At 47.1% G+C, this 123822-nt stretch overlaps 5 protein-coding genes across 8 annotated transcripts; 1 reads left to right on the plus strand and 4 right to left on the minus strand.

Moving 5' to 3' along the window:
- The first annotated feature begins 22952 nt into the window (after positions 1–22952).
- Positions 22953–32225, plus strand: LOC107972336 (putative protein SNX29P2). Its single transcript, XM_024354069.3, has 4 exons — positions 22953–23133; positions 26440–26510; positions 28432–28677; positions 31846–32225. The coding sequence occupies exons 1-4, from the start codon at positions 23105–23107 to the stop codon at positions 32223–32225; spliced, it is 726 nt and encodes a 241-aa protein (XP_024209837.3). The 5' UTR covers positions 22953–23104.
- A 9449-nt stretch (positions 32226–41674) lies between these two features.
- On the minus strand, positions 41675–62124 carry LOC112207668 (nuclear pore complex-interacting protein family member B13-like). Of its 4 annotated transcripts, none has more exons than XM_054669272.1 (7): positions 57096–62124; positions 52656–52838; positions 48923–49022; positions 48615–48759; positions 44467–44527; positions 44322–44357; positions 41675–42961 (listed from the first exon to the last, which is right to left on the minus strand). In XM_054669272.1, the coding sequence occupies exons 1-7, from the start codon at positions 57156–57158 to the stop codon at positions 41819–41821; spliced, it is 1731 nt and encodes a 576-aa protein (XP_054525247.1). In that variant the 5' UTR covers positions 57159–62124; the 3' UTR covers positions 41675–41818. The 4 variants fall into 4 exon arrangements, with proteins under 4 accessions (XP_054525247.1, XP_063653153.1, XP_054525248.1 ...); XM_063797083.1 differs by having other exon boundaries at positions 56293–62124; XM_054669273.2 differs by having other exon boundaries at positions 56951–57126.
- An 88-nt stretch (positions 62125–62212) lies between these two features.
- On the minus strand, positions 62213–82647 carry LOC129137443 (nuclear pore complex-interacting protein family member B15-like). The gene is made up of 7 exons (XM_063797081.1): positions 76868–82647; positions 73229–73411; positions 69509–69608; positions 69201–69345; positions 65045–65105; positions 64900–64935; positions 62213–63549 (listed from the first exon to the last, which is right to left on the minus strand). Exons 1-7 carry the CDS (start codon positions 76937–76939, stop codon positions 62278–62280), a joined length of 1869 nt encoding a protein of 622 aa, XP_063653151.1. The 5' UTR covers positions 76940–82647; the 3' UTR covers positions 62213–62277.
- Positions 82648–82786: 139 nt separating this feature from the next.
- Positions 82787–103220, minus strand: LOC129137444 (nuclear pore complex-interacting protein family member B15-like). The gene is made up of 7 exons (XM_063797080.1): positions 97445–103220; positions 93806–93988; positions 90083–90182; positions 89775–89919; positions 85619–85679; positions 85474–85509; positions 82787–84123 (listed from the first exon to the last, which is right to left on the minus strand). Exons 1-7 carry the CDS (start codon positions 97514–97516, stop codon positions 82852–82854), a joined length of 1869 nt encoding a protein of 622 aa, XP_063653150.1. The 5' UTR covers positions 97517–103220; the 3' UTR covers positions 82787–82851.
- Positions 103221–103365: 145 nt separating this feature from the next.
- Positions 103366–121542, minus strand: LOC129137451 (nuclear pore complex-interacting protein family member B15-like). The gene is made up of 7 exons (XM_063797079.1): positions 118023–121542; positions 114383–114565; positions 110661–110760; positions 110353–110497; positions 106198–106258; positions 106053–106088; positions 103366–104702 (listed from the first exon to the last, which is right to left on the minus strand). Exons 1-7 carry the CDS (start codon positions 118092–118094, stop codon positions 103431–103433), a joined length of 1869 nt encoding a protein of 622 aa, XP_063653149.1. The 5' UTR covers positions 118095–121542; the 3' UTR covers positions 103366–103430.
- Between the last annotated feature and the right edge of the window lie 2280 nt (positions 121543–123822).

The raw sequence follows: 123822 nt of genomic DNA on the forward strand, positions 1-123822 counted from the left end.
CTGGCGGTCCATCTTAGTTTTCTGCAACATAGTGGTTTATGGTTCTGCTGGTAGTGGAACTGTATCATAGTTGAAACACTGCTGGACTTTTAATTCCTAGGAAAAGTAAGGCACGTCACCTTCGATATTCCCTTGTTCCTGTCTCTACCCCTGAACAAAATCCACTTGGAATTTTAAAGATAGAACCAGGCTTTTACACTGTATTACTGCAGTGCTTCTGTTTATGATTGTAGACAGAATTCTCCCAACTCTATTGTGGGGACAGAGATTCCAGCTTTTCTCAGCAGGCATGGAGGCCCATTGGCTCCAGCACAGATCTGAGTTCAGGAAGGACTCAGGGCTGATGTCGGAGGAGTTGCTGTCTGGATTTCTCTGAACAAGACTCCGTTCTGGTGTCTCTCGTTCCTCCGTCACTGCTGCTGCCCCACGTGCCTTTGCACTGCAAGCAGGGCCGCAACTGCTGCTCATTCCCGCGTCTTCCGTGGCCCCTCCGAGTTCCCACTGTCTCTAAGTGGCCTCACCGCAGAATGAATAAAGCTGCCGTACTACCACTTTTTATGTGAAACAAATAATAATTTATAAATCACCTGTTTTTTTTTCCCCCTTATGAACTCTCATACGCTCCTGATTCCTATTGTCGGTCACATTTCTGGGACCTCAAATCAAAGACGGCTTCAGGAGAGGCCGGTGCTGCACTCAGGGTAACGGGCAGAATCTTGGTACATGGCCCCTGCTTCTCTTGGGAAGGAAACTGCTGTGTGATTTGAAGAAACTGCTGTGTTCATCTGAAGCTGCCTTTTCTGGTAAATCTGTGTAGTGAACCCCCTCGTTTTCCATTTGTGGAAATTCTTTTTTTTTTCTTCCATCATTTGGCCAGTTCTCATTCCTGCTGAGCTACACCCTGCTCATGCAGGCTTTGTCCTCCGGGCTGGCCACACGTTTGGGAGACAGAAGGATGTTTCAGAAAGCACAGAGAAGCCCACTCGCCTCGATGTTGTTGACTGGGCTAAGAAGCCCCGAGCCGTGGGGGGGGGGGGGTCATGCGGCTCATTCACTCTCCTCCCCGTCCCCGTGCCTACAGAAGCCCTGAGCCGTGGGGGCGGTCACATGGCCCATTCGCTCTCCTCCCCATCCCCATTGCCTACAGAAGCCCCGAGCAGTATGGGGGTCACACGGCCCATTCCCTCTCCTCCCCACCCCCATGCCCACAGGAGGATAGTGCATGCAGGTCTAGGGCTCTCTCTTCTCCAGGCAGACTTGATCTCAGAAGCATCCTTCATGTGACACTGCAGATGGCTCAGCTCCCCGTCCTGTCCCAGAGGCCCTTGGCCTGCCCTGGTGTGAGCACTGGCTTGATTGATGGGAGACCCTGCAGCCCACGCTTGTTCCAGGTGGTTGGGGGAAGGCGAGGAACAGCACCCCAACCGGAGTAAGAGAACACAAAGAAATGGACGCGGCTGCTTTAAGTTCCTAGATCACTGAGGATTGGCTTAGTATTCCCTTCTGATTCCCTAGTTTCAACTGTCATTTAGGAATGGTTATGTGGCAATAGACTCAGAATCTGACAGAGCAGCTAGAAATCCTCTTGGGAGGGTGGCCAGGCCTTCCCTCTTCTGGCCATCCATTTTCCATCCTGGGGCCGGGGCCTGTGCCCTGCGCCCTGTGCCCCACATCCTGCACCCCACCCCCTTTCCTTGTGCTGGGCTCACACTTGTTGCTGTTCTCCTCCTATTCCACTTCTGAGATGATTGTTGCTATTACTTCTTGTAGTTAATTGATTATTTTCAGAATTAGTGGACAGCTTCTCTGAAAATAGCCTCCATTCTTAGTTCCACGAAGGGAGGGATGTGCGCTGTGCTTGTGGATTGCTGCTGGGGCGACGGGTTTGAGGCCACGTCTGCGGCCAGCAGCAATGTCAATTCCAGGAGGGACTTGGTGGCTGCAGTGCTGGGAAGCGCCATTGTGCTGCGTTGGTGTGACCCTGTGGCACCTGCTGCCAGGGGACCATTCTTTTTGAGTCATGTTTTCTTCAAATTAAATATTGAGAGATTCTAGTCACATCCCACAGTTGCCATTTGCTGTCTGAGTAGAAAATATGAAGAATCACCTGATTTGAAGCTATGTGGTCAGTTTCATGTCCATAGCAGCCTTGCTTTTCTTCCTTGCTGAGAGATGGAATGCCCCGTCTCACGCTCTTTCTGCTGTTATGTCTCTGTCTGCTCTGATACTGAGGTTCCAGGAGGGCTGCCTTGGCCTCTTTTCCCTGTAGCCTACGACACCCGCATCCTCTGGCTTCTTTGCCGACAGTTGTGGTGTGCGCTTACATCTGGTGCTGGGTTGCAGGCAGGGTGGGACTCACAGCTGTTCGTTGACTCTGGGAGGGCTCCCCTGGCTGAGGCTGTCTGCTGACAGGTGCTCTGCAGGTGAGCATGAGCCTGCACTAAGGAATGCTGATTAGAGTCCACTTCAGGCCCTGTTGGGCACACTGGGAGTGCGCAAGAACCACAGAGCCTGAGAGACACAGTAGGAGGGTGGGAGACGCAGTAGGAGGGTGAGAGATGCAGTAGGAGCATGGGAGATGCAGTAGGAGGGTGGGAGACACAGTAGGAGGGTGAGAGACACAGTAGGAGGGGTCGGGAGAGCCACCTGCACCAAGGCCTCAGGACAGCGAATGGCACAGCCATGGGGAGGGTGACTGCCTGTGCAAGGCTGGAGGCCATGGGCACCCAGGTCCAGTGAGGTCGGACGGAGCCCCCGGTGCTCAGCCTCCTGTGACCAGTGTTGGGGGGTAGCAGTAGCGGACGGTGCATCCCAAATGTGGGCAAGAAGTTTGGAAAGATTGGCAGAGCACCAGAGGCTTCATAAAGAGCCATTTGGGAAGACAAGGTTCAGGGGATGGTGGTGGGTGCGCAGGTGTGGGGACGCACTGGCTGCATGGTGCCCACTTCCTCCTCCCCGAGCCGTGCTCTCCAGCGCTGTGTCTCAGCCTCCCCTCCAGGAGCGCTCACTTCCTCTCAGCTCTGGGCCCCTGTGGCCTCTGCTTTGCCAGCTGCCCAGCCGTGATGACTAGTTTCCACTCCAGTGCTATCTCTGTCTTTATTGTTCTTTTTGACCTCTGGGTGCACATGCTGTCGTGCCCCAGTGTTCCAGCATTGCTGACTGGGAGAGGGAAGAAGAGGTGAAGGGCTTTCTTAGAACACTGACATTGAAATTGCAGCTGAATCTTTTTAAAAAAAATGTTTTGTGCTGGCTCACATCTGTAATCCCAGTACTTTGGGGAGGCTGAGGATCGCTTGAGCCCAGGAGTTTGATGCCAGCCTGGGCAACATAGCGAGACCCTGTCTCTACAGAAAAAAAAAAATTAGCCACGTCTGGTGGCATGTGCTTGTAGTCCCAAGCTACTGATGAGGCTGAGGCAGGAGGATTGCTTGAGCCCAGGAGGCCCAGGCTGCGGTGAGCCATGATTGTGCCACTGCATTCCAGCCTGGGCAACAGAGCAAGACCCTGTCTCAAAATAAATGAAGTGTACAATTCAATGGTTTTTCAAAAAATTAAAATACTTAAAAAATTATTTGGAACCACTTTGGCTGGTTTCAAAGGTTGTGTATTATCTTTCCTCCTGAATAACAACTTTACATAAGAACGAGCATTCAGGTCACTGTGGGAGGTGCCTAAGTGAGAGTCTCAGTCTCGGGCTTTGTAGAGCAGAGCCCCTGTGTGTGTGTGTGGACGTCTGCTGCCCTCCTCGCCTCCTGCCCTCCACCGCGTCCCCACCATGCACCTAATCTGCTGCCTTCCAGGGAAGCCAAACAGCCACTGCTGTTGGAGTTGAAATTAAAATGCAGTGGCTGGTTCTGGTCATGGCTCCAGGCATGGGTAGCTCCTTCGGGTGAGCTGTGTAGAGCTGAGCCTGGGTCTTTGGCTGTTTAGATGCATTTGTGGCTGTGTTCTGGGTGCTTCTTCGTTGAGAGTGGAGTTGTGGAGAAATGGCTCCTTCATCAGCTGACTACACTGTGCTGATTTCTTTTGTCCCTGCCTCACTGGGGGTGTGAGGCATCCGGGCAGCGTTTTCTTTTACTGGACAATCCCCTAGTGTTGGCTTTGTTGCTCAGTGAGTATTTGAAATTAATTATTTGCTGCCCTGGGCATGAAGATCAAATGATATCATAGCAGAAATTCGGAATGATTTAAGTAGAGGTGTTATTGTATTGCCCATATGGTTAACTTAAGGGATTGCAGAATTGGTTTGAGTAGAGGACAGGCCTTGTATGGTAAATTAGACCAGAATCAGGGGCATCTGGAATTCCCTGAAATTCCCTGGAGCAGGGAGAGGCAGTCTGGTGTGCCAGCGATTCACAGAGCGAGAGAGTACGTTCAAACAGATGGTGCCAGGAGTGTAAAATAATTTATTGTCTAAGGAATTTCAATTTTCAGTTAGTGGTAAGGATAATAGAATCTTTAATTTGGTGCAGATTTTCAGAAGATTCTGAAAAACAAAAAAAGCCCTTAAAAATTAAGAGTTGTAAGGATTGAAATTTGCAGGGAGGTGGATGACTTTATTTTTGAGTGCATTTTAAATGAAAATTGATGGGTTTTTTATGAGGTCATGGGAACTTTTGCATAAGGTGGATAGACCAGTTGGCCACTTCAGGGGGCTGGCAGGGGAACCGCTGGTTGGTCATACCCGCATCTTGGTGCAGCTGCTTTGCTGCCATGGGTACCCTGAGCCAGTGCTGCGTGACCTGGGCAGACTCCCTATAAAGGCAAACTCGCATTCTGCAGCGATGCTGCCTCTGGAGTGATGAGTGCACGTGAGCTGCATGGCTGGACTCTACCAGCATCTGCGCAAGCCACAGCAGGAAGCAGCTTTCCATCGCGGTTCTAGAACCCTCCTCTCTCACTCATGCGTGTGCACACACACAGTCGGAACAGGTCCACAGGACAACAGGCCACAGCGAGAAGGCAGCTTTCCATTGTGGTTCCAGAGCCCTCCTCCCTCGCTCACGTGTGTGCACTTACACGGTCCGAACAGGTCCACAGAATGGTATTACTGTGTGCTGATTGCACTAATATTTTTTATTCTGTTTTCTGTTCTGCTTTTCTGTTTCTCTTCCTTTTTGTCTCTTTGAAAACTGGCTATGACACATTGCATTGATTTTGCAACCCACACTTTGAAAAATACTGGAATAGATGATCGCTAATGTCTCTTTCGTAAGAGTTTGTAGTTCTAAAAGTTGTAATTGAGTAGCTGGGACTATAGGTGTGCACCACTGCATCTGTGTAATTAAGTAATTTTTAAAAATTTACAACTATATAGGCCGGGCACGGTGGCTCACGCCTGTAATCCCAGCACTTTGGGAGGCCGAGGTGGGTGGATCACGAGGTCAGGAGATCGAGACCATGCTGGCTAACACGGTGAAACCCCTTCTCTACTAAAAATACAAAAAATTAGCCGGGTGTGGTGGTGGGCACCTGTAGTCCCAGCTACTCGGGAGGCTGAGGCAGGAGAATGGCTTGAACCCGGGAGGCAGAGCTTGCAGTGAGCTGAGATCGTGGCACTGCACTCCAGCCTGGGCGACAGAGCGAGACTCCGTCTCAAAAAAAAAAAAATTTACAACTATATAAAGTTTACACTGCAAATATTAATATTCTTCCTCTCATATTTTGATAAATCAAAAGATAATTGTTCTTGAATTGGGAGGCTTTTTAAAAAATCACGTTCAATCTAAGAAAAATGATTATAAATGTGCTAGTTAAAAAAATGTTTAGCGTGCTTCTCAGGGATTTTCATCTAGATCAGGAAAATTAGGATTATCCGTGTCACTTGGGCATTAGAATGAAGTTTTCCTGAGAACTGCAGTCAGGTTTTTGGCATGGCTGGCCTTCTGTTGGTCATATGGTGGGCATGGAATGGAAGATGGCTCGATGTTTGCCGCGGCTGTCCATGCCCCTCTACGCCATCCACAAGCCTCTGACCGAGTTGTCCGTGCATGCATTTGAGCGTTTCTTGCAGGAGAGGCCAGGGCCAAAGGAACGCTTCAGTTGCAGCTGGGCTGTGCCAAGGGGCCTCAGCAGGAGCAACCCTTGGGGGCCAGAGCCCAGGCTCTTCCAGCAACAGGAAGGACCTTTCTTCCCTCTGCAGCACCTGTCGAACATAACATGCTGGACTCCCTCGTTCATTCCCGGCAGAGAAGCACTCCCCTCACCCCCCACAGAGCCCTGCTATGCCGGGCACTAAGACCAGCCAGAGGTGGGGGAGCCTGTGAGTAAAGCGGAGAATTGGAGGTGTGGTGCCACCCTGACCACAGCACCTTTCTTCTCCCTGAGGCCACCTCCTCAGATACTCTTCTTGGCCACAGATGAGGGCCCAGCTGTGGTTGGCAGATCTTTTGGGAGATAACTGGATGTGTGGGGGTGGGAGAGTTGCCATGGGTCCCAGTCTCAGGGCGGCCGCTCCCTCAGTGTCTGTCGTCTTGGGATGTGGCAGTGTCGCTTCCTCGTGCTTCAGTGCCCTCTTCACTGTGGTGGGGTGGCAGCAGCACCTGCTCAGGAAGTTGGTGGGCTTTGCTGGGTGCACACGGCCCACGTGGCACTCACCAGCCTCTGGGCTGCCCTTGGCAGGTGCCATCCACACTCCAGCACTCAGGGAGGGGCGGTGCAAATCCTCAAAAACTGACCACACAGGCACTGGCACCCAGGTGGTGAGTAGGCAGGCTGTGGTCTGCAGACAGAAGCTTTACCCTGTATACGTACGAGGAGTAACAGCTGCTCATTTGAGTGAAGTCACTAGACTGTGGCCCTTAGAGCCTCCTGACGTGGAGGTGGGCCTTTCACTTCTGCCTTTTGCATGTGTGAATGTGTGTGTGTGTGTGTGTGTGTGTGATTTTAGAGATACTGTTTTAAAACTGTGTACTCAAAGCATTAGTTAATTAACTAGGAAGTTTTGTCTTGTGAAAATGATGACCAGGACTGAACCTTTTAAAACAGATCATCTGAACCTCATCGCTGTAAAGCAATCTGGACTACAAAGTTCATTCTTTCACGTGAATTAAATGGTTTGGTAAAGAAATACTGAGCATAACATGGACGTGCTCTAGTGATCTTAGGGAGCTGTGAGCTCGTGCAGTCTTGGGTGGGAGTTGGCATTGTTTATGTTCTTTTTTTAATTTTTTAAAAATGTTTTTAATTTTTATATTTTTGAGATGGAGTCTTGCTCTGTTGCCCAGGCTGGAGTGCAATGGCACCTTCTTGGCTCAATGCAACCTCCGCTTCCTGGGTTCAGGTGATTCTCCTGCCTCAGCCTCCCGAGTAGCTGGGATTACAGGTGCCCACCACCATGCCCGGCTAATTTGTGTATTTTTAGTAGAGACAGGTTTCACCATGTTGGCCAGGCTGGTCTCGAACTCCTGACCTTGTGATCTGCTCGCTTCGGCCTTCCAAAGTGCTGGGATTATAGGTGTGAGCCACTGCGCCTGGCCTTGGTACTTGTGATATTTTGATACATGCCTAGAATGTGTAATGACTTTGAACAGATGTTTGCTTTTTTTTTCTTTCTTTGAGCAGTCTCCCGGGGCTAGGGTAAGTTCAGAGAGGCTCCTAGATCTTTGTTTCTTGTTTATTTCACCAGTTACTCATTTTCAGAAATGAATCAAAGATCTAGGAGCCTGAGCCTACTCTAGCCCCCGGAGACTGCCTAAAGAAAGAAAAAAAGAAGCAAAGATCTGTTGAAAGTCATTACACATTCTAGGCATGTATCAAAGTACCACAGGTACCCTATAAATATGTACAAATATTATGTATCGATAAAATAATTTTAATAATTTTTTTTAAAAAAAAGATCTGTTGGAGCCAGGCACGGTGACTCACATTTAGAATTGCTTGAACCCGGGAGGCGGAGGTTGCAGTGAGCTGAGATCGTGCCACTGCACTCCAGCCTGGGTGACAGAGCGAGACTCCGTCTCACCAAAAAAAAAAATAAATAAATAAAGGATTCCTGTCCCTGTTGAATTTTCTGCCGTGCTTCTGTGCTCCTTCAACAGCCAGGGACGGAGGGATCCAGTCTGAGAAAAGCCAGCATCAGGGACTACTTCAGTCCTCATAGAAATCACTGCCAATGGCTTTGGCCACCTCCTGTGTCCTGGATTATGTCTCTGCAGCTTCCCGTCTCTCGGACGCCTCCCTGAGTCCCTGTGTATGAGTGACTTAGTGTTACAGGCTGGGTGAGGAGCTTTGCAGGGATTTAGCCTTTCTCAGGGCCACCTGCCCTCAGGCTTCCTGGGCCCTCATACTTCTTCTTGTTTATATCTTATCTGCCTTTGGGGGAATGACCTTAGAGGAATTGGTGTGAGTAAGCCATGAGGTTCTTGGTCCACTTCCATCCAGCCAAGGGCAGCTGGCAGCTGGGCACTTACATCCAGCAAGGCAGAAGCAACCCTGGCTTTGAAGTCAGACTGCTAGGATGAGTCTGAATGGCCTCGGGGAAAGTTCCCTCTGAGCCTTCCTTTTTTTCACTTGTGAAGGCGATAGTCTCGCCTAGCTTGAGGGTTTGTCAGGGGGATTCAGTGAGAACCTCATTTGAAGCAGCTGCTTTAGTTCCTAACACCTAATAAATGTTTAACCACTTACCCTCCTCTCCCACCACCCTTTCAACTTTGAACCTCTTCCTCCATGTCATCCCTTCTTAAGGCGCTGACCTTTTGGCCACAAAGAATGGCTCTTTTTGTTCCCATCAGGACTAGAATTCTTATCTTTTTGTTGCTTGGCCCTGGTAATCAAAGAACCACCAACACATTTGCAAGGCATCTCCAGCCTTCTCGTTCTGGCCGCCCCTCTCTGTCTTAGGGAGAGTGCTATACCGGCATGGTGATGAGATGAACGAAAGGGCAGTCTCTGGCTGTTTTCTGCTGATGAGGATGTGCTGAGCAGCCTCCTGCAAATGAGAAGCAGGGAAAAGACCAAACTAGCTTAGCTCATTAGCTGGGCATGGTGGTGCCCACTTGTAATCGTAGCTACTTGGGAGGCTGAGGCAGGAGAATTGTTTGAACCCGGGAGACTGAGGTTGCAGTGTGCTGAGATCGTGCCACTGCACTCCAGCCTGGGCGACAGAGCGAGATGCCATCTCAAAAAAAAAAAAAAAAAAAGACAAGCTTGCCTGCCTTTGTCTTACAGAACAAAGGACAGGAGATTCCACTTTACCCCCTCATCGTCACACCATATTCAGTTTTCTGTATATCCCACGACGTAGCATGCTTTTTTGAAAGCAGGACACCGTGTTTGTTTACTTTCTCTTGACACCTAGCATAGTGTCTGCCACCACACAGGTTGTTCAATAAAATTATGTTCACTAAACAAATACATCTTGGTTGGAAGGAAGGGCATTATTCATTGCGTGCAGTACTGTATTTCATGGTTCCCGAGGTACCATATACCAGGATCACTACAGTTTGCTACAGGGAAAGTGATTAATTTTTAAGGAACAAAGCAAAAATTAATGAAAAGCAACCCAGAGCTCTACACAGACTTGGCTTGCTGTCTTTGTAGCCACTGGAAACCCAAGTAGCCAGTACAGAATACAGTATGGAAAAATGAATTATTTTCCATTCCACTTGGGAAAGGAGAAAGAACCACTGCTGTTATTGGCGTTTGATGCATTTGATGGCATGACCTTGGAATTTGATTTTTTTTTTTTTTTAGATGGAGCCTCACTCTGTTGCCCAGTCTGGAGTGCAGTGGCATGATCTCAGCTCACTGCGACCTCTGCCTCCCAGGTGCAAGTGATTCTCCAGCCTCAGCCACCTAAGTAGCTGGGACTATAGGTGTGTGCCACCATGCCTGGCTAATTTTTGTATTTTTAGTAGCGATGGAGTTTCACCATGTTGGCCAGGCTGGTCTCGAACTCCTGACTTCAGGTAATCCGCCCACCTCGGCTTCCCAAAGTGCTGGGATTACAGGCATGAGCCAACACGCCCGGCTGGAATTTGATGTTCTTTTAATCACTGATATATCATCATCAGGTTATAGATTGGCAGTCAATTACAAGGTGATCGGGACCATTCAGAATATACCAGAGACACAGTTACTGTTGCTGAGCTGCCTGTAAAATTGAAATCTAATCTTCCCTGTCTGTTCGGCAGCCTTGGGCATCGAGGATCTTCTGACTTTGAAACACTGGCTTCCCTTGCTTTCTGTGATGCCATAGCCTATTGGCACACTTTCTTCTTTTCTGATCCTTGTTGGCATATCACTTCCATACCCTCAAATATTATTCATCCTTGGATTCATTGTTGGCTCTTGTTTCTATGCATACTGTTTGGATTCCTTGGTGAAGTTGCTCTGTATGTGTCTGTTATTCTTAGTCATACCCACAGCTCAGAGCACTTCCTCGAACTCTGTCCCATGAATGTCTCTATTTGGTGTACAGCACAGGCTTGTCAGTCTCCAAAACTGAATTCTGATCTTCATCCATATGTGTTCCTGTGTTTCTTGCTTAGTAAATGGCTCTGCCCTTTACCCAGGTCCCCTGGACAGCTCTTGGGCTTCCTCCCAGCCTTCTCCTTCTCCCTTTCCTCTGCCCCAAAACCAGTCCCACAAAGAGCACTGTTTTCTGTCTCTCACATGGGTCCCTGAGCCACTCGCGGTTCCTCCGTCAGTGAGTTCTCTTCTTTCTCCCCGACTTGTGTTTTCCTGCCTTCAGTCTTGATCAGCTCTGACGCACTTTGCATATCATGGAGTGGTCTTCTTTAATTACCATCCCACTCCCCCACTTATTCCCCATAACCCCACTAACTTAAAGCTCTTCCGTGGGTCTCTTGTAGAATTGGGACAAAGTATCGAGTGCTTGATATGGCTTCTTGGGCTGTCTTCCCTGCTGGCTGTGTCTGTCTCTGTTCTACCTCTTACGCCGTGCCGTACGCCAGGGCTGACAGGCAGCGGCAGGTCCAACATCACAACTCTTTCATCCAGTTTGCAAATAAATGATGGCCTGAGTCCCACAAGCTCCCTCCTGCCACACCCCTGCCTTGGGACTCTTGAGACCTCTCCATAATTCAGCAGCTAAAGCATTAATGCCAGATCCTGTGTGGGGCAGGGCCTTCAGTGCCACTGCCTGTGCTTTGCTTGGTGCCTCTCAGTAATTTAGATGATTCAGTTCTGTATTTTTTTTTTTTTTTTTGAGACAGTTACTTGCTCTGTTGCCCAGGCTAGAGTGCAGTGGTGCGATCTCGGCTCATTGTAGCCTCTGCCTTCTGGGTTCAAGTGATTCTCACGTCTTGGCCTCCTGAGTAGCTGGCACTACAGGTGTGTACCACCATGCTGCCTAATTTTTGTATTTTTGGTAGAGATGGGGTTTCCTCATGTTGGCTAGGCTGGTCTCGAACTCCTGGCCTCATGTGATCCACCTGCCTCAGCCTCCCAAAGTGCTGGGATTACAGGCGTTAACCGCTGTTCCTGGCCCAATCCTGTATTTTGAACAGCTCTCCTGGTTTCTATTGTCTTGAAACTCTTCAAGTCTGGCAGTTCTTTCCCTTCTGCTACCTTCCTTCCTTCCCCAGCTCTCACCCAAGCTCCTACTGGCCAAACTTCTATTCTCTCTTAAAAAAAAAATATGGCTGGGTGTGGTGGCTCACGCCTGTAATCCCAGCACTTTGGGAGGCTGAGGCGGGCGGATCATGAGGTCAGGAGATCGAGACCATCCTAGCTAACACGGTGAAACCCCATCTCTACTAAAAATACAAAAAATTAGCCGGGCGTGGTGGCGGGTGCCTATAGTCCCAGCTACTTGGGAGGCTGAGGCTGGAGAATGGCATGAACCCGGGAGGCGGAGCTTGCAGTGAGCCGAGATCGTGGTACTGCACTCCAGCCTGGGCAACAGAGTGAGACTCCATCTCAAAACAAAACAAAACAAAACGAACAAAAAAAATTGGTAAAATATACATAATGAAATTTACCATTTCAGCCATTTGAAGTGTACAGTTCAGTGTGAGTGTACTTAATGTACATTCACATGTCATACAGTAATCATTACCACCATTCATCTCAGAACCTTTCCATTTTTACAAACCGAAACTGTGTACTCGTTAAACACTAACACTCACTCCCTCCAGACCCCTGCCCCTGGCAGCCAGCATTCTACTTTCTGCCTCAGTGCATTCTACTACTTTAGGTTCCTTGTACCAATGGAATCATGCAATATTTGTTCTTTTTTTGTCTGGCTTTATTTAGCATAACATCTTCAAGGATCGTCCGTGTTGTAGTATGTGTCAGAATTTCCTTCTTCTTCTTTTTTTTTGATGGAGCCTTGCTCTGTTGCCCAGTTTGCTAGAGTACAGTAAGTAGCGCTATCTCAGCTCACCACAACCTCTGCCTCCTGGGTTCAAGTGATTCTCCTGCCTCAGCCTCCCAAGTAGCTGGGACTATAGGCAGGCACCACCGTGCCCGGCTAATTTTTGTATTTTTAGTAGAGACGTGGTTTCACTATGTTGGCCAGGCTGGTCTCGAACCCCTGACCTCGTGATCCGCCTGCCTCGGCCTCCCAAAGTGCTGCAATTACAGGCATGAGCAACCGCGCCTGGCCCAGAATTTTCTTCTTTTTAAAGGCTGAACAATATTTTTGAGGGTATGTAGAGCCCATATTTTGTTTATTCCCATGACAGTTGGGTGTCCACTTATGGGCTATTGCGAATGGTACTGCTGTGAATATGAAGATACAAATACTTGTTTTTTCCACTTTTAGTTCTTTTGGGGCATATACCCACAAGGACAGTGCTGGATCATATGGTAATTCTATGTTTAATTGTTTTTTAGAAACCATCAGAGGGTTTTCCATAGAGGCTATACCCTGTTGCATTCCCACTAGCAATGCACACGAGGTCCATTTTCTCCACCATCCTTCCACATCCTTGCCAACTCCACAGCCTTGCCAGTGCTGGCTTTTTATTTATTTTTTTGAGATAGAATCTCGCTTTGTCACCCAGGCTGGAGTGCAGCAGTGTGATCTTGGCTCACTGCAGCCTCCACCTCCCAGGTTCAAGTGATTCTCCTGCCTCAGCTTCCCAAGTAGCTGGGATTACAGGCATGCGACACTGTGCCTGGCTAATTTTTGTATTTTTAGTAGAGGCAGGGTTTCACCATGTTGGCCAGGCTGGTCTCGAGCTCCTGGCCTCAAGTGATCTGCCTGCCTTGGCCTCCCAAAGTGCTGGAAGTACAGGCGTGAGCCACTGTGCCCGGCCAATGCTGGCTTTTTAAATTAGAGAAAAGGTCTACAGCTTTAATTGTATACATGAGGAGAACCAGAGAGTGATTACCACTCCCTTTTTTCATATATATATATATATATATATATATATATATATATATAGTAATTTTATTATTTTTTGTAGGGACAGTATCTTACTATCTTGCCCAGGCTGGTCTCGAATTCCTTGCCCTAAGTGATCCTCTCACCTTGGCCTCTCAAAGTGCTGGGATTACAGGCCTGAGCCACCATGCCTGGCCTCCTTTTTTCTGTTTTCATAATTGCCATCCTAATGGGTGTGAAGTGGTGTCTCATGTGGTTTTGTTCTCTTCTCTCTTGAAGTTTCAGAATTGTTTTCAAAAAGCCATTCATGAGCTCCCTACATGGTTCAGCTGGACTGTGCCCCTCCTATAGTCCTGAGTTCTTCTTCCATCAAACCTATGTATGGAACTACTTGTTTTCTTTTTTCTTTTCTTTTCTTTTTTTTTTTTTTTTTGAGATGGAGTCTGCTCTGTTGCCCATGCTGGAGTGCAGTGGCGCAATCTTGGCCCACTGCAGCCTATGCCTCCTGGGTTCAAGTGATTCTCCTGCTTCAGCCTCCTGAGTAGCTGCGATTACAGGTTCACATCACCATGCCTGGCTAAGTTTTATATTTTTAGTAGAGACGGGGTTTCATCATATTGGGCAGGCTGGTCTCGAACTACTGACTTCAGGTGATCCGCCTGCCTTGGCCTCTCAAAGTGTTAGGATTACAGGCTCATCCTTGTAGCTCTAGTGTCTTGCAAGGTACCTGGCCACCTGCACAGTAGAGGCCACCAAAGGACTGCATTCAAAATAACCACTTGAAGACCCTGACTTCAGAACATGCTGCTCATTTTCCCGGGAAGCCAAACCCCTACTCTCAGTGATCTGTATGCATCTTTAGTCACTGGGAAGCGGTGATAATATACCCACAACTGTAAAATGAGAGAGACCGACTTCCTTGATCTTCAGTGGGGATTTTTGAAAATGGTTGATTGCACTCAAAGCAGAATTTGTATTTTGCTTCATTGGGTCACCTTGGGCAACAATTTCATTTCTGTAGAAAATTAATTTTGGAGGAAGCTGCATGTGCCAGGGGAGCCCTGGGTCCATCCTTTTGATGGTGAGGGGAAGTCCAGTTCCTCACTCACCCATCCCTGCTTTTGGTTCCCTGTTGGTGATTTTCTTTTGTATTCATGCACGTGCCAATCAGCTGCTTTTGGTAAGGGAAGCCTTGGAAGGATGTCTGCTAAAGGTTCAGAGAAAATGCAGAGCTCTGTTCAAGGTGAAAAAAGTGGTTGACAACTGGCAGAAAGAAGCTGGCCTTAGGGAGGAAGTCAGAAGCCAGGGTGCTGTACCCCTTGGGCTGTGTGTTAACTCCTGGGTCACTGGATCATGGGGATGTCCACAGGGTCCCTCGGGGGTGGGTTCTTGACACCCAGGGTGGCAGGGACCTGGGCCAGTGGCTATTTACTAAGGGGTATGAATGTGTCCCAGCATGTTAAGATCTAGTGGAGCTGGACTGATACCTATTGGCCGAATGTGACCTCTGCCTGTTTCAAAGGTGTTTAATCCTGATGTCTCATAAATTAAGACTCAGGCCTGTAATCCCAGCACTTTGGGAGGCCGAGGTGGGTGGATCACTTGAGGTCTGGAGTTCGAGACCAGCCTGGCCAACATGGTGAAACCCTGTCTCCATTAAAAATACAAAAATTAGCTGGGCATGGTGGTAGGCACCTGTAATTCCAGCTACTTGGGAGGCTGAGGCAGGAGAATTGCTTGAACCCAGGAGGCAGAGGTTGCAGTGAGCTGAGACCGTGCCCTGGCACTCCAGTCTGGGCGACAGAGCAAGACTCGACCTCAAAAAGAAAAGTAAAAAAGACTCAGTTTGGCCTCTGAGTTGTCAGTTTTTAGATCACAGTTATCCAGCCTGAGTTCCGTGGGTCCTTTGCTTTGCTCCTTTCAGAATGTAAATGACTCTTCAGCTCATGATGGCGTATGCCCCTAAAAGGAAGTGAGATACAAGTTTTAGAAGTCCTTCTTAGAAATTTCCCTTTTTTTTTTTTTTTTTTTTTTTTTAAATAAGAGACAGGGTCTTGCTCTGTTGCCAGGCTAGAGTGCAGTGGTGCAATCATGGCTCTCTGCAGCCTTGAACTTCCTGGCTCAAGCGATCCTCCCACTTCAGCCTCTCAAGTAGCTGGGACTGCACATGCATGCCACTGTGACTGGTTAATTTATTTCCTACTCTTTAATAAAGGAGGTGGTATGCTGTAAACTCTTGTAGGATGCGGGTGTGTTATGCTGAGCCCTGGTTCTGGAAGGCAGTCTTGTGGCTAGTTGGAAGATGGTAGAGTGACAGAGCTCAGCCCCTTGTTGGCACTCTGCTCTGCCAATCCATTTGTGCCTTGCAGTCAGGCTGGTTCAGTTTGGGATGTGACAGATTTGGGAGCACTTGTATTCACTGAGTTCTCAGGCTGGCACATGAGTGAACTTGGTTTACCTTTGTTCCTGGCATGGCTGATACCATGTGTGGCTGATTCTGTTAGAGTGTGCCCTCAGATTCATCCCTCTGTCTTCTTTGGCTTTGACAGAACCCAGATTTTGCTTGAGGCTGTGGTATGTACTCCTTTATCTCGGTGAGGGATTAAGCCAGTTTTGAGTTTTGTTCTTTGCTTTCTCTGCTCCCTTGTGATTTTCTGGGATTACTTGTTCTTTCCTGATAAAAGGGGTGATAAAGCTGGCTTCATCCCGTTCCCTTTCTTCCTGCTCAATTGTAAATGAGATGCCCAGAGTTAGGACAGTCCTCTGGGACAGTGAGGTCAAAAGGTTGGAGGTTTTGGCCTGACATAGCCTTTGTATCTATCACTGGCCTATTTCCAGACTAGCCCAGCTCCATGGGGTTGGATTTTCTTTGTGTGTGGGTTTTTTTGTTTTGTTTTGTTTTTAGAGACAGGGCCTTGCTCTGTTAACTAGGCTGGAGTGCAGTGGTGCAATCATAGCTCATTACAGCCTCAAACTCCTGGGGACCAGCCATCCTCCTGCCTCCGCCTCCCAAGTAGCTGGGACTACAGGTGTGTGCCGCCACACTCGGCTCCTTGTAGTTGGGTTTTCTGTTTCCTTTTTTTAGAGATGGGTTCTTACTATGTTGCCCAGGCTGGTCTTGGGTTTTCTGTTTTTTTCTTTTTTTCTTTTTTTTTTTTTTTTGAGACAGAGTCTTGCTCCATTGCCCAGGCTGGAGTGCAGTGGCACCATCTCGGCTCACTGCCAGCTCCGCCTCCCGGATTCACACCATTCTCCTGCCTCTGCCTCCCAAGTAGCTGGGAGTACAGGCGCCCGCCACCACACCCGGCTAATTTTTTGTATTTTTAGTAGAGATGGCGTTTCACCGTGTTAGCCAGGATGGTCTCGATTTCCTGACCTCATGATCCACCTGCCTCGGCCTCCCAAAGTGCTGGGATTACAGGCATGAGCCACCGTGCCCGGCGGGTTTTCTGCTTTTTTGGTGTTGTTGTTGAGCAATGCTTCGTTTTGGGGCAGTGTTGTCACATTGATGAGACACCCCTCACCCCCCATGGCTGTGGAGCACAGGTGTTGCTCAGCACCTGGTGTGTTCTTGGTCTTCTATAGATGATTGTCAGATGACTGAAGAACATGCCCTGTCTCACTGCATTATTTCCTGTGGTTGCAAATGATAGAAAATTCTTTAGATTGATTTAAGAAAAAAAAAGATGAAGGACATTTATTTATTGACTCAAGTATCTAAGAAATCATCTTGGAGTTGAGCTGGATTCAGGGGGCCTGCCTTCTCCCAAATCTGTCTCCATCTGTTGTCCCTCAGCACCGCTTCTCTGTGGTTGGGTGTCTTTCTGGGTGGGGGGGTCTCTACATGATGGGGTGGAAAATGGCCCCAAGTAGCTCCAGGTTTCCAGGATGATGAGAGATCCTACTTCTAGGACGGGATCGGCACACTCCCTCCTTATGGGTCATAGGGTTTGTGAGCCATGCGATCTCCATCGCAGTGACTCAGCTCTGCCACTGGAGCAGAAACTCAGCCACAGACCATATGGGAGCAAATGGGTGTGGCTGCGTTCCAAGAACACTGTGCTTACAGAAACAGTTTGGAGGCCAAATTTGACCCCCAGGCCGTTGTTTGCTGACCTCAGCTCCTGGAGGAGACAAGGCCTCTTTTCTGGTGGGTCTGGTAGAACTTGTGCGAAGGGACCCTGTGGTCCAGGGCTGAGACTGGGGTGAGGTTGGTGAGACACTTTGGCCACAAAATTGAAGGCGGTACCAAAAAACTTATCAATCAAGATAAATACTATTTTTATGTAATATTAAAAAAAATGAAAGTTGCATATGCCATGGTTCCGGCCAGTTAATTGCCTGCCCTGGGTTAGCTGTCCACCCCTGCAGTAGGGGGAGGTTAGGATAGTGCTGAAGGATCCCAGTGGAATGTGTTTCCCATAGGAAAGAGGGGTGCTCTTACTAGAAGAAAGGGAAAGGGACCAGGCTCGGTGGCTTACGCCTGTAATCCCAGTGCTTTGGGAGGCCGATGCTGGATGATCATTTGATTCTAGGAGTTCAAGACCAGCTTGAGTAACATAGTAAGACCCTCGTCTCTACAGAAAAAAAAAAATTAGCCGTGTATGGTGGTGTACACCTGTAGTCCCAGCTACTCATGAGCCTGAGATGGGAAGATCGCTTGAGCCGAGGAGTTCAAGACTGCAGTGAACTATGATCGTGCCACTGTGCTCTAGCCTGGGCGACAGAGTGAGACCTTGTCCCCACCCAACCCCTCAAAAACAAAACAAAAAAAACCCCAAACAAGGAAAAGGAATGCTGTTTGGTGCACGTGTAGTAGTGATATTAATAGTTGGTTTTCATTGAGCACCAATTATATGCCAGGTATGTTAATAACTATAGCTAACATTTATTCACTGCATTTATTGGATACACTTTACATGTATTCCTTTTTCTCATTTTTCCCTCATAGCAATCCATACACATAGGTACTGTTCTCCCCACTGTACAGATGAAGAAAGTAGAGGACAAAATAAGTTTCCCAAGGTCACACAGTGCCTGAACTAGAATTTGGGACAAGGTTTTTGTCTTCCTTGTGGTCCCCAAGGTATGAATTCTTGGGCATCGGTGATAGTTAAGGCTTGATAGAAACTTTCCCAAAAGCCTGGTGCTGTTAGTCATCCTCTGTTAACAGGTGTCCCGGGGCAGCTCTTCTCAACACCCTTTCCTGGCACTTTTTCTTGTTGGCATTCGGCTTTCAGGTGTTTGGAGAACCAGAAGCCCTTGCCTGCTTTTTGACTTAACCCCATGTTTCAAAGCAGATCAGTGTATATCCCTAAATTAAATTATGGACACCGCAGGCGCTAATTGGCAGGTGAGCTGCACTTTAAATAGACCACATTAATTCTGGCAGTGGAAGCAGAACCCTGCTGGGATAATTCTTATCATCAGCAGCATCACCCTGACAAGCTTTAAAAGGATTCTGTAGCAGTAAGCAATTTTGCAGAATTGAAAGGTGAAAACACACTTTAAAGCGTTCATGTAGATTCAAAGTCGGAGGGAGGTGACTGCATTTTTCAAGACAGGCTGCAAGTGAGAGTCACTTGACTGGAAATGTGATGGACGTACCGACAATGGTCTGGGGTATTTTGAAATACGTTGTTGGCCAGCTGGCCCAGGGCGTTGTTGTCGCCAGATTCCCCGTCCTGGTTTCTGAGTGAGGCGGAGAGTGGAAGGAAGGCTGTTTTGTACAGTTGTGTGGATTTGACTGATCGGATGAGCTTGGGAAGTAGATTAGTTTGACATTTAGGGATTGAGACAGAAGACAGTCTTGAGGGACCTGCCCTTTTGCTGGTTTTTGTTATTCCTGGGAAGTTTATTCTAAATGATCCCAGTGATTGGCTTGATCCACAAATACTTATGCACGCTCATACGGATGTATACATTTAGATGCTGCTAACACAAAAAGGAACCCACGCGAATGCCCTCTGCTATGAAGGGAATTAATTATTAAGCAAATGCTGATTGGTCATCATGGACTGGGCACTGTGCTCGGTGCTTTCCTTCCCTTTCTAGTTACCCCAGTAACCCTGGGCGATTCTGCACTTTTGTGTTGATTTTATGGGAGAGGATTTTCAGGCTTAGCATGGTTGAGTGACTTGCTCAAGGTCATTTGGTTGAATGGACTTTTTCTCTGTTGTCCTGCCTGCTGGACTGGAAGCCCCTTAGGGACGAGTTCTTGTTGTCTCTAGCTGGTGACACATAGCCTAGCTCGGTTCACAGCTCCCAGGAAGAATGCAGTGGATCCTAGTGAAGTTGAATTGAAACATTAGAGTGAACTTAACTAGCCTGCCATGCAGTTTCTGGAGATGGGTGTACTTGCCTCCTTCTGGAAGGCAGGTTCAAAGCCTTTGTCACGTTTCAGAGGGGACTGTGAGCCTGTTTAGGTCCTAGATTGGAAGCCAGGTCTGACTGCAAAGACTCAGCTTCCCCTACTTGGAATATTAAACAGTTGTGAACGTGATCATTTTGAGGAAGGCCAAGTCCCCTCATTTTGCAGGGCAGTGTGATTTAGTGGTTTGCAGTGAGCTCTGGGGTCCCTTTCTGCCATACTGTTTACTAACTGTGTTGCTGGGCGAGTCGCTTCACTTGTCCTGGCTTCAGACCTTGTCTTTCACATGGCGATGGCCTTGGTTGTGATGATGTCAGATGTAAAGTGTTTACTGCAATGGCTGGTGCATAGTTAATGCCCAGTAAATAGTAGTTGCTGTTGCTGCTGTTATTATTATTGCCAGCATGAAAAAATGTTAAAGAGCCAATGTTAAGTGAAGAAAATTGATCACAAAATTATGTATACACTAGCATTACAACTATGAAAATATCTGGGGTTGGGCATGGTGGCTCCCGACTGTAATCCTAGCATTTTGGGAATCTCAGGCAAGAGGATCGCTTGAAGCCAGGAGTTTGGTACCAGCCTGCACAACATAGCAGAATCTCATCTCTACAAATAAATAAAAATTAAAAAATTAGCTGGGCATGGGGGTGCGTGCCTGTGTCTCAGCTACATGGGAGGCCGAGACAGGAGGATCACTTGAGCCCAGGACGTTGAGGCTGCAGTGAGCTCCAGCCTGGGTGACAGAGGGAGAGGCCCTGTCTCAAAAATAAATAAATAATAATTAACTTAAAATGTATATAAAAAATTTTAAAAATCTGTGTACATGTGGATAAAAAGTGGTGGGATGTGAGGAGATACAAGTAGTTGTAGGAATGACCATCTTATGGATAAAAACAAACTTTCTTAGGTTTCCCATAACGCCTTAAATCTGTTCCTATCCTCAGACTGAGTAATTTGACATGTGGAAATCTTTCCTAAGGAACTAGGAATGAGGACAATTATTTATGTATAGGGGTGTTCTTTACTGTACAGAGGGAAAGTTGGCCATGTGCCATGCCCTTAGCAGTAGGGAAATAGTTGTTTTACTGGAAAGCCATCAAAAATCATCTTTGAAAGACTTTTAATTGTAATAGGAAAATGTTCATGCTCTAGACAAGAAAATAAATGAATCAGGATACAAAATTACACATACAAATATGTATGCGTATACACTCATACAATATGATGTGGTTTTATTTATTTATTTTTTGAGACAGAGTGGAGTATAGTGGCGTGATCTTGGCTGTCTGCAACCTCCGCCTCCTGGGTTCAAGTGATTCTCCTGCCTCAGCCTCCCAAGTAGCTGGGACTACAGGCGTGTGCCACCACGCCCAGCTAATTTTTGTATTTTTAGTGGAGACATGGTTTCACCATTTTGGCCAGGATGGTCTCGATCTCTTGACCTCGTGATCTGCCTGCCTTGGCCTCCCGAAGTGCTGGGATTACAGGCGTGAGCTACCGCGCCAGCCTGTTTTTTTTTTTGAGACAGAGTCTTGCTCTGTCGACCAGGCTGGAGTACAGTGGTGCGATCTCGGCTCACTGCAACCTCTGCCTCCTGGGTTCAAGTGATTCTCCTGCCTCAGCCTCCTGTGTAGCTGGGATTACAGGCACCTGCCACCATGCCTGGCTCATTATTGTATTTTTAGTAGAGATGGGGTTTCACCATGTTGGCCAGGCTGGTCTCGAACCCCTGACCTCAGATGATCCGCTCGCATCGGCCTCCCGGAGTGCTGGGATTACAGACATGAGCCACTGTGCCTGGCCTGATGTGTTCTTTTCTTCTGGCTGCTGTAACAAATTAATACACAGTTGGTGGCTTTTAAACACTATAATTTATTCTCCCACAGTTCTGGAGGCCAGAAGTCCCCAATCCATTTCACTGGGCTAAAGTCAAGGTGACAGCAGGGCTGCTTCCTTCCAGAGGCTTCAGGGCCGAATCCGTTTCTGGCCCTTCCAGAGTCTGCTCGCTGCCCACCTTCCTTGGCTATGGCTGCCCCATTCTAGTCTTTGCTTCTCTGGCCACATCATGTCCTCCTCTTCTGTGTCAAGTTTCTCTCTGCCTGCCTCTTATGAAGATCTTGTGATTACATCAGCCTCACAGGGATTATGCAAGATAACCTCCCAGTTTCCAGATCCTAACACAGTTGCACAGACTCTTTTACTATATAAGGTAATATTCAGAGAATTCTGGAGCTTAGGACGTCGATATCTTTGAGGATTATAATTCAGCCTACAGCAAATGTTGATTTTATTATAAAAAAAAGTGCAGTAAAAAAGACTGAAAATTCTTGAAAATGTCAATATTGGTCTTTTCTGGATGAGAGGTTTTAGAGTCATTTTTATTTTTGATATACTCTTCTGTATCTACCACCTTTTTTTCTTATTTCATTATTGTTTTTGAGGCTGAGTCTTGTTCTGTCACCAGGCCAGAGTGCAGTGGTGCAATCTCAGCTCACTGCAACCTCCGTCTCCTGGTTTTAAGTGATTCTCCTGCCTCAGCCAGCCCGGTAGGTGGGATTACAGGTGTGCGCCACCATGCCCAGCTAATTTTTGCATTTTTAGTAGAGATGGGGTTTTACTGTGTTGGCCAGGCTGGTCTTGAACTCCTAGCCTCAAGTGATCCACCACATCAGCCTCCCAAGTGCTGCGATTACAGGCATGAGCCACCGTTCCCAGCCTCAATTTTTATTTTAGATTCAGGGGGTACATGTGCAGGTTTGTTACCTGGGTACATTGTGTGATGCCGAGGTTCAGGGCACGATTGAACCCATCTCCCAGGTAGTGAACATAGTACCTGGTAGGTAGTTTTTCAGTCCGTGCTCTCCTCCCTCTCTACTCTCTCTAGCAGTCCCCAGTGTCTGTTGTTGGCCATCTTTATGTCTGTGTGTACCCAGTGTTGAGCTTCCATTTATAAGTGAGACTATCCACTATTTCGTTTTCTATTTCTGTGTAATTCGCTTAGGATAATGGCCTCCAGTCATCCATGTTGCTGCATAGGACACAATTTTGTTCTTTTTCATGGCTGCATAGTATTCCTTTGTGTAAATGTACCACATTTTGTTTATCTAGTCCACTATTGATGAGTATCTGGGTTGATACCATGTCTTTGGTGTTATCTCCTACCTTTTCCATGCTAAGGGGATACTCTGTTACAATCTCCAACATCGCCTAGAGGCTTTGTGTGTTCCTCTCCCAGTGCTGAGTGCCCCAGGCCGAGTGCCGGGCGCCTGTGCCCTCTCTCCATAGAGCCCGTGTTCTGGTACTACGTGAAGGAGGTCCTCAACAAGCACGAGCTGCAGCGCTTCTACTCCCTGCGCCACATCGCCTCAGACGTGGGCCGGGGCCGCACCTGGCTGCGCTGTGCCCTCAACGAACACTCCCTGGAGCGCTACCTGCACATGCTCCTGGCCGACCGCTGCAGGCTCAGGTACATGGCCGGGATGGGACCTGGAATGGGATGGAGCAAGGGGTGAAGATCTTGGAGTCTGTAGTCAGACCACCTGGATTTTCATCCTAGTTCCCCGATCTGGGGCAAGTGGGCCTCCCTCTGACAGCTCCGGAGTGTTCTGCTGAGCTGTGGAGAAACTTGGGGGAGAATCATTGAGAGACTGCCTGTAACGGGCTCGGCATGGCACTTGCATACAGCCAGCTTGGATGTGGAGAGAGCTGTTGTCCTAGGACATAGCTTCCTCTTCACTTTCTGGATTTTTTTTTTTTTTTTTTTTTAAAGACAGGGTCTTGCTTTGTTTCCCAAGTTGGAGTGCAGTGGTATGAACACGGGTCATTGTAGCCTGGACCTCCCTGGCTCAAGCAATCCTCCCACCTCAGCCTCCTGAGCAGCTAGGACCCTAAGTGTATGCCACCCTGCCTGGCTAATTAAAAAAATTTTTTTGTAGCGATGGGGTCTCAGTGTGTTGCCCAGGCTGGTCTCGAACTCCTAGGTTCAAGTAATCTTCCCGCCTCAGCCTCCCAAAGTGCTGGGATTACAGGTATGAGCTACCATGCCAGGTGTAGAATTTTAATTTGGGATTCTTGCATTCATTCAATCCCAAACTGAAAAAAACATGGAAATTTTACATTGGGGAAGGAAGTCATTTTTGTTTGTTTGTTTGTTTTTGAGACGGAGCCTCACTCTGTTGCCCAGGCTGGAGTGCACTGCTGCTATCTGGGCTCACTGCAAACTCCATCTCCCCAGTTCGAGTGATTCTCCTGCCTCAGCCTCCTGAGTAGCTGGGATTACAGGCGTGTACCACCATACCCAGCTGATTTTTTGTATTTTTAGTGCGTACGGGGTTTAGTCATGTTGGCCAGGCTGGTCTCGAACTCCAGACCTCAGGTGATCCACCCGCCTAGGCCTCCCAAAGTGCTGGGGTTACAGGAGTGAGCTACTGTGCCTGGCCGTGGCCATTACTTTTGCTCTGAGAATGGTGGACTAGACAAGTTGTTTTGTGTCCTTGAGTGATACGGAGCGACCCTGATGAATCCTGTTCTGGTTCCTTAAGTAACTTCCTGATCAGCACCGCCCAGATCTTCAACAGTGAAATTTCACTGAATTCAATAAGTGGGCAGTTTGTGAGTAGTGTGGCGTGTTCCCTTGATTTTATATCTTGCCCTGTGTTCCCTAGTTTAGGTCTCCTCTTCTGCTTTATCTACTGCTGTGGTCACCTCTCTACTGGTAATGTCTCAGATCTTCTGGGATTGTGCACTGGGGCTCTTAAAAATACCCTTAAAGTTCTCTGTTGCCTGTGGCTCCTTGTTCAATTGTATGGCAAGACTCTATGTGTCCAAAATGGGAGGGCTTGGGAGCCAGGAGGACTGACACTGACGACACCTGTGTACTGCTCACGGTCGGAGTTCGGAGGCTGAGAATGTCTGGACCTCTAGGGCATTAACCAGCTTTAGTTAAGGAAAACACACTCCTGTTTCTTTCTTTCCTTTTTTTGGAGAAGAAGTCTCGCTTTTTTGCCTAGACTGGAGTGTAGTGGTGCGATCTTGGCTCACTGTAACCTCTGCCTCCTGGGTTCAAGCGATTCTCCTTGCCTCAGCCTCCCGAGTAGCTGGGTCTACCAGTGCCCGCCACCATGCCTGGTTAATTTTTGGTATTTTTAGTAGAGACGGGGTTTCACCGTGTTAGCCAGGATGGTCTCAATCTCCTGACCTCGTGATCCTCCCACCTCGGCCTCCCAAAGTGCTGGGATTACAGGTGTGAGCTACTGTGTCTGACCTACTCCTTTTTTTTGAAGTGAATTTCTGTGAAGCTCCTTCCAGCATATCATTTACGCGTAGTTCAGAGTTACATACTCAGTCTCAAAGTTGAAGTGACCAACAAGGAGAAGTCAGTCCAGCAGGTAAGAATCACAGTTGACTTTACCTGGATCACCAGCCACTTCCCCAGCTGGATGTTGGGAAAACACATTCATTTAGATGCGTGAAAACGGGCTCAGATTTTTAAAGGATTATGATTTTAGGAATCAGGTGCAGTCAGAATGTCAGCTTGAGCATGTGGTTTGTACGTCTACTAACATTTTCTGGGAAAGTATATTGGAAATTCTCCTCTTCTTTCTTTCTGTTAGTTGTATTCAGTCACTTCAGTGGCTAATTTTTCCAGTCTCTCAGTCAACTACAGGTCATGTATCCCTGACTTTGCTTTAGTGAAATTGACTTTTTCCTTGATTAATTTAGAATTCAATGACCTGGCGGGGAAGTTATGGCATTGGGGATTTTTGGTTTCCATTGCTTAACATGAAGTCAGAGAGAGCTTGGAAGCTGGACTCGGGAGACCTGCTTTTAAGCCCTGGCTGGACCATTTATTGGCTAGATGACCTTGGACAGGCCCTGTGGGCTTCCTTGACACCCCTACCCCAACTGCCATCTAGATTTGTGGGGCATTTTTAGCCTCCTAGCCTTTTCCAAGGATAATGTGGGCTTTCAGGCCTGTAACCTAGGCAGGCATTATATTATTATTATTATTATTATTATTATTATTATTATTATTATTTTGAGGTGGAGTCTCGCTCTTTCGCCCAAGCTGGAGTACAGTGGCGTGATCTCTGCTTACCAAGCCTCTGGGTTCAAGCGACTCTCCTGCCTCAGCCTCCCGAGTAGCTGGGATTACAAGCACCTGCCACCATGCCCAGCTAATTTTTTATATTTTTAGTAGAGATGGGGTTTCACTGTGTTGGCCAGGCTGGTCTTGAACTCCTGACCTCTAGTGATCCTCCCACCCTGGCCTCCCAAAGTGCTGGGATTACAGGTGTGAGCCACCGTGCCTGGCCAAGGCAGGCATTATATTAAATGCCCTGGTTGATGAAGCCATAGAGGCTCTGTAATTTCTGTCTGAAATGATCTCTTCTTGTATTAGGCAAATCAGGCGAGCCCTGTTGGCAGGCTTGGATTTCCTGTCTGTCTCTTGGGGACATTGCTTGAGTGGAAGTCACCCACCTGACTGCTCCGTTCTACTTTGCTGCTTTATAAATACATTTACATATCATGTCTATTTTAGTACTCTAAAGCTGAGGGTTGGGGGGGACCAGCGAAGAAGTTGTAGGATGTATGTGTTCAATCTTCTGTTTGTAACCAGAAGCTTTAAACCAGCAGAGACCTCAGACAAATCATATCCCTCCTGGGATGACCAGGTGCAGATCTTCCAGGGAGCCGTCTAATGGAATTTCCTGGTTAATGGACACAGAGAACCACTGCTAAGAACGATTTCCTTTTCTCTTTCAATCTGCAGTACTTTTTATGAAGACTGGTCTTTTGTGATGGATGAAGAAAGGTCCAGTATGCTTCCTACCACGGCAGCAGGTAAGCCTGGCCCAGACCAGGGCGCCAGGCCTTGTGACACATGGCAGAGGGGCTGCCTTGGGGCAGTTCCACAGCGCCATGGAATGTTGTGATTCTTCTGTCCCTCAACAACTCAATGAGTCACTTGCTGCTGTCCTTCTTTTACTAGCACTGAATGTTGGTTTTTAAATTTTTATTTCTTTAAAGAGAGAGCCTCACTCTGTCACCCAGGCTGGAGTGCAGTGATGCAACCTCAGCTCACTGCAACCTCCGCCTCCTGGGTTCAAGCCATTTTCCTATCTCAACCTTCCGAGAAGCTGGGATTACAGGCGCCTGCCACCACGCCCAGCTAATTTTTGTATTTTAATAGAGATAGAGTTTCACTATGTTGGTCAAGCTGGTCTCGAACTCTTGGGCTCAAGTGATCCACCCGCCTTGGCCTTCCAAAGCATTGGGATTGCAGGTGTGAGCCACCATGCCCGACCACCGTGTTGGGTCCATTTATCTAGAATGTGAGACCCTGGCAGAGAAAGCGAAGATTTGAAGGTTTTTAGCTGGGCTTTGGAGATGTAATATGCATTGCGGGGAATTGGAGGTGGGAGACCTACCTTTGAATCCTGGCTTTACTCCTTGCTGCCTGGTGACCTGGGGCAGATGCCGTAAGCTTTGCTGCCTTTTCTTTCCTCTCTGTGAGGTGGGAATCATGCTGTCTCAGCAGTCATCTTCATGGGGCTGTGAGAGAATCATGTGAGATCAGGAGTCACACACACGACGAATCAACATGGAGAGACCCTGGGTTGATGTTAGTCGGTGGACTGTTACATTGTTCACCCTTTGACTCAAAGGGTGAAAGGTGGAATCAGCTGGACTGAAGTGGGCAACTTGCTTCCTCTTTCCAAGTTCTTTGTTGCCTCCTTTTTGTTTTTCCTTGAAAATTTATACTAAACTCATATATCTGGGGTTATGTTAGTCCTGTCCATTGATGAGAAAAAGAATTTGACCATGATTTCCTTTGTAGATCATAAGATGCCCAGTGTAAGTTTCTGTCCACAGTAATGATGATGATGTTACCAGTGCACATTTGATGGTTTATGGAGCTGAGTGTTTTGTGAGTGATTGTCTTTAATACTTACAATCCTGTGAGGAAGATAATATTGTCCCCATCTTACAGATAAGGCGACTGGAGTACAGGGAGATGATAAGTTGCTGGACCAAGGTCTTTTTTTTTTTTTTTGAGACGGAGTTTCACTCTTGTTGCCCAGGCTGGAGTGCAATGGCATGATCTTGGCTCACCACAACCTCTGCCTCCTGGGTTCAAGCGATTCTCCTGCTGCAGTCTCCTGAGTAGCTGGGATTATAGGCATGCACCACCACACCTGGCTAATTTTGTAGTTTTAGTAGAGATGGGGTTTCTCCATGTTGGTCAGGCTGGTCTCGAACTCCCGACCTCAGGTGATCCGCCTGTCTCAGCCTCCCAAAGTGCTGGGATTACAGGTGTGAGCCACCATGCCCAGCCTGGATCAAGGTCTTGTAGCTAGTAGGTGGCAGTGCTGGGATTTACCCCCAGGCAGCCTGATCCCGGGACTTGTGCCTTTACCTCCTCCCAGTTGAATTCTTATTCATATTCATCTTCCTGGCTATTAGGGAGAAAATGTGGCATGACTCAACTCCCACGATAACGGATGTCTGCTGACCCCAGTTTCATGGGAGGTTTTTTTTTTTTTTTTTTTTTTTTTGAGGCCGAGTCTTGCTCTGTCACCCAGGCTGGAGTGCAGTGGCACGATCTCGGCTCCCTGCAACCTCTGTGTGGCAGGTATTTTTATACCTATTTAAGATCAACGTGTCTCCTCTTCTGTAATCTGTTGTCTGCAGCTGTCTTCTCTTATTGGTGGTATGACTGCCCATCAGCAAGCACTCCAGACTTTTCCCTTTTTTTGGACAGGTCCGAACTCCATACTCTTTGCGATTAACATTGACAACAAGGATTTGAACAGGCAGAGTAAGTTTGCTCCCACCGTTTCAGACCTCTTAAAGGAGTCAACGCAGAATGTGACCTTGCTGAAGGAGTCCACGCAAGGAGTGAGCAGCCTGTTCAGGGAGATCACAGCCTCCTCTGCCATCTCCATCCTCATCAAACCTGAACAGGAGACCGACCCCTTGCCCGTCGTGTCCAGGAATGTCAGTGCTGGTGAGTGGGAACCGGTGCTCGAGGCGGAGCAGAGGGAATCAGAATGTAGCTGATGGGGTGGACATACCTCGTCATCTGAAAGTCATTCCAAGGGGAATGGAGTCCAGTGCACTTGCGTTTTCCATTTGTGTTTCTGTTTCTCATCCTCATTCACTCTGAAAGGGCTCTGATGGCCTTACCTAGATGTGAGAATTGCTGGGTGGAAAAATGAACAGCTCAACCATAGCGAATGGAAAGTGAGGGTGTGAGAGACACCGGGAGCCAGATGACGTTGATCCTCATTCATTCATTCCTTTATTTGTTCCTTCATCGTATTCTGTGTGTTAGGTGGTGAGCTGAATAGGAAAGACAGATTGCCAGCAGGTAGCCTGCAGTCTCCTTTGGGATGGGTGTGGGTGGGTAGTTCATGACAAAATATATAATTTATGATCCTTAGGATAAAAGGGATGAAAGCCAAGCATAGACTGCTATGGGGAACATCTGCCATTGGGCTTGCCTCTGATTGGGGATGGCATTTAAGGCCTCAGGAAAGAGAGGAGTTGTCAGGTTTGACTCTAGGCTCTGGGGAGGCAAAAGAGAGTTGATTCAGGCTGGGCATGGTGTCTCATGCCTGTAATCCTAGCACTTTGGGAGGCCGAGGCAGGAGGATCACTTGAGTTCAAGGGTTCTAGACCAGCCTGGGCAATGTAGTGAGACCCTGTCTCAATTTTTTAACTTTTTTTTTTTTTTTTTTTGAGACAGAGTCTCGCTCTATTGCCCGGGTTGGAGTGCAGTGGCATGATCTCAGCTCACTGCAACCTCCACCTCCTGGGTTCAAGCAATTCTCCTGCCTCAACCTCCCGAGTAGATGGGACTATAGGCATGTGCCAACATGCCTGGTTTCTTTTTGTATTTTTAGCAGAGACAGGGTTTCCCCATGTTGGCCAGGCTGGTCTTGAACTCCTGACCTCAGGTGATCTGCCTGCCCTGGCCTCTTAAAGTGCTAGGATTACAGGCGTGAGCCACTGTGTCCAGCCTGTTTTTTAAAAATTTTAATTAAAAAATTAAATATAAAAAAAGAAAGTTGATTCAGTTAAGATTAATTTGGTGAGAAATTTTCAATACCCTTTAATTCCTTTGGGACATTAAGATGTTACTACAGCAAAATTGGAAATTTTGTTGTAGTATGTATGTGTATATATGTAGAGACAGGGTCTTGCCATGTTGCCCAGGCTGGTCTTGAACTCCTGGCCTCAAGTGATCCTCCTGCCTTGGCCTCCCAAAGTGCTGGGATTACAGGTGTGAGCCACTGCATCTGGTTGAAATTGGAAATTTTGGGCTTAAGTACTTAGTATTCTCAAATCTCTTAAACAAGGCAGTAACTGTGGCCATCCCTTTGGAATTATTGATGGTGACCCTGCATGAACCTTGTAGGAGATAGGGCTGTTGACAGCTTTGTGTAACAGACACTGAAATTTCTACACCCACAGGAGTAGCAGTCCCACCCATTTTTGGAACTGCTTTTGAGGTGATCTCAGAGTTGTGCTATACCAGTGAGGCCTCACCACATCACACACTGGTTTAGACAGATTGGGTTTTTGGAATTGGCTCAAAGTGTCTTACATCCAAGTGTGATGATTAAAATAGGGGCACAAAGTGTCTTCTGTGAGAGCTGGTCACTAAGGCAAGCTTGATTTCTTTTTCAGTTAGCATTTGCTATATAAGAAGTGATTTAAAAATGTAGTGGCTTAAAACCACCGCAGTTCGTTACTTTTTTGTGTAGGTTGGCATGGTGGCTCTGCTGCTGGGCTCCTTCGGCTCACTCATGGGAGCTCGTGGTTAGATTGGAAGATCCAAGATGGCCCCATCCACATGTCTGGAATCCGTGCTGGGGCTGCTCAGATTCTACTCATGGACTCTCATCCTCCAGTCGGCTGAACTGGCTTCTTTATGTATGGGGTCAGGGCCACTGTCCAGGAGAGCAAAGGCAAAGCTGAGACCTTTTAACGCCTAGCTACTAGAACTCACACAGTGTTATTTCTGCCACTTTTTTTTTTTTTTTTTTTTGAGACAGAGTCTTGCTCTGTCACCCAGACTGGAGTGCAATGGTGCAATCTCAGCTCACTGCAACCTCTGCCTCCCATGTTCAAGAAATTCTCCTGCCTCAGCCTCCCAAGTAGCTGGAATTACAGGCACCTGCCACCATGCCCAACTAATTTTTTTTTTTTTTGTATTTTTAATAGAGACGGGGTTTCACCATGTTTGCCAGGCTGGTCTTGAACTCCTGACCTCAGGTGATCCACCCGCCTTGACCTCCCAAAGTGCTGGGATTATAGGCATGAGCCACCTCACCCGGCCCTTTCTGCCACATTCTTTTGGTAAAAGCAGGGCATGGTGGCTCATGCCTATAATCCCAGCAATTTAGGAGGCTGAGGTGGGAGTATTGCTTGAGGCCAGGAGTTTTGAGACTAGCCTGGGAAGCACAGCAAGACCTCATCTCTACAAATAATAATAAAATTAGCTGGGTGTTGTGGCATGCACCTGTAGTCCCAGCTACTCGGGAGGCTGAGGGCAGAGGATTGTTTGATCCCAGGAATTTGAGGTTACAGTGAGCTATGATTGCACCATTATACTCCAGCCTGGGCAATAGAGCGAGATGCCCCAACTCTTAAAAAAAAAAAAAAAGGCAGAGCACTACGCCAGTCAGATTCAAGAGGGTGCAGAAATAGACATCACCTCTGGCTGGGAGGAGCCACAAAGACCCATTGCAATGGGGCATTGCACAGGAATGGCAGGAATTTGAGGCTGCTCAACACTTGACTACACCCCCCAGCTGGTTCTCCTGGTCTCATCTACCAGCTATGAGAATATTTTCCAAAGTGAAGCATTGAAGATCATTTTGGTAATGGTAGCATCCTTCACATCAAAATGACTGCTTAGAAGGAACAGTTTCAAGGTGTGCTCTGTGGTGTGTTTATTTAAATCAGTGGGAGAGGCCTGCATCCATTCTGCTCAATCTTCTGTACACAGATTTTCACTGAGGATTTTAAAAAGTCTGAATTCATGTTACAGTGTATTTCTCACTCGAATAGTATTTTCCACAAACTGGAAGTGAGTTGGTTTCATCATCCTTTTGTCTTGCCTACTTTTTCTTATACTATATCTTTTTTTTTTTTTTTTTTTTGCCAGATGCCAAATGCAAAAAGGAGCGGAAGAAGAAAAAGAAAGTGACCAACATTATCTCATTTGATGATGAGGAAGATGAGCAGAACTCTGGGGACATGTTTAAAAAGACATCTGGGGCAGGGGAGAGCTCAGAGGACAACTCCGACCGCTCCTCTGTCAATATCATGTCCGCCTTTGAAAGCCCCTTCGGGCCAAACTCCAATGGAAGTCAGAGCAGCAACTCGTGGAAAATTGATTCCCTGTCTTTGAACAGGGAGTTTGGGTACCAGAAGCTTGATGTGAAAAGCATCGATGATGAAGATGTGGATGAAAACGAAGATGACGTGTATGGAAACTCATCAGGACGGAAGCACAGGGGCCACTCGGAGTCACCCGAGAAGTAAGTTCCCCTCACGCTTCTTTGTGTGTGTGTGTGTGTGTGTGTGTGTGTGTAAGATGGAGTCTTACCGTCCCCCAGGCTGGAGTGCCGTGGCGTGATCTCAGCTCACTGCAACCTCCACCTCCTGGGTTCAAGCTATTCTCCTGCCTCAGCCTCCTGAGTAGCTGGGATTGCAGGCACCTGTCACCACACCCAGCTAATTTTTGTATTTTTAGTAGAGATGGGGTTTCACCATATTGGCCAGGCTGGTCTCAAACTCCTGACCTCAAGTGATCCGCCTGCCTTGGCCTCCCAAAGTGCTAGGTTTACAGGCATGAGCCACCAAGCCCAGCCTCCCCTTGTGCTTTTAATGAGGGGGTTAAGTTCACCGTTTTCTCTTTCTATGGTATTGGGTGAAATAGGTCTGCAAGTTTTATATTTGCCTAGGGTATCATTCATTCTTCAGGTGTTGATTTAGGAGTGTTATTTGGAAGGAGTGTTATTTGCTCTTCCCTTGAGAACTGAAAGAGGGGAAGAGAGTACATTTGAGGGCACTTAATACAAAGTTAATGTCAGAATGTGTGCCTTGAAATTCTTGCTTTATACATACATCTGTCATTTTCATTTCACAGGGTTCACAGGGTTTCATAGTCTGATGAGACTGTGCCTGTTATTGTTTTTTATTTTTACTCTGGATTTTCCTTGCATCTGACTTGCCACTAGCACAGGAAGCTCAGGACGAAGGCAGCATTAGGAGAATAGTTGTGGTAGGGTGACTTCTGTGTTTATCTGCAGGGGTGTGAATAGCTGTAATATCCACTGCACCTGCTGCCTTAACAGTGGAGTTGGCCAGGCGCAGTGGCTCACACCTGTAATCCCAGCACTTTGGGACACCAAGCTGGGTGGGTCACCTGAGGTCAGGAGTTCGAGACCAGCCTGACCAACATGGTGAAACCCCTTCTCTACTAAAAAAATACAAAATTAGCCAGGCATGGTGGTGCATGCCTGTAACTCCAGATACTTGGGATGCTGAGGCAGGAGAATCGCTTGAATATGGGAGGCGGAGCCAAGATGACACCATTGCACTCCAGCCTGGGCAGCAAGAGAGAAGGTCCTTCTCAAAAAAAAAAAAAAATTCCCAAAATACCCCAAATAAGCTAGTTACCTCTTAGGCTTTGTGGTGTGCAGTGCCCTCCTAATCATGACTACTGCAAAATCCAGCCCATTAAAGTGTAAAATGAGGCCAGGTGCAGTGGTTCATGCCTGTAATACCAGCACTTTGGGAGGCTGAGTTGGGAGGATTGCTTAAGGCCAGGAGTTTGATACCAGCCTGGGCAACACAGCAAGACTCCGTATCTACAAAAAAATAAAAAGTGTAAAATGAATATACAGAAATGTATCTTTCTATCTGACCTAAATCTTACGGATCGTACCATTGCACTCCAGCCTGGACAACAAGAGTAAAACTCCGTCTCAAAAATAAAAAATAAAAAAAACATTAAACTTCAAGTCCGGGTGCAGTGGCTCACACCCGTAATCCCAGCACTTCGGGAAGCTGAGGGGGGTAGATCACTTGAGGTCAGGAGTTTGAGACCAGCCTGGCCAACATGGTGAAACCCCGTCTCTACTAAAACTACAAAATTAGCCGGGCATAGTGGCAGGCACCTGTAATCCCAGCTACTGGGGAGGCTGAAGCAGGAGAATCACTTGAACCCAGGAGGTGGAGGTTGCAGTGAGCCGAGATCACACCATTGCATTCCAGCCTGGGTGATAGAGCAAAGCTCCATCTCAAAAAATTAAAATAAATAAAATAAAATAATAAAATAAAATAAATTAAACTTCAGAAGGAAGAGAGTTGTAGCCTTGATTCCTTTTTTCCCAAGACACTCCTTGCGGCCTATGCAAATTTTCCCAACTCCTCAGCAGTCACAGCTAAGTGGGCCAAAGCAAGGGCTAGTGGAAGGAGTGATCACAGAACCCATGACACCCTTCACACAGAGCCATAGATGACTACTCAACTTACGGTCACATCACCATGGGAGAGTCACCAAACAGCATCTCTCTCTCTGAAATGTCAACATCTATACACCCATCTAGTGTCTGGTTTAGGGTGGAAATGTGGGTGTAAGAAAAGTAATTTAGAGGTAATTACTGGCAGCTGAGGGGAGGAGACTGTTCCTCACCCAGCCTTGGGTTAGTGGAGCTTTGGTGCAATGGACGAAAACAGAGGTTTTGATTTGGAGGCGAAGAAAGGGGACAATGGCTCCAGAGGCCAAGAGCAGAGAAGGACAGCCAGGAAGTGGGCTGAGCATGGTGGACTCAGGAGATGGGGAGCCCCATCTTGGGATGCCTCAGAGACATTGTGGAGGGGGCCTGGTTTTCCTTTTTGAACATTTTTATTGTTATTATTAATTAATTAATTTATTTATTTATTATTTTTATTTTTATTTTTTGAGATGGATTCTCACTCTGTCATCCAGGCTGGAGTGCAGTGGCATGATCTTGGCTCACTGCAACCTCCGACTCCCACGTTCAAGCAATTCTTCTGCCTCAGCCTCCCGAGTAGCTGGGACTACAGGTGCACGTCACCACACCCAGCTAATTTTTGTATTTTTAGTAGAGACGGGGTTTCACCATATTGGCCAGGCTGGTCTTGAACTCCTGACCTCGTGATCCACCTGCCTCGGCCTCTCAAAGTGCTGGGATTACAGGCATGAACTACCGCACCCGGCCCTTTTCTTTTTTTCTTTGAGACAGAGTTTCACTCTTGTTGCCCAGGTTGGAGTGCAATGGCACAATCTCAGCTCACCGCAACCTCCACCTCTTGGGTTCAAGCGATTCTCCTGCCTCAGCCTCTTGAGTAGCTGGAATTACAGGCATGTGCCACCATGCCCGGCTAATTTTGTATTTTTGTAGTAGAGATGGGTTTCTCCATGTTTGTCAGGCTGGTCTCGAACTCCTGACCTCAGGTGATCTGCCCGCCTCAGCCTCCCAAAGTGCTTGGATTACAGGGGTGAGCCACCGTGCCTGGCCTACAAACTGTTCTATCAGCAAGGTCTTTATGACCTGTATCTTGTGCCAACCTCCTGTCTCATCCTGTGATTTAGAATGCCTTAACCTCCTGGGAATGCAGCCAAGCAGGTCTTAGCCTTATTTTACCCAGCCCCTATTCAAGATAGAGTCGCTCAGGTTCAAATGCCTCTGACACTCCTGCCTCAGCCTTTCAGACAGCTGGGACTATAGGCACACACCACCAGGCCTGGCTAATGTCTTCATTTCTATTTTGTAGGGACAGGGTCTTGCTATGTTGCCCAGACTAGTCTCAAACTCCTGGCCTCAAGCCATCCTCCCACTACAGCCTTGTAGAGTGCTGGGGTTACAGGCATGAGCCACCACGCCAGGCCTTGGTTTTTCTTAGTATGTGGGCTAAAGTCATTCAATGTTGATGTTAAAGGAAAATGGGGCCGGGCACCGTGGCTCACACCTATAATCCTAGCACTTTGGGAGGCCCAGGGGGGCGGATCACCTGAGGTCAGGAATTCAAGACCAGCCTGGCCAACATGTCAAAACCCCATCTCTGCTAAAAATACAAAAATTAGCTGAACACGTTGGCTCATGCCTGTCATCCTAGCACTTTGGGAGGCCGAGCTGGGTGGATCACTTGAGGTCAGGGGTTTGAGACCAGCCTGGCTAACATGTACTAAAACTACAAACATTAGCTGGGCACAGTGGTGGCTGCCTGTAATCCCAGCTACTCAGGAGGCTGAGACAGGAAAATCGCTTGAACCCGGGAGGCGGAGGTTGTAGTGAGCCAAGATCGCACCACTGCACTCCAGCCTGGGCGACAATATAATAATAATTATTATTTTTTTTTTGACAGAGACAAAAAATAATAATGATACTTTTTTTAAAAAAAGGAAAATGGGAGGTGATTGTAGAAGGTAGAGGATTTGGAGTGATAGTTCATTACAATTGTAATAAGGACCACAAGATGCTAAGAGTAATGAGATGTAGCGGACGTCTGCTATTTTTGCCTGTTCAGCATCCACTCGTTCTGCTTTGTGTGATAGCACCCCAAGCTTCCTTTGAACCAGTCCTTCCTTCAGCGGAGGCCGACCCCACCCCTTCGCTCTGTGGGGTGGCCACATCACCCAGGTCTAGCCAATCAGCACATTCCATCCCGGAGCAGCAGCTGTGTGCCCCTAGCCCAAGCTAGGCTGCTCCTGGCCTTGTGTACCTATTAGGGGAAAATGTGTTCTCTTTTCACTGGAGTTGCTAAGCATGTGGGATGTAAGCCTGGACTTGCTGGTGGCTGCCTTTGCCACCGCTTAGGGAGATTCTGGCCAGGCATGAAGCCGGCACAGAGTAAATGAAGCAGGGCCAGGAGATGAGGAGAGATGGATTCTGATTGCGTTATATGAGTACTAGGATCTGTGTCTGAAATCCAAATGGCTTTTTCTTTTCTTTTCTTTTCTTTCTTTTTCGAAACGGAGCACACTCTGTCACCCAGGCTGGAGTGCAATGGCACGATCTCAGCTCACTACAACCTCTGCCTCCCGGGTTCAAGTGATTCTACTGCCTCAGCCTCCCGTGTAGCTGGGATTACAGGCGCGCACCAACACACCCGACTAATTTTTGTATTTTTAGTAAAGACAGGGTTTCACCATGTTGGCCAGGCTGGTCTTGCACTCCTGACCTCACGTGATCTGCCCCACCTTGGCCTCCCAAAGTGCTGGGATTACAGGTGTGAACCACTGCGCCCAGCCCCAAGTGGCTTTTTCAATTACATGAGCCAACATATTCTCACAAGTCCATTCGAGTTTGGTGTCTGTTACTTGCAAATAAGGGAGTTCTGATTGGTTCCCAGTGAAACCTCATCTGTAAGACCTCTGAGCCACCAGTATCCATGGGGCTTGTCCTATAACAGCTCCTGTGCAATCCAGTAGCCTTGAACACTGGAAGCCACCGAGCCCTTCTGTGACTAGATGCACACCTCTGAGGCTAAGATTACTGGTGTAATCATTCGGACCAGTTTGGTCTCAGTGACTGAAAACTCAACCCAAACTTGTTCATTTGGAAAGGAAAAGTCGGCCAGGCACAGTGGCTCATGCCTGTAGTTCCAGCACTTTGGGAGGCTGAGGTGGACAGATCACTTGAGCCCAGGAGTTCAAGACCAACCTGGGCAACATAGCAAAACCCTGCCTCTCCAAAAAAAAAAAAAATTCTTTTTTTTTCGAGACAGAGTCTCGCACTGTCGCCCAGGCTGGAGTGCAGTGGTGCAATCTTGGCTCACTGCAATCTCCGCCTCCCGGGCTCAAGCGATTCTCCTGCCTCAGCCTCCCGAGTAGCTGGACTACAGGCGTGCACCACCAGGGCCAGCCAATTTTTGTATTTTTAGTAGAGACAGGGTTTCACAATGTTGGCCAGGATGGTCTCGATTTCTTGACCTCGTGATCTGCCTGCCTCGGCTTCCCAAAGTGCTGGGATTACAGGCGTGAGCCACCGGTGCCTGGCCTCTACAAAAAATATTTTAAATTAGCAGGCATGATGGTGCATGCCTGTAGTCCCAAATGGGCAAAGTTGTTCTCTGATTGGCTGAGGTCTTTGTCACCTGCTCCACCCCTGAGCTGGAGCACCACCCAAAGTAATTGACTGAAAGGGGGTGTTCTCCAGTGGGAAATTAGGTAAGGTTTACATTATTTGGCCCTAACTCTTCACCCTTCCCCCTACCCATGCCCTTGGCCATGTAATTTTGCAGTGCCCTCCTGTCACAGGCAGGATGACCTGATGCCTCTTTTTTCTTTTTTGAGATGGAGTCTCACTGTGTCGCCCAGGCTGGAGTGCAATGGTGCAATCTCAGCTGTCTGCAACCTCCACTTCCTGGGTTCAAGAGATTCTCCTGCCTCAGCCTCCCAAGTAGCTGGGATTACAGGCGCCTGCCACCACACCCAGCTAATTTTTGCATTTTTAGTAGAGAAAGGGTTTCGCCATGTTGGCCAGGCTGGTCTTGAACTCCTGACTTCAGGTGATCCTCCTCGCCTGCCTTGCCTCCCAAAGTGCTGGGATTACAGGCATGAGCCACCACGCCCAGCCCTGCCTCTTGAGCTGGGGAGTTCAAGACCAGCCTGGGCAACATAATGAGATTTCAGCTCTATTAAAAATAATAATAATTAAAAAAAAAAAGGATGGCCCTACCTTTCACTGGCAGGGAAGGGTGGAGGGCCCTCCTGTCATCTCCAAATCATAGTACTGTCCCCACCAGCCATAGCTGATCATTTTAGGAGTGGTTCCAAGGAGTCCCAAGCTGGGCCCATTACAGCCTCTCCTGGAGGGTTACAATTGGATGAGAAGCCAATCAATATCCTCTATAATTAAAAATATAAGAACTTAGGAGTCGTGGGGCAGCTGTGTTTAGTTGAAAGCCTAGAGAAGCAGAGAGAGTCCATGTGTTTGTTACTTACGGTAATGCTGGCTGCTGGAACAGATAAGCCCCGAAATCTCTGTGGCTTAACATCACAGAAGTTTATTACCTGCTCAGATAACAGTCTAAGGCAGATGTGCCACATGGCAATTCAGGGACCGCTACCTTGTGGTTCTACTGTCTCTCGGGTCCTCGGCTGGTAGATAGCAAACAATGCAGACAGGAGAAGACAGATCCATGATCTTAACCATCTCAGCCCCAGACAGGGGACCGCGTCGTTTCCACCCACCTTCCATCAGCAAGAACCAGTCACATGAGCACATCTAACAGCAATGAAGGCTGGGAAATACGTGCCCAGGAAGGGAGGAATCAGTTTCTTTGCAGAGGAGAGAGGGAACAGAAGAGAGGGAAAGGGGGAAAATAGAGAGAGGGAGGGAGAGAAAGAGAGAAGAACTAATGAGCACAGAACTAAGAAAGCCCAGGCACAGTGGCTCACATCAGTAATTCTAGGGCCTTGGGAGGCAAGACAAGAGAATCACTTGAGGCCATGAGTTCAAGGGCAGCCTAGGCAACATAGTGGGACCCTATCTCCACAAAAATAATAATATTATTATTATTAAATAAAATAAAAGGAAGAGACAGCCATGAAGACAACTAGCTGAGGCCAGGTACAGTGGCTCATGCCTATAATCCCAACACTTTGGGAGGTTGAGGTGGACAGATTGCTTGAGGTCAGAAGTTCCAGACCAGACTGACCAACATAGCAAAACCCCATCTCTACTAAAAATACAAAAATTAGCTGGGCATGGTGGCAGGCACCTGTAGTCCTAGCTACTCGGGAGGCTGAGGCAGGAGAATCACCTGAACCTGGGAGGTGGAGGATGCAGTGAGCTGAGATCATGCCACTGCACTCCAGCCTGGGTGACAGAGCGAGACCCTGTCTCGAAAAAAAAAAAAAATCACCTGGCTTGTTAAAACAGATTCCTCGACCCCACCCCAGAATTTGATTCAGGTTGTGAGTGAGGTCTGTGAGGTTGCATTTCTAGCAAATTCCCAGGTGATGCTCATGCCGCTGGTCCCAAACCACACTGTGAAGTGCCAGTTCCAGACTAGGAGACTCCAAAGAGACACTGGAGCCAACCACAATGTGCAAACCTGATTAGGTCCTGATTTGGAAATTAAACATCTTTAAAATGCATTCAGGGAATAATTAGGTTCATTTGAACGTGGACTCAATATTAGAAAATTTCTATTGATTTTCTTGGGTAGGGTGGTGACATGTGGCTGGCTATAAGGGAAGATGTCTTTATTTTTAGGAGATTCACATTGAAGTCATTATAGGGGTCAAGTGACATGATATCTACAGCTAACTTTTATTTCATTTATTTATTATTATTATTTTAGAGACAGGGTCTTGCTCTGTCACCCAGGCTGGAGTGCAGTGGCATGATCGTAGCTCACTGCAGCCTCAAACTCCTGAGATCAAGCGATCCTCCTGCCTCAGCCTCTCCAATAGCTGGGACTACAGGCCCATACCACCATGCCTGGCTTACAACTAACTTTTAAATGTTGGCCAGGCGCAGTGGCTCACGCCTGAAATCCAAGCACTTTGGGAGGCCGAGGCAGGCGGATCACTTGAGGTCAGGAGTTCAAGACCAGCCTCGCCAACATGATGAAACCTCATCTCTACAAAAAATACAAAATATTAGCTGGGCATGGTGGCAGGTGCCTATAATTCCAGCTACTCAAGAGGCTGAGGCAGGAGGATCGCTTGAGCCCAGGAGTTCAAGGCTGCCGTGAGCTATGATTGTGCCTCTGCAGTCCAGCCTGGGTGACAGAGAAAGACCCTGTCCCTTAAAAAAAAAAAAAAACTTAGATAAGACGATGCTGTGCCTCCCTGGGGGTCTTCAGTCACCCATGTTCCTGGCAAGAGGAGGGCCAGGAGAGAGCTTCACCCACCTGCTGTCCTGCCCATGTGACATCCGCAGGTGCTGCCATGGCCACGACTGTTGTTACACTCGAGCTGAGGAGGCCGGCTGCAGCCCCAAGACAGAGCGCTACTCCTGGCAGTGCGTCAATCAGAGCGTCCTGTGCGGTGAGTCCCCAGCAGCACCATGCCACCCACCCCGAGTATCCCCTGGGCACCCTGGCATAGCCAGATGACTTCCGTGCCCCTGTTGCAATAACCACTGCTTCCAAGTCTCTATAGAACACCCCTTGGGTATATCTAATGTAAGTGATATTTATTTTATTTATTTTTTGAGTCAGAGTCTCGCTCTGTCACCCAGGCTAGAGTGTGCTGATGTGATCTTGGCTCACTACAACCTCTGCCTCCTGGGTTCAAGCGATTCTCATGCCTCAGCCTCCCAAGTGGCTGGGACTACAGGCATGCACCATCACGCCCAGCTAATTTTTGTATGTTTTTCAGTAGAGGTGGGGTTTCACCAAGTTGGCCGGGCTGGTCTCAAACTCCCCACCTCAAGTGCTCTGCCCGCCTCGGCCTCCCAAAGTGCTGGGATTACAGGCATGAGCCGTGGTGTCTGGCCCTAATGTGAGTGATCTTTAACACTGAGCACTTGAAAAAGAAAACCCCGAAGAAACCTAATTATTTGATGTCTGGATGACAAGGAAGAAGATAGAAATGGCATCAGATAATAAACAGTGTAAATGTTTATCAGAAAGGGGCTGGTGGTCGGGACAAGTAGGAGGATCGCTTGAGTCCAGGAGTGCATCTCTACAAAAAAGTTAAAGGATTTTTTAACATTGGCCAGGCGTGGTGGCACACATCTGTGATCCCAGCTACTTGGGAGGCTGAGGCAGGAGGATTGCTTGAAGCCCAGGAGGTTGAGGCTGCAGTGAGCTGTGATCAAGCCACTGCACTCCAGCCTGGGTGACACAGCAAAATCCAGTCTCAAAAAATAATAATAATAATATTTTACATAACCAACCACTTCTAAAGATTAAAAAAAACCCCATGATTAAAAACCTCAGGTCCCTCAGGCAATCATACCAGATATTGAAACAAAGCAATAATATAAGGACTGCAGTATATATTTTATTTTTATATTATTTATTTATTCTTTGTTAGTTAGTCTGTTTTTGGAGTGTGGGTTTTGTTTTGTTTTTTGATTTTTTTATTTTGTTCTACTCAATTTTATTCTTATTGCTCAGGCTTGAGTGCAATGGCCTGTTCTCAGCTAACTCAACCTCCGCCTCTTGGGTTTGCGTGATGACGGTTCCACGTCATCGGCCCTCCGCCTCTTGGGTTTGGATGATGATGGGTCCACGTCATCGGCCCTCCGCCTCTTGGGTTTGGATGATGATGGGTCCACGTCATCGGCCCTCCGCCTCTTGGGTTTGGATGATGATGGGTCCACGTCATCGGCCCTCCACCTCTTGGGTTTGCATGATGATGGGTCCACGTCATCGGCCCCCCGCCTCTTGGGTTTGGATGATGATGGGTCAACGTCATCGGCCCTCCGCCTCTTGGGTTCGGGTGATGATGGGTCCACGTCATCGGCCCTCGGCCTCTTGGGTTTGGGTGGTTTTTCTGCCTCAGCCTCCTGAGTAGCTAAGGGAGGTGTCTTGAGATTATCATCCGCTGAGGGTGGAGCTGAGGGTGGAGGTGAGGGTGGAGCTGAGGGTGGAGCTGAGGGTGGAGCTGAGGGTGGAGGTGAGGGTGGAGGTGAGGGTGGAGCTGAGGGTGGAGGTGAGGGTGGAGGTGAGGGTGGAGCTGAGGGTGGAGGTGAGGGTGGAGCTGAGGGTGGAGGTGAGGGTGGAGGTGAGGGTGGAGGTGAGGGTGGAGCTGAGGGTGGAGGTGAGGGTGGAAGGGGAGTGATGAGACACTCGGGAGGTGTCTTGAGATTATCACCCGCTGAGGGTGGAGGGGGATACAGCAGACACTCGGCAGGCGTGTTGAGATTATCATCTGCTGAGGGTGGAGCTGAGGGTGGAGCTGAGGGTGGAAGGGGAGTGATGAGACACTCGGGAGGTGTCTTGAGATTATCATCCGCTGAGGGTGGAGGGGGATACAGCAGACACTCGGCAGGTGTGTTGAGATTATCATCCGCTGAGGGTGGAGCTGAGGGTGGAGCTGAGGGTGGAAGAGGAGTGAGGAGACACTGGGGAGGCGTCTTGAGATTATCATCCGCTGAGGGTGGAAGGGGATGGAGCGGACACTCGGGAGGTGTCTTGAGGCTCAGGGAGTTTTGAGTTCTAGAACGTTGTTGAGTTGGAGGAGGTGGCTGGTGGCCCATCCTGTTTTTTAAAGTTTCAGCTGTGAGGTAGGGCCAGTGGGGCAATCCTGAAGAATGACGATGCTCCGCTGCCGCCATTCTGACCTGTAGGGACAAAGGAGGGAATGCTTTCACACATATCCATTTGATGGACAAAATTACCGCCACCAACACAGTCTGCACCTTCTGTTGCTGGTGATAGATTTTTGCACCTTTCCATCCTCCAGGTTTCAAAATAGCAGTATCAGTGTCATAATATCACCCTTCCACTGAGTACTGCCGACAGCTGGGGGGTAAAGAAAAGTCATTGGGACACACTGTTGTCTCCACATGCCACTGTGTCTGTCTGCAAATGTAGGCAGGCTGGGGTCCTGCCCCAGGGAAGACAGAGTCATAACAGAGTAATAAAGAAGCATGTTTGAGACACAGGAGTGTCTATGTCTATCCTCATTCCTCCCTCACAGCCATCACCAGAGCATGTTTCTTGCACCAGGTCAACAGACAGTAAGAGACAGTAAGAGAGGCATGAAAAGCCCATTGTCCACACATGTTGCAGCTTCTTTTTGGAGAATGTTTTCCAGGCCTTTTATGTTCTGTCTCTGATTCTCAGAACTCTGCAATGTCAGTGTGACCACCCTGCTCCAAATCTAAGAAAACAGAGGTTTCCAGAGGAAGGAGAAATTTTGCCCAGGGTCACACAGCTTGCAAGAGGCAGAGTGGAAGTTGATTCCAGCTCTGCCTGCAGGCCCCTCTCATTTCCCCTCTGTTTCCCTTCTTGACAAAGGATCTTCTTCACTCTGGAGGTGCCACCCATGAGAACAAAGAGCTCTGGAGAGATGTGGATTCCTGAAGAGCTGCAGGGGAACTGGGAGAGGGTTTTCTGACAGAACAATCTTATCTCAAGAAGTCAGTTAGGCATGGCTATAATATTTCTTTTCACTCCCAGGTAATACCAAATTGTAAGTGCACTAAGACATGAACAATACTTTTGTCCATGGAAAAATGAGGTGGGAATTCTAAACAAAGCAAGTTTTAAAACTGTGTTTCACTTCAAGTGTACAAGTCCCATCACGTGTAATCATAGGACTCGGCAGCTTTTGAAGGTACAGAGGCCACACAAGAACCAGCTTAGCTGAGCATCATTTAAGGCCTTCATTTGGAATTGTCCCTGTGGGTAATAAGTTACATTCACTCTTCACTAATTTACAGTCAGGGCCCATTTGCTATTACAAACACGGGACCTCTGACACTTAGAATATTAGATCAGGGGCCCCACTGGGTGGGGATGAAAGTGTTTTTGCACAACATGATTACCAACAGGGATGGGACTGTGATGCTTGTAGGCAGCCTTTCTCTCTGCCATCTCCCTCTGCAGGGCTTGAGCACAGAGCTGTAGGGAGAAAAATGTATCCAGGTCCTGACCTGGCAGACTATGTCCAAAAGCAAGGAAAACAAGCAAACTTACCCAGTTGCAAAGAGGCTTTCTTGCAGAAGGGGGGATCTGAAAAAGCCAACACATGAGAAATTGAATGTTGAGAGAGTCTAAGGGCCGTGGCATCATCTGCATCAGCACTGAACTATCCTGCAACTGCGGGGAGGAAGCTCCTTACTTTGCATTTGTGGTAGTCCTCTGCCCGCCACCGCAACTCTTGCGCACGTTGAAACATTTTCCTATGGATTACAATCACTTTCATCAGATAAAGCACCACTTTCAGGATGATTTTAAATAATCTGCCATGTTTCTGTTATCCTCACAACTGTACCCTTACACAATCTATCTCTACCTAGAAAACGTATTTCAGATGGCTATAAGAGTACAGTCTGAGCCGGTCACGGTGGCTGACGCCTGTAATCCCAGCACTCTGGGAGGGCGAGGCGGATGGATCATGAGGTCAGGAGATAGAGACCATTGTGGCTAATATGGTGAAACCCCTTCTCTACTAAAAATACAAAAAATTAGCCAGGCGTGGTGGCAGGCACCTGTAATCCCAGCTACTCGGGAGGCTGAGGCAGGGCAATCACTTGAACCTGGGAGGCGGAGGTTGCAGTGAGCCAAGATCACGTCATTGCACTCCAGCCTGGGTGACACAGCGAGACTCCATCTCAGAAAAACAAAAACAAAAACGGAAACAAAAAAACTGTACAGTCTGATCCAAACTGTTGCTATATTGACTCCTCCTCTTGCTTACTGCCTGCTGACTTCTGAGATGATAGTTTCCTTCCCCATTCTCAGTATATCCCTAATTCATCCTTCATTGAGCATCTTTTATCATAAAGCTGTATTCTCTTTGTATTAATATCCTTACCGTGTTTCACAGGGCAGAAACAGCTGGGCTTATAAACAGGCATAGTCCTTTTGAAGGATGTGGTTGATCCTACAACAATACACTTTCCTAAGGATGACAACAACTCATCCCACCCCTAGAATGGCTGGTATGAACCGAGCTTCCACACATTCTAGCTGGCAATGGGGTCAGGAGACGTTTTGCTACTTCACATCTTTTGGTCACTGGTAAATATTAAGGTACTTTGTTTTCTGTTTTGTGAACTCTCTCTCTCTCTCACGATATGTCTTCTGACCATTTGTTTCTATTTCTGCATTTACTGGGTCTAAACATTGTACAGAGGTTAAAAACAACACTCCAATGGGCGTTTCCCAGGAGGGTGGGGTTCAGTTTCTGAACTCACTTCTAGGTGTGTATTTCTTTCATATCCAATTTCCCATTTTCCTCTGCCTCTGATACCTACCTCTCCTTTTCTGCATGCTCACATTCTTTCATGCTTAGTTTCCTCAGATTAGAAGGGAGAGAAATGCACACACATGATCCACCAGCCCGTGTGGGATTCCCTCTGCCCTTCTGGCATCTGAAGGCTGTGATTCAAAGATCCCCCCCCCTGCAACCTTTCCACAAATGAACCAACTGATTCTCACAACCGAAGGGAGAATGGACACCTCCCATTGAGGGACAAAAAAAAGTCACACTCTGGCCTGCTGGCAAGTCACCTGTCATTTCCAGCTCATCTTCATAGTTCCATAGTTAGTCCTATTCTTTAGTAAATATAAAGACTATTAAAAGCTTCTATGAGGTGCACTATGTGTGTTTCTGGGGTCAGTCTTGTGCTTGACACAGCGAAAGCTCATTTTAGTTCAGTGTGAAAAACCAGACCTCACCAATTCATCACAACTAACTCCATCGGAAGCAGAGGATTGCTCCTCATCTGACTCCTCCTGTGTGAGCCCTGATTCTCAGTCAGAGGCTGATGCCAGAACTGAGACCATCAGCCATAGAGAGATCCTTCCAGAATATGGTGTCATTAACCCCACAGTTCACTACTGCACTTTGCCATAATTCAGGACTGGAACTCTTGTCATCGACTTTAAAGATCCTGGTTGACAGAAAAGGCAATCTGAATGCTGGGTGCATCTATTGAATTACAAATCATCGAAATGGCTCCTAAGTCAGGGTGTTATGTCCTGAAAATACATGACAATGGCAAACCATCCACCCTGGTGTTGACTGACTTTAACAAGGTTCAGTTCACAGAGATTGAGGGCAGAAAAAGGAAACGGCCTAAAAAGGGTAAGTTTGCTGTGTTGCCCTCACACCACTTGATTCATGGTCCTGATCCTAAGGATCTCACCCGATACTTGGTTTTATAGGAAGGATGTGTAAAATTCCCAGAACGCTAGGAAACAGGGACGAAAACACTTCAAAGAGAAAGTTAATCAACTTGTTTCTGACCACAGGGCATCCTTCAGCACATGCTGTCTGGAGTGGCCTCAAACAAGGAGTGTGTGGTGTGGTGCTGAGAATGCAATGGGAGCAGGGTCCTGTCCCCACGCTACAGAAGCTCACAGTTTAATGCAAATGAGAAGCCAGTGAGGACATCACTACTCCTGCTGTGCACTTGGGAACTAGAAACACAAAACCTGACTCTGGAGGGAAGCTAAGGAAGCATTCTACTCTTGAGTTGACATAAGTGCATCTGAAGCTTCTGATCTCCGATGAGAACAATGGGGGACACCAAACAGAATATAAAACCCATGATTGAATACATCAAATTGCTAACATGGCAGTAAACAGACATGAGGTGAAGATGGAGAAGAAGGAAACCCAGGACGAAAGTCAGCCTCGCATTTGGAACCCATTTCCCTGAGTTTCATTGCTGAATTCCAGAAGGAACTACTGAGATGCAAAGAAGCACAGCAGCTTTTGCACACATGCGTGGGATTAGATGGAAAACAAGTGGATTGAGGGTCTGCCAATGAAAGCGACCCATACTGAAGTCCACTGGCTCTGGTTGAGACCCAGAAGAGTCATGCATCAGAATAGAGGTGGACAGGAAATACCCTGGCCTTTGTAGGGACTGAGCCTGCACCGACGACCTCAATTGCAGCCTGTATGGAGGACCCCTGACCATCCCCCAGAAGTAGACTCCCATCTCTTCTGCAGCAAGATAACATGCTACGAGGCCTCAATTCATTGCTAAATATTTTTTAACAAGTATCTCACATTTAACAAAAAAAGATCAGTCATATGGCAGCAAAATACAATGTAATATGACCAAAACATGAAAGACTGTGAAAATGAATCTGGAGGTGACCCAAGCATTGAATTCAACAATCCAGGCTGGGTGTGGTGGCTCACACTGGGAGGCTGAGGTAGGCAGATCACCTGAGGTCAGGAGTTCAAGACTAGCCTGGCCAACATGGTGAACCCCTGTCTCTACTAAAATTACAAAAATTGGGCTGGGCACGGTGGCTCATGCCTGTAATCCCAGCACATTGGGAGGCCGAGGTGTGCGGATCATGATGTCAGGAGTTCTAGACCAGCTTGGCCAATATGGTGAAACCCCGCCTCTACTAAAAATACAAAAATTATCCGGGCATGGTGGCATATGCCTGTAGTCCCAGCTACTCAAGAGGCTGAGGGATAAGAATCGCTCGAACCTGGGAGGTGGAGGTTGCAGCGAGCCAAGATCATGCCACTGCACTCTAGCCTGGGTGACAGAGTGAGACTCTGTCTCAAAAAAAAAAAAAAAAAATTGGCCAAATGTGGTGGCACGCACCTGTAATCCAAGCTACTCGGGAAGCTGAGGCAGAATTGCTTCAAACTGGGAGGCAGAGGTTGCAGTGAGCCAAGATTGCACCATAGCACTCCAGCCTGGGCGACAGAGCGAGACTCTATCTCAAAATTAAAAAAAAAAAAAAAAAGGCTGGCTGTGGTGGCTCACACCTCTAATCCCAGCACTTTGGGAGGCTGAGGCGGGTGGATTACCTGAGGTCAGAAGTTCGAGACCAGCCTGGACAACATGGTGAAACCCCATCTCTAGGAAAAATACAAAAATTAGCTGGGCGTGGTGGTGGGCACCTGTAATCCCAGCTACTTGGGAGGCTGAGGCAGGAGAATTGCTTGAACCCAAAAGGCAGTGAGCTGAGATTGTGCCATTGCACTACAGCCTGGGCAACAACAGCAAAGCTCCATCTCAGGAAAAAAAAAAAAAAAAAAAAAAGAGAGAAAGGAAAACCAATGCCAGTACTAGCAACTCCTCTTCCCCCGAAAAAATGACAAACAAGAATGTAGGAAGGGAAAGGAATTATACAGCTTAAACTAATGAAGCAGAAAGGACAAACTCAATTTTGAGCCCACTGAATTTGCCACAAATATTGTAGAAAATATTCTCAAGGACTTTACAGTTGTCTACTTTGATTGGCACATGGTTCATACAACAGTATTTGTGTCAAGGCACATCTTACTGTTTTCTGGCGGTCTTCCTCTTTCCATTGATTTTGTCATGATGGTTGATTTTCGTTGTCACCTTCATCTTATGGATTTTAACTCTAACTTTTGTTTTCACATGTCTCCGTAGAGTAATGACGTCTTTCAGGCCAATTTTATTTCCTGGAAAGGAAGAAACTCTTTTCTTTGTGTGCATACAAATGGACCTCAGCCCTTGGTGAGAGTGAGGAGAGGAGAAGGTGAGAAACCTGAGGGCAAGAAGCTGTTCTTTCCCTTTCCAGGGCAAACTCATTTCCACACTATGGGGACTCCAATAGAGCCATACCTTCCTGTCTACGGCGGTTGGACCTCCAGGCTCTCTGCTGTACATCTGTGGATCCATCATGTCCATTTTCAGACTGGAAGATAGTCTTCAGGAAAGACAACTAGGAAATAATAATATAAGAATGACGGCTGGGCACGGCGGCTCATGCGTATAATCCCAGTACTTTGGGAGGCCGAGGCAGGTGGATCACGGGGTCAGGAGTTCAAGACCAGACTGGCCAAGATGGTGAAACCCCGTCTCTACTAAAAATACAAAAATTAGCCGGGCATGGCAGCGGGCGCCTGTAATCCGAGCTACTCGGGAGGCTGAGGCAGAGAACCGTTTAAAGCTGGGAGGCGGAGGTTGCAGTGAGCCGAGATCACACCACTGCACTCCAGCCTGAGCGACAGAATGAGACTCTGTCACATACACACACACACACACACACACACACACACACACACAAGAATGACATGAGGCTGGCACGGTGGCTCACTCCTGTAATCCCAGCACTTTGGGAGGCCGAGGCAGGCGGATCACCTGAGGTCGGGAGTTTGAGACCAGCCTCACCAACATGGAGAAACGCTGTCTCTGCTAAAAATACAAAATTAGCCAGGCATGGTGGTGCATGCCTGTAATCCCAGCTAGTCGGGAGGCTGAGGCAGGAGAATCACTTGAACCCAGCAGGAAAAGGTTGTGGTGAGCTGAGATTGTGCCATTGCACTCCAACCTGGGCAACAAAATTGAAACTCTGTCTCAAAAAAAAAAAACAAAAAAAAAAAATAGGCCAGGTGCGGTAGCTCACGCCTGTAATCCCAGCACTTTGGGAGGCTGAGGCGGGTGAATCACAAGGTCAAGAGATGGAGACCATCCTGGGCAACATGGTGAAACCCCGTCTCTACTAAAAATACAAAAATTAGCTGAGCATGGTGATGCACGCCTGTAGTCCCAGCTACTTGGGAGGCTGAGGCAAGAGAACTGCTTGAACTCAGGAGGCAGAGGTTGCAGTGAGCCAAGATCCCACCACTGCACTCCAGCCTGGTGACAGAGTGAGACTCCGTCTCAAAAAAAAAAAGAAAAAAAAAATGACATGAATATACTTCACACAACGGAACTGTACACTTCAACACGGTTAGATGGTAATTATCATCTTATAAGTATTTTACCACAGGTTAACATGTTTCACAACTTGAAAAGGAAGTAATTACCTTCAGCTGTCTGAGTTCTAGAATTTGTAACATTTCACCCCCTGCTCCTTCCTGATCTGCACTGGAACATCTTCCTTCTGTCCCTGCTCTACTCAGAGTTCACTTTGCCTTCCCTCACATCAGCTTCGTTGAGGCTGGTTTGAACTTAACGCAAAACATTCTCACTAATGACTGAATTCCCACCAAGATTTCCATATTATCACAGTATGCTTTTAATCTTCGAAGATATTAAATATTTGTTCTCATCATAGCTAAAATGCAATGCAAATCCCATCTCAGATGTGGGTCAGATACCTATGAATCTCCTGAGGTAGTCATTGAAATGACTTTTTTCTTGAGACGGAGTGTCACTCTCAACCATGCTGAAGTGCAGTGGCGGTACCTTGGCTCACGGCAACCTGCACCTCCCAGATTTAAGTGATTCTTGTGCCTCGGCCTCCCAAGGAGCTGGAATTACAGGTGCCTGCTACCATGCCTGCCTAATTTTTGTCTTTTTAGTAGAGATGGGGTTTCACCATGTTGGCCCATCTGGTCTTGAACTCCTGACCTCAAGTGATCCATCTGCCTCAGCCTCCCAAAATGCTGGGATTGCAGGCATGAGCCACCACACCTGGCCTGAAATAATATCTTTCAAATTCTTTGTAGAATTTGTTTTTTCCTGATTTCTGCACATAGGATAAAAAAAAAAATCATGTACTAGGATTTCAAGAGAAGCAATGGGTAATCTAAAAAGATGAAAAGAGCAACCACGTCAATCCCACAGCTACTGCTAGATTTCATAGGAAGGTAGCTGGCCCAGTTTGGAGCTAGGAGAAATGTCAAACACATGAAGAAATGACAAGCAAAGAAATGCCATCACACATGAATGCTTCATGGCACCCATGATGTCCCTGCTTAGGAGGTAATGGTATAGATGACTAGATGACAACGACAAAGATGAGAGGTGCGAAGTTGTCCAAGTCCAACAGCTCAACTGAACTTTCCTAAATGGAATTGTTAAAAAGCGGTAAATTTAAAAACTTCCCCTGGCTCACGTGGTGGCTCACGCTTGTAATCCCAGCACTTTGGGAGGCTGAGGCGGGTGGATCATTTGAGGTCGGGTTTTGAGACTAGCCTGGCCAACATGGTAAAACCCCGATTCTACTAAAAATACAAAAATTAGCTGGGCATGGTGGTGGGCACCTGTAATCCCAGCTACTTGAGAGGCTGACGCAGGGGAATCACTTGAAGCCAGGAGGTAGAGGTTGCAGTGAGCCGAGGTCACACCATTATACTCCAGCCTGGGCAACAGAGGGAGACTCGTCTCGGGGGTGAGAAAAGAAAAAAAAAAAAAAAAAAGCTTCCTCCAATTTATACCAAAAATTCCCTGTTCAGGACTAAGTGGCATAGAGAATGTTAAATGTGCCTAGATATCTTCATAACTCATATATTTTCTGTTTTCTACATATCTTGAAAGGCAGTGCCAAATGACGTGTAATTATCTAGGTGGTTAAACTGAAAAATACTTCCTCTTCCCTTGAATATAAAAAAGCATTGTGGTATTAGTACTTTTATCTTGGATCATTGTTCAGAAGGAGGTTCAGCCCCCAGACGACCACATTTTTACTGTCATGAATGGCAAGACAAAATGTAGAGCTCAACTTACCCAAAGGAAAAAAGGCTCAAAAGACAAATTATGGCACAACTTAGCAGCCAAATTCTTACCAAGTACAGACTTTTGACATACTGATCTCTCTCCAGTTGCAAGTGGGAACATGCACTTTGAATGATGTCATTCAAAATTACCCTGCCCAGACACACTTTTCATTGATTCTCTTGGAGGGCAGTTCTAAGAGATTCTCTGGGGCTTTCTCTGCATCATGAGACGCAGTGCAGTTCTGCCCTTCACCTTCCGGCAGTTTGTCACCTCGTCCCTATGACCTCAGAGGGACTTTGTCTCAGGCCAATTGTTTGTTCCTTGGCCTCTTTCATTTCCCCTAAAAATCATTTGCTGCCCCTCTAAATGGCCTACATCTCCATCTATCTCCCTCTCCCCTCAGAAGAGGGTGCTCTTTAAGCATCAACCATCTGGCCCTTCTAGCAGTCTCATTTTTCAGCTGGTTCCCATGTTTATGCCTGTTCTAGGTTTTTCTTCTCCTGTTAAGCTGTCTGTTGTCAGCTCATTTCTGCAGTGAATCTTCAGAGAGGAGATTGGAAGCTTTCCTTCCACCCATACGATAGAACTATAAAGCAGAAGAGTTTAGAAAGAATTTCCTATTTAAGTGACGAAACCTCATACTCCATTTGTGATAAATAGCACAAAGGTTAAAAAAACTTATTTTTGACCAAAAGCTCTGTTGACATTCTATTAAACAAACACTGACCTATTTAATTTTCATAATGTAAATGGCAGACATTTTCATAATTCTTATGCTAATAAATCATTTCCCTGATTGTTTGGGTAAAACCACATATTCATAATGAAGTCCAGAAATGTGAATTGTTTTATATAATTTATTCTTATTTGTGATTACAAGTATACCTCTACAGAAAGTTAGTATACTCACACAAAGGTAATTTGTGCAGAAGAGAATGGTAAATGTGTAAGGTCTCAGAAACCCAATAATGATAATTATCAAATTATCCAATTTTTGTGGAGATGGGGTTTTGCCATGTTGGCCAGGGTGGTCTCGAACTCCTCCACAAAAGTCAGTCTCACGATGACGATAGACAGCCAGAGTATTGATAACCTGGAATAATAATAGTTGAAATAATGAAAAGGTCAATGACACCGACAATATTTCACTCAGAAAGAATCATCCTTAGAAACCGTCAACCTCCTCCAAAAGGTAACCACATCCCTCAGATATCACCGTGGGATTCCACTGCTACAAAAAAGAACAGAAGTTAGAAGTCTCATGTTTTTCAGATGGCTGGTAGTGTTTTTAGGCATTACAAATCTGCGGTGCTGTCTTTCTTGGTATAAAGCAGGGATATCCAATCTTTTGACTTCCCTGCCTATATTAAAAGAAGCAAAGTTGTCTTGAGCCACACATAACATACACTAACACTAACAATAGCTGATGATCTAAAAAAAAACTCTTTTTTTTTTTTTTTTGGAGACAGAGTTCCGCTCCACTCAGTCGCCCAGGCTGGAGTGCAGTGGTGCAATCTCAGCTCACTGCAACCGCCAGCTCCTGGGCTCAAGCCATTCTCCTCCCTCAGCCTCCCGAGTAGCTGAGATTACAGGTCTCTGCCACCATGCCCGACTAATTTTTGTATTTTTAGTAGAGATGAGGTTTCACCATGTTGGCCAGTCTGGCCTTGAACTCCTGACAGGCGATCTGCCTGCCTCGGCCTCCCAAAGTGCTGGGATTACAGGTGTGAGCCACCGTGCCCAGCCATTTGTTTTTGTTTTTGTTTTTGTTTTGGTGTTTTGTTTCTGAGATGGGGTCTCACTCTGCCACCCACGCTGGAGTGCAGTGGCATGGTCTCGGCTCACTGCAACCTCTGCCTCTCAGGTTCAAGTGATTCTCCTGCCTCAGCCTCCTGAGTAGCTGGGAGTACAGGTGCCTGACAATGCACTCAGCAAATTTTTGTATTTTTTGTGGAGATGGGGTTTTGCCATGTTGGCCAGGGTGGTCTCGAACTCCTGACCTCAGGTAATCTGCCCGCCTCAGCCTCCCAAAGTGCTGGGATTACAGGCATGAGCCACTGTACCTGGCCAAAATCTCCTAATGTTTTAAGAAAGTTTACAAATTTGTGTTGAACTGCATTCAAAACTGTCCTGGGCCACATGCAGCCCGTCACTCATGGCTAAGACAAGCTAAGTATAAAGTAATTATCTTTTCTTTTTGTTTGGAGACAAAGTCTTGCTCTGTCACCCAGGCTAGATTGCAGTGGCATGATCTCAGCTCACTGCAACCTCCGCCTCCCGGGTTCAAGCGATTCTCCTGCCTCAGCTACTGAGTAACTGGGATTACAGGCGCCTGCCACCGCACTCGGCTAATTTTTGTATTTTTAGTACAAACAGGGTTTCACCATCTTGGCCAGGCTGGTCTCCAACTCCTGACCTCATGATCCACCTGCCTCGGCCTCCCAAAGTGCTGGGAATACAGGTGTGAGCCACTGCACCTGGCCAGTAGTTATCTTTTCTTTAAAGTTATTTACTTGTTTTTTAAATTGATGTATAACATTGGATGCATTTATTATATATCACATGGTAAAAGAATCCCTCTAAATAATACTTCTCTCTTGGATTATATGAATCTTTGTCATTTAAAGCTCAGCATAAGTAAAAAAAAAAAAACAATGAAGAGATTACTTCATTCACAAATAAGTATCAAATTTTAGTGCTTAAAAATTAACAAGGTGGGCCGGGCGTGGTGGCTCACGCCTGCAATCCCAGCACTTTGGGAAGCCGAGGTGGGTGGACCATGAGATCAGGAGATTGAGACCATCCTAGCTAACACGGTGAAACCCATCTCTACTAAAATTACAAAAAATTAGCAGGGCATGGTGGCACGCGCCTATAGTTCCAGCTACTTGGGAGGCTGAGGCAGAAGAATCACTTGAACCCGGGAGGCAGAGGTTGCAGTGAGCCGAGATCGCACCACTGCACTTCAGCCTGGGTGACAGAGCGAGGCTCTGTCTCAAAAAAAAATTACCAAGGCGGAGATCATGAAAATGGCATGAATAGTGTGGGATTTCTCTAAGATTGTTGATATTAATTCCATTAGACTCTTATGTGAGTGAAGATGAAGACTTCCCCTGAGTAAGTTCAGACAGCTTGTGATAACATTTCTACATCGATTCCTCAGGATTTAACTATATATTCTTGAAAACATCTCAATTTTAAATGTTTCTTTCAAGATGGTGAATTAAACAGAGATAGCCCTTCATCAGGTTGAACTCAGCATATGCTGAGTCTGAAATGGAAATGATGGAGTTAGAGAACCATACAACAATGGTAATGATTTCAGAAACATGGTGTTGAGCAGAACAAAGCAGACACAAAAGAGTACCTATGGCATGGCATGCATCTGTATACGCGAAATTCCAGAATAAGCAAGCTAACCTATGATAAGAAAGAGACTGGCTGGGAAGAGTGAGAGTTCACTTTCTGGGGTGACATAATAGTGTAGATCTTGGCTGGGCACGGTGGTTCACGCCTGTAATCCCAACGCTTTGGGAGGCCGAGGCGGGCGGATCACCTGAGGTCGGGAGTTCAAAACCAGCCTGACCAACATGGAGAAACCCTATCTCTACTAAAAATACAAAATTAGCTGGGAGTGGTGGCACATGTCTGTAATCCCAGCCACTCGGGAGGCTGAGGCAGGAGAATCGCTCGAACCTGGGAAGCAGAGGTTGCGGTGAGCTGATATTGCCCCATTGCACTCCAGCCTGGGCAACAAGGGAGGAACTGTCTCAAAAAAATAAATGAATAAATAAAATAATGTAGATCTTGAAAGGGGGTTGGTTTATGCTGGTGTATGTACTTTCCAAAGTTAGTAAACTTACACTTAAGGTTATATATTTTGGCCAGGCGCGGTGGCTCACACCTGTAATCCCAGCACTGGGAGGCCGAGGCAGGCAGATCACGAGGTCAAGAGATGGAGACCATCCTGGCGAACATGGTGAAACCCCATCTCTACTAAAAATACAAAAATTAGCCAGGCATTGTAATCTGAGCTACTCAGGAGGCTGAGGCAGGACAATTGCTTGAACCCCGGAAGCGGAGGTTGCAGTGAGCCGAGATCTTGCCACTGCACTCCAGCCTGGGCGACAGAGTGAGACTCTGTCTAAAAAAAAAAAAAAAAAGTCATCAAACCAGATGACACAAATCAAATGACATTTCACTTTGTTTTGGTCCATTTTGTTTGTTAGAGACAAGAGTGCAGCGGGGCCATCTCGGCTCACTGCAACGTCCAGCTCCTGGGCCCAAGCGATCCTCCCACCTCAGCCTCTCCAGTAACAGGGATAACAGGTGCGCACCACCAGGCCCAACTAATCTTTTTTGGAATTTTTTGTAGAGATGGGGTTTCGCTATGATGCCCTGGCTACTCTTCAACTCCTGGACTCGAGTGATCTGCCCACCTCGGCCCCCTAAAGTGCTGGGATTACAGGCCTGAGCTGTGTAATTTCATGCCGCGTGACACAGCCCAGTAAAAAGGAAGAAACCCCGCGGGTCCAGCGTCTACTCACAGGGGTGGGATGATGGCTGATAAATCCCAGCAGGAGCCAAAAGAGGAGCCACCACCGCAGCCGCAGCCGCATGTCCTGGTCCTTTCAGGGCGCCCTGAGGCGGCCAGGACAGAGGTGGAGGTGGCTTAGGGCAGGGGGGAGGGAAGGGGACGGGGACCGGGGCCGGATCTTAGTTGGGGAGGGGGAGGGGAGGGGGAGGGGAAGGGGAGGGGAAGGGGGGAAGTAAGGGAAGGGAAAGGAGGAGAAGGGGGCTGTTGGGCACCTGGAGGAGGTGGAGGAGGAGGACGAGGAGAAGAAGAAAGGGGTCTGGGAAAGGATCCGGTTCAAATTAAGTTCTCAAGCGCTGGTGGAAGGTTTAGCTACAGGTCACGGAGAAGATCAGGGAAGCAACAGGACACGCGGGGCAAGGGAGCGTGAGGCTTAGGAGCAATTAGAGGGAGACAAAAAGGTTCTGCTATCCACCAAACCTTCTTCGGTCTGGGCCCTCCCTTGGCAACCCTGGGGCTTTATACTCCCTCTCCACCAATCCCTGATGACCCCGGTGGTGCCTCACAATGGACAACGCCAAGTAGCGCCCGCATCATTCCAATGACCCCTCCCCCATCTCAGTCTCCCACACTCCTCGCAAGGACAGGTCCTCTCTGGAACCTTCACAAACCTGATTTCTGGTCCTCCCCAACCAGCTCCCTGTCCCTGCTTCTGGGCGCTCCTTCCTTCCTGAGCTCCCAGGGTTCCTCAAGGTCACTTTTGGCGACAAAACATAAAAAACAAATGATGGCAGGATGGCAGGAAGAACCTCATACCCAAGCAGGGTGCCAGGTTTTACAGCCTCCGCTCAGCCATTCATATCCTAAGCAACAAAACATCAGCAGGATGCGGAAGGTCCCGATAGTAAACCATCTCCATCACATCCATGTAGCCATCCGTCCATCAACCTGTATCTCAGGAACAAATGTAGATACATTCATTTTAAGCATGCATGGTACATTTACAAAAATTAACCTGACTTATTTTGTTCCAGCAAATCTCAATATATTTGAGAGCAATCAAATCACACAGCATGTTTCTGATCATATAACTGTGCTAGAAGTCAATGATTAAAAGCTAATTCAAAATTATTATTTGCTTGGAAATTCAAAGTGCCCTTAGAAGACATAAACATAAGAAAGAATCCAAAATGAAACAAGATTGCCTTTCAACTCAATGATAAGATCATAACATGGCAATAAAATGTCTCCCTCTGGCCTGGGAATTCCTCTTTGTGCCACAAGGTTGTGTGATCGCAAATCACCCCTAACCCACCTAGACATTTTAACATCTGAAACCGAGTGATGATGTCCTTATCTATATCATCTTACTGCCTGTGTGTGTGGACTTTAAATTCTGAACCCAAATGAGGGGGAGAAAACCAAGTTGACTTTCATGATTGACCTCTCAGGGATGTCCAAGGAATCTGTGCATTTCAAGAAACAAAGTTCATCAGCTTCTCTCCTAAGGTATTTGCCCACAATACCCAGAGGGCTTGGCAGCATCATGTGTGATGGGTGGGGAGCTCCAAGCAGGTGGGCAGGACCCAGGGGCCTGGTGACCAGGACAGACCCCCACTGTCCATCACCTTTCCTGGCCCTGTCCTCTGCTAAACTTCCCACAGGTCTTCTGCCCGATCACACAGAGTATGCCCAAACTCTCTCAGGCCTCTGGCAGCTGAAAACCACTGCTTTAAATCCCTTTACCATTTACTATGACATAAGGTTATTGTAAACAGGAAATATTCTATTGATGCTACAAATGGAAAGCCAATGCCTTTACCATAAATAGAAAAACAACCCTAAGAAGCAAGCAAAACAAAAACAAAAGAGGGGCTGGGTGTGGTGGCTCACGCCTGTAATCCCAGCACTTTGGGAGGCCGAGGTGGGCGGATCACAAGGTCAGGAGTTCCAGACCAGCCTGGCCAATATGGTGAAACCCTGTCTCTAATAAAACACAAAAATTAGCCGGGTGTGGTGGTGGGCACCTGTAGTCCCACCTACTTGGGAGGCTGAGGCAGGAGAATAGTTTGAACCCGGGAGGCAGAGTCTGCAGTGAGCCGAGATTGCACCACTGCACTCCAGCCTAGGCGACAGAGCGAGACTCTGTCTCAAAAACAGCAACAACTACAAACAAACAAAAAACAGGGTTAACAAAAGTATGGAATTCAATTCTTTTTATATGCTGCAGCCACGTTCTGGCCCTAGATTTGGCTGGGCATGGTGGCTCACGCCTGTAATCCCAGCACTTTGGGAGGCTGAGGCAGGCGGATCACGAGGTTAGGAGTTCGAGATCATCCTGGCCAACATGGTGAAACCCCGTCTCTACTAAAAATACAAAAATTAGCTTTGTGTGGTGGCAGGTGCCTGTAATTCCAGCTACTCAGGAAGCTGAGGCAGGAGAATTGCTTGAACCCGGGAGGCAGAGGTTGCAATGAGCCGAGATCACACCACTGCACTCCAACCTGGGTGACAGAGCAAAACTCCTTCTGAAAAGAAAAAACAAAGAAATATTAAGTAACTTGTCTGAGGCCACATAGTTACCAAGACGTGGGAGCTGGGACTTGAACCCAGGCAGTCTGGCTGGATTCATGCCTGCAGCCTCTGCACTCCTGCTACTTACTGTGTGAGAAGCGCCTGTTCTGTGGAAGGTTGTGGGCTGAGATCTTTCCATGAGTTCCACTCATTTACCCCCAAGGCTGTTCTTAAAGACGGGCATGACGGTTATGCCCATTTTACAGATGGGGCCCTGAGGCTCAAAAGGGCACGCCACTCACCCATTTCCACAAAGCTATAGTTAGTTAGCAGAGGGCAGAATTCGGCCGCCTCTCCCCTAGCTTGAAGGCTGTGATTGACACAGAGGTTTTTTTGTTGTCGTTGCTGTTGTTTGTTCCTTTTTCTTATTTTTGAGACAGGGTCTTGCTCTGTCATCCCAGCTGGAGTGCAGTGGTGCGATGTCAGCTCACTGCAAACTCTGCCTCCAAGATGCAAATGATTCTCGTGCCTCAGCCTCCCAAGTAGCTGGAATTACAGGTGTGCACTACCACGCCCAGCTGTTTTTTGTAGAGATGGGGTTAGTAGAGATTTGTTTTATAGAGACGGGGTTTCACCATGGTCTCTACTAAACCCTGTCTCTACTAAAAATACAAAAATTACCCAGGCGTGGTGGCACATGCCTGTAGTCCCAGCTACTCAAGAGGCTGAGGCAGGAGAATCACTTGAACCTGGGAGGTGGAGGTTGCAGTGACCCAAAATCATGCACTCTAGCCTGGGGTCTCGCTTTTGCCCAGGTTAGAGTGCAGTGGCACAATCATAGTGGCTCACTGCAGCCTCAAACTCCTGGGCTGAAGGGAATCCTCCCACCTCAGCCTCCCAAGTAGCTAGGACTATAGGCATGTGCCATCATGGCGAGTTAATTTTTTGTGTGTTTTTATTGTCTCGAGACAGAGTCTTGCTCTGTTGCTCAGGCTGGACTGCAATGGCATGATCTTGGCTCACCACAACCTCCACCTCCTGGGTTCAAGCAATTCTCCTACCTCAGCCTCCCGAGTAGCTGGGATTACAGGTGCGTGCCACCATGCCTGGCTAATTTTGTATTTTTAGTAGAGACAGGGTTTCGCCGTGTTGATCAGGCTGCTCTCGAACTCCTGACCTCGTGATCCACCTGCCTCGGCCTCTCAAAGTGTTGGGATTACAGGCATGAGCCACTGAGCCTGGCCTGGTGAGCTAATTTTTAAATTTGTTATAGAGACAAGAGTCTCTCTTATGTTGCCCAGGCTGGTCTCGACCCCCTGGCCTCAAGTGATCCTCCCACCTCAGCCTCCCAAAGTGCTGGGATTACAGATGGGTGTCACCGCACCTGGCCTCTGAGGAGGATTTCATTATAAACCTGCCCTGAAGGGAGGGAATCCAATTTTACCAGAGGGTGTAGCCTGGTGAGGCCTGGATGACCTCCGGAGGCAGGGGCTTGTGCCTGGGCTGAGGCCTAAGGGACAATGGGCAGACATGAAGTTGCCCCAGGCAGAGGGTACAGTGTGGGCAAAGTCAGGAAGTGGCAGGGCTTGGATCACTCCAGGAAGAGAGAGGAGTCATGTGTCACAGAAGCTCGAGACCCAGAGAGTGAGGCAGGCAGGCAGGCAGGGACCAAGCTTGGGCACAGCCAGGAAGGCAGGACAGGGCATGGTGGGGCCAATGGAATCATTACCCAAGTCGGGGATTTTCAGGGAAACAGCTTAGATAAGGCCAGGCATACAGTAGCTCCCACCTGTAATCCCAGCATTTGGGGAGGCTGAGGTAGGAGGACTGCTTGAGCCTGGGAGTTCGAGACCAGCCTAGGCAACATAGTGAGACCCCCCATATCCACAAAAAATTTAAAAAAGGAGTTTGTGTTCCTGTAGTAGCATACTTGGGAGGTTGAGGTGGCAGTATCACTTGAGCCCGGGAGTTCAAGGCTAAAGTGAGCTGATTGAGCCATTGCACTCCAGCCTGAGCGACAGAGAGATACGCTGTCTCAAAGGAAATACAAATTAAAAAACCAGCCGGGCATGCTGGCGTGTGCCTGTAGTCTCAGCTACTTGGGACACTGAAGTGGGAGGATCGCTTGAGCCCAGGAGTTCAAGGCTGCTGTGAACTATGATTGTGCCTCTGCAGTCCAGCCTGGGCGACAGAGAAAGACCCTGTCTCTTAAAAAAAAACAAAAAAAACTTAGATAAGAGGATGCTGTGCCTCCCTGGGGGTCTTCAGTCACCCATGGTCCTGGCAAGAGAGGAGGGCCAGGAGAGAGCTTCACCCACCTGCTGTCCTGCCCATGTGACATCCGCAGGTGCTGCCACGGCCACGACTGTTGTTACACTCGAGCTGAGGAGGCCGGCTGCAGCCCCAAGACAGAGCGCTACTCCTGGCAGTGCGTCGATCAGAGCGTCCTGTGCGGTGAGTCCCCAGCACCACTATGCCATCCACCCCGAGTATCCCCTGGGCATCCTGGCATAGCCAGATGACTTCCGTGCCCCTGTTGCAATAACCACTGCTTCCAACTCTCTATAGAACACCCCTTGGGTATATCTAATGTAAGTGATATTTATTTTATTTATTTTTTGAGTCAGAGTCTCGCTCTGTCACCCAGGCTAGAGTGTGCTGATGTGATCTTGGCTCACTACAACCTCTGCCTCCTGGGTTCAAGCGATTCTCATGCCTCAGCCTCCCAAGTGGCTGGGACTACAGGCATGCACCATCACGCCCAGCTAATTTTTGTATGTTTTTCAGTAGAGGTGGGGTTTCACCAAGTTGGCCGGGCTGGTCTCAAACTCCCCACCTCAAGTGCTCTGCCCGCCTTGGCCTCCCAAAGTGCTGGGATTACAGGCATGAGTCGTGGTGTCTGGCCCTAATGTGAGTGATCTTTAACAATGAGGACTTGAAAAAGAAAACCCTGAAGAAACCTACTTCTTTGATGTCTGGACGACAAGGAAGAAGATAGAAATGGCATCAGATAATAAACAGTGTAAATGTTTATCAGAAAGAGGCTGGTGGTCGGGACCAGTAGGAGGATCGCTTGAGTCCAGGAGTGCATCTCTACAAAATGTTAAAGGATTTTTTAACATTGGCCAGGCGTGGTGGCACACATCTGTGATCCCAGCTACTTGGGAGGCTGAGGCAGGAGGATTGCTTGAAGCCCAGGAGGTTGAGGCTGCAGTGAGCTGTGATCGAGCCACTGCACTCCTGCCTGGGTGACAGAGCAAAACCCAGTCTCAAAAATAATAATAATAATAATAATATTTTACATAACCAAACACTTCTAAAGATTAAAAAAAAAAACCCTACAATTAATTAAAAACCTCAGGTCCCTCAGGCAATCATACCAGATATTGAAACAAAGCAATAACATAAGGACTGCAGTATTTATTTTATTTTTATATTATTTATTTATTCTTTGTTAGTTTGTTTTTGGAGTGTGGGTTTTGTTTTATTTTTTGATTTTTTTCTTTTTTTCGACCCACGGATTTATTCTTATTGCCCAGGCTTGAGTGCAATGGCGTGTTCTCAGCTTACTCAACCTCCGCCTCTTGGGTTTGGGTAATTGTGTCTCGGCCTCCCTCTGCCTCTTGGGCTTGGGCGATTGTTCCACCTCATCCGCCCTCCGCCTCTTGGGTTTGGGTAATTGTGTCTCGGCCTCCCTCTGCCTCTTGGGCTTGGGCGATTGTTCCACCTCATCCGCCCTCCGCCTCTTGGGTTTGGGTAATTGTGTCTCGGCCTCCCTCTGCCTCTTGGGCTTGGGCGATTGTTTCACCTCATCCGCCCTCCGCCTCTTGGGTTTTGTTGATTGTTCCACCTCATCCACCCTCCGCCTCTTGGGTTTTGGTGATTGTTCCACCTCATCCACCCTCCACCTCTTGGGTTTGGGTGGTTTTTCCGCCTCAGCCTCCTGAGTAGCTAAGGGAGGAGTCTTCAGATTATCATCCACTGAGGGTGGAAGAGGAGAGGGTGGAAGAGGAGCAAGGAGACACTCCTTCAGATTATCATCCACTGAGGGTGGAAGAGGAGAGGGTGGAAGAGGAGCAAGGAGACACTCCTTCAGATTATCATCCACTGAGGGTGGAAGAGGAGCAAGGAGACACTCCTTCAGATTATCATCCACTGAGGGTGGAAGAGGAGCAAGGAGACACTCCTTCAGATTATCATCCACTGAGGGTGGAAGAGGAGAGGGTGGAAGAGGAGCAAGGAGACACTCCTTCAGATTATCATCCACTGAGGGTGGAAGAGGAGCAAGGAGACACTCCTTCAGATTATCATCCACTGAGGGTGGAAGAGGAGAGTGTGGAAGAGGAGCAAGGAGACACTCCTTCAGATTATCATCCACTGAGGGTGGAAGAGGAGAGGGTGGAAGAGGGATAAGGAGACACTCCTTCAGATTATCATCCACTGAGGGTGGAAGAGGAGAGGGTGGAAGAGGGATAAGGAGACACTCGTTCAGATTATCATCCACTGAGGGTGGAAGAGGAGAGTGTGGAAGAGGAGCAAGAGGACACTCCTTGATATTATCATCCACTGAGGGTGGAAGGGTACGAAGGAGACATTCGGGAGGTGTCTTGAGGCTCAGGGAGTTATCCGTTATAGAACGTTGTTGAGTCGGAGGAGGTGGCTGGCGGCCCATCCTGTTTTTTAAAGTTTCAGCTGTGAGGTAGGGCCAGTAGGGCAATCCTGAAGAATGACGATGCTCCGCTGCCGCCATTCTGACCTGTAGGGCCGAAGAAGGGAATGTTTTCACACATATTCATTTGATGGACAAAATTACTGCCACCAACACGGTCTGCACCTTCTGTTGCTGGTGATAGATTTTTGCACCTTTCCATCCTCCAGGTTTCAAAATAGCAGTATCACTGTCATAATATCACCCTTCCACTGAGTACTGCTGACAGCTGGGGGGTAAAGAAAAGTCATTGGGACACACTGTTGTCTCCACATGCCACTGTGTCTGTCTGCAAATGTAGGCAGGCTGGGGTCCTGCCCCAGGGAAGACAGAGTCATAACAGAGTAATAAAGAAGCATGTTTGAGACACAGGAGTGTCTATGTCTATCCTCATTCCTCCCTCACAGCCATCACCAGAGCATATTTCTTGCACCAGGTCAACAGACAGTAAGAGAGGCATGAAAAGCCCATTGTCCACACATGTTGCAGCTTCTTTTTGGAGAATGTTTTCCAGGCCTTTTATGTTCTGTCTCTGATTCTCAGAACTCTGCAAGGTCAGTGTGACCACCCTGCTCCAAATCTAAGAAAACAGAGGTTTCCAGAGGAAGGAGAAATTGTGCCCAGGGTCACACAGCTTGCAAGAGGCAGAGTGGAAGTTGATTCCAGCTCTGCCTGCAGGCCCCTCTCATTTCCCCTCTGTTTCCCTTCTTGACAAAGGATCTTCTTCACTCTGGAGGTGCCACCCATGAGAACAAAGAGCTCTGGAGAGATGTGGATTCCTGAAGAGCTGCAGGGGAACTGGGAGAGGGTTTTCTGACAGAACAATCTTACCTCAAGAAGTCAGTTAGGCATGGCTGTAATATTTCTTTTCACTCCCAGGTAATACCAAATTGTAAGTGCACTAGGACATAAAGAATACTTTTGTCCATGGAAAAATGAGGTGGGAATTCTAAACAAAGCAAGTTTTAAAACTGTGTTTCACTTCAAGTGTACAAGTCCCATCACGTGTAATCATAGGACTCGGCAGCTTTTGAAGGTACAGAGGCCACACAAGAACCAGCTTAGCTGAGCATCATTTAAGGCCTTCATTTGGAATTGTCCCTGTGGGTAATAAGTTACATTCACTCTTCACTAATTTACAGTCAGGGCCCATTTGCTATTACAAATATGGAACCTCTGACACTTTGAATATTAGATCAGGGGCCCCACTGGGTGGGGATGAAGGTGTTTTTGCACAACACGGTTACCAACAGGGATGGGACTGTGATGCTTGTAGGCAGCCTTTCTCTCTGCCATCTCCCTCTGCAGGGCTTGAGCACAGAGCTGTAGGGAGAAAAATGTATCCATGTCCTGACCTGGCAGACTATGTTCAAAAGCAAGGAAAACAAACAAACTTACCCGGTTGCAAAGAGGCTTTCTTGCAGGAGGGGGGATCTGAAAAAGCCAACACATGAGAAATTGAATGTTGAGAGAGTCTAAGAGCCGTGGCATCATCTGCATCAGCACTGAACTATCCTGCAACTGCGGGGAGGAAGCTCCTTACTTTGCATTTGTGGTAGTCCTCTGCCCGCCGCCGCAACTCTTGCGCACGTTGAAACATTTTCCTATGGATTACAATCACTTTCATCAGATAAAGCACCACTTTCAGGATGATTTTAAATAATCTGCCATGTTTCTGTTATCCTCACAACTGTACCCTTACACAATCTATCTCTACCTAGAAAACGTATTTCAGATGGCTATAAGAGTACAGTCTGAGCCGGTCGCGGTGGCTGACGCCTGTAGTCCCAGCACTCTGGGAGGGCGAGGCGGATGGATCACGAGGTCAGGAGATTGAGACCATCCTGGCTAATAAGGTGAAACCCCATCTCTACTAAAAATACAAAAGATTAGCCGGGCGTGGTGGCAGGCACCTGTAATCCCAGCTACTCGGGAGGCTGAGGCAGGGGAATCACTTGAACCTGGGAGGCGGAGGTTGCAGTGAGCCAAGATCACGTCATTGCACTCCAGCCTGGGTGACACAGCGAGACTCCATCTCAGAAAAACAAAAACAAAAACAAAAACAAAAAAACTGTACGGTCTGATCCAAACTGTTGCTATATTGATTCCTCCTCTTGCTTACTGCCTGCTGACTTCGGAGATGATAGTTTCCTTCCCCATTCTCAGTATATCCCTAATTCATCCTTCATTGAGCATCTTTTATCATAAAGCTGTATTCTCTTTGTATTAATATCCTTACCGTGTTTCACAGGGCAGAAACAGCTGGGCTTATAAACAGGCATAGTCCTTTTGAAGGATGTGGTTGATCCTACAACAACACACTTTCCTAAGGATGACAACAACTCACCCCACCCCTAGAATGGCTGGTATGAACCGAGCTTCCACACAGTCTAGCTGGCAATGGGGTCAGGAGACGTTTTGCTGCTTCACATCTTTTGGTCACTGGTAAATATTAAGGTACTTTGTTTTCTGTTTTGTGAACTCTCTCTCTCTCTCTCACGATATGTCTTCTGACCATTTGTTTCTATTTCTGCATTTACTGGGTCTAAGCATTGTACAGAGGTTAAAAACAACACTCCAATGGGCGTTTCCCAGGAGGGTGGGGTTCAGTTTCTGAACTCACTTCTAGGTGTGTATTTCTTTCATATCCAATTTCCCATTTTCCTCTGCCTCTGATACCTGCCTCTCCTTTTCTGCATGCTCACATTCTTTCATGCTTAGTTTCCTCAGATTAGAAGGGAGAGAAATGCACACACATGATCCACCAGCCCGTGTGGGATTCCCTCTGCCCTTCTGGCATCTGAAGGCTGTGATTCAAAGATCCCCCCTGCAACCTTTCCACAAATGAACCAACTGATTCTCACAACCGAAGGGAGAATGGACACCTCCCATTGAGGGACAAAAAAAAGTCACACTCTGGCCTGCTGGCAAGTCACCTGTCATTTCCAGCTCATCTTCATAGTTCCATAGTTAGTCCTATTCTTTAGTAAATATAAAGACTATTAAAAGCTTCTATGAGGTGCACTATGTGTGTTTCTGGGGTCAGTCTTGTGCTTGACACAGCGAAAGCTCATTTTAGTTCAGTGTGAAAAACCAGACCTCACCAATTCATCACAACTAACTCCATCGGAAGCAGAGGATTGCTCCTCATCTGACTCCTCCTGTGTGAGACCTGATTCTCAGTCAGAGGCTGATGCCGGAACTGAGACCATCAGCCATAGAGAGATCGTTCCAGAATATGGTGTCATTAACCCCGCAGTTCACTACTGCACTTTGCCATGATTCAGGACTGGAACTCTTGTCATCGACTTTAAAGATCCTGGTTGACAGAAAAGGCAATCTGAATGCTGGGGGCATCGATTGAATTACAAATGATCGGAATGGCTCCTAAGTCAGGGTGTTATGTCCTGAAAATACGTGACAACGGCAAACCATCCACCCTGGTGTTGACTGACTTTAACAAGGTTCAGTTCACAGAGATTGAGGGCAGAAAAAGGAAACGGCCTAAAAAGGGTAAGTTTGCTGTGTTGCCCTCACACCACTTGATTCATGGTCCTGATCCTAAGGATCTCACCTGATACTTGGTTTTATAGGAAGGATGTGAAAAATTCCCAGAACGCTAGGAAACAGGGACGAAAACACTTCAAAGAGAAAGTTAATGAACTTGTTTCTGACCACAGGGCATTCTTCAGCACATGCTGTCTGGAGTGGCCTCAAACAAGGAGTGTGTGGTGAGGTGCTGAGAATGCAATGGGAGCAGGGTCCTGTCCCCACGCTACAGAAGCTCACAGTTTAATGCAAATGAGAAGCCAGTGAGGACATCACTACTCCTGCTGTGCACTTGGGAACTAGAAACACAAAACCTGACTCTGGAGGGAAGCTAAGGAAGCATTCTACTCTTGAGTTGACATAAGTGCATCTGAAGCTTCTGATCTCCGATGAGAACAATGGGGGACACCAAACAGAATATGAAACCCATGATTGAATACATCCAATTGCTAACATGGCAGTAAACAGACATGAGGTGAAGATGGAGGAGAAGGAAACCCAGGACGAAAGTCAGCCTCGCATTTGGAACCCATTTCCCTGAGTTTCATTGCTGAATTCCAGAAGGAACTACTGAGATGCAAAGAAGCACAGCAGCTTTTGCACACATGCGTGGGATTAGATGGAAAACAAGTGGATTGAGGGTCTGCCAATGAAAGCGACCCATACTGAAGTCCACTGGCTCTGGTTGAGACCCAGAAGAGTCATGCATCAGAATAGAGGTGGACAGGAAATACCCTGGCCTTTGTAGGGACTGAGCCTGCACCGACGACCTCAATTGCAGCCTGTATGGAGGACCCCTGACCATCCCCCAGAAGTAGACTCCCATCTCTTCTGCAGCAAGATAACATGCTACTAGGCCTCAATTCATTGCTAAATATTTTTAACAAGTATCTCACATTTAACAAAAAAAGATCAGTCATATGGCAGCAAAATACAATGTAATATGACCAAAACATGAAAGACTGTGAAAATGAATCTGGAGGTGACCCAAGCATTGAATTCAACAATCCAGGCTGGGTGTGGTGGCTCACACTGGGAGGCTGAGGTAGGCAGATCACCTGAGGTCAGGAGTTCAAGACTAGCCTGGCCAACATGGTGAACCCCTGTCTCTACTAAAATTACAAAAATTGGGCTGGGCACGGTGGCTCATGCCTGTAATCCCAGCACATTGGGAGGCCGAGGTGTGCGGATCATGATGTCAGGAGTTCTAGACCAGCTTGGCCAATATGGTGAAACCCCGCCTCTACTAAAAATACAAAAATTATCCGGGCATGGTGGCATATGCCTGTAGTCCCAGCTACTCAAGAGGCTGAGGGATAAGAATCGCTTGAACCTTGGAGGTGGAGGTTGCAGCGAGCCAAGATCATGCCACTGCACTCTAGCCTGGGTGACAGAGTGAGACTCTGTCTCAAAAAAAAAAAAAAAAAAAAAAAACTTTGGCCAAATGTGGTGGCACACACCTGTAATCCAAGCTACTCGGGAAGCTGAGGCAGAATTGCTTCAAACTGGGAGGCAGAGGTTGCAGTGAGCCAAGATTGCACCATAGCACTCCAGCCTGGGCGACAGAGCGAAACTCTATCTCAAAATTTAAAAAAAAAAAAAAAAGGCTGGCTGTGGTGGCTCACGCCTCTAATCCCAGCACTTTGGGAGGCTGAGGCAGGTGGATTACCTGAGGTCAGAAGTTCGAGACCAGCCTGGACAACATGGTGAAACCCCATCTCTAGGAAAAATACAAAAATTAGCTGGGCGTGGTGGTGGGCACCTGTAATCCCAGCTACTTGGGAGGCTGAGGCAGGAGAATTGCTTGAACCCAAAAGGCAGTGAGCTGAGATTGTGCCATTGCACTACAGCCTGGGCAACAACAGCAAACCTCCATCTCAGGAAAAAAAAAAAAAAAAAAAACAGACAGAGAAAGGAAAACCAATGCCAGTACTAGCAACTCCTCTTCCCCCGAAAAAATGACAAACAAGAATGTAGGAAGGGAAAGGAATTATACAGCTTAAACTAATGAAGCAGAAAGGACAAACTCAATTTTGAACCCACTGAATTTGCCACAAATATTGTAGAAAATATTCTCAAGGACTTTACAGTTGTCTACTTTGATTGGCACATGGTTCATACAACAGTATTTGTGTCAAGGCACATCTTACTGTTTTCTGGCGGTCTTCCTCTTTCCATTGATTTTGTCATGATGGTTGATTTTCGTTGTCACCTTCCTCTTATGGATTTTCGCTCTAAATTTTCTTTCCACATGTCTCCATGGAGTAATGACGTCTTTCAGGCCAATTTTATTTCCTGGAAAGGAAGAAACTCTTTTCTTTGTGTGCATACAAATGGACCTCAGCCCTTGGTGAGAGTGAGGAGAAGAGAAGGTGAGAAACCTGAGGGCAAGAAGCTGTTCTTTCCCTTTCCAGGGCAAACTCATTTCCACACTATGGGGACTCCAAGAGAGCCATACCTTCCTGTCTACGTCGGTTGGACCTCCAGGCTCTCTGCTGTACATCCGTGGATCCATCATGTCCATTTCGAGACCAGAAGATAGTCTTCAGGAAAGACACCTAGGAAATAATAATATAAGAATGACGGCTGGGCACGGTGGCTCATGCGTATAATCCCAGTACTTTGGGAGGCCAAGGCAGGTGGATCACGGGGTCAGGAGTTCAAGACCAGCCTGGCCAAGATGGTGAAACCCCGTCTCTACTAAAAATACAAAAATTAGCCGGGCATGGCAGCGGGCGCCCGTAATCCGAGCTACTCGGGAGGCTGAGGCAGAGAACCGTTTGAAGCTGGGAGGCGGAGGTTGCAGTGAGCCGAGATCACACCACTGCACTCCAGCCTGAGCGACAGAATGAGACTCTGTCACACACACACACACACACACACACACACACACACACACACAAGAATGACATGAGGCTGGCACGGTGGCTCACTCCTGTAATCCCAGCACTTTGGGAGGCCGAGGCAGGCGGATCACCTGAGGTCGGGAGTTTGAGACCAGCCTCACCAACATGGAGAAATGCTGTCTCTGCTAAAAATACAAAATTAGCCAGGCATGGTGGTGCAGGCCTGTAATCCCAGCTAATCGGGAGGCTGAGGCAGGAGAATCACGTGAACCCAGCAGGAAAAGGTTGTGGTGAGCTGAGATTGTGCCATTGCACTCCAACCTGGGCAACAAAATTGAAACTCTGTCTCAAAAAAAAAAAAAAAATAGGCCAGGTGCGGTAGCTCACGCCTGTAATCCCAGCACTTTGGGAGGCCAAGGCGGGTGAATCACAAGGTCAAGAGATGGAGACCATCCTGGGCAACATGGTGAAACTCCATCTCTACTAAAAATACAAAAATTAGCTGAGCATGGTGATGCACGCCTGTAGTCCCAGCTACTCGGGAGGCTGAGGCAGGAGAACTGCTTGAACCCAGGAGGCAGAGGTTGCAGTGAGCCATGATCCCACCACTGCACTCCAGCCTGGTGACAGAGTGAGACTCCGTCTCAAAAAAAAAGACATGAATATACTTCACACAACTGAACTGTACACTTCAACATGGTTAGATGGTTACTATCATCTTATAAGTATTTTACCACAGGTTAACATGTTTCACAACTTGAAAAGGAAGTAATTACCTTCAGCTCTCTGAGTTCTAGAATTTGTAACATTTCACCCCCTGCTCCTTCCTGATCTGCACTGGAGCATCTTCCTTCTGTCCCTGCTCTACTCAGAGTTCACTTTCCCTTCCCTCACATCAGCTTCATTGAGGCTGGTTTGAACTTAACGCAAAACATTCTCACTAATGACTGAATTCCCACCAAGATTTCCATATTATCACAGTATGCTTTTAATCTTCTAAGATATTAAATATTTGTTCTCATCATAGCGAAAATGCAATGCAAATCCCATCTCAGATGTGGGTCAGATACCTATGAATCTCCTGAGGTAGTCATTGAAATGACTTTTTTCTTGAGATGGAGTGTCACTCTCAACCATGCTGAAGTGCAGTGGCGCTACCTTGGCTCACGGCAACCTCCACCTCCCAGATTCAAGCGATTCTTGTGCCTTGGCCTCCCAAGTAGCTGGGATTACAGGTGCCTGCTACCATGCCTGGTTAATTTTTGTCTTTTCAGTAGAGATGGGGTTTCACCATGTTGGCCCATCTGGTCTTGAACTCCTGACCTCAAGTGATCCATCTGCCTCAGCCTCCCAAAGTGCTGGGATTACAGGCATGAGCCACCACACCTGGCCTGAAATAGTATCTTTCAAATTCTTTGTAGAATTTGTTTTTTCCTGATTTCTGCACATAGGATAAAAAAAAAAAAAATCATGTACTAGGATTTTGAGAGAAGCAATGGGTAATCTAAAAAGATGAAAAGAGCAACCACGTCAATCCCACAACTGCTGCTAGATTTCATAGGAAAGGTAGCTGGCCCAGTTTGGAGCTAGGAGAAATGTTAAACACATGAAGAAATGACAAGCAAAGAAATGCCATCACACATGAATGCTTCATGGCACCCATGATGTCCCTGCTTAGGAAGTAATGGTATAGATGACTAGATGACAAGGACAAAGATGAGAGGTGCGAAGTTGTCCAAGTCCAACAGCTCAACTGAACTTTCCTAAATGGAATTGTTAAAAAGTGGTAAATTTAACAACTTCCCCTGGCTCACGTGGTGGCTCACGCTTGTAATCCCAGCACTTTGGGAGGCTGAGGCGGGTGGATCATTTGAGGTCGGGTTTTGAGACTAGCCTGGCCAACATGGTAAAACCCCGACTCTACTAAAAATACAAAAATTAGCTGGGCATGGTGGTGGGCACCTGTAATCCCAGCTACTTGAGAGGCTGAGGCAGGGGAATCGCTTGAAGCCAGGAGGTGGAGGTTGCAGTGAGCCGAGATCACACCATTATACTCCAGCCTGGGCAACAGAGGGAGACTCGTCTCGGGGGTGAGAAAAGAAAAAAAAAAAAAAAAAAAAAAAGCTTCCTCCAATTTATACCGAAAATTCTCTGTTCAGGACTAAGTGGCATAGAGAATGTTAAATGTGCCTAGATATCTTCATAACTCATATATTTTCTGTTTTCTACATATCTTGAAAGGCAGTGCCAAATGACGTGTAATTATCTAGGTGGTTAAACTGAAAAATACTTCCTCTTCCCTTGAATATAAAAAAGCATCGTGGTATTAGTACTTTTATCTTGGATCATTGTTCAGAAGGAGGTTCAGCCCCCAGACAACCACATTTTTACTGTCATGAATGGCAAGACAAAATGTAGAGCTCAACTTCCCCAAAGGAAAAAAGGCTCAAAAGACAAATTATGGCACAACTTAGCAGCCAAATTCTTACCAAGTACAGACTTTTGACATACTGATCTCTCTCCAGTTGCAAGTGGGAACATGCACTTTGAATGATGTCATTCAAAATTACCCTGCCCAGACACACTTTTCATCGATTCTCTTGGAGGGCAGTTCTAAGAGATTCTCTGGGGCTTTCTCTGCATCATGAGACGCAGTGCAGTTCTGCCCTTCACCTTCCGGCAGTTTGTCACCTCGTCCCTATGACCTCAGAGGGACTTTGTCTCAGGCCAATTGTTTGTTCCTTGGCCTCTTTCATTTCCCCTAAAAATCATTTGCTGCCACTCTAAACTGGCCTACATCTCCATCTATCTCCCTCTCCCATCAGAAGAGGGTGCTCTTTAAGCATCAACCATCCGGCCCTTCTAGCAGTCTCATTTTTCAGCTGGTTCCCATGTTTATGCCTGTTCTAGGTTTTTCTTTTCCTGTTAAGCTGTCTGTTGTCAGCTCATTTCTGCAGTGAATCTTCAGAGAGGAGATTGGAAGCTTTCCTTCCACCCATACGATAGAACTATAAAGCAGAAGAGTTTAGAAAGAATTTCCTATTTAAGTGACGAAACCTCATACTCCATTTGTGATAAATAGCACAAAGGTTAAAAAAACTTATTTTTGACCAAAAGCTCTGTTGACATTCTATTAAACAAACACCGACCTATTTAATTTTCATAATGTAAATGGCAGACATTTTCATAATTCTTATGCTAATAAATCATTTCCCTGATTGTTTGGGTAAAACCACATATTCATAATGAAGTCCAGAAATGTGAATTGTTTTATATAATTTATTCTTATTTGTGATTACAAGTATACCTCTACAGAAAGTTAGTATACTCACACAAAGGTAATTTGTGCAGAAGAGAATGGTAAATGTGTAAGGTCTCAGAAACCCAATAATGATAATTATCAAATTATCCAATTTTTGTGGAGATGGGGTTTTGCCATGTTGGCCAGGGTGGTCTCGAACTCCTCCACAAAAGTCAGTCTCACGATGACGATAGACAGCCAGAGTATTGATAACCTGGAATAATAATAGTTGAAATAATGAAAAGGTCAATGACACCGACAATATTTCACTCAGAAAGAATCATCCTTAGAAACCGTCAACCTCCTCCAAAAGGTAACCACATCCCTCAGATATCACCGTGGGATTCCACTGCTACAAAAAAGAACAGAAGTTAGAAGTCTCATGTTTTTCAGATGGCTGGTAGTGTTTTTAGGCATTGCAAATCTGGGGTGCTGTCTTTCTTGGTATAAAGCAGGGATATCCAATCTTTTGACTTCCCTGCCTATATTAAAAGAAGCAAAGTTGTCTTGAGCCACACATAACATACACTAACACTAACAATAGCTGATGATCTAAAAAAAAAACTCTTTTTTTTTTTTTTTTTGGAGACAGAGTTCCGCTCCACTCAGTCGCCCAGGCGGGAGTGCAGTGGTGCAATCTCAGCTCACTGCAACCGCCAGCTCCTGGGCTCAAGCCATTCTCCTCCCTCAGCCTCCCGAGTAGCTGAGATTACAGGTCTCTGCCACCATGCCCGACTAATTTTTGTATTTTTAGTAGAGATGAGGTTTCACCATGTTGGCCAGTCTGGCCTTGAACTCCTGACAGGCGATCTGCCTGCCTCGGCCTCCCAAAGTGCTGGGATTACAGGTGTGAGCCACCGTGCCCAGCCATTTGTTTTTGTTTTTGTTTTTGTTTTGGTGTTTTGTTTCTGAGATGGGGTCTCACTCTGCCACCCACGCTGGAGTGCAGTGGCATGGTCTCGGCTCACTGCAACCTCTGCCTCTCAGGTTCAAGTGATTCTCCTGCCTCAGCCTCCTGAGTAGCTGGGAGTACAGGTGCCTGACAATGCACTCAGCAAATTTTTGTATTTTTTGTGGAGATGGGGTTTTGCCATGTTGGCCAGGGTGGTCTCGAACTCCTGACCTCAGGTAATCTGCCCGCCTCAGCCTCCCAAAGTGCTGGGATTACAGGCATGAGCCACTGTACCTGGCCAAAATCTCCTAATGTTTTAAGAAAGTTTACAAATTTGTGTTGAACTGCATTCAAAACTGTCCTGGGCCACATGCAGCCCGTCACTCATGGCTAAGACAAGCTAAGTATAAAGTAATTATCTTTTCTTTTTGTTTGGAGACAAAGTCTTGCTCTGTCACCCAGGCTAGATTGCAGTGGCATGATCTCAGCTCACTGCAACCTCCGCCTCCCGGGTTCAAGCGATTCTCCTGCCTCAGCTACTGAGTAACTGGGATTACAGGCGCCTGCCACCGCACTCGGCTAATTTTTGTATTTTTAGTACAAACAGGGTTTCACCATCTTGGCCAGGCTGGTCTCCAACTCCTGACCTCATGATCCACCTGCCTCGGCCTCCCAAAGTGCTGGGAATACAGGTGTGAGCCACTGCACCTGGCCAGTAGTTATCTTTTCTTTAAAGTTATTTACTTGTTTTTTAAATTGATGTATAACATTGGATGCATTTATTATATATCACATGGTAAAAGAATCCCTCTAAATAATACTTCTCTCTTGGATTATATGAATCTTTGTCATTTAAAGCTCAGCATAAGTAAAAAAAAAAAAACAATGAAGAGATTACTTCATTCACAAATAAGTATCAAATTTTAGTGCTTAAAAATTAACAAGGTGGGCCGGGCGTGGTGGCTCACGCCTGCAATCCCAGCACTTTGGGAAGCCGAGGTGGGTGGACCATGAGATCAGGAGATTGAGACCATCCTAGCTAACACGGTGAAACCCATCTCTACTAAAATTACAAAAAATTAGCAGGGCATGGTGGCACGCGCCTATAGTTCCAGCTACTTGGGAGGCTGAGGCAGAAGAATCACTTGAACCCGGGAGGCAGAGGTTGCAGTGAGCCGAGATCGCACCACTGCACTTCAGCCTGGGTGACAGAGCGAGGCTCTGTCTCAAAAAAAAATTACCAAGGCGGAGATCATGAAAATGGCATGAATAGTGTGGGATTTCTCTAAGATTGTTGATATTAATTCCATTAGACTCTTATGTGAGTGAAGATGAAGACTTCCCCTGAGTAAGTTCAGACAGCTTGTGATAACATTTCTACATCGATTCCTCAGGATTTAACTATATATTCTTGAAAACATCTCAATTTTAAATGTTTCTTTCAAGATGGTGAATTAAACAGAGATAGCCCTTCATCAGGTTGAACTCAGCATATGCTGAGTCTGAAATGGAAATGATGGAGTTAGAGAACCATACAACAATGGTAATGATTTCAGAAACATGGTGTTGAGCAGAACAAAGCAGACACAAAAGAGTACCTATGGCATGGCATGCATCTGTATACGCGAAATTCCAGAATAAGCAAGCTAACCTATGATAAGAAAGAGACTGGCTGGGAAGAGTGAGAGTTCACTTTCTGGGGTGACATAATAGTGTAGATCTTGGCTGGGCACGGTGGTTCACGCCTGTAATCCCAACGCTTTGGGAGGCCGAGGCGGGCGGATCACCTGAGGTCGGGAGTTCAAAACCAGCCTGACCAACATGGAGAAACCCTATCTCTACTAAAAATACAAAATTAGCTGGGAGTGGTGGCACATGTCTGTAATCCCAGCCACTCGGGAGGCTGAGGCAGGAGAATCGCTCGAACCTGGGAAGCAGAGGTTGCGGTGAGCTGATATTGCCCCATTGCACTCCAGCCTGGGCAACAAGGGAGGAACTGTCTCAAAAAAATAAATGAATAAATAAAATAATGTAGATCTTGAAAGGGGGTTGGTTTATGCTGGTGTATGTACTTTCCAAAGTTAGTAAACTTACACTTAAGGTTATATATTTTGGCCAGGCGCGGTGGCTCACACCTGTAATCCCAGCACTGGGAGGCCGAGGCAGGCAGATCACGAGGTCAAGAGATGGAGACCATCCTGGCGAACATGGTGAAACCCCATCTCTACTAAAAATACAAAAATTAGCCAGGCATTGTAATCTGAGCTACTCAGGAGGCTGAGGCAGGACAATTGCTTGAACCCCGGAAGCGGAGGTTGCAGTGAGCCGAGATCTTGCCACTGCACTCCAGCCTGGGCGACAGAGTGAGACTCTGTCTAAAAAAAAAAAAAAAAAGTCATCAAACCAGATGACACAAATCAAATGACATTTCACTTTGTTTTGGTCCATTTTGTTTGTTAGAGACAAGAGTGCAGCGGGGCCATCTCGGCTCACTGCAACGTCCAGCTCCTGGGCCCAAGCGATCCTCCCACCTCAGCCTCTCCAGTAACAGGGATAACAGGTGCGCACCACCAGGCCCAACTAATCTTTTTTGGAATTTTTTGTAGAGATGGGGTTTCGCTATGATGCCCTGGCTACTCTTCAACTCCTGGACTCGAGTGATCTGCCCACCTCGGCCCCCTAAAGTGCTGGGATTACAGGCCTGAGCTGTGTAATTTCATGCCGCGTGACACAGCCCAGTAAAAAGGAAGAAACCCCGCGGGTCCAGCGTCTACTCACAGGGGTGGGATGATGGCTGATAAATCCCAGCAGGAGCCAAAAGAGGAGCCACCACCGCAGCCGCAGCCGCATGTCCTGGTCCTTTCAGGGCGCCCTGAGGCGGCCAGGACAGAGGTGGAGGTGGCTTAGGGCAGGGGGGAGGGAAGGGGACGGGGACCGGGGCCGGATCTTAGTTGGGGAGGGGGAGGGGAGGGGGAGGGGAAGGGGAGGGGAAGGGGGGAAGTAAGGGAAGGGAAAGGAGGAGAAGGGGGCTGTTGGGCACCTGGAGGAGGTGGAGGAGGAGGACGAGGAGAAGAAGAAAGGGGTCTGGGAAAGGATCCGGTTCAAATTAAGTTCTCAAGCGCTGGTGGAAGGTTTAGCTACAGGTCACGGAGAAGATCAGGGAAGCAACAGGACACGCGGGGCAAGGGAGCGTGAGGCTTAGGAGCAATTAGAGGGAGACAAAAAGGTTCTGCTATCCACCAAACCTTCTTCGGTCTGGGCCCTCCCTTGGCAACCCTGGGGCTTTATACTCCCTCTCCACCAATCCCTGATGACCCCGGTGGTGCCTCACAATGGACAACGCCAAGTAGCGCCCGCATCATTCCAATGACCCCTCCCCCATCTCAGTCTCCCACACTCCTCGCAAGGACAGGTCCTCTCTGGAACCTTCACAAACCTGATTTCTGGTCCTCCCCAACCAGCTCCCTGTCCCTGCTTCTGGGCGCTCCTTCCTTCCTGAGCTCCCAGGGTTCCTCAAGGTCACTTTTGGCGACAAAACATAAAAAACAAATGATGGCAGGATGGCAGGAAGAACCTCATACCCAAGCAGGGTGCCAGGTTTTACAGCCTCCGCTCAGCCATTCATATCCTAAGCAACAAAACATCAGCAGGATGCGGAAGGTCCCGATAGTAAACCATCTCCATCACATCCATGTAGCCATCCGTCCATCAACCTGTATCTCAGGAACAAATGTAGATACATTCATTTTAAGCATGCATGGTACATTTACAAAAATTAACCTGACTTATTTTGTTCCAGCAAATCTCAATATATTTGAGAGCAATCAAATCACACAGCATGTTTCTGATCATATAACTGTGCTAGAAGTCAATGATTAAAAGCTAATTCAAAATTATTATTTGCTTGGAAATTCAAAGTGCCCTTAGAAGACATAAACATAAGAAAGAATCCAAAATGAAACAAGATTGCCTTTCAACTCAATGATAAGATCATAACATGGCAATAAAATGTCTCCCTCTGGCCTGGGAATTCCTCTTTGTGCCACAAGGTTGTGTGATCGCAAATCACCCCTAACCCACCTAGACATTTTAACATCTGAAACCGAGTGATGATGTCCTTATCTATATCATCTTACTGCCTGTGTGTGTGGACTTTAAATTCTGAACCCAAATGAGGGGGAGAAAACCAAGTTGACTTTCATGATTGACCTCTCAGGGATGTCCAAGGAATCTGTGCATTTCAAGAAACAAAGTTCATCAGCTTCTCTCCTAAGGTATTTGCCCACAATACCCAGAGGGCTTGGCAGCATCATGTGTGATGGGTGGGGAGCTCCAAGCAGGTGGGCAGGACCCAGGGGCCTGGTGACCAGGACAGACCCCCACTGTCCATCACCTTTCCTGGCCCTGTCCTCTGCTAAACTTCCCACAGGTCTTCTGCCCGATCACACAGAGTATGCCCAAACTCTCTCAGGCCTCTGGCAGCTGAAAACCACTGCTTTAAATCCCTTTACCATTTACTATGACATAAGGTTATTGTAAACAGGAAATATTCTATTGATGCTACAAATGGAAAGCCAATGCCTTTACCATAAATAGAAAAACAACCCTAAGAAGCAAGCAAAACAAAAACAAAAGAGGGGCTGGGTGTGGTGGCTCACGCCTGTAATCCCAGCACTTTGGGAGGCCGAGGTGGGCGGATCACAAGGTCAGGAGTTCCAGACCAGCCTGGCCAATATGGTGAAACCCTGTCTCTAATAAAACACAAAAATTAGCCGGGTGTGGTGGTGGGCACCTGTAGTCCCACCTACTTGGGAGGCTGAGGCAGGAGAATAGTTTGAACCCGGGAGGCAGAGTCTGCAGTGAGCCGAGATTGCACCACTGCACTCCAGCCTAGGCGACAGAGCGAGACTCTGTCTCAAAAACAGCAACAACTACAAACAAACAAAAAACAGGGTTAACAAAAGTATGGAATTCAATTCTTTTTATATGCTGCAGCCACGTTCTGGCCCTAGATTTGGCTGGGCATGGTGGCTCACGCCTGTAATCCCAGCACTTTGGGAGGCTGAGGCAGGCGGATCACGAGGTTAGGAGTTCGAGATCATCCTGGCCAACATGGTGAAACCCCGTCTCTACTAAAAATACAAAAATTAGCTTTGTGTGGTGGCAGGTGCCTGTAATTCCAGCTACTCAGGAAGCTGAGGCAGGAGAATTGCTTGAACCCGGGAGGCAGAGGTTGCAATGAGCCGAGATCACACCACTGCACTCCAACCTGGGTGACAGAGCAAAACTCCTTCTGAAAAGAAAAAACAAAGAAATATTAAGTAACTTGTCTGAGGCCACATAGTTACCAAGACGTGGGAGCTGGGACTTGAACCCAGGCAGTCTGGCTGGATTCATGCCTGCAGCCTCTGCACTCCTGCTACTTACTGTGTGAGAAGCGCCTGTTCTGTGGAAGGTTGTGGGCTGAGATCTTTCCATGAGTTCCACTCATTTACCCCCAAGGCTGTTCTTAAAGACGGGCATGACGGTTATGCCCATTTTACAGATGGGGCCCTGAGGCTCAAAAGGGCACGCCACTCACCCATTTCCACAAAGCTATAGTTAGTTAGCAGAGGGCAGAATTCGGCCGCCTCTCCCCTAGCTTGAAGGCTGTGATTGACACAGAGGTTTTTTTGTTGTCGTTGCTGTTGTTTGTTCCTTTTTCTTATTTTTGAGACAGGGTCTTGCTCTGTCATCCCAGCTGGAGTGCAGTGGTGCGATGTCAGCTCACTGCAAACTCTGCCTCCAAGATGCAAATGATTCTCGTGCCTCAGCCTCCCAAGTAGCTGGAATTACAGGTGTGCACTACCACGCCCAGCTGTTTTTTGTAGAGATGGGGTTAGTAGAGATTTGTTTTATAGAGACGGGGTTTCACCATGGTCTCTACTAAACCCTGTCTCTACTAAAAATACAAAAATTACCCAGGCGTGGTGGCACATGCCTGTAGTCCCAGCTACTCAAGAGGCTGAGGCAGGAGAATCACTTGAACCTGGGAGGTGGAGGTTGCAGTGACCCAAAATCATGCACTCTAGCCTGGGGTCTCGCTTTTGCCCAGGTTAGAGTGCAGTGGCACAATCATAGTGGCTCACTGCAGCCTCAAACTCCTGGGCTGAAGGGAATCCTCCCACCTCAGCCTCCCAAGTAGCTAGGACTATAGGCATGTGCCATCATGGCGAGTTAATTTTTTGTGTGTTTTTATTGTCTCGAGACAGAGTCTTGCTCTGTTGCTCAGGCTGGACTGCAATGGCATGATCTTGGCTCACCACAACCTCCACCTCCTGGGTTCAAGCAATTCTCCTACCTCAGCCTCCCGAGTAGCTGGGATTACAGGTGCGTGCCACCATGCCTGGCTAATTTTGTATTTTTAGTAGAGACAGGGTTTCGCCGTGTTGATCAGGCTGCTCTCGAACTCCTGACCTCGTGATCCACCTGCCTCGGCCTCTCAAAGTGTTGGGATTACAGGCATGAGCCACTGAGCCTGGCCTGGTGAGCTAATTTTTAAATTTGTTATAGAGACAAGAGTCTCTCTTATGTTGCCCAGGCTGGTCTCGACCCCCTGGCCTCAAGTGATCCTCCCACCTCAGCCTCCCAAAGTGCTGGGATTACAGATGGGTGTCACCGCACCTGGCCTCTGAGGAGGATTTCATTATAAACCTGCCCTGAAGGGAGGGAATCCAATTTTACCAGAGGGTGTAGCCTGGTGAGGCCTGGATGACCTCCGGAGGCAGGGGCTTGTGCCTGGGCTGAGGCCTAAGGGACAATGGGCAGACATGAAGTTGCCCCAGGCAGAGGGTACAGTGTGGGCAAAGTCAGGAAGTGGCAGGGCTTGGATCACTCCAGGAAGAGAGAGGAGTCATGTGTCACAGAAGCTCGAGACCCAGAGAGTGAGGCAGGCAGGCAGGCAGGGACCAAGCTTGGGCACAGCCAGGAAGGCAGGACAGGGCATGGTGGGGCCAATGGAATCATTACCCAAGTCGGGGATTTTCAGGGAAACAGCTTAGATAAGGCCAGGCATACAGTAGCTCCCACCTGTAATCCCAGCATTTGGGGAGGCTGAGGTAGGAGGACTGCTTGAGCCTGGGAGTTCGAGACCAGCCTAGGCAACATAGTGAGACCCCCATATCCACAAAAAATTTAAAAAAGGAGTTTGTGTTCCTGTAGTAGCATACTTGGGAGGTTGAGGTGGCAGTATCACTTGAGCCCGGGAGTTCAAGGCTAAAGTGAGCTGATTGAGCCATTGCACTCCAGCCTGAGCGACAGAGAGATACGCTGTCTCAAAGGAAATACAAATTAAAAAACCAGCCGGGCATGCTGGCGTGTGCCTGTAGTCTCAGCTACTTGGGACACTGAAGTGGGAGGATCGCTTGAGCCCAGGAGTTCAAGGCTGCTGTGAACTATGATTGTGCCTCTGCAGTCCAGCCTGGGCGACAGAGAAAGACCCTGTCTCTTAAAAAAAAACAAAAAAAACTTAGATAAGAGGATGCTGTGCCTCCCTGGGGGTCTTCAGTCACCCATGGTCCTGGCAAGAGAGGAGGGCCAGGAGAGAGCTTCACCCACCTGCTGTCCTGCCCATGTGACATCCGCAGGTGCTGCCACGGCCACGACTGTTGTTACACTCGAGCTGAGGAGGCCGGCTGCAGCCCCAAGACAGAGCGCTACTCCTGGCAGTGCGTCGATCAGAGCGTCCTGTGCGGTGAGTCCCCAGCACCACTATGCCATCCACCCCGAGTATCCCCTGGGCATCCTGGCATAGCCAGATGACTTCCGTGCCCCTGTTGCAATAACCACTGCTTCCAACTCTCTATAGAACACCCCTTGGGTATATCTAATGTAAGTGATATTTATTTTATTTATTTTTTGAGTCAGAGTCTCGCTCTGTCACCCAGGCTAGAGTGTGCTGATGTGATCTTGGCTCACTACAACCTCTGCCTCCTGGGTTCAAGCGATTCTCATGCCTCAGCCTCCCAAGTGGCTGGGACTACAGGCATGCACCATCACGCCCAGCTAATTTTTGTATGTTTTTCAGTAGAGGTGGGGTTTCACCAAGTTGGCCGGGCTGGTCTCAAACTCCCCACCTCAAGTGCTCTGCCCGCCTTGGCCTCCCAAAGTGCTGGGATTACAGGCATGAGTCGTGGTGTCTGGCCCTAATGTGAGTGATCTTTAACAATGAGGACTTGAAAAAGAAAACCCTGAAGAAACCTACTTCTTTGATGTCTGGACGACAAGGAAGAAGATAGAAATGGCATCAGATAATAAACAGTGTAAATGTTTATCAGAAAGAGGCTGGTGGTCGGGACCAGTAGGAGGATCGCTTGAGTCCAGGAGTGCATCTCTACAAAATGTTAAAGGATTTTTTAACATTGGCCAGGCGTGGTGGCACACATCTGTGATCCCAGCTACTTGGGAGGCTGAGGCAGGAGGATTGCTTGAAGCCCAGGAGGTTGAGGCTGCAGTGAGCTGTGATCGAGCCACTGCACTCCTGCCTGGGTGACAGAGCAAAACCCAGTCTCAAAAATAATAATAATAATAATAATATTTTACATAACCAAACACTTCTAAAGATTAAAAAAAAAAACCCTACAATTAATTAAAAACCTCAGGTCCCTCAGGCAATCATACCAGATATTGAAACAAAGCAATAACATAAGGACTGCAGTATTTATTTTATTTTTATATTATTTATTTATTCTTTGTTAGTTTGTTTTTGGAGTGTGGGTTTTGTTTTATTTTTTGATTTTTTTCTTTTTTTCGACCCACGGATTTATTCTTATTGCCCAGGCTTGAGTGCAATGGCGTGTTCTCAGCTTACTCAACCTCCGCCTCTTGGGTTTGGGTAATTGTGTCTCGGCCTCCCTCTGCCTCTTGGGCTTGGGCGATTGTTCCACCTCATCCGCCCTCCGCCTCTTGGGTTTGGGTAATTGTGTCTCGGCCTCCCTCTGCCTCTTGGGCTTGGGCGATTGTTCCACCTCATCCGCCCTCCGCCTCTTGGGTTTGGGTAATTGTGTCTCGGCCTCCCTCTGCCTCTTGGGCTTGGGCGATTGTTTCACCTCATCCGCCCTCCGCCTCTTGGGTTTTGTTGATTGTTCCACCTCATCCACCCTCCGCCTCTTGGGTTTTGGTGATTGTTCCACCTCATCCACCCTCCACCTCTTGGGTTTGGGTGGTTTTTCCGCCTCAGCCTCCTGAGTAGCTAAGGGAGGAGTCTTCAGATTATCATCCACTGAGGGTGGAAGAGGAGAGGGTGGAAGAGGAGCAAGGAGACACTCCTTCAGATTATCATCCACTGAGGGTGGAAGAGGAGAGGGTGGAAGAGGAGCAAGGAGACACTCCTTCAGATTATCATCCACTGAGGGTGGAAGAGGAGCAAGGAGACACTCCTTCAGATTATCATCCACTGAGGGTGGAAGAGGAGCAAGGAGACACTCCTTCAGATTATCATCCACTGAGGGTGGAAGAGGAGAGGGTGGAAGAGGAGCAAGGAGACACTCCTTCAGATTATCATCCACTGAGGGTGGAAGAGGAGCAAGGAGACACTCCTTCAGATTATCATCCACTGAGGGTGGAAGAGGAGAGTGTGGAAGAGGAGCAAGGAGACACTCCTTCAGATTATCATCCACTGAGGGTGGAAGAGGAGAGGGTGGAAGAGGGATAAGGAGACACTCCTTCAGATTATCATCCACTGAGGGTGGAAGAGGAGAGGGTGGAAGAGGGATAAGGAGACACTCGTTCAGATTATCATCCACTGAGGGTGGAAGAGGAGAGTGTGGAAGAGGAGCAAGAGGACACTCCTTGATATTATCATCCACTGAGGGTGGAAGGGTACGAAGGAGACATTCGGGAGGTGTCTTGAGGCTCAGGGAGTTATCCGTTATAGAACGTTGTTGAGTCGGAGGAGGTGGCTGGCGGCCCATCCTGTTTTTTAAAGTTTCAGCTGTGAGGTAGGGCCAGTAGGGCAATCCTGAAGAATGACGATGCTCCGCTGCCGCCATTCTGACCTGTAGGGCCGAAGAAGGGAATGTTTTCACACATATTCATTTGATGGACAAAATTACTGCCACCAACACGGTCTGCACCTTCTGTTGCTGGTGATAGATTTTTGCACCTTTCCATCCTCCAGGTTTCAAAATAGCAGTATCACTGTCATAATATCACCCTTCCACTGAGTACTGCTGACAGCTGGGGGGTAAAGAAAAGTCATTGGGACACACTGTTGTCTCCACATGCCACTGTGTCTGTCTGCAAATGTAGGCAGGCTGGGGTCCTGCCCCAGGGAAGACAGAGTCATAACAGAGTAATAAAGAAGCATGTTTGAGACACAGGAGTGTCTATGTCTATCCTCATTCCTCCCTCACAGCCATCACCAGAGCATATTTCTTGCACCAGGTCAACAGACAGTAAGAGAGGCATGAAAAGCCCATTGTCCACACATGTTGCAGCTTCTTTTTGGAGAATGTTTTCCAGGCCTTTTATGTTCTGTCTCTGATTCTCAGAACTCTGCAAGGTCAGTGTGACCACCCTGCTCCAAATCTAAGAAAACAGAGGTTTCCAGAGGAACGAGAAATTGTGCCCAGGGTCACACAGCTTGCAAGAGGCAGAGTGGAAGTTGATTCCAGCTCTGCCTGCAGGCCCCTCTCATTTCCCCTCTGTTTCCCTTCTTGACAAAGGATCTTCTTCACTCTGGAGGTGCCACCCATGAGAACAAAGAGCTCTGGAGAGATGTGGATTCCTGAAGAGCTGCAGGGGAACTGGGAGAGGGTTTTCTGACAGAACAATCTTACCTCAAGAAGTCAGTTAGGCATGGCTGTAATATTTCTTTTCACTCCCAGGTAATACCAAATTGTAAGTGCACTAGGACATAAAGAATACTTTTGTCCATGGAAAAATGAGGTGGGAATTCTAAACAAAGCAAGTTTTAAAACTGTGTTTCACTTCAAGTGTACAAGTCCCATCACGTGTAATCATAGGACTCGGCAGCTTTTGAAGGTACAGAGGCCACACAAGAACCAGCTTAGCTGAGCATCATTTAAGGCCTTCATTTGGAATTGTCCCTGTGGGTAATAAGTTACATTCACTCTTCACTAATTTACAGTCAGGGCCCATTTGCTATTACAAATATGGAACCTCTGACACTTTGAATATTAGATCAGGGGCCCCACTGGGTGGGGATGAAGGTGTTTTTGCACAACACGGTTACCAACAGGGATGGGACTGTGATGCTTGTAGGCAGCCTTTCTCTCTGCCATCTCCCTCTGCAGGGCTTGAGCACAGAGCTGTAGGGAGAAAAATGTATCCATGTCCTGACCTGGCAGACTATGTTCAAAAGCAAGGAAAACAAACAAACTTACCCGGTTGCAAAGAGGCTTTCTTGCAGGAGGGGGGATCTGAAAAAGCCAACACATGAGAAATTGAATGTTGAGAGAGTCTAAGAGCCGTGGCATCATCTGCATCAGCACTGAACTATCCTGCAACTGCGGGGAGGAAGCTCCTTACTTTGCATTTGTGGTAGTCCTCTGCCCGCCGCCGCAACTCTTGCGCACGTTGAAACATTTTCCTATGGATTACAATCACTTTCATCAGATAAAGCACCACTTTCAGGATGATTTTAAATAATCTGCCATGTTTCTGTTATCCTCACAACTGTACCCTTACACAATCTATCTCTACCTAGAAAACGTATTTCAGATGGCTATAAGAGTACAGTCTGAGCCGGTCGCGGTGGCTGACGCCTGTAGTCCCAGCACTCTGGGAGGGCGAGGCGGATGGATCACGAGGTCAGGAGATTGAGACCATCCTGGCTAATAAGGTGAAACCCCATCTCTACTAAAAATACAAAAGATTAGCCGGGCGTGGTGGCAGGCACCTGTAATCCCAGCTACTCGGGAGGCTGAGGCAGGGGAATCACTTGAACCTGGGAGGCGGAGGTTGCAGTGAGCCAAGATCACGTCATTGCACTCCAGCCTGGGTGACACAGCGAGACTCCATCTCAGAAAAACAAAAACAAAAACAAAAACAAAAAAACTGTACGGTCTGATCCAAACTGTTGCTATATTGATTCCTCCTCTTGCTTACTGCCTGCTGACTTCGGAGATGATAGTTTCCTTCCCCATTCTCAGTATATCCCTAATTCATCCTTCATTGAGCATCTTTTATCATAAAGCTGTATTCTCTTTGTATTAATATCCTTACCGTGTTTCACAGGGCAGAAACAGCTGGGCTTATAAACAGGCATAGTCCTTTTGAAGGATGTGGTTGATCCTACAACAACACACTTTCCTAAGGATGACAACAACTCACCCCACCCCTAGAATGGCTGGTATGAACCGAGCTTCCACACAGTCTAGCTGGCAATGGGGTCAGGAGACGTTTTGCTGCTTCACATCTTTTGGTCACTGGTAAATATTAAGGTACTTTGTTTTCTGTTTTGTGAACTCTCTCTCTCTCTCTCACGATATGTCTTCTGACCATTTGTTTCTATTTCTGCATTTACTGGGTCTAAGCATTGTACAGAGGTTAAAAACAACACTCCAATGGGCGTTTCCCAGGAGGGTGGGGTTCAGTTTCTGAACTCACTTCTAGGTGTGTATTTCTTTCATATCCAATTTCCCATTTTCCTCTGCCTCTGATACCTGCCTCTCCTTTTCTGCATGCTCACATTCTTTCATGCTTAGTTTCCTCAGATTAGAAGGGAGAGAAATGCACACACATGATCCACCAGCCCGTGTGGGATTCCCTCTGCCCTTCTGGCATCTGAAGGCTGTGATTCAAAGATCCCCCCTGCAACCTTTCCACAAATGAACCAACTGATTCTCACAACCGAAGGGAGAATGGACACCTCCCATTGAGGGACAAAAAAAAGTCACACTCTGGCCTGCTGGCAAGTCACCTGTCATTTCCAGCTCATCTTCATAGTTCCATAGTTAGTCCTATTCTTTAGTAAATATAAAGACTATTAAAAGCTTCTATGAGGTGCACTATGTGTGTTTCTGGGGTCAGTCTTGTGCTTGACACAGCGAAAGCTCATTTTAGTTCAGTGTGAAAAACCAGACCTCACCAATTCATCACAACTAACTCCATCGGAAGCAGAGGATTGCTCCTCATCTGACTCCTCCTGTGTGAGACCTGATTCTCAGTCAGAGGCTGATGCCGGAACTGAGACCATCAGCCATAGAGAGATCGTTCCAGAATATGGTGTCATTAACCCCGCAGTTCACTACTGCACTTTGCCATGATTCAGGACTGGAACTCTTGTCATCGACTTTAAAGATCCTGGTTGACAGAAAAGGCAATCTGAATGCTGGGGGCATCGATTGAATTACAAATGATCGGAATGGCTCCTAAGTCAGGGTGTTATGTCCTGAAAATACGTGACAACGGCAAACCATCCACCCTGGTGTTGACTGACTTTAACAAGGTTCAGTTCACAGAGATTGAGGGCAGAAAAAGGAAACGGCCTAAAAAGGGTAAGTTTGCTGTGTTGCCCTCACACCACTTGATTCATGGTCCTGATCCTAAGGATCTCACCTGATACTTGGTTTTATAGGAAGGATGTGAAAAATTCCCAGAACGCTAGGAAACAGGGACGAAAACACTTCAAAGAGAAAGTTAATGAACTTGTTTCTGACCACAGGGCATTCTTCAGCACATGCTGTCTGGAGTGGCCTCAAACAAGGAGTGTGTGGTGAGGTGCTGAGAATGCAATGGGAGCAGGGTCCTGTCCCCACGCTACAGAAGCTCACAGTTTAATGCAAATGAGAAGCCAGTGAGGACATCACTACTCCTGCTGTGCACTTGGGAACTAGAAACACAAAACCTGACTCTGGAGGGAAGCTAAGGAAGCATTCTACTCTTGAGTTGACATAAGTGCATCTGAAGCTTCTGATCTCCGATGAGAACAATGGGGGACACCAAACAGAATATGAAACCCATGATTGAATACATCCAATTGCTAACATGGCAGTAAACAGACATGAGGTGAAGATGGAGGAGAAGGAAACCCAGGACGAAAGTCAGCCTCGCATTTGGAACCCATTTCCCTGAGTTTCATTGCTGAATTCCAGAAGGAACTACTGAGATGCAAAGAAGCACAGCAGCTTTTGCACACATGCGTGGGATTAGATGGAAAACAAGTGGATTGAGGGTCTGCCAATGAAAGCGACCCATACTGAAGTCCACTGGCTCTGGTTGAGACCCAGAAGAGTCATGCATCAGAATAGAGGTGGACAGGAAATACCCTGGCCTTTGTAGGGACTGAGCCTGCACCGACGACCTCAATTGCAGCCTGTATGGAGGACCCCTGACCATCCCCCAGAAGTAGACTCCCATCTCTTCTGCAGCAAGATAACATGCTACTAGGCCTCAATTCATTGCTAAATATTTTTAACAAGTATCTCACATTTAACAAAAAAAGATCAGTCATATGGCAGCAAAATACAATGTAATATGACCAAAACATGAAAGACTGTGAAAATGAATCTGGAGGTGACCCAAGCATTGAATTCAACAATCCAGGCTGGGTGTGGTGGCTCACACTGGGAGGCTGAGGTAGGCAGATCACCTGAGGTCAGGAGTTCAAGACTAGCCTGGCCAACATGGTGAACCCCTGTCTCTACTAAAATTACAAAAATTGGGCTGGGCACGGTGGCTCATGCCTGTAATCCCAGCACATTGGGAGGCCGAGGTGTGCGGATCATGATGTCAGGAGTTCTAGACCAGCTTGGCCAATATGGTGAAACCCCGCCTCTACTAAAAATACAAAAATTATCCGGGCATGGTGGCATATGCCTGTAGTCCCAGCTACTCAAGAGGCTGAGGGATAAGAATCGCTTGAACCTTGGAGGTGGAGGTTGCAGCGAGCCAAGATCATGCCACTGCACTCTAGCCTGGGTGACAGAGTGAGACTCTGTCTCAAAAAAAAAAAAAAAAAAAAAAAACTTTGGCCAAATGTGGTGGCACACACCTGTAATCCAAGCTACTCGGGAAGCTGAGGCAGAATTGCTTCAAACTGGGAGGCAGAGGTTGCAGTGAGCCAAGATTGCACCATAGCACTCCAGCCTGGGCGACAGAGCGAAACTCTATCTCAAAATTTAAAAAAAAAAAAAAAAGGCTGGCTGTGGTGGCTCACGCCTCTAATCCCAGCACTTTGGGAGGCTGAGGCAGGTGGATTACCTGAGGTCAGAAGTTCGAGACCAGCCTGGACAACATGGTGAAACCCCATCTCTAGGAAAAATACAAAAATTAGCTGGGCGTGGTGGTGGGCACCTGTAATCCCAGCTACTTGGGAGGCTGAGGCAGGAGAATTGCTTGAACCCAAAAGGCAGTGAGCTGAGATTGTGCCATTGCACTACAGCCTGGGCAACAACAGCAAACCTCCATCTCAGGAAAAAAAAAAAAAAAAAAAACAGACAGAGAAAGGAAAACCAATGCCAGTACTAGCAACTCCTCTTCCCCCGAAAAAATGACAAACAAGAATGTAGGAAGGGAAAGGAATTATACAGCTTAAACTAATGAAGCAGAAAGGACAAACTCAATTTTGAACCCACTGAATTTGCCACAAATATTGTAGAAAATATTCTCAAGGACTTTACAGTTGTCTACTTTGATTGGCACATGGTTCATACAACAGTATTTGTGTCAAGGCACATCTTACTGTTTTCTGGCGGTCTTCCTCTTTCCATTGATTTTGTCATGATGGTTGATTTTCGTTGTCACCTTCCTCTTATGGATTTTCGCTCTAAATTTTCTTTCCACATGTCTCCATGGAGTAATGACGTCTTTCAGGCCAATTTTATTTCCTGGAAAGGAAGAAACTCTTTTCTTTGTGTGCATACAAATGGACCTCAGCCCTTGGTGAGAGTGAGGAGAAGAGAAGGTGAGAAACCTGAGGGCAAGAAGCTGTTCTTTCCCTTTCCAGGGCAAACTCATTTCCACACTATGGGGACTCCAAGAGAGCCATACCTTCCTGTCTACGTCGGTTGGACCTCCAGGCTCTCTGCTGTACATCCGTGGATCCATCATGTCCATTTCGAGACCAGAAGATAGTCTTCAGGAAAGACACCTAGGAAATAATAATATAAGAATGACGGCTGGGCACGGTGGCTCATGCGTATAATCCCAGTACTTTGGGAGGCCAAGGCAGGTGGATCACGGGGTCAGGAGTTCAAGACCAGCCTGGCCAAGATGGTGAAACCCCGTCTCTACTAAAAATACAAAAATTAGCCGGGCATGGCAGCGGGCGCCCGTAATCCGAGCTACTCGGGAGGCTGAGGCAGAGAACCGTTTGAAGCTGGGAGGCGGAGGTTGCAGTGAGCCGAGATCACACCACTGCACTCCAGCCTGAGCGACAGAATGAGACTCTGTCACACACACACACACACACACACACACACACACACACACACACACAAGAATGACATGAGGCTGGCACGGTGGCTCACTCCTGTAATCCCAGCACTTTGGGAGGCCGAGGCAGGCGGATCACCTGAGGTCGGGAGTTTGAGACCAGCCTCACCAACATGGAGAAATGCTGTCTCTGCTAAAAATACAAAATTAGCCAGGCATGGTGGTGCAGGCCTGTAATCCCAGCTAATCGGGAGGCTGAGGCAGGAGAATCACGTGAACCCAGCAGGAAAAGGTTGTGGTGAGCTGAGATTGTGCCATTGCACTCCAACCTGGGCAACAAAATTGAAACTCTGTCTCAAAAAAAAAAAAAAATAGGCCAGGTGCGGTAGCTCACGCCTGTAATCCCAGCACTTTGGGAGGCCAAGGCGGGTGAATCACAAGGTCAAGAGATGGAGACCATCCTGGGCAACATGGTGAAACTCCATCTCTACTAAAAATACAAAAATTAGCTGAGCATGGTGATGCACGCCTGTAGTCCCAGCTACTCGGGAGGCTGAGGCAGGAGAACTGCTTGAACCCAGGAGGCAGAGGTTGCAGTGAGCCATGATCCCACCACTGCACTCCAGCCTGGTGACAGAGTGAGACTCCGTCTCAAAAAAAAAGACATGAATATACTTCACACAACTGAACTGTACACTTCAACATGGTTAGATGGTTACTATCATCTTATAAGTATTTTACCACAGGTTAACATGTTTCACAACTTGAAAAGGAAGTAATTACCTTCAGCTCTCTGAGTTCTAGAATTTGTAACATTTCACCCCCTGCTCCTTCCTGATCTGCACTGGAGCATCTTCCTTCTGTCCCTGCTCTACTCAGAGTTCACTTTCCCTTCCCTCACATCAGCTTCATTGAGGCTGGTTTGAACTTAACGCAAAACATTCTCACTAATGACTGAATTCCCACCAAGATTTCCATATTATCACAGTATGCTTTTAATCTTCTAAGATATTAAATATTTGTTCTCATCATAGCGAAAATGCAATGCAAATCCCATCTCAGATGTGGGTCAGATACCTATGAATCTCCTGAGGTAGTCATTGAAATGACTTTTTTCTTGAGATGGAGTGTCACTCTCAACCATGCTGAAGTGCAGTGGCGCTACCTTGGCTCACGGCAACCTCCACCTCCCAGATTCAAGCGATTCTTGTGCCTTGGCCTCCCAAGTAGCTGGGATTACAGGTGCCTGCTACCATGCCTGGTTAATTTTTGTCTTTTCAGTAGAGATGGGGTTTCACCATGTTGGCCCATCTGGTCTTGAACTCCTGACCTCAAGTGATCCATCTGCCTCAGCCTCCCAAAGTGCTGGGATTACAGGCATGAGCCACCACACCTGGCCTGAAATAGTATCTTTCAAATTCTTTGTAGAATTTGTTTTTTCCTGATTTCTGCACATAGGATAAAAAAAAAAAAAATCATGTACTAGGATTTTGAGAGAAGCAATGGGTAATCTAAAAAGATGAAAAGAGCAACCACGTCAATCCCACAACTGCTGCTAGATTTCATAGGAAAGGTAGCTGGCCCAGTTTGGAGCTAGGAGAAATGTTAAACACATGAAGAAATGACAAGCAAAGAAATGCCATCACACATGAATGCTTCATGGCACCCATGATGTCCCTGCTTAGGAAGTAATGGTATAGATGACTAGATGACAAGGACAAAGATGAGAGGTGCGAAGTTGTCCAAGTCCAACAGCTCAACTGAACTTTCCTAAATGGAATTGTTAAAAAGTGGTAAATTTAACAACTTCCCCTGGCTCACGTGGTGGCTCACGCTTGTAATCCCAGCACTTTGGGAGGCTGAGGCGGGTGGATCATTTGAGGTCGGGTTTTGAGACTAGCCTGGCCAACATGGTAAAACCCCGACTCTACTAAAAATACAAAAATTAGCTGGGCATGGTGGTGGGCACCTGTAATCCCAGCTACTTGAGAGGCTGAGGCAGGGGAATCGCTTGAAGCCAGGAGGTGGAGGTTGCAGTGAGCCGAGATCACACCATTATACTCCAGCCTGGGCAACAGAGGGAGACTCGTCTCGGGGGTGAGAAAAGAAAAAAAAAAAAAAAAAAAAAAAGCTTCCTCCAATTTATACCGAAAATTCTCTGTTCAGGACTAAGTGGCATAGAGAATGTTAAATGTGCCTAGATATCTTCATAACTCATATATTTTCTGTTTTCTACATATCTTGAAAGGCAGTGCCAAATGACGTGTAATTATCTAGGTGGTTAAACTGAAAAATACTTCCTCTTCCCTTGAATATAAAAAAGCATCGTGGTATTAGTACTTTTATCTTGGATCATTGTTCAGAAGGAGGTTCAGCCCCCAGACAACCACATTTTTACTGTCATGAATGGCAAGACAAAATGTAGAGCTCAACTTCCCCAAAGGAAAAAAGGCTCAAAAGACAAATTATGGCACAACTTAGCAGCCAAATTCTTACCAAGTACAGACTTTTGACATACTGATCTCTCTCCAGTTGCAAGTGGGAACATGCACTTTGAATGATGTCATTCAAAATTACCCTGCCCAGACACACTTTTCATCGATTCTCTTGGAGGGCAGTTCTAAGAGATTCTCTGGGGCTTTCTCTGCATCATGAGACGCAGTGCAGTTCTGCCCTTCACCTTCCGGCAGTTTGTCACCTCGTCCCTATGACCTCAGAGGGACTTTGTCTCAGGCCAATTGTTTGTTCCTTGGCCTCTTTCATTTCCCCTAAAAATCATTTGCTGCCACTCTAAACTGGCCTACATCTCCATCTATCTCCCTCTCCCATCAGAAGAGGGTGCTCTTTAAGCATCAACCATCCGGCCCTTCTAGCAGTCTCATTTTTCAGCTGGTTCCCATGTTTATGCCTGTTCTAGGTTTTTCTTTTCCTGTTAAGCTGTCTGTTGTCAGCTCATTTCTGCAGTGAATCTTCAGAGAGGAGATTGGAAGCTTTCCTTCCACCCATACGATAGAACTATAAAGCAGAAGAGTTTAGAAAGAATTTCCTATTTAAGTGACGAAACCTCATACTCCATTTGTGATAAATAGCACAAAGGTTAAAAAAACTTATTTTTGACCAAAAGCTCTGTTGACATTCTATTAAACAAACACCGACCTATTTAATTTTCATAATGTAAATGGCAGACATTTTCATAATTCTTATGCTAATAAATCATTTCCCTGATTGTTTGGGTAAAACCACATATTCATAATGAAGTCCAGAAATGTGAATTGTTTTATATAATTTATTCTTATTTGTGATTACAAGTATACCTCTACAGAAAGTTAGTATACTCACACAAAGGTAATTTGTGCAGAAGAGAATGGTAAATGTGTAAGGTCTCAGAAACCCAATAATGATAATTATCAAATTATCCAATTTTTGTGGAGATGGGGTTTTGCCATGTTGGCCAGGGTGGTCTCGAACTCCTCCACAAAAGTCAGTCTCACGATGACGATAGACAGCCAGAGTATTGATAACCTGGAATAATAATAGTTGAAATAATGAAAAGGTCAATGACACCGACAATATTTCACTCAGAAAGAATCATCCTTAGAAACCGTCAACCTCCTCCAAAAGGTAACCACATCCCTCAGATATCACCGTGGGATTCCACTGCTACAAAAAAGAACAGAAGTTAGAAGTCTCATGTTTTTCAGATGGCTGGTAGTGTTTTTAGGCATTGCAAATCTGGGGTGCTGTCTTTCTTGGTATAAAGCAGGGATATCCAATCTTTTGACTTCCCTGCCTATATTAAAAGAAGCAAAGTTGTCTTGAGCCACACATAACATACACTAACACTAACAATAGCTGATGATCTAAAAAAAAAACTCTTTTTTTTTTTTTTTTTGGAGACAGAGTTCCGCTCCACTCAGTCGCCCAGGCTGGAGTGCAGTGGTGCAATCTCAGCTCACTGCAACCGCCAGCTCCTGGGCTCAAGCCATTCTCCTCCCTCAGCCTCCCGAGTAGCTGAGATTACAGGTCTCTGCCACCATGCCCGACTAATTTTTGTATTTTTAGTAGAGATGAGGTTTCACCATGTTGGCCAGTCTGGCCTTGAACTCCTGACAGGCGATCTGCCTGCCTCGGCCTCCCAAAGTGCTGGGATTACAGGTGTGAGCCACTGTGCCCAGCCATTTGTTTTTGTTTTTGTTTTTGTTTTGGTGTTTTGTTTCTGAGATGGGGTCTCACTCTGCCACCCACGCTGGAGTGCAGTGGCATGGTCTCGGCTCACTGCAACCTCTGCCTCTCAGGTTCAAGTGATTCTCCTGCCTCAGCCTCCTGAGTAGCTGGGAGTACAGGTGCCTGACAATGCACTCAGCAAATTTTTGTATTTTTTGTGGAGATGGGGTTTTGCCATGTTGGCCAGGGTGGTCTCGAACTCCTGACCTCAGGTAATCTGCCCGCCTCAGCCTCCCAAAGTGCTGGGATTACAGGCATGAGCCACTGTACCTGGCCAAAATCTCCTAATGTTTTAAGAAAGTTTACAAATTTGTGTTGAACTGCATTCAAAACTGTCCTGGGCCACATGCAGCCCGTCACTCATGGCTAAGACAAGCTAAGTATAAAGTAATTATCTTTTCTTTTTGTTTGGAGACAAAGTCTTGCTCTGTCACCCAGGCTAGATTGCAGTGGCATGATCTCAGCTCACTGCAACCTCCGCCTCCCGGGTTCAAGCGATTCTCCTGCCTCAGCTACTGAGTAACTGGGATTACAGGCGCCTGCCACCGCACTCGGCTAATTTTTGTATTTTTAGTACAAACAGGGTTTCACCATCTTGGCCAGGCTGGTCTCCAACTCCTGACCTCATGATCCACCTGCCTCGGCCTCCCAAAGTGCTGGGAATACAGGTGTGAGCCACTGCACCTGGCCAGTAGTTATCTTTTCTTTAAAGTTATTTACTTGTTTTTTAAATTGATGTATAACATTGGATGCATTTATTATATATCACATGGTAAAAGAATCCCTCTAAATAATACTTCTCTCTTGGATTATATGAATCTTTGTCATTTAAAGCTCAGCATAAGTAAAAAAAAAAAAACAATGAAGAGATTACTTCATTCACAAATAAGTATCAAATTTTAGTGCTTAAAAATTAACAAGGTGGGCCGGGCGTGGTGGCTCACGCCTGCAATCCCAGCACTTTGGGAAGCCGAGGTGGGTGGACCATGAGATCAGGAGATTGAGACCATCCTAGCTAACACGGTGAAACCCATCTCTACTAAAATTACAAAAAATTAGCAGGGCATGGTGGCACGCGCCTATAGTTCCAGCTACTTGGGAGGCTGAGGCAGAAGAATCACTTGAACCCGGGAGGCAGAGGTTGCAGTGAGCCGAGATCGCACCACTGCACTTCAGCCTGGGTGACAGAGCGAGGCTCTGTCTCAAAAAAAAATTACCAAGGCGGAGATCATGAAAATGGCATGAATAGTGTGGGATTTCTCTAAGATTGTTGATATTAATTCCATTAGACTCTTATGTGAGTGAAGATGAAGACTTCCCCTGAGTAAGTTCAGACAGCTTGTGATAACATTTCTACATCGATTCCTCAGGATTTAACTATATATTCTTGAAAACATCTCAATTTTAAATGTTTCTTTCAAGATGGTGAATTAAACAGAGATAGCCCTTCATCAGGTTGAACTCAGCATATGCTGAGTCTGAAATGGAAATGATGGAGTTAGAGAACCATACAACAATGGTAATGATTTCAGAAACATGGTGTTGAGCAGAACAAAGCAGACACAAAAGAGTACCTATGGCATGGCATGCATCTGTATACGCGAAATTCCAGAATAAGCAAGCTAACCTATGATAAGAAAGAGACTGGCTGGGAAGAGTGAGAGTTCACTTTCTGGGGTGACATAATAGTGTAGATCTTGGCTGGGCACGGTGGTTCACGCCTGTAATCCCAACGCTTTGGGAGGCCGAGGCGGGCGGATCACCTGAGGTCGGGAGTTCAAAACCAGCCTGACCAACATGGAGAAACCCTATCTCTACTAAAAATACAAAATTAGCTGGGAGTGGTGGCACATGTCTGTAATCCCAGCCACTCGGGAGGCTGAGGCAGGAGAATCGCTCGAACCTGGGAAGCAGAGGTTGCGGTGAGCTGATATTGCCCCATTGCACTCCAGCCTGGGCAACAAGGGAGGAACTGTCTCAAAAAAATAAATGAATAAATAAAATAATGTAGATCTTGAAAGGGGGTTGGTTTATGCTGGTGTATGTACTTTCCAAAGTTAGTAAACTTACACTTAAGGTTATATATTTTGGCCAGGCGCGGTGGCTCACACCTGTAATCCCAGCACTGGGAGGCCGAGGCAGGCAGATCACGAGGTCAAGAGATGGAGACCATCCTGGCGAACATGGTGAAACCCCATCTCTACTAAAAATACAAAAATTAGCCAGGCATTGTAATCTGAGCTACTCAGGAGGCTGAGGCAGGACAATTGCTTGAACCCCGGAAGCGGAGGTTGCAGTGAGCCGAGATCTTGCCACTGCACTCCAGCCTGGGCGACAGAGTGAGACTCTGTCTAAAAAAAAAAAAAAAAAGTCATCAAACCAGATGACACAAATCAAATGACATTTCACTTTGTTTTGGTCCATTTTGTTTGTTAGAGACAAGAGTGCAGCGGGGCCATCTCGGCTCACTGCAACGTCCAGCTCCTGGGCCCAAGCGATCCTCCCACCTCAGCCTCTCCAGTAACAGGGATAACAGGTGCGCACCACCAGGCCCAACTAATCTTTTTTGGAATTTTTTGTAGAGATGGGGTTTCGCTATGATGCCCTGGCTACTCTTCAACTCCTGGACTCGAGTGATCTGCCCACCTCGGCCCCCTAAAGTGCTGGGATTACAGGCCTGAGCTGTGTAATTTCATGCCGCGTGACACAGCCCAGTAAAAAGGAAGAAACCCCGCGGGTCCAGCGTCTACTCACAGGGGTGGGATGATGGCTGATAAATCCCAGCAGGAGCCAAAAGAGGAGCCACCACCGCAGCCGCAGCCGCATGTCCTGGTCCTTTCAGGGCGCCCTGAGGCGGCCAGGACAGAGGTGGAGGTGGCTTAGGGCAGGGGGGAGGGAAGGGGACGGGGACCGGGGCCGGATCTTAGTTGGGGAGGGGGAGGGGAGGGGGAGGGGAAGGGGAGGGGAAGGGGGGAAGTAAGGGAAGGGAAAGGAGGAGAAGGGGGCTGTTGGGCACCTGGAGGAGGTGGAGGAGGAGGACGAGGAGAAGAAGAAAGGGGTCTGGGAAAGGATCCGGTTCAAATTAAGTTCTCAAGCGCTGGTGGAAGGTTTAGCTACAGGTCACGGAGAAGATCAGGGAAGCAACAGGACACGCGGGGCAAGGGAGCGTGAGGCTTAGGAGCAATTAGAGGGAGACAAAAAGGTTCTGCTATCCACCAAACCTTCTTCGGTCTGGGCCCTCCCTTGGCAACCCTGGGGCTTTATACTCCCTCTCCACCAATCCCTGATGACCCCGGTGGTGCCTCACAATGGACAACGCCAAGTAGCGCCCGCATCATTCCAATGACCCCTCCCCCATCTCAGTCTCCCACACTCCTCGCAAGGACAGGTCCTCTCTGGAACCTTCACAAACCTGATTTCTGGTCCTCCCCAACCAGCTCCCTGTCCCTGCTTCTGGGCGCTCCTTCCTTCCTGAGCTCCCAGGGTTCCTCAAGGTCACTTTTGGCGACAAAACATAAAAAACAAATGATGGCAGGATGGCAGGAAGAACCTCATACCCAAGCAGGGTGCCAGGTTTTACAGCCTCCGCTCAGCCATTCATATCCTAAGCAACAAAACATCAGCAGGATGCGGAAGGTCCCGATAGTAAACCATCTCCATCACATCCATGTAGCCATCCGTCCATCAACCTGTATCTCAGGAACAAATGTAGATACATTCATTTTAAGCATGCATGGTACATTTACAAAAATTAACCTGACTTATTTTGTTCCAGCAAATCTCAATATATTTGAGAGCAATCAAATCACACAGCATGTTTCTGATCATATAACTGTGCTAGAAGTCAATGATTAAAAGCTAATTCAAAATTATTATTTGCTTGGAAATTCAAAGTGCCCTTAGAAGACATAAACATAAGAAAGAATCCAAAATGAAACAAGATTGCCTTTCAACTCAATGATAAGATCATAACATGGCAATAAAATGTCTCCCTCTGGCCTGGGAATTCCTCTTTGTGCCACAAGGTTGTGTGATCGCAAATCACCCCTAACCCACCTAGACATTTTAACATCTGAAACCGAGTGATGATGTCCTTATCTATATCATCTTACTGCCTGTGTGTGTGGACTTTAAATTCTGAACCCAAATGAGGGGGAGAAAACCAAGTTGACTTTCATGATTGACCTCTCAGGGATGTCCAAGGAATCTGTGCATTTCAAGAAACAAAGTTCATCAGCTTCTCTCCTAAGGTATTTGCCCACAATACCCAGAGGGCTTGGCAGCATCATGTGTGATGGGTGGGGAGCTCCAAGCAGGTGGGCAGGACCCAGGGGCCTGGTGACCAGGACAGACCCCCACTGTCCATCACCTTTCCTGGCCCTGTCCTCTGCTAAACTTCCCACAGGTCTTCTGCCCGATCACACAGAGTATGCCCAAACTCTCTCAGGCCTCTGGCAGCTGAAAACCACTGCTTTAAATCCCTTTACCATTTACTATGACATAAGGTTATTGTAAACAGGAAATATTCTATTGATGCTACAAATGGAAAGCCAATGCCTTTACCATAAATAGAAAAACAACCCTAAGAAGCAAGCAAAACAAAAACAAAAGAGGGGCTGGGTGTGGTGGCTCACGCCTGTAATCCCAGCACTTTGGGAGGCCGAGGTGGGCGGATCACAAGGTCAGGAGTTCCAGACCAGCCTGGCCAATATGGTGAAACCCTGTCTCTAATAAAACACAAAAATTAGCCGGGTGTGGTGGTGGGCACCTGTAGTCCCACCTACTTGGGAGGCTGAGGCAGGAGAATAGTTTGAACCCGGGAGGCAGAGTCTGCAGTGAGCCGAGATTGCACCACTGCACTCCAGCCTAGGCGACAGAGCGAGACTCTGTCTCAAAAACAGCAACAACTACAAACAAACAAAAAACAGGGTTAACAAAAGTATGGAATTCAATTCTTTTTATATGCTGCAGCCACGTTCTGGCCCTAGATTTGGCTGGGCATGGTGGCTCACGCCTGTAATCCCAGCACTTTGGGAGGCTGAGGCAGGCGGATCACGAGGTTAGGAGTTCGAGATCATCCTGGCCAACATGGTGAAACCCCGTCTCTACTAAAAATACAAAAATTAGCTTTGTGTGGTGGCAGGTGCCTGTAATTCCAGCTACTCAGGAAGCTGAGGCAGGAGAATTGCTTGAACCCGGGAGGCAGAGGTTGCAATGAGCCGAGATCACACCACTGCACTCCAACCTGGGTGACAGAGCAAAACTCCTTCTGAAAAGAAAAAACAAAGAAATATTAAGTAACTTGTCTGAGGCCACATAGTTACCAAGACGTGGGAGCTGGGACTTGAACCCAGGCAGTCTGGCTGGATTCATGCCTGCAGCCTCTGCACTCCTGCTACTTACTGTGTGAGAAGCGCCTGTTCTGTGGAAGGTTGTGGGCTGAGATCTTTCCATGAGTTCCACTCATTTACCCCCAAGGCTGTTCTTAAAGACGGGCATGACGGTTATGCCCATTTTACAGATGGGGCCCTGAGGCTCAAAAGGGCACGCCACTCACCCATTTCCACAAAGCTATAGTTAGTTAGCAGAGGGCAGAATTCGGCCGCCTCTCCCCTAGCTTGAAGGCTGTGATTGACACAGAGGTTTTTTTGTTGTCGTTGCTGTTGTTTGTTCCTTTTTCTTATTTTTGAGACAGGGTCTTGCTCTGTCATCCCAGCTGGAGTGCAGTGGTGCGATGTCAGCTCACTGCAAACTCTGCCTCCAAGATGCAAATGATTCTCGTGCCTCAGCCTCCCAAGTAGCTGGAATTACAGGTGTGCACTACCACGCCCAGCTGTTTTTTGTAGAGATGGGGTTAGTAGAGATTTGTTTTATAGAGACGGGGTTTCACCATGGTCTCTACTAAACCCTGTCTCTACTAAAAATACAAAAATTACCCAGGCGTGGTGGCACATGCCTGTAGTCCCAGCTACTCAAGAGGCTGAGGCAGGAGAATCACTTGAACCTGGGAGGTGGAGGTTGCAGTGACCCAAAATCATGCACTCTAGCCTGGGGTCTCGCTTTTGCCCAGGTTAGAGTGCAGTGGCACAATCATAGTGGCTCACTGCAGCCTCAAACTCCTGGGCTGAAGGGAATCCTCCCACCTCAGCCTCCCAAGTAGCTAGGACTATAGGCATGTGCCATCATGGCGAGTTAATTTTTTGTGTGTTTTTATTGTCTCGAGACAGAGTCTTGCTCTGTTGCTCAGGCTGGACTGCAATGGCATGATCTTGGCTCACCACAACCTCCACCTCCTGGGTTCAAGCAATTCTCCTACCTCAGCCTCCCGAGTAGCTGGGATTACAGGTGCGTGCCACCATGCCTGGCTAATTTTGTATTTTTAGTAGAGACAGGGTTTCGCCGTGTTGATCAGGCTGCTCTCGAACTCCTGACCTCGTGATCCACCTGCCTCGGCCTCTCAAAGTGTTGGGATTACAGGCATGAGCCACTGAGCCTGGCCTGGTGAGCTAATTTTTAAATTTGTTATAGAGACAAGAGTCTCTCTTATGTTGCCCAGGCTGGTCTCGACCCCCTGGCCTCAAGTGATCCTCCCACCTCAGCCTCCCAAAGTGCTGGGATTACAGATGGGTGTCACCGCACCTGGCCTCTGAGGAGGATTTCATTATAAACCTGCCCTGAAGGGAGGGAATCCAATTTTACCAGAGGGTGTAGCCTGGTGAGGCCTGGATGACCTCCGGAGGCAGGGGCTTGTGCCTGGGCTGAGGCCTAAGGGACAATGGGCAGACATGAAGTTGCCCCAGGCAGAGGGTACAGTGTGGGCAAAGTCAGGAAGTGGCAGGGCTTGGATCACTCCAGGAAGAGAGAGGAGTCATGTGTCACAGAAGCTCGAGACCCAGAGAGTGAGGCAGGCAGGCAGGCAGGGACCAAGCTTGGGCACAGCCAGGAAGGCAGGACAGGGCATGGTGGGGCCAATGGAATCATTACCCAAGTCGGGGATTTTCAGGGAAACAGCTTAGATAAGGCCAGGCATACAGTAGCTCCCACCTGTAATCCCAGCATTTGGGGAGGCTGAGGTAGGAGGACTGCTTGAGCCTGGGAGTTCGAGACCAGCCTAGGCAACATAGTGAGACCCCCCATATCCACAAAAAATTTAAAAAAGGAGTTTGTGTTCCTGTAGTAGCATACTTGGGAGGTTGAGGTGGCAGTATCACTTGAGCCCGGGAGTTCAAGGCTAAAGTGAGCTGATTGAGCCATTGCACTCCAGCCTGAGCGACAGAGAGATACGCTGTCTCAAAGGAAATACAAATTAAAAAACCAGCCGGGCATGCTGGCGTGTGCCTGTAGTCTCAGCTACTTGGGACACTGAAGTGGGAGGATCGCTTGAGCCCAGGAGTTCAAGGCTGCTGTGAACTATGATTGTGCCTCTGCAGTCCAGCCTGGGCGACAGAGAAAGACCCTGTCTCTTAAAAAAAAACAAAAAAAACTTAGATAAGAGGATGCTGTGCCTCCCTGGGGGTCTTCAGTCACCCATGGTCCTGGCAAGAGAGGAGGGCCAGGAGAGAGCTTCACCCACCTGCTGTCCTGCCCATGTGACATCCGCAGGTGCTGCCACGGCCACGACTGTTGTTACACTCGAGCTGAGGAGGCCGGCTGCAGCCCCAAGACAGAGCGCTACTCCTGGCAGTGCGTCGATCAGAGCGTCCTGTGCGGTGAGTCCCCAGCACCACTATGCCATCCACCCCGAGTATCCCCTGGGCATCCTGGCATAGCCAGATGACTTCCGTGCCCCTGTTGCAATAACCACTGCTTCCAACTCTCTATAGAACACCCCTTGGGTATATCTAATGTAAGTGATATTTATTTTATTTATTTTTTGAGTCAGAGTCTCGCTCTGTCACCCAGGCTAGAGTGTGCTGATGTGATCTTGGCTCACTACAACCTCTGCCTCCTGGGTTCAAGCGATTCTCATGCCTCAGCCTCCCAAGTGGCTGGGACTACAGGCATGCACCATCACGCCCAGCTAATTTTTGTATGTTTTTCAGTAGAGGTGGGGTTTCACCAAGTTGGCCGGGCTGGTCTCAAACTCCCCACCTCAAGTGCTCTGCCCGCCTTGGCCTCCCAAAGTGCTGGGATTACAGGCATGAGTCGTGGTGTCTGGCCCTAATGTGAGTGATCTTTAACAATGAGGACTTGAAAAAGAAAACCCTGAAGAAACCTACTTCTTTGATGTCTGGACGACAAGGAAGAAGATAGAAATGGCATCAGATAATAAACAGTGTAAATGTTTATCAGAAAGAGGCTGGTGGTCGGGACCAGTAGGAGGATCGCTTGAGTCCAGGAGTGCATCTCTACAAAATGTTAAAGGATTTTTTAACATTGGCCAGGCGTGGTGGCACACATCTGTGATCCCAGCTACTTGGGAGGCTGAGGCAGGAGGATTGCTTGAAGCCCAGGAGGTTGAGGCTGCAGTGAGCTGTGATCGAGCCACTGCACTCCTGCCTGGGTGACAGAGCAAAACCCAGTCTCAAAAATAATAATAATAATAATAATATTTTACATAACCAAACACTTCTAAAGATTAAAAAAAAAAAACCCTACAATTAATTAAAAACCTCAGGTCCCTCAGGCAATCATACCAGATATTGAAACAAAGCAATAACATAAGGACTGCAGTATTTATTTTATTTTTATATTATTTATTTATTCTTTGTTAGTTTGTTTTTGGAGTGTGGGTTTTGTTTTATTTTTTGATTTTTTTCTTTTTTTCGACCCACGGATTTATTCTTATTGCCCAGGCTTGAGTGCAATGGCGTGTTCTCAGCTTACTCAACCTCCGCCTCTTGGGTTTGGGTAATTGTGTCTCGGCCTCCCTCTGCCTCTTGGGCTTGGGCGATTGTTCCACCTCATCCGCCCTCCGCCTCTTGGGTTTGGGTAATTGTGTCTCGGCCTCCCTCTGCCTCTTGGGCTTGGGCGATTGTTCCACCTCATCCGCCCTCCGCCTCTTGGGTTTGGGTAATTGTGTCTCGGCCTCCCTCTGCCTCTTGGGCTTGGGCGATTGTTTCACCTCATCCGCCCTCCGCCTCTTGGGTTTTGTTGATTGTTCCACCTCATCCACCCTCCGCCTCTTGGGTTTTGGTGATTGTTCCACCTCATCCACCCTCCACCTCTTGGGTTTGGGTGGTTTTTCCGCCTCAGCCTCCTGAGTAGCTAAGGGAGGAGTCTTCAGATTATCATCCACTGAGGGTGGAAGAGGAGAGGGTGGAAGAGGAGCAAGGAGACACTCCTTCAGATTATCATCCACTGAGGGTGGAAGAGGAGAGGGTGGAAGAGGAGCAAGGAGACACTCCTTCAGATTATCATCCACTGAGGGTGGAAGAGGAGCAAGGAGACACTCCTTCAGATTATCATCCACTGAGGGTGGAAGAGGAGCAAGGAGACACTCCTTCAGATTATCATCCACTGAGGGTGGAAGAGGAGAGGGTGGAAGAGGAGCAAGGAGACACTCCTTCAGATTATCATCCACTGAGGGTGGAAGAGGAGCAAGGAGACACTCCTTCAGATTATCATCCACTGAGGGTGGAAGAGGAGAGTGTGGAAGAGGAGCAAGGAGACACTCCTTCAGATTATCATCCACTGAGGGTGGAAGAGGAGAGGGTGGAAGAGGGATAAGGAGACACTCCTTCAGATTATCATCCACTGAGGGTGGAAGAGGAGAGGGTGGAAGAGGGATAAGGAGACACTCGTTCAGATTATCATCCACTGAGGGTGGAAGAGGAGAGTGTGGAAGAGGAGCAAGAGGACACTCCTTGATATTATCATCCACTGAGGGTGGAAGGGTACGAAGGAGACATTCGGGAGGTGTCTTGAGGCTCAGGGAGTTATCCGTTATAGAACGTTGTTGAGTCGGAGGAGGTGGCTGGCGGCCCATCCTGTTTTTTAAAGTTTCAGCTGTGAGGTAGGGCCAGTAGGGCAATCCTGAAGAATGACGATGCTCCGCTGCCGCCATTCTGACCTGTAGGGCCGAAGAAGGGAATGTTTTCACACATATTCATTTGATGGACAAAATTACTGCCACCAACACGGTCTGCACCTTCTGTTGCTGGTGATAGATTTTTGCACCTTTCCATCCTCCAGGTTTCAAAATAGCAGTATCACTGTCATAATATCACCCTTCCACTGAGTACTGCTGACAGCTGGGGGGTAAAGAAAAGTCATTGGGACACACTGTTGTCTCCACATGCCACTGTGTCTGTCTGCAAATGTAGGCAGGCTGGGGTCCTGCCCCAGGGAAGACAGAGTCATAACAGAGTAATAAAGAAGCATGTTTGAGACACAGGAGTGTCTATGTCTATCCTCATTCCTCCCTCACAGCCATCACCAGAGCATATTTCTTGCACCAGGTCAACAGACAGTAAGAGAGGCATGAAAAGCCCATTGTCCACACATGTTGCAGCTTCTTTTTGGAGAATGTTTTCCAGGCCTTTTATGTTCTGTCTCTGATTCTCAGAACTCTGCAAGGTCAGTGTGACCACCCTGCTCCAAATCTAAGAAAACAGAGGTTTCCAGAGGAACGAGAAATTGTGCCCAGGGTCACACAGCTTGCAAGAGGCAGAGTGGAAGTTGATTCCAGCTCTGCCTGCAGGCCCCTCTCATTTCCCCTCTGTTTCCCTTCTTGACAAAGGATCTTCTTCACTCTGGAGGTGCCACCCATGAGAACAAAGAGCTCTGGAGAGATGTGGATTCCTGAAGAGCTGCAGGGGAACTGGGAGAGGGTTTTCTGACAGAACAATCTTACCTCAAGAAGTCAGTTAGGCATGGCTGTAATATTTCTTTTCACTCCCAGGTAATACCAAATTGTAAGTGCACTAGGACATAAAGAATACTTTTGTCCATGGAAAAATGAGGTGGGAATTCTAAACAAAGCAAGTTTTAAAACTGTGTTTCACTTCAAGTGTACAAGTCCCATCACGTGTAATCATAGGACTCGGCAGCTTTTGAAGGTACAGAGGCCACACAAGAACCAGCTTAGCTGAGCATCATTTAAGGCCTTCATTTGGAATTGTCCCTGTGGGTAATAAGTTACATTCACTCTTCACTAATTTACAGTCAGGGCCCATTTGCTATTACAAATATGGAACCTCTGACACTTTGAATATTAGATCAGGGGCCCCACTGGGTGGGGATGAAGGTGTTTTTGCACAACACGGTTACCAACAGGGATGGGACTGTGATGCTTGTAGGCAGCCTTTCTCTCTGCCATCTCCCTCTGCAGGGCTTGAGCACAGAGCTGTAGGGAGAAAAATGTATCCATGTCCTGACCTGGCAGACTATGTTCAAAAGCAAGGAAAACAAACAAACTTACCCGGTTGCAAAGAGGCTTTCTTGCAGGAGGGGGGATCTGAAAAAGCCAACACATGAGAAATTGAATGTTGAGAGAGTCTAAGAGCCGTGGCATCATCTGCATCAGCACTGAACTATCCTGCAACTGCGGGGAGGAAGCTCCTTACTTTGCATTTGTGGTAGTCCTCTGCCCGCCGCCGCAACTCTTGCGCACGTTGAAACATTTTCCTATGGATTACAATCACTTTCATCAGATAAAGCACCACTTTCAGGATGATTTTAAATAATCTGCCATGTTTCTGTTATCCTCACAACTGTACCCTTACACAATCTATCTCTACCTAGAAAACGTATTTCAGATGGCTATAAGAGTACAGTCTGAGCCGGTCGCGGTGGCTGACGCCTGTAGTCCCAGCACTCTGGGAGGGCGAGGCGGATGGATCACGAGGTCAGGAGATTGAGACCATCCTGGCTAATAAGGTGAAACCCCATCTCTACTAAAAATACAAAAGATTAGCCGGGCGTGGTGGCAGGCACCTGTAATCCCAGCTACTCGGGAGGCTGAGGCAGGGGAATCACTTGAACCTGGGAGGCGGAGGTTGCAGTGAGCCAAGATCACGTCATTGCACTCCAGCCTGGGTGACACAGCGAGACTCCATCTCAGAAAAACAAAAACAAAAACAAAAACAAAAAAACTGTACGGTCTGATCCAAACTGTTGCTATATTGATTCCTCCTCTTGCTTACTGCCTGCTGACTTCGGAGATGATAGTTTCCTTCCCCATTCTCAGTATATCCCTAATTCATCCTTCATTGAGCATCTTTTATCATAAAGCTGTATTCTCTTTGTATTAATATCCTTACCGTGTTTCACAGGGCAGAAACAGCTGGGCTTATAAACAGGCATAGTCCTTTTGAAGGATGTGGTTGATCCTACAACAACACACTTTCCTAAGGATGACAACAACTCACCCCACCCCTAGAATGGCTGGTATGAACCGAGCTTCCACACAGTCTAGCTGGCAATGGGGTCAGGAGACGTTTTGCTGCTTCACATCTTTTGGTCACTGGTAAATATTAAGGTACTTTGTTTTCTGTTTTGTGAACTCTCTCTCTCTCTCTCACGATATGTCTTCTGACCATTTGTTTCTATTTCTGCATTTACTGGGTCTAAGCATTGTACAGAGGTTAAAAACAACACTCCAATGGGCGTTTCCCAGGAGGGTGGGGTTCAGTTTCTGAACTCACTTCTAGGTGTGTATTTCTTTCATATCCAATTTCCCATTTTCCTCTGCCTCTGATACCTGCCTCTCCTTTTCTGCATGCTCACATTCTTTCATGCTTAGTTTCCTCAGATTAGAAGGGAGAGAAATGCACACACATGATCCACCAGCCCGTGTGGGATTCCCTCTGCCCTTCTGGCATCTGAAGGCTGTGATTCAAAGATCCCCCCTGCAACCTTTCCACAAATGAACCAACTGATTCTCACAACCGAAGGGAGAATGGACACCTCCCATTGAGGGACAAAAAAAAGTCACACTCTGGCCTGCTGGCAAGTCACCTGTCATTTCCAGCTCATCTTCATAGTTCCATAGTTAGTCCTATTCTTTAGTAAATATAAAGACTATTAAAAGCTTCTATGAGGTGCACTATGTGTGTTTCTGGGGTCAGTCTTGTGCTTGACACAGCGAAAGCTCATTTTAGTTCAGTGTGAAAAACCAGACCTCACCAATTCATCACAACTAACTCCATCGGAAGCAGAGGATTGCTCCTCATCTGACTCCTCCTGTGTGAGACCTGATTCTCAGTCAGAGGCTGATGCCGGAACTGAGACCATCAGCCATAGAGAGATCGTTCCAGAATATGGTGTCATTAACCCCGCAGTTCACTACTGCACTTTGCCATGATTCAGGACTGGAACTCTTGTCATCGACTTTAAAGATCCTGGTTGACAGAAAAGGCAATCTGAATGCTGGGGGCATCGATTGAATTACAAATGATCGGAATGGCTCCTAAGTCAGGGTGTTATGTCCTGAAAATACGTGACAACGGCAAACCATCCACCCTGGTGTTGACTGACTTTAACAAGGTTCAGTTCACAGAGATTGAGGGCAGAAAAAGGAAACGGCCTAAAAAGGGTAAGTTTGCTGTGTTGCCCTCACACCACTTGATTCATGGTCCTGATCCTAAGGATCTCACCTGATACTTGGTTTTATAGGAAGGATGTGAAAAATTCCCAGAACGCTAGGAAACAGGGACGAAAACACTTCAAAGAGAAAGTTAATGAACTTGTTTCTGACCACAGGGCATTCTTCAGCACATGCTGTCTGGAGTGGCCTCAAACAAGGAGTGTGTGGTGAGGTGCTGAGAATGCAATGGGAGCAGGGTCCTGTCCCCACGCTACAGAAGCTCACAGTTTAATGCAAATGAGAAGCCAGTGAGGACATCACTACTCCTGCTGTGCACTTGGGAACTAGAAACACAAAACCTGACTCTGGAGGGAAGCTAAGGAAGCATTCTACTCTTGAGTTGACATAAGTGCATCTGAAGCTTCTGATCTCCGATGAGAACAATGGGGGACACCAAACAGAATATGAAACCCATGATTGAATACATCCAATTGCTAACATGGCAGTAAACAGACATGAGGTGAAGATGGAGGAGAAGGAAACCCAGGACGAAAGTCAGCCTCGCATTTGGAACCCATTTCCCTGAGTTTCATTGCTGAATTCCAGAAGGAACTACTGAGATGCAAAGAAGCACAGCAGCTTTTGCACACATGCGTGGGATTAGATGGAAAACAAGTGGATTGAGGGTCTGCCAATGAAAGCGACCCATACTGAAGTCCACTGGCTCTGGTTGAGACCCAGAAGAGTCATGCATCAGAATAGAGGTGGACAGGAAATACCCTGGCCTTTGTAGGGACTGAGCCTGCACCGACGACCTCAATTACAGCCTGTATGGAGGACCCCTGACCATCCCCCAGAAGTAGACTCCCATCTCTTCTGCAGCAAGATAACATGCTACTAGGCCTCAATTCATTGCTAAATATTTTTAACAAGTATCTCACATTTAACAAAAAAAGATCAGTCATATGGCAGCAAAATACAATGTAATATGACCAAAACATGAAAGACTGTGAAAATGAATCTGGAGGTGACCCAAGCATTGAATTCAACAATCCAGGCTGGGTGTGGTGGCTCACACTGGGAGGCTGAGGTAGGCAGATCACCTGAGGTCAGGAGTTCAAGACTAGCCTGGCCAACATGGTGAACCCCTGTCTCTACTAAAATTACAAAAATTGGGCTGGGCACGGTGGCTCATGCCTGTAATCCCAGCACATTGGGAGGCCGAGGTGTGCGGATCATGATGTCAGGAGTTCTAGACCAGCTTGGCCAATATGGTGAAACCCCGCCTCTACTAAAAATACAAAAATTATCCGGGCATGGTGGCATATGCCTGTAGTCCCAGCTACTCAAGAGGCTGAGGGATAAGAATCGCTTGAACCTTGGAGGTGGAGGTTGCAGCGAGCCAAGATCATGCCACTGCACTCTAGCCTGGGTGACAGAGTGAGACTCTGTCTCAAAAAAAAAAAAAAAAAAAAAAACTTTGGCCAAATGTGGTGGCACACACCTGTAATCCAAGCTACTCGGGAAGCTGAGGCAGAATTGCTTCAAACTGGGAGGCAGAGGTTGCAGTGAGCCAAGATTGCACCATAGCACTCCAGCCTGGGCGACAGAGCGAAACTCTATCTCAAAATTTAAAAAAAAAAAAAAAAGGCTGGCTGTGGTGGCTCACGCCTCTAATCCCAGCACTTTGGGAGGCTGAGGCAGGTGGATTACCTGAGGTCAGAAGTTCGAGACCAGCCTGGACAACATGGTGAAACCCCATCTCTAGGAAAAATACAAAAATTAGCTGGGCGTGGTGGTGGGCACCTGTAATCCCAGCTACTTGGGAGGCTGAGGCAGGAGAATTGCTTGAACCCAAAAGGCAGTGAGCTGAGATTGTGCCATTGCACTACAGCCTGGGCAACAACAGCAAACCTCCATCTCAGGAAAAAAAAAAAAAAAAAAAACAGACAGAGAAAGGAAAACCAATGCCAGTACTAGCAACTCCTCTTCCCCCGAAAAAATGACAAACAAGAATGTAGGAAGGGAAAGGAATTATACAGCTTAAACTAATGAAGCAGAAAGGACAAACTCAATTTTGAACCCACTGAATTTGCCACAAATATTGTAGAAAATATTCTCAAGGACTTTACAGTTGTCTACTTTGATTGGCACATGGTTCATACAACAGTATTTGTGTCAAGGCACATCTTACTGTTTTCTGGCGGTCTTCCTCTTTCCATTGATTTTGTCATGATGGTTGATTTTCGTTGTCACCTTCCTCTTATGGATTTTCGCTCTAAATTTTCTTTCCACATGTCTCCATGGAGTAATGACGTCTTTCAGGCCAATTTTATTTCCTGGAAAGGAAGAAACTCTTTTCTTTGTGTGCATACAAATGGACCTCAGCCCTTGGTGAGAGTGAGGAGAGGAGAAGGTGAGAAACCTGAGGGCAAGAAGCTGTTCTTTCCCTTTCCAGGGCAAACTCATTTCCACACTATGGGGACTCCAAGAGAGCCATACCTTCCTGTCTACGTCGGTTGGACCTCCAGGCTCTCTGCTGTACATCCGTGGATCCATCATGTCCATTTCGAGACCAGAAGATAGTCTTCAGGAAAGACACCTAGGAAATAATAATATAAGAATGACGGCTGGGCACGGTGGCTCATGCGTATAATCCCAGTACTTTGGGAGGCCAAGGCAGGTGGATCACGGGGTCAGGAGTTCAAGACCAGCCTGGCCAAGATGGTGAAACCCCGTCTCTACTAAAAATACAAAAATTAGCCGGGCATGGCAGCGGGCGCCCGTAATCCGAGCTACTCGGGAGGCTGAGGCAGAGAACCGTTTGAAGCTGGGAGGCGGAGGTTGCAGTGAGCCGAGATCACACCACTGCACTCCAGCCTGAGCGACAGAATGAGACTCTGTCACACACACACACACACACACACACACACACACACACACACACAAGAATGACATGAGGCTGGCACGGTGGCTCACTCCTGTAATCCCAGCACTTTGGGAGGCCGAGGCAGGCGGATCACCTGAGGTCGGGAGTTTGAGACCAGCCTCACCAACATGGAGAAATGCTGTCTCTGCTAAAAATACAAAATTAGCCAGGCATGGTGGTGCAGGCCTGTAATCCCAGCTAATCGGGAGGCTGAGGCAGGAGAATCACGTGAACCCAGCAGGAAAAGGTTGTGGTGAGCTGAGATTGTGCCATTGCACTCCAACCTGGGCAACAAAATTGAAACTCTGTCTCAAAAAAAAAAAAAAAATAGGCCAGGTGCGGTAGCTCACGCCTGTAATCCCAGCACTTTGGGAGGCCAAGGCGGGTGAATCACAAGGTCAAGAGATGGAGACCATCCTGGGCAACATGGTGAAACTCCATCTCTACTAAAAATACAAAAATTAGCTGAGCATGGTGATGCACGCCTGTAGTCCCAGCTACTCGGGAGGCTGAGGCAGGAGAACTGCTTGAACCCAGGAGGCAGAGGTTGCAGTGAGCCATGATCCCACCACTGCACTCCAGCCTGGTGACAGAGTGAGACTCCGTCTCAAAAAAAAAGACATGAATATACTTCACACAACTGAACTGTACACTTCAACATGGTTAGATGGTTACTATCATCTTATAAGTATTTTACCACAGGTTAACATGTTTCACAACTTGAAAAGGAAGTAATTACCTTCAGCTCTCTGAGTTCTAGAATTTGTAACATTTCACCCCCTGCTCCTTCCTGATCTGCACTGGAGCATCTTCCTTCTGTCCCTGCTCTACTCAGAGTTCACTTTCCCTTCCCTCACATCAGCTTCATTGAGGCTGGTTTGAACTTAACGCAAAACATTCTCACTAATGACTGAATTCCCACCAAGATTTCCATATTATCACAGTATGCTTTTAATCTTCTAAGATATTAAATATTTGTTCTCATCATAGCGAAAATGCAATGCAAATCCCATCTCAGATGTGGGTCAGATACCTATGAATCTCCTGAGGTAGTCATTGAAATGACTTTTTTCTTGAGATGGAGTGTCACTCTCAACCATGCTGAAGTGCAGTGGCGCTACCTTGGCTCACGGCAACCTCCACCTCCCAGATTCAAGCGATTCTTGTGCCTTGGCCTCCCAAGTAGCTGGGATTACAGGTGCCTGCTACCATGCCTGGTTAATTTTTGTCTTTTCAGTAGAGATGGGGTTTCACCATGTTGGCCCATCTGGTCTTGAACTCCTGACCTCAAGTGATCCATCTGCCTCAGCCTCCCAAAGTGCTGGGATTACAGGCATGAGCCACCACACCTGGCCTGAAATAGTATCTTTCAAATTCTTTGTAGAATTTGTTTTTTCCTGATTTCTGCACATAGGATAAAAAAAAAAAAAATCATGTACTAGGATTTTGAGAGAAGCAATGGGTAATCTAAAAAGATGAAAAGAGCAACCACGTCAATCCCACAACTGCTGCTAGATTTCATAGGAAAGGTAGCTGGCCCAGTTTGGAGCTAGGAGAAATGTTAAACACATGAAGAAATGACAAGCAAAGAAATGCCATCACACATGAATGCTTCATGGCACCCATGATGTCCCTGCTTAGGAAGTAATGGTATAGATGACTAGATGACAAGGACAAAGATGAGAGGTGCGAAGTTGTCCAAGTCCAACAGCTCAACTGAACTTTCCTAAATGGAATTGTTAAAAAGTGGTAAATTTAACAACTTCCCCTGGCTCACGTGGTGGCTCACGCTTGTAATCCCAGCACTTTGGGAGGCTGAGGCGGGTGGATCATTTGAGGTCGGGTTTTGAGACTAGCCTGGCCAACATGGTAAAACCCCGACTCTACTAAAAATACAAAAATTAGCTGGGCATGGTGGTGGGCACCTGTAATCCCAGCTACTTGAGAGGCTGAGGCAGGGGAATCGCTTGAAGCCAGGAGGTGGAGGTTGCAGTGAGCCGAGATCACACCATTATACTCCAGCCTGGGCAACAGAGGGAGACTCGTCTCGGGGGTGAGAAAAGAAAAAAAAAAAAAAAAAAAAAAAGCTTCCTCCAATTTATACCGAAAATTCTCTGTTCAGGACTAAGTGGCATAGAGAATGTTAAATGTGCCTAGATATCTTCATAACTCATATATTTTCTGTTTTCTACATATCTTGAAAGGCAGTGCCAAATGACGTGTAATTATCTAGGTGGTTAAACTGAAAAATACTTCCTCTTCCCTTGAATATAAAAAAGCATCGTGGTATTAGTACTTTTATCTTGGATCATTGTTCAGAAGGAGGTTCAGCCCCCAGACAACCACATTTTTACTGTCATGAATGGCAAGACAAAATGTAGAGCTCAACTTCCCCAAAGGAAAAAAGGCTCAAAAGACAAATTATGGCACAACTTAGCAGCCAAATTCTTACCAAGTACAGACTTTTGACATACTGATCTCTCTCCAGTTGCAAGTGGGAACATGCACTTTGAATGATGTCATTCAAAATTACCCTGCCCAGACACACTTTTCATCGATTCTCTTGGAGGGCAGTTCTAAGAGATTCTCTGGGGCTTTCTCTGCATCATGAGACGCAGTGCAGTTCTGCCCTTCACCTTCCGGCAGTTTGTCACCTCGTCCCTATGACCTCAGAGGGACTTTGTCTCAGGCCAATTGTTTGTTCCTTGGCCTCTTTCATTTCCCCTAAAAATCATTTGCTGCCACTCTAAACTGGCCTACATCTCCATCTATCTCCCTCTCCCATCAGAAGAGGGTGCTCTTTAAGCATCAACCATCCGGCCCTTCTAGCAGTCTCATTTTTCAGCTGGTTCCCATGTTTATGCCTGTTCTAGGTTTTTCTTTTCCTGTTAAGCTGTCTGTTGTCAGCTCATTTCTGCAGTGAATCTTCAGAGAGGAGATTGGAAGCTTTCCTTCCACCCATACGATAGAACTATAAAGCAGAAGAGTTTAGAAAGAATTTCCTATTTAAGTGACGAAACCTCATACTCCATTTGTGATAAATAGCACAAAGGTTAAAAAAACTTATTTTTGACCAAAAGCTCTGTTGACATTCTATTAAACAAACACCGACCTATTTAATTTTCATAATGTAAATGGCAGACATTTTCATAATTCTTATGCTAATAAATCATTTCCCTGATTGTTTGGGTAAAACCACATATTCATAATGAAGTCCAGAAATGTGAATTGTTTTATATAATTTATTCTTATTTGTGATTACAAGTATACCTCTACAGAAAGTTAGTATACTCACACAAAGGTAATTTGTGCAGAAGAGAATGGTAAATGTGTAAGGTCTCAGAAACCCAATAATGATAATTATCAAATTATCCAATTTTTGTGGAGATGGGGTTTTGCCATGTTGGCCAGGGTGGTCTCGAACTCCTCCACAAAAGTCAGTCTCACGATGACGATAGACAGCCAGAGTATTGATAACCTGGAATAATAATAGTTGAAATAATGAAAAGGTCAATGACACCGACAATATTTCACTCAGAAAGAATCATCCTTAGAAACCGTCAACCTCCTCCAAAAGGTAACCACATCCCTCAGATATCACCGTGGGATTCCACTGCTACAAAAAAGAACAGAAGTTAGAAGTCTCATGTTTTTCAGATGGCTGGTAGTGTTTTTAGGCATTGCAAATCTGGGGTGCTGTCTTTCTTGGTATAAAGCAGGGATATCCAATCTTTTGACTTCCCTGCCTATATTAAAAGAAGCAAAGTTGTCTTGAGCCACACATAACATACACTAACACTAACAATAGCTGATGATCTAAAAAAAAAACTCTTTTTTTTTTTTTTTTTGGAGACAGAGTTCCGCTCCACTCAGTCGCCCAGGCTGGAGTGCAGTGGTGCAATCTCAGCTCACTGCAACCGCCAGCTCCTGGGCTCAAGCCATTCTCCTCCCTCAGCCTCCCGAGTAGCTGAGATTACAGGTCTCTGCCACCATGCCCGACTAATTTTTGTATTTTTAGTAGAGATGAGGTTTCACCATGTTGGCCAGTCTGGCCTTGAACTCCTGACAGGCGATCTGCCTGCCTCGGCCTCCCAAAGTGCTGGGATTACAGGTGTGAGCCACCGTGCCCAGCCATTTGTTTTTGTTTTTGTTTTTGTTTTGGTGTTTTGTTTCTGAGATGGGGTCTCACTCTGCCACCCACGCTGGAGTGCAGTGGCATGGTCTCGGCTCACTGCAACCTCTGCCTCTCAGGTTCAAGTGATTCTCCTGCCTCAGCCTCCTGAGTAGCTGGGAGTACAGGTGCCTGACAATGCACTCAGCAAATTTTTGTATTTTTTGTGGAGATGGGGTTTTGCCATGTTGGCCAGGGTGGTCTCGAACTCCTGACCTCAGGTAATCTGCCCGCCTCAGCCTCCCAAAGTGCTGGGATTACAGGCATGAGCCACTGTACCTGGCCAAAATCTCCTAATGTTTTAAGAAAGTTTACAAATTTGTGTTGAACTGCATTCAAAACTGTCCTGGGCCACATGCAGCCCGTCACTCATGGCTAAGACAAGCTAAGTATAAAGTAATTATCTTTTCTTTTTGTTTGGAGACAAAGTCTTGCTCTGTCACCCAGGCTAGATTGCAGTGGCATGATCTCAGCTCACTGCAACCTCCGCCTCCCGGGTTCAAGCGATTCTCCTGCCTCAGCTACTGAGTAACTGGGATTACAGGCGCCTGCCACCGCACTCGCCTAATTTTTGTATTTTTAGTACAAACAGGGTTTCACCATCTTGGCCAGGCTGGTCTCCAACTCCTGACCTCATGATCCACCTGCCTCGGCCTCCCAAAGTGCTGGGAATACAGGTGTGAGCCACTGCACCTGGCCAGTAGTTATCTTTTCTTTAAAGTTATTTACTTGTTTTTTAAATTGATGTATAACATTGGATGCATTTATTATATATCACATGGTAAAAGAATCCCTCTAAATAATACTTCTCTCTTGGATTATATGAATCTTTGTCATTTAAAGCTCAGCATAAGTAAAAAAAAAAAAAACAATGAAGAGATTACTTCATTCACAAATAAGTATCAAATTTTAGTGCTTAAAAATTAACAAGGTGGGCCGGGCGTGGTGGCTCACGCCTGCAATCCCAGCACTTTGGGAAGCCGAGGTGGGTGGACCATGAGATCAGGAGATTGAGACCATCCTAGCTAACACGGTGAAACCCATCTCTACTAAAATTACAAAAAATTAGCAGGGCATGGTGGCACGCGCCTATAGTTCCAGCTACTTGGGAGGCTGAGGCAGAAGAATCACTTGAACCCGGGAGGCAGAGGTTGCAGTGAGCCGAGATCGCACCACTGCACTTCAGCCTGGGTGACAGAGCGAGGCTCTGTCTCAAAAAAAAATTACCAAGGCGGAGATCATGAAAATGGCATGAATAGTGTGGGATTTCTCTAAGATTGTTGATATTAATTCCATTAGACTCTTATGTGAGTGAAGATGAAGACTTCCCCTGAGTAAGTTCAGACAGCTTGTGATAACATTTCTACATCGATTCCTCAGGATTTAACTATATATTCTTGAAAACATCTCAATTTTAAATGTTCCTTTCAAGATGGTGAATTAAACAGAGATAGCCCTTCATCAGGTTGAACTCAGCATATGCTGAGTCTGAAATGGAAATGATGGAGTTAGAGAACCATACAACAATGGTAATGATTTCAGAAACATGGTGTTGAGCAGAACAAAGCAGACACAAAAGAGTACCTATGGCATGGCATGCATCTGTATACGCGAAATTCCAGAATAAGCAAGCTAACCTATGATAAGAAAGAGACTGGCTGGGAAGAGTGAGAGTTCACTTTCTGGGGTGACATAATAGTGTAGATCTTGGCTGGGCACGGTGGTTCACGCCTGTAATCCCAACGCTTTGGGAGGCCGAGGCGGGCGGATCACCTGAGGTCGGGAGTTCAAAACCAGCCTGACCAACATGGAGAAACCCTATCTCTACTAAAAATACAAAATTAGCTGGGAGTGGTGGCACATGTCTGTAATCCCAGCCACTCGGGAGGCTGAGGCAGGAGAATCGCTCGAACCTGGGAAGCAGAGGTTGCGGTGAGCTGATATTGCCCCATTGCACTCCAGCCTGGGCAACAAGGGAGGAACTGTCTCAAAAAAATAAATGAATAAATAAAATAATGTAGATCTTGAAAGGGGGTTGGTTTATGCTGGTGTATGTACTTTCCAAAGTTAGTAAACTTACACTTAAGGTTATATATTTTGGCCAGGCGCGGTGGCTCACACCTGTAATCCCAGCACTGGGAGGCCGAGGCAGGCAGATCACGAGGTCAAGAGATGGAGACCATCCTGGCGAACATGGTGAAACCCCATCTCTACTAAAAATACAAAAATTAGCCAGGCATTGTAATCTGAGCTACTCAGGAGGCTGAGGCAGGACAATTGCTTGAACCCCGGAAGCGGAGGTTGCAGTGAGCCGAGATCTTGCCACTGCACTCCAGCCTGGGCGACAGAGTGAGACTCTGTCTAAAAAAAAAAAAAAAAAGTCATCAAACCAGATGACACAAATCAAATGACATTTCACTTTGTTTTGGTCCATTTTGTTTGTTAGAGACAAGAGTGCAGCGGGGCCATCTCGGCTCACTGCAACGTCCAGCTCCTGGGCCCAAGCGATCCTCCCACCTCAGCCTCTCCAGTAACAGGGATAACAGGTACGCACCACCAGGCCCAACTAATCTTTTTTGGAATTTTTTGTAGAGATGGGGTTTCGCTATGATGCCCTGGCTACTCTTCAACTCCTGGACTCGAGTGATCTGCCCACCTCGGCCCCCTAAAGTGCTGGGATTACAGGCCTGAGCTGTGTAATTTCATGCCGCGTGACACAGCCCAGTAAAAAGGAAGAAACCCCGCGGGTCCAGCGTCTACTCACAGGGGTGGGATGATGGCTGATAAATCCCAGCAGGAGCCAAAAGAGGAGCCACCACCGCAGCCGCAGCCGCATGTCCTGGTCCTTTCAGGGCGCCCTGAGGCGGCCAGGACAGAGGTGGAGGTGGCTTAGGGCAGGGGGGAGGGAAGGGGACGGGGACCGGGGCCGGATCTTAGTTGGGGAGGGGGAGGGGAGGGGGAGGGGAAGGGGAGGGGAAGGGGGGAAGTAAGGGAAGGGAAAGGAGGAGAAGGGGGCTGTTGGGCACCTGGAGGAGGTGGAGGAGGAGGACGAGGAGAAGAAGAAAGGGGTCTGGGAAAGGATCCGGTTCAAATTAAGTTCTCAAGCGCTGGTGGAAGGTTTAGCTACAGGTCACGGAGAAGATCAGGGAAGCAACAGGACACGCGGGGCAAGGGAGCGTGAGGCTTAGGAGCAATTAGAGGGAGACAAAAAGGTTCTGCTATCCACCAAACCTTCTTCGGTCTGGGCCCTCCCTTGGCAACCCTGGGGCTTTATACTCCCTCTCCACCAATCCCTGATGACCCCGGTGGTGCCTCACAATGGACAACGCCAAGTAGCGCCCGCATCATTCCAATGACCCCTCCCCCATCTCAGTCTCCCACACTCCTCGCAAGGACAGGTCCTCTCTGGAACCTTCACAAACCTGATTTCTGGTCCTCCCCAACCAGCTCCCTGTCCCTGCTTCTGGGCGCTCCTTCCTTCCTGAGCTCCCAGGGTTCCTCAAGGTCACTTTTGGCGACAAAACATAAAAAACAAATGATGGCAGGATGGCAGGAAGAACCTCATACCCAAGCAGGGTGCCAGGTTTTACAGCCTCCGCTCAGCCATTCATATCCTAAGCAACAAAACATCAGCAGGATGCGGAAGGTCCCGATAGTAAACCATCTCCATCACATCCATGTAGCCATCCGTCCATCAACCTGTATCTCAGGAACAAATGTAGATACATTCATTTTAAGCATGCATGGTACATTTACAAAAATTAACCTGACTTATTTTGTTCCAGCAAATCTCAATATATTTGAGAGCAATCAAATCACACAGCATGTTTCTGATCATATAACTGTGCTAGAAGTCAATGATTAAAAGCTAATTCAAAATTATTATTTGCTTGGAAATTCAAAGTGCCCTTAGAAGACATAAACATAAGAAAGAATCCAAAATGAAACAAGATTGCCTTTCAACTCAATGATAAGATCATAACATGGCAATAAAATGTCTCCCTCTGGCCTGGGAATTCCTCTTTGTGCCACAAGGTTGTGTGATCGCAAATCACCCCTAACCCACCTAGACATTTTAACATCTGAAACCGAGTGATGATGTCCTTATCTATATCATCTTACTGCCTGTGTGTGTGGACTTTAAATTCTGAACCCAAATGAGGGGGAGAAAACCAAGTTGACTTTCATGATTGACCTCTCAGGGATGTCCAAGGAATCTGTGCATTTCAAGAAACAAAGTTCATCAGCTTCTCTCCTAAGGTATTTGCCCACAATACCCAGAGGGCTTGGCAGCATCATGTGTGATGGGTGGGGAGCTCCAAGCAGGTGGGCAGGACCCAGGGGCCTGGTGACCAGGACAGACCCCCACTGTCCATCACCTTTCCTGGCCCTGTCCTCTGCTAAACTTCCCACAGGTCTTCTGCCCGATCACACAGAGTATGCCCAAACTCTCTCAGGCCTCTGGCAGCTGAAAACCACTGCTTTAAATCCCTTTACCATTTACTATGACATAAGGTTATTGTAAACAGGAAATATTCTATTGATGCTACAAATGGAAAGCCAATGCCTTTACCATAAATAGAAAAACAACCCTAAGAAGCAAGCAAAACAAAAACAAAAGAGGGGCTGGGTGTGGTGGCTCACGCCTGTAATCCCAGCACTTTGGGAGGCCGAGGTGGGCGGATCACAAGGTCAGGAGTTCCAGACCAGCCTGGCCAATATGGTGAAACCCTGTCTCTAATAAAACACAAAAATTAGCCGGGTGTGGTGGTGGGCACCTGTAGTCCCACCTACTTGGGAGGCTGAGGCAGGAGAATAGTTTGAACCCGGGAGGCAGAGTCTGCAGTGAGCCGAGATTGCACCACTGCACTCCAGCCTAGGCGACAGAGCGAGACTCTGTCTCAAAAACAGCAACAACTACAAACAAACAAAAAACAGGGTTAACAAAAGTATGGAATTCAATTCTTTTTATATGCTGCAGCCACGTTCTGGCCCTAGATTTGGCTGGGCATGGTGGCTCACGCCTGTAATCCCAGCACTTTGGGAGGCTGAGGCAGGCGGATCACGAGGTTAGGAGTTGACACGAGCCTGGCCAATATGGTGAAACCCCATCTCTACTAAGAATACAAAAATTAGCCGGGCATGGTGGCGCACACCTGTAGTCCCAGCTACTCAAGAGGCTGAGGCAGAGGGATTGCTTGAACCCGGGAGACGGAGGTTGCAGTGAGCCAAGATTGTGCCATTGCACTCCAGCCTGGGGGACACAGTGAAACTCTGTCGCAAAAAAAAAATATATATATATATATATTTGTGTGTGTGTGTGTGTCTGTGTGTGTATCTATATAAATCTCAAAAATAAAAGATCATTTTTGAGATTATCATTTTAAAAGACAAGATAATGTTCAACTTAAGGAATAATTTTATTATTATTGGACTTTTTGTAGACTGCACAGAGCATTCAAAACAAATGAAGGAGAATAAAAAATATGTATTACATGTTGTAAAATAAATGTGATGTGGTTAATTCTTTTATTCAAAATTATAGAACATATATATGTACTATAGAATGTATTTATGAGTCATGTTAAAAAGTAGTTTAGAAGCTATTGATTTGAATTTCCTTTTCAATTTTTGCAGGATAATTTTTTTTTTTTTTTTTTTTTTTGACAGAGTCTCGTTCTGTCGCACAGTCTGGAGTGCAATGGCGTGATCTCGGCCCACTAAAACCTCCACCTCCTGAATCTAAGCAATTCTCCTGTCTCAGCCTCCTGAGTAGCTGGGCTACAGGCTCACACCACCATGCCTGGCTAATTTTTGTATTTTTAGTAGGGACGAGGTTTTGCCGTATTGGTCAGGCTGGTCTCGAAGTCCTGGCCTCAGGTGATCCACCAGCCTCAGCCTCCCAAAATGCTGGGATTACAGGCATGAGTCACCATGCCCAGCCTAAACTTGGCAAGATAATAAATAACCTTTTTAAGTGTCGTTGGGCACTTGTCTGGTTGTTTTTCTTTAGGTTACCATGCCAGCAATGATTCCTTTTGAGTTTCTGGCAGAAGATAGTGGTTTTCATCCAAATAAGTCAACTACTCTACCCCATCCCTAAGCCCCTTGTATGGAAAGAAAAAGAGGAAGAAGCCAGTACTGTGACTGCGTAAGCTTCCCCCAGCATCACCCGCTATGAGATGTGTGGCAGCTGAGACCCGGGAACTGCTCAAGGGCACCAGGCCCCATCTGTCTGCACTCACTCACCTTCCTCAGGTACTCGCATGGGCATGTCACTGACTTTACGTGCTGCTGCAGCTCCTTGGTGAGCTGGCCCTGGTCATGGGACAGGAACTGTGGGGTCAGGACAATAGAGAGCTTCACCATTTGCAGAATGAGAACAGGGGCTCATCATGAGTGCCAACCTATTAGATAATTTTAAAAAAAAGTGTTGAATGAGTGGAAAAACAAGGTGATGTTTCAGTCTATAGTGGTCAAGGGCTTCAGAAAAGGACAGAACCAAGTTCAAATTCCTGTACTTTGAATTTCTACTTCATGCCATGCAAAATTACTTTACCCCTTTTAACCTCAGTTTTCTTCTGTGTGAAACAGGAACAATAGTTTCATTCGTCATTCACTTTCTCTCAAGGTTTCACGAGATCATACCTATAAAACATCCAAGTCATTTAAATGTATCATCATTTCGGTCATAATTAGTGGGATCCATTTCACTATTATTAGATATACAGTTCTGTGCCTGAAACCTACAAAAAAAGAAAATGTTAAGTCTAAAAAGCATTAGTGATTTCTCATTTTTATATTACTAATTATAACCCTATTTAATCACACAAGGCCTTGTCCGTGGCAGGTGCTCAATAAACACTTGTCGAATCAATGCATGTGGGCTCCGGAGCCACACTGTTTAGATTCTATTCTGCCTCCACCACTTATCAGCTGTGTGATCTGGGTAAGATAATTCACCTCTTTATGTCTGCACTTCCCTCTCCATAAACTATATATAATGAGAATCCTTAGCTCATTCAGTTGTGGTGAGGGGTGAATGATTTGGCACACAGGAGGGGCTTGTTAAACATTAGCTGTGATGATCTCCTTCCAAATCTTCATTTTCAGAGCCACAGATGAGGCCATAGTGCAACCAGGTGACCTCAGAGTGTAAGTACACATGATCGCCAGCTATGCTCTATCTCCACCATAGGTCCAAGACTGGGTAGTTCTGGCCTGGAGGTTTCTGCTGCATCTGCCTTCTCAGTGTTCACCTAAGGACTTTTGTATTTTCCTCCTCACATCCCCACAGATGGGGTTCAGGCTGCCGGACACACCTGGGTGATGCCAGGGCAGTGGTCACCTGTGCCAGCCCCGTGAGGTAGCTGGAGGATCATTGTTCCTTCCTTCTCGGGCTCTGGGCAGATGCCAGGGCTGGGGTGACCCATGCCCTCAAGTTTCTTGCTTTGGTGGGCCACATTTTCCCTTGGCAAAGAGGGTAAAGGTCACAGGATGCCAGAGAGCTGTGACTTCTCTGTGCCCTGGGCCCAAACTATGAAGACCTGACACACTATGCTAAAAGTCCAAGGCTGGGTGCTCCCCAGAGCTTCTTGCCTCACCGCTTCTGCTGAGGGAGGAATGAATACTATGTCCTCCCAGAGCTTTGGGAGCTTGTAGCAAGCAGCCTCCCCAGCGCAAAATCTCTTGGAAACCTCTAACTGTGTCTGAAACATTAGTGCAAATGTTGCATCCTATTTCCCATATGTCCGCATGTTTTAGGAAAAAACCCTCAATTTCCTAAATATGCAAGAAAAATCGGTATTGTAGGACAATGTGACTTTTTAAAAAATGTTATTTAAAAATCTTCCCCACCTCCTTTTCTGCCCTCCAAGACTGCCAAATACTTGTTGAACATATATTATTAAATGCCTACTACATGCCAGCCATGATTCATGGTCTTGGGGACACAGCAGAGAACGAACTGACAGGATTCCTCTCTTATGTAACTCACATTCTTATATGATAATGATAAGGGTTAACATTAATTAAGCTGTCACTACGTGTTAGTCACGGTGCAGTCATTCCCACACATTATTACACTTAAACCTGCTAGCAAGCTTGCAAGGTAGTTAGTTGTTTTTCCTTTAAAAACTGAGTCTCGGAATGATGAAGCACTCGGTCCAATGTCACACAGCTAGTAAGTGTGGAGACCTTGCATCCAATCAATGCCCGTCTCATTCTAAAGGCCATGTTATGTGTTCTCCAGCCCATGGAGAATAATTTTAACACAGTCAATGAAATTTCTACACAACAATGTTCTTGTCTCAAGTCCAAGAATGCCTCCTACACCTCCTATAATACTGGCTTTCTGGTGAGTAAAGATGCCATTCTCATGTGTAATCAGGTGGCAAATGGAGATATGACCAAAGTAACCATCTGCCTACACTCATAACCCTGTACACACTCTTCCTGTGTCGATTCAATTCAAGTACCCCTTTTGATCACTTAGCAAATCTGACCTTTAAAAGGGTTAAGGTTTTTATATCCATGTAAATTTCTGTATTGCTTTGGAAGTCTCT

This window comes from Pan troglodytes, chromosome 18 (assembly GCF_028858775.2).
Source record: "Pan troglodytes isolate AG18354 chromosome 18, NHGRI_mPanTro3-v2.0_pri, whole genome shotgun sequence".
Classification (NCBI taxonomy): domain Eukaryota; kingdom Metazoa; phylum Chordata; class Mammalia; order Primates; family Hominidae; genus Pan; species Pan troglodytes.

What these genes read in the sequence shown, in the direction of transcription:
- LOC107972336 (XM_024354069.3), top strand. Translation starts at nt 23,105, where the DNA reads ATGCTCCTGGCCGACCGCTGCAGGCTCAG. An exon ending in GCCGACCGCTGCAGGCTCAG is followed by an intron (nt 23,134 to 26,439) that starts GTACATGGCCGG and finishes TTCAATCTGCAG; the next exon opens with TACTTTTTATGAAGACTGGT. An exon ending in GCTTCCTACCACGGCAGCAG is followed by an intron (nt 26,511 to 28,431) that starts GTAAGCCTGGCC and finishes TTTTTTGGACAG; the next exon opens with GTCCGAACTCCATACTCTTT.
- LOC112207668 (XM_063797083.1), bottom strand. Translation starts at nt 56,364, where the DNA reads ATGCGGCTGCGGCTGCGGTGGTGGCTCCTCTTTTGGCTCCTGCTGGGA. An exon ending in TCAGCCATCATCCCACCCCT is followed by an intron (nt 52,839 to 56,292) that starts GTGAGTAGACGC and finishes TTATTATTCCAG; the next exon opens with GTTATCAATACTCTGGCTGT. An exon ending in GAAAGCCTCTTTGCAACTGG is followed by an intron (nt 42,962 to 44,321) that starts GTAAGTTTGCTT and finishes TTGTCCCTACAG; the next exon opens with GTCAGAATGGCGGCAGCGGA.
- LOC129137443 (XM_063797081.1), bottom strand. Translation starts at nt 76,939, where the DNA reads ATGCGGCTGCGGCTGCGGTGGTGGCTCCTCTTTTGGCTCCTGCTGGGA. An exon ending in TCTGCACAAATTACCTTTGT is followed by an intron (nt 69,609 to 73,228) that starts GTGAGTATACTA and finishes ATTATTTCCTAG; the next exon opens with GTGTCTTTCCTGAAGACTAT. An exon ending in GAAAGCCTCTTTGCAACCGG is followed by an intron (nt 63,550 to 64,899) that starts GTAAGTTTGTTT and finishes TCGGCCCTACAG; the next exon opens with GTCAGAATGGCGGCAGCGGA.
- LOC129137444 (XM_063797080.1), bottom strand. Translation starts at nt 97,516, where the DNA reads ATGCGGCTGCGGCTGCGGTGGTGGCTCCTCTTTTGGCTCCTGCTGGGA. An exon ending in TCAGCCATCATCCCACCCCT is followed by an intron (nt 93,989 to 97,444) that starts GTGAGTAGACGC and finishes TTATTATTCCAG; the next exon opens with GTTATCAATACTCTGGCTGT. An exon ending in TCTGCACAAATTACCTTTGT is followed by an intron (nt 90,183 to 93,805) that starts GTGAGTATACTA and finishes ATTATTTCCTAG; the next exon opens with GTGTCTTTCCTGAAGACTAT.
- LOC129137451 (XM_063797079.1), bottom strand. Translation starts at nt 118,094, where the DNA reads ATGCGGCTGCGGCTGCGGTGGTGGCTCCTCTTTTGGCTCCTGCTGGGA. An exon ending in TCTGCACAAATTACCTTTGT is followed by an intron (nt 110,761 to 114,382) that starts GTGAGTATACTA and finishes ATTATTTCCTAG; the next exon opens with GTGTCTTTCCTGAAGACTAT. An exon ending in AGGAAGACCGCCAGAAAACA is followed by an intron (nt 106,259 to 110,352) that starts GTAAGATGTGCC and finishes TGTAATCCATAG; the next exon opens with GAAAATGTTTCAACGTGCGC.